Here is a 144,179-nt window from a genome sequence, read left to right as displayed (position 1 = left end):
TGTATCGAAAACTGGACACTGAGACAGAAATGTAATCTTGAAAATGTTTATGCTTCAGGAACCACTTTCAGAATGTTGCATGTTCTTCTTAGGTAGATAAGGTTGAAAAGTTCAAGCACACACAGAGTACCAAGGATTGCCTGCATGCCAAATATAATACAGCCACTTGTGGTACAGTAGTTGGAGATGATGAGTGGGGACATCTACAAGTAGATGCAACTTCGCTTTACCTTCTCTTCCTGGCTCAGATGACAGCATCAGGTAAGCTGCTTTGGAATTGATAGTAGTTCTTTCTAAGGATACATCAGTGTTGTTATAATTAGCAAGCTATTAAAAATAACGAAGTTTAGTATCGGACCTTTAACTCCTTTGCCATATTCTCTGTGGGCCTCTTCTTCAGTTATGGACTGGAGTGGTCAAGTTGCTATTCAGATCTCTTGTAGTTCTAATCTAAAGGGTTATCCAGGTCTAAAGGGCTTGATCTACTGACTGACTATTAACTGGCTTTAAATTTGAACTCTTTAGAATAGTTTTGATGGGCTGTTCTTGACAAAATGTTTTGGAAGGGATTCCTTACAGGAAAGTACCTACTCACCCATGACACTTCTTTCGTTTCTGTACATTTTAGCACATATTTTCAATCTGTTACCAAGGATATTAATCCTACAGATGACTGACTAACTACCCACAAAGCAGATGGTCGTTTCAGCACTTTGCAATCTGTCCTTTTAAAACCACTATTGCTTAATCATTTTGCCTTAGTTGTTTAACTGGCATCTGACCAAGCACAGGAAATAAAAGTCACAGATATGATATGTGGCACTCACTTATTGGAGCTTGATGTTACAGAATAGTTGCAAAGCCCATTCCCATCGAAGCACTGTACATGCACTTTATTTTTGGATAATATTATTCGCAGAATAAAAACTTTGATGCTGGAATTGTCTTTTTAATTTTGATTTGGAAAGATGTGAATGGGAAGTTATTAATGAAAAAGCATAGTGAAAAATAATAGATTATCTACGTTGACTTAATGTTATATGAGACTAAAAAATCACCTTTCCAAGGTGCATTTTCTGTGTCATATATGTTTTCTAGCAACTCTTTAGATATAATGGATGTTACGTGCAAAGGTTTCTTTGAGAAATTTCCCACCAAAGTGCTAAATCAGGAGTGCAGGGCTATTTATATGAAGAATTCATTTTATTGTGTCACTAGGTTTTATGTAAAAAGACTAAAGTTGGTTCTTTCTTAATTAGGATTGCGTATTGTATTCACCCTTGATGAAGTTGCCTTTATACAGAATCTTGTGTTTTACATAGAGGCTGCCTACAAAGTAGCTGTAAGTATGTTCAAGGTCATTTTAGTTATTTATCTTAGGTAAATTTTATAAATGTCTCAAATCTACAGCTAAACCACAGAAAATATTGTTTGGACTTTGTCTTGGATGTGATTGATAGGTTGATTATGCGCCTGTACATCGGAAAAAGTTGAAGAGAGAATCCTTTGCAATAATATCTGTTATGATGCTTGCAATACTGGGAAAAGGTTTGAAAATTGCTAGCAACTACTTATCCGCTTAGTTGTCAAGAAAAATCAACAAGAAGATATGACTACTGTGGTGAACTAGTCAAAGAACAAAAAAACCACCCATCATTGTATATACTGCCTTTTTGCCTTTACATGAATGAAGCAGGTAGAGCCACATGTAAAATTCATGAACACTTATTTTTTTAAAGTGAAGATACTGGTTGGAAAAGATATAATTGAAACTTATTGGGAGACTTTTTGGCAGTCATACATATACTGGCTTATTAAGCTATAAGATACGTACAAGCCTTTGCTTGCAAACTCCTTTGTGCTGCCCCTTTTTCTTCTGTGAACTATGATTCAACACTTCCTGGGTTAATTAACTATAGTTTCCTGTTGCATCCAAACTGGGAAGCTCTGGTGACCAACAGCAGAACAATACAGAATCTTAAACCAATTTCAAACCATGGTTATCCTGGCTTGTTCTGCTCCTGATAACCATAGTTTCCTGGTTTTGCTATAATGGAAAAGTTTAGATAATTAACCCAGGAAGTGTTGAATCACATCATGGTGAGGAGGGAAGGGGCAGCGTTAGAGAGGCACATGTCAGTACAAGGTTTGTGCATATTGCAACCTATTAAGCAGAGATAGGTACATCCTAGCCAGGCCCCTTAGGCAATGACTCTCAAACTGATTGTGTAGTGCTTTCGTAGCTCTTCCCTCCTATTCACAATAATGCACGAGTAGCTGTGGACTGCTCATGCACTTCTCTGGATCTGCTTTCTTCTTCCTTTTGTTTCAGGATTATGGCATGTGGGAACGTGGTGATAAGACCAATCAGGGCATCCCCGAACTAAATGCAAGCTCTGTGGGAATAGCAAAGGTGAGAATGTTTCTGCTGTTTTCTACATGTATATTAAAAGTTGCACCCTATCGTCATATATTTGATTGCTTCATTGTATCCCTGTCTAAAATACTTCTAGAAATATATAGGGTTCGGTCTGGATATAGTCATACTCCGTGGCTGGTGCAGGCATGGATAGTTTCTGTGTGATGCATTGATATATGTAGTGAGCTGTTTGCGCATGTTACAGCTGCTTTGGCAAGCTTTCATCATACGGAAGACATTTTCAGCTTCCACCCTCCAGCTATAGTATAAAACAGCCCTAATTCAGTGGCCTTGAGAAAATCGGTAGCATTTACAGGTCATTCATTCCCAAGCGCACCTGCTTCCGTGTGAATTTGGATTAGGGCAAGCTGTTAACATCTACTGTTAGTCTATTTAATTCTATTTAATCAGTTATGGTCTCATTCATTAGTGGTGGTGTTTGACAAATTGCAGAACACATAGGTATCTTTTTTTCTGAAGGCTGCACTGGAAGCAATTGATGAATTGGACCTTTTTGGAGCTGGAGGAGGACACAAGTCAGTTATTCATGTCCTTCCAGATGAAGTTGAACATTGTCAGGTAAATCTGAATCTCCTTTCAATGAGGGATCTCAAAGAAACAAATAAACCCTGTAACAAAGCACCAACCCCTTTTAAAGTTCCAACTAAACGGTTAGGAAATTCAGTCAAACTGCAGTTATGACCCATCATCTAAGATTTATAATTAGTGAATTAATTTGTTTATTTAGTGATTGTGATTAATTAATACATATGTTCTTTTTCTTAATTTTTTACCTTTTTTTGTTAACTTTATTTCAAAATAAAATTTTATGAAGAAAAGAAAGCCATCATCCAGGTCTAGTACAAGATGCAAGTGGATGCCATTTTTCAGCTATGAAGGGCAAAGATTTTTGAATTCAAGCATTTCATAGCTGAAATCAGGAAATTCCTGGCAGTGATCATGGTATTCAGTGGATAGATAGTAGTCTTTCTGTTGCTTGATATACCAGGCATTGATATATCTGCCAATAACAAATGCAGTGACCACTTCCATGTGTTTTCATTTATTGAAAAATATTTTGCAATTCTTATTTTGGATATAATGAGGGTGTTCTTTCTACATCTGATAAAACACTTTGGAATGAAACTAATTGTTTTTATTTTATCTTTGTCTTGTCTTGTTTTTCACTTCTGCTTATGTATGTTCTGCTCAGTCTATTCTATACTCCATGTTGCCAAGAGCATCTACATCAAAAGAGATTGATGCTGGACTTTTGTCCATTATTTCTTATCCAGCCTTTGCCGTGGAGGATATGAACGTTGTTAATGCAACAAAAAATGAAATTATCACCAAACTGCAAGTAAGAATTTAATTCTGCCATATAAATCATTCTTGGATTCATTTCTTTGTAGGTAATAAAGACAGATCAACATTATTCTGTATGATTTATGATTAAGATTCTGTGTGTGTGATAAGAACAAATGATCATATAATTATGCTTTATTTATCCTTATAGGGTCGGTATGGCTGCTGTCGTTTCATTCGAGATGGCTATAAAACACCAAGAGAGGTCCTGTTTCTGAAACTGTCAAAACGTTATAATTTACTAAACAATGTTTTTGTTTAATTTTATGTGTGCTTTTCCATGGTGGATTCATAATAAACATCAAATGTCAATCTGCAACCTCATTTACAACGCTGCACAGTTTATTAGAAAACATATATTTTACTGATTGGTTGACTGCATGATTTTATTGTGTTTAATTGGTATTGTTCCCCACTTTTAGAATATTTTGTAATGGAAAGTGGGGAATTTTTATAAATAAATAAATGAAAAAAATCAACCCCCCCCCCAAAAAATAATCCAGTCAAACAATACAATCTGATACAGAAGCAAGATCAAAATTAAACAGTCAAAATTTAACACAACTAACTGAACTTATCTTGCTAATGCTGGTCTTGCTCTTCTTCAAGAGGCCATGGCAGCCTGGCTTAGATAACATTTAGGATCAGTGGGGTCTTCTCACCAGGCTAGCTGGCTCCTCATCCAATGAAGCATTGGCAGCTACAAAGAGGAGATGCTGGGGAGTAGTCACAATGGCACCATTTGTCATATTGGCCCCGTTCAGACAACACGCTAAACCATGCTGTTTAACCACAAAATGGTTAATGGAATGCATACATTTTTAAATCAGAAAAACTCCAGAGTTGTGCAGAGTAGTATGAGGTGAAACATGCTATCAGTGCCATGTTCTCAAGACATAACGACTCATTCCTCACACGCATTTTGAGATATAGAATCATAGAATCATAGAATAGCAGAGTTGGAAGGGGCCTACAAGGCCATCGAGTCCAACCCCCTGCTCAATCCACCTTAAAGCATCCCTGACAGATGGTTGTCCAGCTGCCTCTTGAAGGCCTCTAGTGTGGGAGAGGCCACAACCTCACCAGGCAACTGATTACATTGCCGTACTGCTCTAACAGTCAGGAAGTTTTTCCTGATGTCCAGCTGGAATCTGGCTTCCTTTAACTTGAGCCTTCCCATGTTTTGCATTGAAATGAAGTGGACATAAACTTGCTTAGTTTTAACTGGGTTGTACTTTTTTGGTTGGCTGAAGCTCAAGGAAGAAGTCATCTGGTTTGTCTGAACACATGGTTGTCATGGATTTAGTCAAGCATCAGATTCAGCATATAGCCAAAAGTCCTGGACGTTGAGGCATCCAACTGCATTCTCTCCTACATCCAAGTGTAGTTGTACTGACAGTATAATGATAGAGTTGGTATACTCTACTTAGGTATGCAGCAACTTGGAAAGTTATTTTTATGAAATGACTTTAATGATTGGAGGATGGGGGAGGCTACAAATGGTATCACACTTCAGATAGTTCACAACCAAATTTATTACAATGACGCTTTAAGAGATGTTAATGCAAGATTTAAAATGATTATTCCTTAAGGAATGCTATTACAATGAAATGCAGGCAAGGCTATGAACAGTATCCAGTACTGGTAGTCCACCCAAGGCTAAATATGTTGTGTTAGTGGAAACAAATGCTAGTACAATGGAAAATCAGCATCTGCTAGTGCAATCCCAGAAACTAGTCCAAATTAGTGCTTTCAGAACAGGATAAGTCACTATAACTCCCTTCTGGGAGCTCTGCTGACATCCCATTCTGGAACTGCCAATTTGGGCTAATTTCTGCTTGCACTAGCAAGCTCTAGCTCTCATTGTCCATTTCAGCTATAACTGTGGCAGCTTTGGATACTGCCCTATGTCTGCACCAGCAAAACAAAGCAGCTCATTTCAGATTCAATCAGACCTTATCAAAACTGCTTCAATGCTGGCAGCTTGGGATCTGCATGGCTTAAGGAGCTATGTTGGATTTGCATTATTCCTATGCCAAAGTAATCCTCATTTGTGGGGTAGTAGGTATGTTGTATTAATTCTGGTTTCCTCTCTGTCTAATAGCAATGGGATATTTATAGGAAACTAAGTTCCTCTGTGTGTAATTAGTCAAATGCTTCATTGAGCCACTTATTTCAGACTTGTCTCATAGGTTATGACAGTGTTGTTGGGGGTGGGGAGGATGGGTTTCCCCCCCCCCCCACTAAAGGGTCAAGTACTTCAATGTGAATTTTGGAATATGACTTGTTGAACATACGTGTGAAATGCTTAATTGAGCCACTTATTTCAGATTAGTCTCAGTTAGTTTAGTAGGACTAATCCATATCTTATAGTATGGAAGACTGCAACTAAGGACCATTAGACGTAACATTAAGTGAGTGATTCCAATTAACATGTTTATTTTTATTTTTAAGTATCTGTGAGGTAACCCAATCACAATCAGAACCGAAGTGTGTGAGGAAGGGAGACTAGCCCTTTCTATTTCCTCCATGGTCTTGAGCAAAAAAAAGCCACACAGAGAGAACAGCTGATAGCCCCAGAAGATTAGTCCCTGGGTTAATAGCAGTTTGGAATGGAGGGAGATTTTAATCAGGATCATATCAAAGGTTACCAAACCTCCTTGCTCACTACATCTCCAGTCCTGATTGGGGCCTCTTCGAAGTGCTATTTAAACATTTTTAAAAACTAAATACATTAACTGCAATTACTAGATTCATTAACTGCGGTTAATGTCATGTTTAGTTTGGCTCTAAGTGCATTATGTTTGCACATCTGGACAGGTTTTAAGCTTAAATAACTTGGGCCGTCTTTAAGAATTAACAAAATTGGGTGGGGAATGCCACCTATGCTAGACTGGGAAGGGCAAAGAGGGAAATATTCTGTGCAGTATTGTGAGACGTGAATAATGACGCATACAATGAACAATCCTATTTCTAGGATCCAAACAGATTACACTATGATCCCGCTGAGCTCAAGTTATTTGAGAACATAGAGTGTGAGTGGCCTGTATTCTGGACATATTTTCTAATCGATGGAGTGTTCAATGGAGACAGGATTCAGGTAAGGGAAACAATAAAATGAAGGCGGTTGCTGAAATAAGCATTATGGCTGCCATCTGCAAATCAGCTAAGCTACAGTAGATGTACAGAAGATGATGGGTGAGCTGATCATTTCCCCTTCTGTGGCTCTTGTGCTACCAGCAGAGGACCACTGACTTCTCTACTTAAAGAGATTCATGCCCTGGAGTTGGGGGGCATCAGTAGATGGAACTGAGCTAGATAGTCTGTTAAACATGTATGTATTGTAGTTTTATGGACCATCACTAATTATCATTAACAGGAAGCTTTTGACAAAAGAGGATATTGGTAGGCAGTGATATTTTTCTGCTGCATAGATTTTTCTCTCTTATTTCAGTTGCTCGGTTGTGAGTTTTAAACTCTTCTTTTGTACTTCCCAGGTGCAAGAATACAGAGAAGCCTTGGAAGGGATACTCATTAGAAAAAAGAACGGGATTCTTCTGATGCCAGAACTGTATGCTGTTCCTCCAGATAAGGTATAATAGCAATGCAGAACATTTCTGATTTTTTAAAAAATATCTGCCTCTGAGTTAATGTGTTCTTATGTATTTTTTTTATATAATTTATTGTAATAGTTAGGGTTGTTTTCAGCTTTTGATTTTAAGAAAATGCTATTGCTTCAAGTGCATCCTCCGTACATATCAGACTCAGGGCTAAGCTAGACATAAGTATTATAAAGTGGGTAGTGTAGGGAGTGGCTATTTATTTATTCATAAAATGGAAGGTGTGGCTAAATGGAATGAAACCGGCCTTTCCTTTGTGCTGTTTTGCTTCAAGCAATTTTCCCACAGCCCAGATGTGGGTATTACTTCTCCCATATCAGAAGTGAACTGGGCTGTGAAGATAACTAGTTTTAGCAACAAGAATTTAGTGAGGTAAAGTTCAGTGAGGTTTGCCTCAGGAGCACTTGCAACAGAGCATTTAGTGTTGCAGCACCCACCCTCTGGAATATTCTACCAGTTTCTGATGTTTAAACATCTTCACACGACTTTTCTCTTCACTCAGCATTTTTCTGAACTTTGACTCAGTCAGCTATGATTTGTAGCACACAGCAGAGTGTGCAGTTTATTACTGTTACAATTGTTATTTTTGTGCCATTGTATTTTATGTTCACTTTATGGAAAGTAGAGGGAAATACAGGAATAATATCTCTTCTTCATAAGAGAAAAAGTGAAAAGATATCAAATGTGTAATTTAACTAATTGCCAATGTATTTTAAATGTACTAAATTCTTAAAAAGTAGTATTTTGTGCATTGCACTTTATGTTGATTTTGTAATTTAGCATTTTCCAGTGCTAAAAGAGCAGGACTTTCTAGATTTTATTTGCTGGACATTCGCAATAAACTTTGAATACATCTCAAGGCTCAGCTGCTTGCTTTGTGGCCACAAGCTGTAATATCTCATCGTGGCTGAGCTATTATAGACATCCAAAGCCTCAGGACTAGATAATATCTGTGTGTTTATTACTCAATGACTGTAATCTCAAGGGACAAATTGCATTCTGTGAATGAGCCATTGAAGATACAACACCATAGATAGAACTTGCGTATCACCTCGCATCACCTTGAACTCAGTGAGGTCAGTTGGTGACTTGAGCTGGTACGTCATCAAGTATAGAGAATCAAGTGACATACAAGGGTGTGTGAACCAGTTCTGACCGATTCTTCTGTTTGGCAGGTGAATGAAGAGTATGAGAACCCACACACAGTGGATCGTGTTGCAGCTGGAAAGCTTCCTCATCTCTGGGGACAGTCATTATACATTCTCAGTGCTCTCCTAGCAGAGGTAATTCTAGGGCCTCCTAATATGCACTACTGATCAAAAGATATTGTGAGCTAGTCCGTCTTTTCCTCCTTAATGGATTTTTTTGTGGAAAGAAAAAAGCTGGGAAGAGGTGGTGGGGAAACCCAGGAGGGTTAGAAGAGGGAAAAGATGCCATCTGGAGTCCACCATAAAATTCCATGAATGAGGCGGGACAACTGCGAAATAGAAGTCTCATCTGGAAGTACCTTCTGTCTTTTACACAGCTTCTGATAAACTTTCTGAGAGGTTTCTTTGACCTTATCCTCATTCCTAGTTAAGTTGGAGACTTAACTAGGAATTAGGAAGGTCTTTTGTTTGAGGAAGCGTTTTTGTTTGCCTGTGTTGTAGCCAACTCTGCCAGTCTAGGCCCCAAAGCTCATGGAGTTTCCCTCTGCATGCTTCTCACCAGGGGGCAGGATCATGGCCACTGAAATCTGTCCTGATTTTACTCTGCCCTGATTTTTTTTCACCTCCTTCTACTGCCCTTCACAGGGATTTCTAGCTACTGGTGAAATTGATCCCTTAAACAGAAGATTTTCAACTGCTTTTAAGCCCGATGTTGTTGTGCAAGGTGGGTGACTATTGTGCGATTTTTTTACTTCTGGGAATGTTAGAGAAATTTAAAGGGCAGATGGGGCAAAGCAATCTCCACCCAGCAGGTTAGTAGGCAAAACTGGCAATGAGCCCCTCTCCATGGCTATAGGGGGAGGAGGGGATAAGCTGCCCATACCTTTAGCTGCTGCGATGCAGAGGTGGAGATGGGGAGTACCACAGCCAGCAACTCTCCACTCAGCAACTTTCATGGTGCTGGCTGTGGCACTCCCATCTCTGCCGCTGCCTGTCTGCATCAAAAGGTAAAGGTGGGATTTCCTGCCCCTGCATTCTTTTGCCATGGCTGCTGGAATCAAGTATCAATCTAAAACATGACTCCCGTTCGTTTCATTCATTCATATTCATTCATTCATTCATTCATTCATTCATTCATTATATTTATATACTGCCTGATAGCTGAAGCTGTCTAGATGGTTCACCAATGATAGCAGGTCTATGTGTGCATCTGTGTAATCCAAATGCATCCAAGTGCAACTCAGTTACATTGGAGTAAGTGGGAGGTGGAACCAGTGCATGCAGGAGATCTGTGTGCACATCCCAATTCCTGCAGATCTTGGAGAGAGAGGAGTCTAGAATGTTACCCTGTGAAGGCGTGGCCTATAGTGCCTGGTAGTAGTATTGAGTTAGAATGGGAATGTATTTAAAATAAGATGTTTTAGCCTACAACTCCCAGCAGCCCTATCTGGCATAGCCATGGTGAGGGGCCATGGGAACTGTGGGCTAATAGGACCACAAGATGCCCACCTCTGCTTTACAATATGCTTTAATTCCTTTCTATTCCAAAGACACAGGTAAGGAAAAGTGTATTTGTAATAGTCAGTCAAATACTTCCATCCTAACTTGCTAATCTTGGTCAATCAAATGCTAGACCAATAAAACAGGGTGTTTTGTTTCTGTCCTAGAAGATGCTCATATATAGTGTTGAATATTCCCAATGAGAAATTCTGAGTGTTGTTCTCCACCCCACCCCCCACCCCGAACAGTAAATGTCCTAGCAGAGACAAACGAGATTAAGAAACTCTTGAGACATCACGGAATCAACGTTCAGAGCATTGCTGACATTAATCCAACTAGAGTGCAGCCGGCGCGGATACTGAGCAGTCTCTATGCCAAGCTTGGTAGGTGCTGCGGTGAAGGAATTGTGAAACCTTCTTTGCTTTTCCTAGTTCTCTCCCATCTTATCCTCTCTTCTTTTGTTTTGCTTTTAGAGAAGTTTTAAATTACGTGATATTTTGAATTAAAATTGGGGAGAATATAAGGAACTGTTTGAATGTAATTCAAGGGATACGTTGATATTTAGTTCTGGAATGGTTAGTGCAGTCGAAAGTTTGGTAGGGCTCCAAAGCACAGTTAGAGCTCCACGTAAAAGGGTTGATTCCATTCCCCATGGTGAAGAATGTGCCCTTTAGGAAACTCAGCTTCATTGACTCATGAGTCCTCTTCAGGCTTTACTCATGTGAAAAGCCTTGTCAGTTTGGCTCCGTGGCCCCTGAACTCAGCATGTTGAACAAAGATCTGAAGGGGGAACTAGCTCTCAGTCACGTGGAGCAATCAGTGCTCCTGATTGTGTGAAGAAGCTTCCATGAGTAGAGCTGGATTGCCCTTCAGACCTTTTCCCAGTGCATGGCGGTTGGGGAGACAGAGCCAAAAGAACAGGGTGCACAATATGTCATGCTCCCCTTCAATCATGTAGAGTCCTTCACACGAGTAATGTGCGAAGAGGGTTATAGAAGAGAGTGGAGCACCCACAGAAAGGTCCCTCTGCACTTCTGAGCCTGTGCACACGGAGGTGCTGAATTGTAGCAGGTAAAATCAAAACATGATAATGAAGACTTCTGGAGTAAACTATATTTTTCAGTTGCTGAGTTACCTAAACGGAACAAGCAGATAATGAAGTATTTGCCAAGAAAACTCTGCTTGTAAAAATGTAAAAAAATTTCTTGGAACATATCTAAATAACATCAGAAGAAAATATCAAAATGTAGATATCTCAAGTATGCTACTTATATAAAAAGTAGGGCTGTGTAAGCCTTGGTTTCAGATTTCCAAAGCTTCGATGGCCATTTTATGATGAATCCACCATTTAGTGCAGAGCCCTAGATCAAAGTGGGGAAAGAGCCTACAACTTCCAGCATGCATTGCTAAGGAGGGACAGACTTACTGGGATCCAGTGATGGTGGGCACTCATGGCCTCACTGCCACTCACACAATTGCCCACCCACCTGCACAAGTCCCTGGATTGGTTGCCACATGTTGCGCAAGCACCCTGCAGCCATCTTCTTCCCCTGAGAGCCGCCCGCTTCTCCTTGCTGCCAGTAAAGGCTGGGTTCCCCAAAATTGGTGGCTCTCAGGGGTAGCAAGTGTCTGCGAGGCGCTCACGAAACATGTAGTGACCCATTCAGGGACTTGAGTGGCCTGGATCACGCAGGCTTGTGGGTGATTGCGCAGGTGGGCAGGTGACCATGCCACCGGGGGTGAGGCCATGAGTGACCACCATTCCTGAACCCCAGTAAGTCTGTCTCTCCCTAGCAATGCATGCTGGGTGTTGTAGGCTCTTTCCCACTTCAGTCTAGTGCTGTGCACTAAATGGCAGATTCGTCATAAAATGGCTGCTGACGCTTCAGAAATCCAAAGCTGAGGCTTGCAGAGCCCTAATAAAAAAGTTCCTGCCATCAAATAGGTAGAGTACTGCTTCATTAATTCAGCATGAAACTGCATATTTAAACAATGGCTTATTGAATAACTGAAATGGGCAAACAATTGCTAGTCCGTACTGTGTAGTTTGTCCAAAGTATTAGACAAATTAGTTGTTCTAGGAGGGAGATAAAGTCTGGCAGATTTTATCTGTATATGCCTACAAACAATTTAGACTATCAGTACAATACTTCTTTTATAAGGAACTAATATATTGATAGGAAGCTTTTAAATGCTAATGCTAGATACTTGGTCCTACTTGCTAATTGTGTGTTCTTTTCTTCCACAAATGACTTAATGCATTACAAAAGAAAGATGTTACTTCATTTACGAAACTGGAAAACATCTCTGCACAAGCAATGGATTTGAGGGATACTTTTAATAACTGCTATAAGTTAATTCCGTGGAACACTCAAAAGCATTACTGAGAGCTTCAACGGTAGAGAAAATCACCATCATCATCATCTTTAAAAGAAATGAGAAATAATAATAATAAATAATATAATTCATGAATAAGGCAGTGCCTTAGTCTAATCCAGTCTTCTCCCTTCCCAGCACCATCCAGACATGTTGGACTACAGCTCCCATAAACTACAGCAGATGTGTTGGCTTTTGCTGGTGGAGGGAACCAGGATGGAGGAAGACTGGTCTAAATCCATGCAGTTTCATGCTGAGTTAATCCCTGAAGCAGTTTGGTTTCTGTTTTACATGCGCACGCAAGCATTTTGTCACACATGGGCATAGCATCACGATTCTCACATTTTCTTCTGAGAGCAAAATGTTTGGGATGAGCTTGTATTGTATATAATATAAGAGGAGAAGTTAGTTGTGTTCTTTTTTCTTTCATTAGGCCGCAACAAGAGCATGAAACTAAGTGGGAGACCTTACCGACATATTGGTGTCCTGGGAACATCCAAATTATATGTTATAAGAAATCAGACCTTTACTTTTACCCCTCAGGTGAGGTTTTAATGCCAACTGGAAAATTAACTTTTTCCTAATTGCTCCTGAAATTTGTTTTCCCCCCGTGCCACTTCCTAAACTTATGTAGGCTGAGCAGATAATAAAAAAAAGTTCTGTACTTGGTTTTAGTTGTTGACAGAACTGGATGATAACAAACTGGAATAATGAAAAGTTCATATTCTTTACACTAACAGAAATTGGGTATGTCTCATGGCGGAGGCCAGTAGTGAACACATGAGTTAATACTACACCATCCTTATTGATTGTTCTGGTGCTGAAGATAAGAGCAAGAATCCCTCAGTAAGGCTTGAAAGCATAACAGTTCCTGCTGATTATTTTAGGTAAAAATCTAGTTCAGGGCTGGGCAACTTGTATGCCAAAACATCTGGAGGGCCACAGGTCCCAGCAGCGCTAGCTGGCATAGCCAATGGTAAACATGGGAGTTGTAGGGCAAAACATCTAGAAGGCACCCGGTTGTCCACTCCTGATCTAGTTCAAACTAAGACTATCACAGTTTTAACTACCCAAATACATATTTTACATTTTTATGTTACTTGCCATGAGCTGTGGCAAAGAGTCAACTGATATTCAGATGAAATTATGGACATCTGTCTTTCTTTTCTATGCTGTTGGGGTGTGTCTAGAATTCCAACAAACTAGTTGTTTTGCAAGAATAATTATTTAAGCCTTCCCCCACCTGGCATCCTCCAGATGTGTTGGGGCTGCAACTCCCATAATTCCCAGGACTTGTAGTCCCAACAGATCTGGAGGACACCAGCTGATTCATGCGTTCAATGCCATTGGGGCACTAAGAGGCCCCCTCCTTCATTATTCAGACAGCTTCAAGTGTAAACCATGATCAGGCATCTCACTAGGAATGCCTGATCACGAGGAGACCCAATATAAATGATTATCCCCCCCCTCTCTTTTGAGGAGTGGAGGAACCATGTGAACTCTTTTGAGGAATGGAGGAACCATGTGAACTGTGCCCTTGTAGGATTGATGCTCACAGGGAGCACCTTGTTTACATGGGTGCCCTGGAGGTTGTCTGTGTGGGGGTGAGAGAGTCTCATGCTGCGCTTTCACCAGGCTGTTTCAGCACCACTCCCGCCTATACATCTACATTGGGGCATTGGTTAGCATATGAGACTACTGGAATGAATGGGATTTTGTGCTTAGCTCTTTGTTTGATTGCAGCTTTTATATTTGGGCTAGTAACTCTGAACAAGTGTGCAAAAAAATTAATTCTTGCATAGTCACACAAACTGATGGGGTTTATGCCTTATAGACAAATGACCCCATCCTGAGATTTGCGCCTCAAAGTGCCCTGAGCAACCTTATGAGTTATTTAGGGTACAATCCTACGCATGTTTAGTCTGAAAAAGGCCGACATCTCCCAGTATTCCCCATCCAGTTTTTATGTCTAAACATAAATAGGATTGCATCTTTAATTTAAGGTATTTTTAATGTTCTCTGTTTTTAACTTTTGTAAACTGCCCAGAGAGCTTCAGCTATGGGATGGTATATAAATGTAATAAATAAATAAATATTTATATACTGCATTTTATGTAGAACCCTCACCTTAATTATTTTACATAAAAACACTTAATACAATTGTCAATCAAAATCAGATGCAACTGGGAAAAGAATGAAGCTGGAATAAAAGTATTAATTGTACTACAAAATCAATTTAAAGCCTGGGCAAATTAAGAGGTCTTCATCTGGCATTGAAAAGAGAGTGCTCAGTGCTCTTCTAGAGAAAGCAAGCCACAACAGAGAGGGCCCTATCATGGGGTATCACCTGCATCTCCTGTGGGTTTTCTCAGAAGGCAGAGGGAATCCACGCGACAGCCTCAGTTGAAGATTGAGGTTCATGTAGAACATAAGTTGGCAACATGTCACCCGCAGGCTGCCTGCTATTCCCTTGACCTTTCTTCCCCATCTTCTTTTTTGCAACCCCTGTTGCCAAATTTGCCACCAAACTTCAGTGGCACAGTAGCATATACCTGCTTATCCGTGAGTTAGTAAGTCCCATTAAAATCAGTGCAGCTTTTTACTGAATAGGCACTTACAGGATTGCACTGCAAAGGTTCAGAAAATCATGACTAGGACTTTGAATTGGGCTCAGAAACGGACCAGAAGCCAATGCCATTCTTCTAAAATTGATGAGATATAGTCTATAAATCCAATCCAGTTTAGTAATCTTGTTGCTATAGTAACTGTAGTCTCCAAATCAACTTCAAGGGTTGTCCCTTGTACAGTATATTGCAGTAGTTCAAATGGGATGTTACCAATCTGTGGCTTGGCCACCTCTGTCTAAGAGTGGTCACAGCACCAGCCTCAGCTGGTGAAACCTGTTAATGCCTTGCACAGCTCTAATGTTTAAGGTCATTGTATCAAAGCGCCTGTCGAGAAGGAAATCTCTAAAATCATATATTTCGCTTGTTCTTCCTTCCAGTTTACAGATCAGCATCACTTTTATTTGGCTTTAGACAATCGGATGATTGTGGAGATGTTACGAACAGAGTTGGCATATCTCACCTCCTGTTGGAGGATGACAGGGAGACCAACCCTCACTTTCCCAATTACCAATACAATGCTTAGTAAGTAATATATTAACCTTGATCATTATAGCAGAATCCAATTTGTTTGTCATTTTTCTGTGGGATTTACTTCTGAATTATACTGCTAGAACTGAAATATTGCCATTTTTCTTCATCTTCAGCCTACATATGAAAGGATAGCTCAAATCAGTCGACAAGATACTTTAGGTGCTGGCTGTTTTAGTTTAGTTTTAAAAGAAAAATGCCTTTTCAGATAGGATATCTTAAGTTATTTAAAAATGAATTCATAATGAAACTTCATTGCTGCTAAAATGAACATCTATTTCTTCTTCTTCTTCTTTTCTTTTTCCCCCCTTTCTTTTTAGTTGATGATGGCTCTGACATTGATCCAGCAATTCTTGCCACTGTAAGAAAACTTGGGGATGGATACTTTGGAGGGGCTAGGTAAGTATTAATACCTGTGGCTGTTTCTGCTTCTCTGCCTTTGGTAAAGGTGACAACCTTTCTCTTAAAACTAACAATTTCCAAAGGGGAAATGTGTTAGTTTGTTACAGCAAAAGCAGTAAAATGTCTTGTGGCACTTTAAAGGCTAACAAATTTATTAATGCTTTTATGAACTATAACGGCATAAACTTTTATACTCCATAGAAACTTATGCCATAATAAATTCATTAGCCTTTAAGGTGTCTGAAACCCCAGGGAGTTGCTGCTAGTCTAGGTAGACAATACTCAGTCAGCATAGACAATACTGAGCAAGATGGACCAATGGTCTGACAGTATAAGGTAGTTTCTTATGATCCTATGTTCTAGTGATTTGTCTCCAAGCTGCCAGGTAGATGTCTCTCTCTGGCTCACATGTAGGATGTAATGATGAAAGCTATCCCTGTTACTTCTTTCAGAATATAGTAATCTAATGAGAACCTCTTAACACTATTCTATCTTGGGTAATATGCCTATTCTTCATGAATCTGTGTAATCACAATAATAGCCATAAACACCTTTTGCTATCAATTGTTGACCATGGTGATCCTTATAAATGTTTTCCTATCTTGCTTAATGAACATATATGTGTGTGTGTATATATATATGTGTGTGTGTGTTTGTATAATATATGTATGTATGTATATGTATATAATCAATTTCTTCTTCTTTTTAAACTTGCTGTTGTTCAGGGTTAAGTTGGGCAAACTTTCGGACTTCCTGACTACTTCCTTCTATACAAATCTCAGCTTTCTTGATCCTGATTGTGATGGGAAACTATTTGATGATGATAGTGAGGGCTATTCTAGTCCTGAAAGTGGCTATGAACTCGAAGATTATGCAGACTTCTGTGACAAAGGTAATACTGTGTTGTTGTTTTTACTTTATCAGTGGAGTCTTTTGATTTATTATTTATTTATTACATTTTTATACTGCCCAACAGCTGAAGCTCTCTGAGCGGTTTACAAAATTTATATACATAACTGCCAAAATAAGCATATCCCCAGCACTTGGGCGAGCCCAGCAGTTCTTTCTGAATGCCTATTGGAGACCATGTGACCTCTCCCTCTGCAATAGGCATCCAGTAAGAACTCCTGGGCTCCTGCAAGTGCTGGGGACATTTTAAAAAAATGGAAAGAAGACCCTTCAACAACTTGTCTATACTTAAAAAGGTATCTGGAAACCCTTTCCCCCCTCCCCATGGAGAAAATTTCCCAAATTTTGGCCTCTCCAGCCTCCTTTGCCAGGATTTTAATTTACTTTCCGCCAACCCCTTCCCCTGAAATGCTGAAAATAGAATGATTGAAATTTTCAACACAGCACTAAAATATGCATCTGACTTCAGAGTCTCGGGCAGAGGTCTTTCCTGGCCTTACTATTTAAAATCCTGGGAGGTTGCCAGGGATTAAAGCCTGTACCTTCTGCATGCAAAGAGTGTGCTCTGCTTTTGAAGCCTTTCCCTAAGAACAGTCTGGCAAAGAATTAAGGTGGGCTGAGTATTTCTGGTGACATTGTGCTCTTGATTATCTACCTGCTCCCCTGTGTTTCCCATATTAATTTGTTGTTATTTTTATATTATTTCATACAGTGCTACCATGACTGATAGTACCACAGTATTAGCAAAAAGGCTGGTCTCTGTACCAAGAAGCTTCCTATCTTAATTTTGGCAAAGGGAAAGAAGGAAAAGCTGAGGGAAGGGTATGAAGAGATGAATTTCAGCAAGTGCAGTTGCATCATTTGCTCAAAGATAAGAGATCAGGGCAAAGGTTTTATGGAGGTTAGATGCTGAAGGGAGATGACAGCATGTAGAATTTATTTATTTATTACATTTTTATACCGCCCAATAGCTGAAGCTCTCTGGGCAGTTCACAAAAATTAAAACCATAATAAAACAACCAACAAGTTAAAAGCACAATTACAAAATACAGTATAAAAAGCACAACCAGGATAAACCACACAGCAAAATTGATATAACATTAAAATACAGAGTTAGAACAGTAAAATTTAAATTTAAGTTAAAATTAAGTGTTAAAATACTGAGAGAAGGTCTTCAGTTGGCGACGAAAGGAGTACAGTGTTGGCGCCAGGCGGACCTCTCTGGGGAGCTCATTCCACAACCGGGGTGCCACAGCGGAGAAAGCCCTCCCTCTAGTAGCCACCTGCCTCACTTCCTTTGGCAGGGGCTCACAGAGAAGGGCCCCTGTAGATGATCTTAAGGTCCGGGCAGGTACATATGGGAGGAGGCATTCCTTCAAATAACCTGGCCCCAAACCATTTAGGGCTTTAAATGTCAATACCAGCACTTTGAATCGGGCCCGGACCTGGACTGGCAGCCAATGAAGTTGTAAAAGGACTGGCATAATGTGAACTTGCCAGCCAGTCCCTGTTAGTAAACGGGCTGCCCTGTTTTGTACCAGCTGAAGCTTCTGGACTGTTTTCAAGGGCAGCCCCACGTATAACGCATTGCAGTAATCCAAACGAGAGGTTATCAGAGCATGGATAACTGTAGCTAGGCTATCTCTGTCCAGATAAGGGCATAGTTGGTATATCAACCTAAGCTGATAAAAAGTGTTCTTTGCCGGACAGATGAACCACCCGCTAACAGTACCTCCGTCTTGTCTGGATTGAGTCTGTTTGTTAGCCCTCATCCAGTCCATTACCGTGCCCAGGCACTGGTTCAGAACAGTCACTGCCTCACCTGGGTTTGATGAAAAGGAAAGGTAGAGCTGGGTATCATCCGCATATTGATGACACCTCAGTCCACATCTCCGGATAACCTCCCCCAGCAGTTTCATGTATACGTTAAATAGCATAGGGGATAAGATAGAGTGTGGAACCCCATGACTTAGGAGCCACGGCACAGAGCAATAATCCCCCAGCACCACCTTCTGGAATCGGCCATCCACGTAGGAGCGGAACCACTGCAATGCAGTACCTCCCACTCCCAGCTCAGACAACCTATAATATATAGAACTATATATTATAGGTGTTCTAGAAGGGAGTTCCAGACATAATGGATGGCAGAGTTGTCTAAATGAGTAAGACTTCTTAGGACCACCAAGGGTGGTAGAATTGGAGGGTATAAAGGTCATCATGGGCACCCAATATATAAATGTTAACTATGTAAAGACACACCATAGTTTTAACATGGTCTGAAGACTAATTCAAATTTAAATTGGAATACTATACAGTACAATAGCTGTGGCTTAAAAGTCTGATGTGACCTTCCCAATCCTCAACATATCCTTGTTACTAAATATAATGCCTTACCATGGTCTAACTAAACATGTCAATTTATCCTTCCTCTCAATTAGTCATTTATTTGCAAGAGAATGGCCATTAATATAATTTGTACATTAACAGAAATAGCACATGGGGTAATTAAATAATTAAAAAGAGATCTTAATGAATCTGAATTAAAATACACCTAGACCTTTACACCAAAGGATCATTTCTACTTTTTAACTAGTTTTTGTTTTTTATTAGATTGTATCAATCTAACTGACAAATACCTTTGGTATAAAAACTAAACAATAAGAAAGTAGCCAATAATAATATTGTTATTATTATTGTTGTATTGTTAATAATAATACAACAATACAAGTATCAAAATAATAATTAAACATTAAAAACATTGAGGACCCAGCAGTAAAATTAATAAAGCAACAGGTTAAAGATTAAATGTTTGCTTAAAGAAGAGGGTCTTTACTTGGCATCTAAATGTTTAGATCTCCCTAGATCTCCCTGGGAAGGTTATTCAGTATAGGCGGAGCTGCTACAGGGATGACTCTTTCCCTGGTAGCCATGAGTTGTGCCATTGTGTGTGGTGTCTCCTAGAGAAGAGCCTCCAAAGAGTATCTTAGCAATCCATCAAATAGATTGGTCCTAAGCCATCTAAGGCGTTAAAGGTCAGCACCCACCATCCATAAAATTGGACACTTCCGCCATCTGGTTTACATCAGCTATGGATTATAAGTTGTGGCAGATCTGAGCAACTTTGTCCTCAAATTATAGTGCAAATCGATCACAATAGCAGTTCAAGGGTTTAATTAGATTTTTTTTCTGATCAGCCTGTACAGCCAACTGAAAAGTCTCTGCAGAGCAACACTGAGAATATGCAATGATGGTGGAAAAGAAATTCTTCTTTGCCACCATCATCATCACAAGACTAGGCTTGATAATGAGTTCTAATCTGTGTTCCATCAGATTTGGCACAAGTCTTTCTTCATATGTATTCAAGCTGTTTTCCCCTTTGCTTCATAACCCTCAATATACTATGGTGCCAAACAGGCTTGGGCAGATGGAAGAAAGCACTCAGGAACAATTGTGTCGATCTCTCCTCTCTCATCTCACACTATCGCCCCGCTCGTGCTCTTCGCTCCTCTGATGCCATGTTTCTCGCCTGCCCAAGGGCCTCTACTTCCCTTGCTCGGCTTCGTCCATTTTCTTCTGCTGCCCCTTACGCCTGGAACGCTCTTCCAGAACATTTGAGATCTACAAGTTCAATCGCAGCTTTTAAAGCTCAGCTAAAAACCTTTCTCTTTCCTAAAGCTTTTAAAACTTGATGTTGTCTGGACTTTATACTGTTAGTTTTACCCTACCCTGTGCCTGTTTGCATTCTCTTCCCCTCCTTATTGTTTTACCATGATTTAATTAGAATGTAAGCCTAAGCGGCAGGGTCTTGCTATTTACTGTTTTACTGTTTTACTCTGTACAGCACCATGTACATTGATGGTGCTATATAAATAAATAATAATAATAATAATAATTTCCGAATCCCACTGGAAGACCAGGGCTTCTGCCATACCAGCAGGAAAATCCCCCAGAACTCTCAAGAATCCATCAGGTTCCATAATCTTTCAGGAGCTGATAGTTCTAATAGGTTCTCCACCCTTGCAGAAGGGGAATGGAGTCAAAAATGTAAACCTCAACAGAGCATGATCTGACCATAATAATGGGTCCAGTGTTGGGTCCTCCACTTCCAGATCGACATCCTCCTATCCAGTTGTGAAGACCAAATCGAGAGTTTGTCCTGCCACATGCATTAGGCCAGTAACATGTTGGGTCAGCTCTTTGGTTGTCATGGTGTCCACGATGTTCTGAGCTGCCCTGGAAATCATAGCCTCAGCATGGAAGTTGAAGTCACCCAGGACCAACAGCCTGGGTGACCTCAACACCAGGTCTGAGGCCACCTCTGTCAGCTCAGGCACAGAGACTGCTGGGCAGGAGGGTGGGGATTACTCCAACTGTGATGGCATTTAGAGTTTTATCACAAATTTCAAAGCTGCTAAAACAAAATGCACCATCTGCTGTATCACTTGACTACCTTGATCAGAAGGTAGCCTTTCTCCTTAACAGAGGACTTTTGTTATTAATTTATTATTTACATTTTATTGTGTTTTTCGAAAACCAAGGAAGCATAGTTTTGGTCTCTGTTCAAACTGCTTTCTTTTGCATGTGTCTTGACAGAAAGCCAGGATGAATTGGACCAGTATATAAACAGTATGTTACAGAGCACGGCTCTTAAATCGTACTTACCTCCCATCACAAAAACCTCTGGCTCACCGTATGTGTTTAGTGCTGCTCATTCCACTAGAGAAATACTGTCTATCATGGCCAAGGCTAAGGGACTGGATATACCAAGTAAGTTTTTTACAGCATTTTAAACTTGTATCTTTTTACAGGTAGAATGCCTGCCAATGCCAAACTCTGTTTTTGTAAGGAAAAGTTTGAAAACTGTTAGCCCACACTAATTGTAGTTACCAAAAATGATTCCAGTACTATAATGGCATAATTCCCACAAAATAATATGTCATTTCCTGGTACCTATACAATTAGCTTATCATTACTAAAGCTAAATTCTATAATCTTAACTGGGCAGTGTGGCAGTATGTACAAATTGGGCAATCTTCTGTCAGATTTTGTGGTCAAAAATTGTTTGTAATAAGCATCACATTGTGACGCATGAGTAAAGTCAGGAATAGGTATCCAAAGCTACAGAGAGAGCTCTCTTCTATTGGTTTGGTGAATAGGGGAGATTCACTAATCCAGATTTTAAAAAATAAAATCAGATTGTTTAATCAGATTTTAAAAAATAAAAATAAATCTGATGAAGGTGAAGTAGGAGGGCAAGAGAGTGGCTAAGATGAAACAAGTTGTGAAATGTATGTACAAATGATCACTACTAAAGCTGAGGAACATCATGGTTAAATTAGTATTTCATTTGTGAGTTGTTAAAAAATATAGAACTAAAGTGAAATTTAGGAAAACTTGGTATTAAGTGCAAACTGTGTGTGATGCTAAACCATGATAATGTGCTACATGCATGTCCAGGATTAGCCTCCCTCATCCTCCTGAATAGCTGGAAGAAAGATTTTGGCAAGTTTTAGTTTCACTTTCCCTGAATATCAACTTATTTTCCAGACCAGGAATTGTGGTTTATAACAAACTCTGGTTTGTTTGACAAACCAGCTTCAGAATCCATGATTGAAGTTGGCTTGTTTTAAAACTATTCAGATGACCCAACAAGCCGAGATTTGGAAAGTGAAATGAAACCCTACCAAATTCCTTTATCCAGTTGGGTGGAAGAAGATGACAGGGGGTGGAAGAGTCTGCATGAGCCCAAGTCTTGCTTAGGTGTCCTCCTTCATGCATTTACAGTCAAACCTTGGTTTACTACTGTGTGTGAATGCAGCTAATATGCAATTTGGAATTATGTGGACATTTGCTAACATATGGAGAAAAGTGCTCTCTTTTCATAAGGGCCTAACTACATGTTACAGAGAAATGTGTGTAACCAAGCCCTGATACCTTGCCCTCTTTCTTCCTCTTCCTCTTCCTCTTCCTCTTCCTCCTCCTCCTCTTCCTCCTCCACCACCACCACCACCACCACCAGGAAAAGCCATTTTGGGAAGACGTGACTTAGAGCAGATTTGGAGGGGATACACATCTCTTACCCCATCTCTTGCTTCAGCATTCTAAATTGGCCCCTTCAAAGTAGCTTTTCCTGGGAGGAAAGGGCCAGTGGTGTTTGGCTACGCGCATTTGCTTGTACCGTATGGCTAGGTTCTCAGTATCATTGATATTTTGATTTATGGACAACTTTGAATTCTTACAATATCACTTATGTATACATATTCAGAATGTCCTGATTTGCTTGATTTCCAGATGTTTCAATGTCTTTGCCTACAAAGGTTTTAAACACCCACCGGAAATCTCTGAACCTTGTTGACTCCCCAAATCCAGTAGTGGACAAGGTAAGCTGCTATAATGTCTCCATTTGGAAAGCATAGTGACGTATCTGTTATATAAATGTTTAGCCACTGGGAGCAAAAAGCAACTTAAATTAGTTACATTGGGCAAATAAATATATTCCAAAAAGTTATTGAATTAGAATTGTTCTTGCCATGATTTCCTCCTTGGTATATGATAGGATATGAAAGGAGTCAAAACCACATTGTTAAGGTTTGGGAAGAAAACAAGAGAGCTGTAGAGCACTTGCTCATTGCTGGGCAATTAATCCACTGGTCAGTTCATGCAGCAGTGCCAGCCTTCAGAAAGGTTCTTCCTTCCTGGGAAGAGAGAAGAATAATAGATCTGTAAGCTATCAATTGCTTGCTTTTAGAAACGCCAAGCACTAAGGCTGGATATTAAAATCCTAATAACTCTTTGGCCCCATTCATACAACATGCTAAACCATACTGCTTAACCACAAAATGGTTAACGGAATGCATAATACATTCCTTTAACCATTTTGTGGTTAAGCAGCATGTTTTAGCATGTTGTCTGAACGGGGCCTTTGGCAGATATATACTGATTCCCTAAGGCCAGGAAGGAATTTCAGAACTGTTTGATACACAGCTCATTTATTTCAGCCGTGCAACGTAAAAAAGCAGATTCCTGATCCAAAGAAGCAAGAGCTGAATATACATTAGAAACTTTTCCTTTCACGTTGGAGCAAGACACCATCACAAGTCCTCTCATTTTCATCTCCACTCTGTTCTGTTTCAAAGCTCCATGGCAGGCAGACATAGGGCCTGTTCAGACAATATGCTAAGCCACGGTTAGGCTGCTAACCCTTTTGCAGCAAATGGTTAGTGAGCATGTTAAAACTGTGGTTATGTGGCCACCATGGTTAGGAATGGTTCACACAACACGCTAAGTCATGGTTTACATGCCACACTAAGCCATAATGTTTAGCTCAAAATGCTTAACCACCGTGGCTTAGCATGTCATCTGAAGAGGGTCATACATTTAAAATTCCCTCTAGTTTAAAAAACAGCTTGCAAGGTGGGGTGAGTAGCTGCTGTTTTGAAAACAAGCATGTATGCAACCAAGTCTGCTTACTTGTTTCAAGGTCCATGTATATTAAATGCAGAGATCGCTTTAAAAGACCCAACTAATATTCCTTCAGTCTTGTACCAGGTTACCCAGAGCTGTTTTTAGCACAGTAAACGCAAACATGTTATTCAGTTGTTTTGTTATTCAAAAACTAGACTTTTTGGGAATTGGTAGCAGTATCACAGATCTTATGAGATAGCATCTAGGAGTAGGGTCCAGCTAAATCTACAGCAGAAATTTTCAACAAGAAAAAGGGCTGTGATGGACCCAAAATGTCTCCTGAAAGGCCCCCAAAGGTTGCCCTTATCAGCTGCAGCTTAAAACAGTAATATTTATTGTACTAGATATATAACTTGCCTTAGTCCTGAAGACCTCAAGGTTCTCAGGCAGTTTCTAATCCAGAGGTCCCCACCGCAAAGGGCACCAATTTTTTTTATTTTAATTAAGAGTGTTGCATCAGTGAATATTCATGACCCAGTACAGAATTTAGCTGTGTAATAACCTCCCCCACAAAAAAGGAGCAAATACTGGACATTGCCAAATGTATGTTTAAAAGAAGCTGTTGGTTTCTGTTCACCACTCTGCTGTGCACCGCAGCAATTAGCTGAATTAGACAATCCCTTATTATAGAAAAGTTGTGGTATACAATAGACATGAAACAAAAGTTTTTCCTGAATAAGATGCAACCTAAGATTCATTGTCATGACAGGCAGGCGCCAAAGCAGCAGTCCTCTGAGTAGGCATTTGGTGGTGGTGGTGCCCACAGCAGTTTCTCAAATTCTCAAATGTACTATGGTTACAGAAAGTTGGGGACCCTTGCTCTAACCCTTAAAGTGACCACATTCAGTCTGAACCCTGCTTAGCTTCAGTGCATTTTGTGAAGTATGTGTTTTAGGCTATGCCCAGAGTCCATATCATTAGTAATAGTGATGCTGGCACAGAGCTGATCAGATTTAGTTAGGTGATACAATTGCAAACAAATCTTGCTTTGAATAAGGTTTGCTTTCCCTCAATAATGCTATCATGTAGTCAAATCTGGTTGTATGATAATCACTATTACCCCATAAAAGGTAGGCTATTTTAATCCACAAAATTGTGCCCAAGCAGCAGTTGGAAGTTATATGCACACAGCACACATTGGTTTGGTTCACACATAGCCCCAATCTATGGTTTATTTAACCCATGGATTGTTGAATTCTGAGTTGTTGTGATGAGAGAATCCAGAGGCACTAACAAACCATGGTTTGTTAATCATGACCAACCCAGAAAGAGAACCCATAGTTTCTTTTTGAGGTGAACTCTGGGGTTTTTAAACCACTGATTATCATAACATTGAAGCTAGAAACATGGATTGTTTCACTACATCACAGAGGTAGCAAGCAAGATGATAAAAAAAAACCCCATCTGCTCTACATGTTGCTTTACTTGTTAGCATTATGTGCAAACCAAGTCATTGTTTAGGTTTTTCTTTGTAACACTGTGTAGGTTCTAGTTTCCCATAAACATATGTGTGGATATTATGTATAGGGAGTTTCAAACATGGCTGTGATTCTCATGTATGCTTTCTAGGAAAGGAGGAAAAAACAAAAGGAAACCAAACCCCCAAACAATGACCAACAATCAATTGGTTTTCTTCAGAGGTCTCGTAATATCACAACAATCAAAATTTCTCATATAAACATATGAAAAATAGGACTCTCCTCAGATTGGACTGAGAGAACCTGGTTACTATTTTTCCATTCGTTTATATAAGAAGTTGTGATATTGAGTACTGTAGTAGACTATGGTTGAAACCTATATCATGTTTGTCATATACAAGGATTTTCATGTTTATATTTACTCTAGTGGCTTCTTGCTTTTTAATTTTTGTGACTATGAAATTGGTTAGACGAATTGTAAAGCGTTCAGTACACACACACACACACACACACACACACACACACACACACACACTTCCCAGTCCTACTTGAATATAGCTGAACAAAATTGAAAACTGTACAGAAAAGCTACATTCCAAGTCTTTAATTACATTTCTATGCCCCTCACTCTCTCTAAGGAATAACCATGGATAATGAGTGACAGAGCAGCCCTTTGCCTTTGGCTTATTTGATGTTTGCCTTTGATTAATAGGAGCCAGAGGCTGTTCTTCGTTTGCCCAAGGATGCTCATGGAGATTTGGACTGTGAGAAATTAGTTGGACAGCTAAAGGAATGCCCTACTTTACATGACCAGGCAGATATATTATACATCTTGTATCTAATAAAGTAAGTTTTTTAGTATGTTTTATAAACAATTCTGGATTAATTTTTAACAGTGATACTTTACAGGAAGACAAAGCACCCAGCTCTGCTAATTGCATATGAGATTGCTGTTGTTTATGTTGTGTCAGCTGTAACCACACTGGTTTCTTCTGCTCCTCCTCTGGGTAGGAGAAGATAAGAACTTGCACAGAATGTGACAAGATCGTTCCATTTCTTCAGAGGGAAATGAGAAAGCCTTACGCTTGTTGGTTCTTGGCGTTACATCCTAAAGATTACTGTTACATATTCATAATGTTCTATAACTAGCCTTTATTTCCCATTCCGTTGCCTTTTAACACCTCCACAAAATTCTTTGAAGTGCCGCCCGGTTCCTAGTCAAATATTACATGTTAATTTTGTAGAGCTGACCATTCTACCTGTCACAGCACAGTACACAATTAAAGTGGTGTTGCTACTTGCTGTTCCCGCATGCTTCTATTTTAGGACTCGGTGCTGCATTCATGTAAAGTCCTTTTGAACATGAATGGGGGAAACATTCAAGTGCCTATTTAACATTGCAGCCATGAGTAATGGACTTGACTGCCCGGAAATTGCTCATATGCCTAAATTGAGAACTGCTCGCAAGGGCTTTTCAAAGGGACTGTGGGAAGTGAAATGTCAAAAACCTATTAATTATTCATCCAACTTGGGTTCTCAAGTGACTTAAAAATATTAGTCTTTAGAGATGAATTTCACGATGAAGCTTCTGCATCCTTTCAGCAATTTCTCCTCCAAGAAAATATCTAGATGTATTTTAAAAAATATATATTTTGTAAATATATCTGACTAGTTGTGTTCCTTTTTTTTCCACCCCCAGAGGTCTCGACTGGGAAACGCAGCTCTATGGCCAGTGTGGAATCACAGTTCACTGTCTTCTCAATGAGCTCTACAGCAAAGCAGGCCAGAATCAAGAATGGGGATTGATCCGCTACATATCTGGCATACTCAAAAAAAGAGTAGAAGTCCTGGCTGAGGTACAGAGCGATTAGATAGCTTAGCCTGCTCCATTTCTTCTTCTCTCTACCTGAGAAAAAGGATTTCTTGGCCTCTAAATAATGTTTTAATGTTTACTATTTTTAATTGTTGTAAACCGCCCAGAGAGCTTTGGCTGGGGGGCGGTATATAAATGTAATAAAATAAATAAATAAATAAATAAATAAATAAATAAATGCACTCGTTGAGTGTTTTGCAATTCCTTGATAGATTGTTGTTTTAAAATATATATTATGCCCCTTTCATGGCACTCCCAATGTTTTTCCATCTAGGTTACTGATCCCGTTCACACCCATTTAGGGTGCTATCATATGCATATTTTATACAGAAGAAGTCCTACAATTCCCAGTATACCCTAGCTAGCAGTATGCCCTGGCTGGGGAATGATGGGAGTTGTAGGGTTTTTTTTCTGACTAAACAAACATAGGATAACACCCTTAACTATACCAACTCTGCAACAGCAGTATCGTTTCTTAGACCCTTGGTATAAAGACAGTTGTAATATTTCAGTGTGATGGAAGTTGTTTGGAGGAAGTCGTTCAAACACACACATGCTGCATTTTGAGGCATTTTTTTTTAGGGGAAAGTGGCTAACTTTTTTAGGGGGAGCAGCTAACTTGCTGTCAGTAAAACCAGATAGCCCCTGCCTGCAGTCCTTTACAATCTAAAAAGACAACACATGCTTGTTTTTCCTCCTCAACCTTCTCCTCATCTCCCATTCTCTCTTACTGTCAATAATGTTACGCTTACTCCAGTCAAGGAAGCTCGTAGTCTTGGCTTTATATTTGATTCCTCGCTCTCCTTTATTCCTCATATCGAGTCAGTAGCTAAATCCTGTCATTTTTTCCTGTATAATATTGCCAGGATTCGATCATTTTTGTCTGTCTCTTCTGCCAAGACTCTTGTTCATGCATTGGTTATTTCTCGGTTGGACTACTGCAACCTTCTTCTCACTGGCCTTCCTTCTTCTCACATCAGTCTGTTGGTTTCTGTTCACCACTCTGCTGCTAAGATCATCTTCTTGACTCGCCGCTCTGACCATGTCACTCCACTTCTGAAATCTCTTCATTGGCTTCCAATTCACTTCAGAATCCAATATAAACTTCTCCTGTTGACCTACAAAGCTTTTCACTGTCTAGCTCCTTCCTATCTCTCCTCTCTCATCTCACGCTATTGCCCCGCTCGTGCTCTTCGCTCCTCTGATGCCATGTTTCTCACCTGCCCAAGGGTCTCTACTTCCCTTGCTCGGCTTCGTCCATTTTCTTCTGCTGCCCCTTACGCCTGGAACGCTCTTCCAGAACATTTGAGAACTACAAGTTCAATCGAAGCTTTTAAAGCTCAGCTAAAAACTTTTCTTTTTCCTAAAGCTTTTAAAACTTGATTTTGTTCTGACTTTATACTGCTAGTTTTACCCTACCCTGTGCCTGTTTGGTGCATTCTCTTCCCCTCCTTATTGTTTTATTATGATTTTATTAGAATGTAAGCCTATGCGGCAGGGTCTTGCTATTTACTGTTTTACTCTGTACAGCACCATGTACATTGATGGTGCTATATAAATAAATAATAATAATAATAATAATAATGAGGAAAATGGGATAGGAAAAGCAGTCTTTCTGCATGGCTGGTAGCATGGCCCCACTTCTCTTTCCATTTCCCTTTGGAATGGCTTTCAAAGGAAAATAGCTAGATATAGGCACATTTCCAGGGCACTTTATTGCTAGTCTTTCTTCCTCTGCCCTATTATGATTGGAGAGGAAACGGGGATCAGGGCCCTGTCTGCAACGTCTCCTCCGACCGGGTTGGAGGGCAGCTGTCTGCAGCAGAGAGCCTGATCTTCTTGTGTAAGGTCCCTGCACAATTGCAAACCCTAATTTTATTTTATTTATTTATTTATTTATTTATATATCCTCCCTTACCACTAACGTTAGCACTTGATTTTCCATGACTGACTCTCATCTCACCATGTCTTTTCTGATTCTGCTGTAGAGATACAATAAAAGTTCTTCCTTTTCTTTATCTCAGATTGACTTTAGTCATATAGAACAGTCAAAGCAATGCTTTTTAAATGTTTAAAATAATGCACTGCTTATGGGTTACTGCGTAATAAACACATTGGGCAGTATCCAACAGTGACATTCCACAAACTCAAATAGAGGTAGCAGACCTCTCTGCTGAATATCCCCATTGCACAACCAGATGCCCATTGCTCTTGTGCAACCTGTTGTGCAAGCCGTTGTACAACTGGTTGCTCAATGGGCTGCACAAGAGGTTCAAAGCAGTTTCACAAGAGTGCAAAGCAATTGCACAACGGGTTGCACAAGCATAAGGCAAAATTGCTGGGGTAACCATGCTTGCACAAACACAACTTTAGTTGGATTCTCCTTTGCTCGTAGTTCAGAACATCGTATGCACTAACACAGTTGGGTACTGCCCATTGGTCTCAGTTCTCCCCTCATTTGTCCTGTACTAGGCATGCACAGATCTTCTGTCGCACCAGAAGCAGCTTACCGTTGGCCTGCCACCAGAGCCTCGTGAAAAAACAATCACAGCGTAAGTATACAGATTTATCTTGGACCATATACCTACTTACCACACCTTCTTGAGGCTGCTTTGATTCCCATACTTTGAAATGTTATATTCATAATGACTATTAAGGCCCTTTAACATATTTTGAGTCAGAAATTCTTTCTCCCTCTCCTCCATGACCAGAATGGAAACTCAGGCTAGTAAAAATGCTTCTTGGCTAGTAACTTTTGTGGGTTTATTTAAAAGACTGTGCTACTGGCTTAGTTTGCACATAATGACAACCCATGGTTGTTTAATTTACGGGTTGTCGGGACAAAGTGCAAATCCTGCCCGCTTGTGACTTCCACTTTGCATCTACTTTCCGAAGCAACCTAGATACAACCCATTTCTGGGTTGTTAGTTGTGATGTCCAAATCTGTTAGTCTGAGTTATTGAGGATTAAACAACCCAGAGTTTGAACCTTTGGTTTGTTGTTGGGTTAAAACTCAGGGTTATTTAATCCTCAACAGTCCCGTATGTCACACATAACAACCTAGAAATAGGGCGTTTCAGAAAGCAGATGCAAAATGGAAAGGGCAAGTGGTCAGGAAGCAACATGCTCATTTGCTCCCATGCGGCTCCACCAGTTAATGGGTTGTTTAACTCATAAGTTGGTGGTGTGTGTGAACCAGGTCACTGGATAGTCTTCATGGAAGAATGGGAAAAATAACCATAGAGGGCTGTTGTGGGACTTTGATATCTGCTGGCAAAATTACTAGCTCGCTTTCTTTTAGGCCTTTGCCCCCTGAGGAGCTGACAAAACTCATTTATGAAGCCAGTGGCCAAGACATCAGCATTGCTGTTCTTACGCAGGTAACATGGGAAGAGGCCTTTCTGTACTTTGAAGAAATTATTTCATTTCTATCATTGTTTCACAGCTTTCATAAAGGTAAATGAAAGTCTCTAAAATTGATGTTTCTTCTTCCTCCATGCCCATAGGAAATCATTGTGTACTTGGCTATGTATGTCCGGTCACAGCCCAGCCTCTTTGCAGAGATGCTCAGACTCCGCATTGGACTCATTATTCAAGTGATGGCCACAGAACTCGCTCGGAGCTTGAATTGCTCAGGTGAGGCCCTGTTTCTTTACTACAACCAAGTAGTAAAATTGCTGCTGTCAACCATCTGCATCCCACTTATAGTGGAGAAGGCAGAAGCAGGATGACAGAAGGGGAGGTTGATAAACACAGCAAGATTAGCTTTGAAAGGAATTGGGAGAGGAAGAGGAGGAGGAGGAGGACTAAGAGTGGCAGAGAAAAGGAGACTTCAGTGTGGTACAACAACAAAAAACAGTGAAGTTGAGCAGAATCTGAGGGGATCATGGGGCGAGAGAGGTGGTGGTGGTGGTGTAACTAGAAGACTGGTAAGGATATAAGATGGCAAGTTTTTATGTCCCACAAGATTTTTTTTTAATAATCACCATTATTTTTATAATGAGTTTTTTGGGATGACACCCCCCCATCCCTTCCTGCTCTTTGTTTGTAGCAGTGTGACCCAATGGTGATTGCATCAGTTTTCCATTTGTATTGTTTGTTTATTATTTGTTACATTTATATCCCGTCTTTCTTCCAAGGAGCCCAAGGCAGCCTACATGATACTACATTGATAATAATAGCTAAATACTGAGCAATAGCTGAGAGCATTTTATTATATATGAGCAGCAATATGACCTCATGCAAGATAGAAAACTATGTAATGCCTCTTTCCCAGACACATGGCCTATTTGGCCTATGGTCTTAATGCAAATGGAAGAGCTTGCATGTGTAAGGCACAGGGTTGTAACCAAAGACAGTGATTTAAATTTAATTTCCATTATTAAATGCATAAAAATATAGTGGGTTGGATTTTTTTTATGGAGATCAGGATGAATTTGCAGCAGAATGTTAGAGTTAAACAGTGCACTCTTATACAGGTTTACTCAACAATAAGTACCACTATGTTAAGTGAGACTTAGTCCCAGGTAAGTATACTTAGGATTGCAGCCTCAATTCTTTGCCATTGCATTTATTTATTTATTCATTCATTCATTCATTCCATTAATTCAACTTTTGAGTTGTCATATAGCTGAAGCTCTTAGAGTAAAATACATCAATATTAAATAAATGCAATAAAATCCAGTTAAATACAATAAGAAACGAAGAGAAGCCACAAACACCATTTTAAATAGCAAAAGTATTGAGAACAATATAAGAAAGCACAAACAATTATCCACAAAGGTTAAAACATGTTGCATCTGTGCCTCTAATTTCTTAAGGATGAACTAACCCAAGAAAATAATCAAGTTAAATGGCTTTAGTTTATTTAACAGTGAGTAAATTCGTATCATATTTCAGGAATAAACCAAGAGGAGCTTTAAGATAGACAATGCTATTTGTTATGACTATGAATATGAACCTGTGGTCTGTGAGTCAGAGGTGAAAATACTCCTGTGATTACCGAGAGTGAAAAGGTGCTACTTATTCCCTTTGATGTCAAATAATGCCTTTTCGTACTAATGCAATTATGTGGGCTTGTCAAAGGGAAAAGATGAAAATTATCCTACTGAAAAAGTTCAAGCTAATGATTTCTTTTTAATCAAGTGAAAAGGGTTGAAAGCAATGTTTGTCATTCATTTGGAAAGTCAAGAAAGAATAATAGATCCATTCATTCAGTGTGCTTTTGCCATCATGTTCTCTCTTATTAATGGCGGTTGCATTTGCAACTTACATTTCTGTTTGTTGTCTTTTACATAGGTGAAGAAGCCTCTGAAAGCTTAATGAATCTAAGCCCCTTTGATATGAAAAACCTGCTTCATCATATTCTCAGCGGGAAAGAGTTTGGAGTCGAAAGGAGCAGTAATATGCTTTTCTTTTCTTTTTGTGAACCATTTTTTCATTGCTGTTTGAAAATTGGCTCATGTGCATGTTTAATTTTTGTAACAAGCTGGTTTCTTTTTATTTTATTCCCCCCCCCCTCCCCAAGTGCGTCCCCTTGATTCCTGTACATCGAGCCCTGCTATATCTATTCATGAAGTGGGTCATACAGGAGCAACTAAAACAGAACGAAGTGGCATTACTAGGCTGAAGAGCGAGATGAAACAGGTGAAAACATTTTCTCTGAATTTACCTTCAGGCAACTTAGGATAGGTTCCGGGAACTCATTACTTTCTGGTCACGGCAGCTGATCAGTAACTTTGATTCTGGGCTCTACTTAGTATTCTGCTGGTGAGCCAAAGGGTTGCATGTGGACTTCCACATGCACCAGGGATTGTTGTTTACCCTTCCCATCACAGCCTGTTATGACTGCCGCTCCATCTGATTAAGCATGAGACACTAAAGGAGAGGCCATCCTGAGCACTCAGGTGAGGCATGTGTGAGGAACTCTGAAAAATACAATATACAGAGAGCCGACTCCATCCAGTGCTCCTTACAAGTCATTTGCAGAAGAAGGTTACTGGCAGTGGCTTTATGCCTGAGTTGGGAGGTATTGGCTTGCTTGTTAGATCCATAAAAGACCATCAAGCGCTTATATTGCTCATGAGTAGTGGAATAATTTCATGTCCCTTAGCATTTGCTTCTGTCAATTTTCAGCGTCTGCTTAACTATTATTATTATTATCATCATTATTTTATTACTATTATTATTTTATTTCATTCTAGAGACATAGGAGACTAAGTAGTAATGAACAGGTGAAATGAAAATGACACGTGTGCATATGAAGTTAAAGCTGCATGTTTTATTTGGTTTTGCTTATATGCATTTGGTGAGAGTGTATGCATACACACTAGTATATCTGCTTAATACTTTAAGTAGAAAATTACTAAACTGGGGTGTGTGTGTGTGTGTGTGTGTGAGTGTGAGTGAGTGAGAGAGAGAGAGAGAGAGAGATTTCCATTGGCATGGGTTCCAGGGTTGTTTCCAAGGTTACTAATTCAAGACTGCTATTCTGAATCAATAATCTCTTGTTATGGCTTCCCCCCCCCCCTTTAAAATACCTTAGCAGCACCCTCTTAGCATAGCAGCAATCTTATTAGGACCATATCACATACTGAAAATTTAAAGTGTGACTAGCAGTTGTCTGATAACATATGTACAATTCAGGTACACTTAACAAGCCGACAGGATTAGTTGAAATTCTTTGTGGCCTGTTCGCTCCATGGCAAACCTGGGTGTCTGAGATGGACAAAATAGCCTTTAGTCCATGGGTCAGCAGCATTGGATGGCGTGGAGGCCAATTTCCACACTCCAGGAACCCTCCAGGGACCATCCCTCTTCTGAGTTTTGGTGGTAGTTTGGCAACAAGAAAAACCACATTTCCACTTTTTGAAAATACTGCACAAGAAGCAACACCTTGTTTTAATGCAAAATTGCATGGCACTTGAAGGCAGCGGAGAGCGCATAAAGGACAGGTAAGCACATATGGCCTTTGGGTTGTATGTTGCTCATCCTTGATTAATCACTAAGTACTTGCTGGGATATTTATTTAATTTTATTTATACTTTTTTTTTCTTGCAAGGAACCCAAGGCCATTTTATCTTCACAACCTGTGAGGTAGGTTAGGCTGAGAGTGAGTGACTGGCCCAAAGTCACGCAGTGAGCTTCATGGCCATGTGGGGACTAGAACCCCGATCTTCCGAGTCCCCATCCAACTACCACTACACCACACTGGCTCTCATTTTGACTACTTCCATGTTGATTCGTATATGTTTATAGTCTTAGAGGGGGAAAAGTTGTCTTAGCTATTTAAGACTTCAGTCTAAACTCACATACCATTAAGCACTATGAACATAGTGGGATACAGGGATTTGCCTTATACCAAGTCAGACCATCGGTCTGTCTTACTCAGCATTGTCTAGGCTGGCTGGCAGTGGCTCTCCAGCAGTTCTCAGACAAGGGCCTTTCTCAGCCCTACCCCGAGATGCAGGAGATGGAACCTGGAAACTATTGCACGAGTTCTCTACTAATCTGTGGCCCTTTGTGACTTCCAAGAAAACATGTCTAGAATATTTCAATTTAGATTTACCCCAGCACAGCCAAGGTTGCAGTAGATCAAGTGGTATCCCTGTATAATTATGCAGAAAGCCTGTGTAGAATTAGTTTGCCTATAAAACTATTACTAGAAGGTTTATTCCTTTTGCTTTCCTTTTGCTATTCCTTTTTTTGGGCACTGCTTCTACAAGTATTATATCCCCAGTCTTTCTACCAGTCCTCTGCATTGTTATACCCTCATTTTTTTTGTGCCTCCTAGCCTGATAAAGAATCCTGTGTAATTCAAAAGCTTGCACAATTTTGTGGAATTTGGTTGTTCCTAATAAAGGTATTGCCCAACTCTGGATTTTAGGGTTGTTAGTTTTTTCCCCCTATGCACCAGCATGGCTATCTTTGTTTTTGTTTTCTTAATGTAAAGTTGTATGTGTGCTTCCTAAGGAACATGCAACTGCCCACTAGAGGTCACCATTAATATGCTATTATATTAGCTGCATTGTACAATGAGAGTTCTCAGAGGAAGTGGTTGTGAGCATAAATGCATCACTAAAACCTGTGAAATTCATCAGGTTTTCTGCATATGCATATCGAAGTGTGGAATCTTAAAGGTGCAAAAGATTTTACTTGTCATCTTTATCTTATGTTTTTAAAAGGAGTGATATTAGGGATGTCACGGGCGCCCCACTGGGTCTGGGAGTCTGGTGGACGCCCCCACATCCATTACACCCAGACCCAGCTCCCTGGGCCGCCACATGTTCATGGGCCCGCTCTTTGAGCGCCCCGCAGCTCAGCAACCGCCCAACAAAGTTGCAAGGCCACCCACTCTTGTACGGAGCCTCCATTGGGCGCAATAATGGAGACTCTGGAAATTGCATATTTCCCATGTTGCATCAATAGGGCCTTTACAGCCACCATTTATGCAGTGTGGGAAATAGGCCATTTCCAGAGCCTCCATTGTGCGCAACAATGGAGGCTCCAGACAAGGACAAAAACGGCCTTGCTACTTCATTGCGTGTTTGCCAGGCCACAAAAAACTTGCACATCGCCACAGCGGGGACAGGTGGCGGCAGCTTGGTTGCAGTCCGACAAAGCCAGACATGGGTGAGTCTGTCCATCCTTAACTGATATAGTAAAGGGTGGTGAAAAGATTGAGTGAATTCCTAAATTCTTGTAATTTTTGCATGAATACAGAATCCCACAATTTTGGTGAAGCCATAGAATGCCAGCTAGAAGTATTTGGGCACCCATCACTGTGGCCCTTCATCCTGGTATTTCTCTAAACCTAAACTTCCTCTCTCACTCAATTTTTAGGAGCATAACCTAGCCTTCCCCAACATGGCATCGTCCAGATATATTGGACTATATCCTCCTCCCCTTAATGACCACTTTAGACTCTCAAAATGGCACCCTCCCACACACAATGAATATCTCTGCAGGCTTGGGGGCACCAAGAGTTTGCCAAAGTATATCTTGAGGGGAGGGGGAAAGCCCAAAATAGCTCAATAAGGTCTGAGTGTGCTCAGTGGGAATGGAGTGCTGACAGACTTGAGGGTGGGGGCGTAATTAGTGGGAAAAAGAAGAGGAATGAAGAAAAAGGGTTGTGGCTGTCTGGATAGAACCCTTAACAAGAGTACTCCTCACCACAAATTTTGTTTTCACAGATAATCCAGTTCCACCTGATATAACATTAAGAAAATAAAGTATACTCTCCGCCCCTTAACATCTGATACATTAATTTCAAAACCTATCCCAGGTGTCATGGTTAAAGCAATTCACACACATTTGTCATGCTCTTGGAATGTTGTCTCTGTAGTTTACCACTGCTTAGTATGTTTTGCATCTCATTGGCATTACAGCTTCATGGCATGGAAGGAGGCTGAGGTACTCATAACAGCACTTCATCATGTGTTATGCATTAAAGCAGGTGTGCAGAACCTCACTAAGTCCAAGGGCCGAATTCCATTTCAGAGAAGCTCTTGGGGGCTGCATTCCAGCAGTGGGCGGGACTGAAGGCAAAAGGGGAGAGGCCAAAAATACCAGGATATTTTACCTTAAAGCACCTACTGCCAGTAAGACGGGCATTTTAATTTTGTAGAAGCTGGGGAAAACACCAAATGATGGTTTGCTTGGAGGAAATGGGTTGGGCCCAATGGAAGTTAGCATGGCTACCTCAGAAAACCCAGAGGGCCATATTGGGATGACAGGCGGGCTGAATTTGGCCCCTGAGTTTCTATTCTATTAGAACTCAGGGGCAGTGATCTCAGAGAAACATGGCACGTAAGGAGGGAGGCCCCTGGACCTGAGGTTCTGCCCCCCTGAGTGAAAGCCTATATTTATATTTCCTTCATTGTTCTCCGTTATCTGGAGGCCAGTACTCCGTGTAACAACGTTGGCTGCAAAACATGGAACTTCTGCACATTTTTGTAAGAGCCTCGAATATTTTCATTCAGGCACAGATTGGGAACCAACAGAAATTGTCAATAACTTTATCACAGATTTCAACAAATGAGGACTTTGGGCACATTTGTTGTTGTTTTTGTATTTGTTTTTCTTGCATTTATCATTTTGTTTGTTTCCTTGTGTTGATTTACTGATTTTTCCCATTGTTTTGTATTTCTGTTTTGTAGTTCTTCTATGGGGGCCATTCCACATCCAGCAGCATGCACTCTTCCAGGTCCATGGTAAACACTCATTCAGAATCTTAAAATCCCCCTTTCTTCCTTTTGGTAGGGCCTAAACTCCATTTGCTTCATCTCTCCTGTATTAAAGAGCTTTTTATTTTGAATTGTCTCTTACAAGCTGAGGGTACTTCCAGACAGATAGCTGCTAGCAATACCAATTAAAAGAGATTGTGCAATTATTCTGTCCTTTTTCCTTAAGGGAAAGATGTGTTGGGAAAACACGAGAGGGTGGAAGACATCTCCAATGGACACCACCTCCCATAGAATTCCAGGACTGAGACAGGGAGGTTACATGATAAAAGCTTAGTCTGCAAGCACCCTATGTTATAAAAAAATATCTAACTATTATAAATATCTATTATATATTATAAATATATGCATAAGTATGCACATGGATACCTATGCATATATGCATATTGACCAAACAATTTCATTGGATAACCCCAAGGATTAGTAGCATGAAAGCAGAAGATTCTCTCTCTCTTTCTTTCTCTCTCTCTGTCATGCATGTACACACACGCACACACGCCAAACACACACACTGCTCTTTCCATAACAAAACAAAAGTTTCTCAGGCAGGATCCAGCTACCACAAAAGCCTGAGTGTTGCCTCTGAAAGCTCAAAAAAAGTCACAGTGTTATACACCTACATCTAAAGATATATGCACAGTCAGTAAATTAAGCCAAGAACAGCAGCAGCTAACTAAAATCTCTTCTGGGATAGAAAGCCTTTAGGAGAAGCTCATAACACAGATTTTGAGGATTTTATCTACAGTCTTGAGAACTAGATACTTGGCCTGTTAAAAAGGCCTTTTAAGAAAGAAGGAAGGATCCTGGCCTTCTGTATAGTATATTGAATTCCACTTGAGTATATCCTGTGTTTCATTTATTTTGACTGTAACTATCTTGCTCTCTCCTCTTAAATAGCTGTGTGAGAGAACTATGCTGCATTACACACTCGTTATCAGGATCCATAATTCATTGGCAATGATTTATTTGTGGAAGGAACCTTATCGTTGTAGGCACAGACGACAGAACGCCACAGAAGAGATACACTAATTGCTTCAGTGTTGGCACTTCCACTGAACCATGCTGTGACTAAATGTCAGCTCTGCTGAATGGAATACAGCCTGACTCATTCAACATCCCAGACCTTTCGCAATGCAAATGACTATTGAATTAATACCGCAAAGGGAAAACTCCCCTTTTAATCCTGCATTTAATGGAACTTAAAATAGATCAGCAATTCAATTTTTAAACATTTTTTGCAGTGAATGTTAAAAAAAGAAGTCACCCATGACCTGCTAGAGATCTTTCATAGGATGTTTACAGATTTCAAAATGTCTGGCTTTTGAAAAGTACCCAGAGACAAGAGAACTGTACTAGTCCAAACTAATCCTCACTATATAGTCTGGCTGAGGGTAGAAGTGAAAAATGCATCTCATAAAGGGCTCCCTTATGTGCACATCATGAAGTCCATAGAGATCACATAAAACTGCAACGCTGTGCCATTTGGCAGGAGGGTAAATGACCAAACTACTCCAGGTGGAATGGTCTTTTCGGTGGGGCAGTTTGGTCAGTGTCATGGCCTTATGTATGTGACTCCAGAATGCTACTGAATGCTACTCGTTGCCCTAGCAAAAAGTTTCCATGCAGCTATTCTGGCCTAATCCGAAGCCAAGTTCAGGCCTGAACAGGGTATACCTATGTGTGTAAGAGGCATGGGGTTATGTGCATTGACCCTATCCACAGTGTCCCTTCATTGTTGGGCCTGTGCCTTCAGTCCCTCACTTTCTTGTGTTGAGGAAGAAGGTCCGAAAGAGGCTTGCATTTGCTTAAACACAAATAATACCTGAATAAATACCTCCCATCCTCGTAATCGGAAACCCTGTTTCTACTACTGTAAGTGAATGCGGATAGAAGCCCCACCCTGCTCAAGGCAGGAAGGTCGCTGATATATGTTGGTATACCCTGTTCAGGCATAAGACCTGAGTAGGCCTAGAGGCTAAGTAGTAATTAAACTGGAGTGTAGAATCATAGAACAGCGGAGTTGGAAGGGGCCTACAAGGCCATCGAGTCCAACCCCCTGCTCAATGCAGGAATCCACCCTAAAGCATCCCTGACAGATGGTAGTCCAGCTGCCTCTTGAATTGAACTTTATCCTTTGTCAGTCTACTGTAGTTTGATATATATATATTTCAGAATTCTGTGTCAAACATCTGAGAAAAGACAATATTATATGCATCCATATGGAAATAATTATGTGGAATATAAGTTAGGAGTCAATTTTTGATCTAAGTAATTGTCTATCACATGAGTTTGGTAAATACTATTAACATCATAAATGTTTACCATAATGTAATTACCACAATTACACGAGGAAAGATATTGGTAGGTATTTCACAAAAGATTTCTGAGGGGAATGAACTAACTAGATGAATTTATTGGTTTGGGATATTTTATGATATTTTTTTTGTCTGGTGGAGCCTGGATTTGGAATACCTAAACTAGTGTTGTTTAGTTATAGATTAATTAAAATAAGATTGATTGCTTAAAACTGGTTCAATTCATTAATAAACTCCTAGTCAAGATTCAATTTCTGTAAAGCTGTATAGACTAATTGTGTTATGGGTACTAATGTATGCTCAATTCACAATGAGCTAATGATCTTGGCTGCAATCCTGAACACACTAGGAGGGAGGAAAGCCCATTGTATAGAGAGGGACCTTCTTATTATTTATATTTTGAGGTTGTGCTCTTATTGTTGGAAACTCATCAGCATTTTTACCATGGGGAATGGCTGTCAACACCTATATTAAACAGTAAGATCGTTACATATAACCAGCAGCCTACTAGGGAATCACTGTATGGGCAAGAGGAGAAAAAGAAAACTAATACTCCCGTCATATAGAACACTGAGGAGGCTAATAAAGATGCTACCATGCAAAATCAAAAGAAATACCATAGAGGATTGAAGCATTGGCCTCTAGTTCTGTTTCCACAATCCTTCAATTTCATTATTACAGCAGGCTGTTGCCCCCACCCACCCCAGTTACCTAGCAATTGCTAGCTGTACAGTTGCTCAAGCAGAACAATTTTTATCATTCATTGATTTTCAGGGCTCGTGTTCACTCTCCGCTATAAAGTAGCTGCAGATCATTCTTAACATCCATTGAATTTGGCAGGTCCTTTACCAATGTAACCATAACTGCCCAGAGAGCTTCGGCTGTGGGGCGGTATATAAATGTAATAAATAAATAAATAAATAAATTTAGATTATAGCCTATGATCCATTTGGACAAATCCACAGTATTAAATAATAATAGGTGGACATTCAAATGCCATGGGATTTGCTTCTGCGTCTATGATAAAAAATGAATTTTGAGTCCCTGGTATCTTCACTCTAGCCTCATGATAACAATTGTTGCGGATTTTTAAGCTGAGTGCCATTCAATTTTGTATATGAGTTTCCCCTCCAAAGGTTACTATTTTAAAAGTTTTTTCAATCTGCTAAGAAAAAGCATTACTTTGCTCTTTTTTTCTCATAATTTTGTTTTTAGGTTGTTGGTTCTTTTTCAAATGGAAACAGAAAAGATGTAGGGTTAAAAGACATACATTACCCTTTATAGTCTGTAATTCACGATCATTAATGTGAAATCCAGCTCTTTTCAATGAAATGTTAGCAGTACTGGGTGGGTTATACTGCTGGATCTGTGGCATTAGGTGCTAACTAGAAATGGCCAACAAAGAGATCCCCAATACACTTCATTTAAAAGGAAGGCAACTTTGGGAAGGGGAAGTACAATGGAGAAGCATTGAGGACATGGGGAACAGAGTGCTTCATCCTTTCTGCCACTTCCTCACCACAGAGCGCGCCTTGCCTTTCCCAAGCACTATTTACCCTTGTGAGAAGCAAAATAGATGATGCTGAAGGCTAACGTTGTTGACCTTTTGAATGAAATTTCCGTTTTCTTCAGAGATGTAGTAGCCCGTCTTCTCCTACCAGTACGTCGTCACTTACAGGATCTGGTGGACACTGTATTAGTTGGGGAGATCGACAAGGCCAGTGGCTTCGCAGGAGGCGGCTGGATGGTGCTATTAACCGAGTCCCTGTGGGTTTCTATCCAAAAGTATGGAAGATCCTTCAGAAGGTAAATTGGAAGCATTAGAAGGCAGGTAGTGTTGTACATTGCCTGTTTTGGCTAGCTTTTAAAGTGTACTATGGATGCTCCCAGACAACAGTTTTAATGTGCAATTACCTGGCCTCAAACATGGAATTTTACTGGTAATGGTGGTGCTGTGGTTGTAGCCCCCCTGTATTTTCTTCCCACAGTTTCTTCTGTCTTTTTACTTAGCATATAAAATCCATTAAAGGTGCAGTCTGTTGTAGGCCTTTTTTTCCGTCTAAACATGCATAGGATTGTATCCTTTAGTCTTTTAATGATAATGAATGACTTCAGGCTTGGATTTGCTGTCTGAGATTGCTACATCTATATGCACTGAAGAAAAAATAATCACTGCCATTTTTTGGCTCATGAATAAGAATTGTCAGCTTTGTTTCAAAACCCATGCTGATGTCCCTGTATCTGGATTAAGGCATAATGATAGGAAATGATGGGCAAATTTCTGATTTGTTTTCTCAATATGCCAACCAGAGTCAGTTATTTCTTAGCTAATTCCCTGGCTAGTATCACTGTGGTGAAAAAAGTTATCAGGTGTCATAGCTCATCTGGAAGCCTATAAGTATGGCTGTTAGTGTATCAACCACAGCCTTACATTTGTAAGCATCATAATATTTGTCAGCATCATAATATTTTTCACAACGCAGTCAGGATTTTATGCTGTACTTTGTGGATTTGGATTACATATGCTGATTTATTGGTTATTTTCAACTGAATGGCACAAATTGTTCATCAGTCTTATAGTATGCAGAGAGCTTCAGCTATTGGGGGGGGGGCATAGAAATGTAATGAATAAATACATGAAGCACTACTAGTAATTCTCACAGTAGGGGCCGAAATGACCCCAAAAGCTTAACTATTAAGTTTTGTACAAAACGATAGCTATCATGGGGGAAAACCAATTTTGCTGCCTCACGACTAAGGTTATAACATGAAAAAGTTGTTTAAAAATACAGGTTTGTATAAGGTTTTGTATTTCCTTGAGGTACTATTGACCTCTGATAGTTTGTGGTGATGTTAAGGAAAGTGAGCAATTTGTCTGTCATGAAATTGACAAAACAGTTTTTTTCATCTGCTATGCTCCTTTCCACACAAAATGGACAGAACAGGCTAAGCATCTGTAGACATGACATAAGGAATAGATTTTAAAAGCATTTGATGGGGTCACTTTGACTCCTAGTGACGGAAATTAGAATTTATGACGGGTTTCGATTTCCTGTCTACTAGAATTTGAAGTGGGCTAGGAATGTGTCTGTCTTCACACAGTAAAGTATAGAGTTCACATACACATATCTGTATTACCTACACAAACAGCCGTTTAGAACGAAATAAGTTATTTTTATTATAAGAATTCATTCACATACACCTTTCATACAGAAAATAGAAAGAAAGAGTTAGACTTACATTAAAACTCCCGGCAGAGGCTCTGTCCCTCCGTCCCTTATCTCCAAGAAGAAGTATTCTTAGAATCTGAATAGAATGCAGGGCCTCGCCAATCAGGTAAAACTTCCTCTTATATCCTTAAGTCCTATGCCAGCCCTATGTCAAACACCATACTTCGTAATTATTACCATTTACATTTACTGGTTGGTCATTATAAGGTGGGCTAGCTTCATTTACTCTAAAATTTGAATGCCTCCCTCCTACAAATGTCATTTACTGATGTGTTAGCTAATTCTCTCTCAAAAAGTCCCCAACTTCTCCTGAAGCATCTTGTCTCTGTATCCTGTGGTTGGCAACATATCTATAAAAGGTGTATTGACCACCAGCTTTTTTCTCATATACCTCTCTCTTTTTCAGTCAAAAGATGACTGTTATCTAAACAGGCTTCCTAAAATTTATTCTGGCTCAGACTATGCCCACAGAACCAATATTTTATCAGGCCAATCTTTTCTAATCTTTTATTCTCTTCACTATTCCCTCCTTTAAACTCTCTCTTTTTCAGTCAAAAGATACCTCTGCTATCTAAACAAGCGCTTCTCAAATTGTTCTGGCTCAGACTAGGCCCACAGAACCATTTTTTTTAAATCAGGCCAGTCTTTTAAAATCTTTTATTCTCTTCACTATTCCCCCCATACCTATCTTATGCTATCTATTTTGCTCCTATATGTAAGCAAAAACCTAGTGGCAGTTTCATATAGCCATTTGCCTTAAATAAGTCCAGTTACAATGCCTTATAAGCTTAAAACACTCACACACACACACACACACACACACTGTGTGTGGTTTTTCAGTTATCCCAGTAATTTTGACGGGTAGAATGAACCCCCAAAGCTGTAAGAGTAAAGACATTGATTTTTCATTGAATTAAGGAGGGAGGGCCCTGAAACACCACACATGGCAATACAAACTTCTTAATGGTTGAGCACTTCTTGGAATATGGCATTGTGGAATACTGATAGATGTTTGCTTAGTTTCATAGAAGTTAGTTTTGTTTCAGAGCTGTTGGGGTACATTTGACCCCTTCTCTTTAAAAGAGCCCACCCCCCAGAATGGCAACGTTATAAACCAACTGAAATGGCATTAATCATTTTGTGCTTGACAGTCAATTTGTTCAAGTTGAATTCTGTATGAATTTACTTTGTATATTTAACTATATCTGCTCCTTTGTATCTTGTTTACAATTTGCTCTGTAAACTGCCCGGTTTCTTGGTAGTTTTGCTGGGTAGTGCTATCTTGATTCCTCTGTACTGGATTTACTTAGGGCTTTTACAAAATGTCTACTTTTTAACCAGTGTTTGATTAAAACGCTTTTGAGGAGCAGATGAATTTTGTTTTGGAGGCGAAATGTGAGGTTGGCTTTCCCTGCCATAGAGAATACTTCACACAGAGAATTCCAAATGTGTGTATAAGCCACTGCCTTAGAAGAAGCACAGTTGTCACATTTCTGAAATCATGGAAATGGTTCTAAATTGATGGTTCTTGCTCACATTTTTCTGTAAAGTGTTGCATTTCATAACTAATTTGCCACCTACTTTAGCATGTCCTTTTGCTATGATCTTATGCAATTATTTCCACACTCTTCATTGATGTGTTCTAAAGAGTAGCATGACCAGATCATTATCCCATGTTTTCCTTATTCTAGCAAGAAAACATTTTCTTTGGCAGATGTGCTAAAATAATGTTACACTTGTTTTGTTTTTAAAATCTGTCATGGATCACAAAACAGTTCCAGGGTGAACCTACTTAAACCAGTGTTCCCTTCATCCAATCCAACAAATTCCCATAATTGATTTCTTTAATTTCTAATTTCCTTAATTAGTTTATTTGCTCTATTTTTAATATTATAATGTTTTCGTTACAGTGTCATGGCCTTTCCATTGATGGCTATGTCCTTCCGTCTTCAACGACAAGGGAGGTAAGCAACTACTTAGTTTTATCATAGGGCCTTGGTGTATAGGGGATTCACAGTGTAGTTTGTGGAGGGTTAAAACTTGTACATTCAACCTCGAAACTAGTATTGAGTACTAGAGCTCTTCTTGTGGAACTTTGCAAAGAAAGAGAGTGTCTCTGAGCACTACAGTCTGCCATTCTAAGAACATTAGAAGAGCCATGCTGGATCAGACCAAAGGCTTATCTAGTTCAGCATTCTGTTCACACAGTAGCAAACCAGTGGCTCTGAAAAGCCCACCACTAGGACCTGAAAGGAGTAGCATCCTCTCATTCGGATTCCCCGGTAACTGGTATACAGAGGCATATTGAAGGAAAGATATATTAGCATGACTAGTAGCCATTGTTAGCCATATCCTCCATGATGTATTTTATTGACCATGATCTCCATCATGTATTTATTATTAAAAGAGCAGTCACAACTCTTGAACTCTTTTCAGATATTAACCGTTTGAAATGTTGCAGTCTAAGTGGCAGAGAACGAGATACACTAGAAGGAAGTGCAGTGAATACATGTCAAATCCATTTATAATCATTATGAATTTTCTCCATTAAGTTTAGTGGTGGGTAGGCTGAATTCAAAATAATAAGACAGTGCCTTTTTATTTGTCCTCATTTTAGCTAGTGAAATAAAATCCATTCTTTTGGGATGAACAACACACTTTATTAGGCAGAAAATAATAATTTGCTCTGAATAAAAAAAAAGGATTAAACCTTACAATCCAACTTTAGGCCTGTTTACTTAGAAATTCTCACTCCCGCATAAATATGCATGGGGTTGCAGCCTTAGTTTACATATAGCGACTGAGCATATTTCGTTCCTTAATTAACTTGCTAGCTTTTGCGGATCATTATAGGCTATTCTGCATTTTATTTTACCTTGCAAGCTGGAAAAAAAGCTTGCATAGTGTTTCACCAACAAATACCCGCTGGTTTAAAAGCTTTGCATTGCTTATTTTGGCTTCCAAGGTCGTATAACTACGGGCCTCCGTAGTTATAACTACCATCTCTGACAAATGATTTGACTTCAGAGGACAGTATGAAGAAGCATTGCTGGAAATGTTTATCTTTTCAAATCGTGATTTAATTTATCATGTGGTGGGAATAGTGCCTCTTCTACACATTAGTTACTGTTACAGTAGGGTTTCCGACACGCAGGTGTGTTTTTGTTTTTAAACCCTGGGCTCTTGTTACGGGCAAGGGTTCAGTTCTTTTCCTGACATGGTATCAAATAGCCCTGTGCCATTGATTCCAGCTGTATGCTGTTTCTTGAGTACAACGAAGGGTGCGAGGGGAGGGAGTATCTATTATTAGCAATAGGCACTGAGTTAACAGCTCTGCATTTGCCAAGTGTTCATAATTACAGCTTAATGGGGCATTCTAATTTTAGAGACAAGATTTATTTTTCCAGCTTTTGTCACAGGGAAAATGGAAATGCAGTTGTTGACTTCTAGAGCCTTAGAACCAGGTGGCTGTTTAGTGCAAGGGGTTCATAGAAACAAGGCAGGGGGGAAAAATCTCCGGTGGTGCCACGGTAGGGCAGGCATTATTGCTGGGATTCGTGTCTCCTCTTGCTTTCAGACAGGATGAGTTTTCAAATGACGCCAAGGAGAGTGTCTTCCAGGTATCTCAGAGCAGCCCTGCCTGCTAAACAGGGACCAGGGTTCTGGTCCATGTGCATTTTTGAACTGAATAGCACCATTCAAAATTCAAGTAGTTTTTCTCTCTTCCTTAGATGGGGACTGGCTCAGTTTAGGTTGGGTTTTACTCCCCCCACAACCAGAATTTCTTTTAGTTTCAGTTTTCTTGCCTCATTTGAAACTTGCTGTGTACCACTGTCTTCCCATCCCACTTTTACCATGGCTGGAATGGCTCTAAGTAACTGCTGCAGAGACCCACAGTGATCAGTGTTTACTCCCAGAGTGCTGGGAGAGAAAGTGACAGGGATTCTGCCACAGGACCATAGGAAGCAACCTTATACTGAGTCAGACCATGGGTTCGTTTAGCCCAGTATTGTCAACACTGACGGGCAGCAGCTTTCCAGGGTTTCAGGCAGGATCTACCACCATCCCAGCCCTACCTGGAGATACTGGGATTTGAACCTGGGGCCTTCTGCATGCAAAGCATGCGCTCCGGACTGAGCTACGGACCCTCCCCATAACACTCAGCAGTTTTAGAAAATGGGAGTCTGGTGGTACACATGCCATCTTTGGCAGGACTGAAGTGCCTTCCAGCAGAATGCAGTTGGCTCCACCAGGGGAAAAGGACATGATTCCCTCCATGGGGTTTCCTAGGGTTACAAGCACACATGAAGTTTGGGTGGCATGGGCCTGCTAGAGCTCTGTTGCCTTTGATTTGGAAGGTTGCGGGGGGGGGGGGGGTAAGAGACTGACGGAGAAGGGAAAAGATCAACACACCCACTGGGGAAAAACACACACAAGATGCAGTAATTAAATGCAATAAGGAGATCTAGCCGCAACAGTTTTTAGTAGTTCTTGTAAGTGCAAAAGCCAGGATTGCCCACCTGCACCAGTTTCCACCCTACTGAGTGGGGTAAGAGCCAAGCAGTCATGGGTCTCTCCTCCAGACAAAGAGTTACAGTTGGGAGGAAATGCCTTGTTCCCAGAGTGAGCAGCTCCTTGTTGGGATATAAATCAGGCTTCTCAGAGAAGAAGGTTCTCTGAGGGCTATCAATTTCTCTTTCAATACCATTTATTTATTTATTTATTTACTAGCTTCATCTGTGCAGCATTTGCATGCTAGTACTTTATTGCTCAGTATCATTAATTTCTTTTTATACACACAACTATAGTTTTCCTGGTGCAAGGCCAACCAGGAGTCCATTGGACTCTTTCCCCCCAGCCACACTTCCCTCACTCATTCCTAGATGCTGCCATCCTGATCACTCAGTAAGTCCATTGGACTCCCCTGTCCCAGCCACTTCCCTGTGGGACTTCCCTGGGGCCTCTGTGTGTGCTGGCAAGAAGTCTATTGGACTCCCCCCCTCCCCCAGTCACTCGGCCTCCCGCTCGTTCAGGTAAATCCAGCAGATTGGGGGGGGGGGGGGCAGCAGCTGGCCATTGGGCTAAATAGGTCTGAAGCAGTATTCACATGTATCTGCGTGCTGTGTTTATCTATCCTGTTACTTAGCCACACAACATTCTTCTCATAGCTTGGAACTTCCAGCATGTCATAGCTCAGAACCTTGGTCCCATGCATTTATACATAGAGATGATTAATTCATAACAAATTGGCACTCTAACCACTGCACCACAAGTTCGATATACATACCTCATATATAATCTTTCTTCTTGAGGGTACCAGCAAAGAGAGAAAGTGCACTCCGTCATTTTTCTGTCTTTTAATAATGTAATTTGTGTGGAGATGATATTATTTTCACTATCAGAAGAGATTTAGAAGAACTGGGTTTTTTTAACAGGCCTGTCAGAACTTGACAATATCCAATTTTGTTGCATAACAGGAATCAAACTTAATAAGCCCAAGTTCTCCTGAGACTAAATGATTCCGTGTGACAGCTGAGCATTTTTGCCAGCACAAGTTAGGTTGCTCGCCTTTGCCTGCAGTGATAAGATTGTTCTTTGAGAGCAACACATCTCCCACATCTCTGCAGCAAGTGGTTTTCTATTTATTTTTGAAGAAAACTGTAATACTTTGATGTTGTTTTCCCTCCCTTTCTCTGTAAACATAAGGCCTGTAAATTAATCGAAGACCTCTTCTTAAATATTCATAGTTCCCTGGTGAAATTGCACATCCCGGTTGCCCTGAATGCCTTTCCCCACTTTTTATGTTTCACTTGCAGTATGGAATCTTCCACAATGCAGTCCTTCCCACATTATAGGGACCCCAGAACTGTTGTTATTTAAATGGATACTGTTATTTTTATATTTTTGATAGTTTTAAATTTTGTATACTTTTTTTTAATTTTCACTGTTTTTAACTTTTGTAAACCGCCCAGAGAGCTTCGGCTATGGAGCAGTATATAAATTTAATAAATTTAATAAATAAATAAATAAATAGGCAGCCTTTGGGGGCTACAGGCACATTGGGCAATTTGAGGAACTGTCCTGGGCACTACCGCAAAATGGGCTTCCATGAGAGATGTGGCAAAGGACTAGTAACCTGCCAGAAAGACTGAGTACGAGACAGAGATGGAGTCTAAGCCCCAATACAATAAGCAACATTTGAACCCTCAGCACCAACAGAATCCTGTTTCACAGCAATCCCAACTGCACATAAGAAAATGTGTTGTTGTTGTTTTTTAAAAAAAAGTGGGAGTGGGACACCTTGGTTGGCACCAAGAAAGGTGCTTGGAGTGCATTGGTGCTCATGGGCCCCATATTGCTTACCCCCTGGCCTACTGGCATGGAGATGTAGAGTGGGCATCTCATGTAAACCCTAAGGGCTAGGACTTCCCACATTACCCTGGGACTACAAGAAAGATCCGTGCTAGAGTGGATCCCACATTGTGAGCATAACATTGGAGGTGGGGGACGGCGGCTAAAGGTTCAGGTCTGCGAGTGTGTGTGTGTAATTATTACCTTTCTGGAGGCTGGAGTGTTGGACTGGGAATGAGGAGATCTGGGTTCAAGTCCCCACTCGTGCACAAAGCTCACTGGGTGACACTGGGCCAGTCACTGGCTCTCAGCCTAACCTACCTCATAGGGTTGTTGTGAGGATAAAATGGAGGAAAGGTGGCATATAAATGTATCAAACAATAAATCAAGTCTTCAGTGTCACAACCATCCATTTTAAATGAGACTATGCAGCATTTAACTTTGACTGCCAGAGGTCTCCTTCCCTTCACCATGTGTAAAGGTTTTATATGCTCAGTTTGGTTAGTTCTCTTGCTTATCTATTTGGTTTATCTTTGTGGCACCAACCCTGCTATATCATTGCAGATGACTGCTTGTGAAATCAAGTTTGCTGTCCATGTAGAGTCAGTGCTGAACCATGTACCCCAGCCAGAATACAGGCAACTGCTGGTGGAGGCCATCCTTGTACTTACACTGCTGTCAGAAATAGAGGTGAACAGCATTGGGGGTATCATTCATGTGGATCGGATAGTGCACATAGCAAATGATCTCTTCCTTCAGGAACAGGTATGTCTGTGGAATTGTCTTCTCTGGTCTAAATAGACCTCCTGATAGCATTGGCTCCAGGGTTTGGGAGGCCCTTCACCAAGATGCTATCAGGAGGTGGGGCACACTCCTCCTCCCTAGGTAGCCACACCTTCTCATTGCTGCTGCCCATTTGCTTGCCTGTCCTTCTGGGCCCAATCCACATCACCTCCTGGAGCAAGAGGGCAAGGTGAGTGGGGGCTGATGCTCCTTCCCCTTGCACCTCTCACTGCTCGCTCCTTTGAAGAAGTTAGGTAAATAGGTGGCAACAGATAGTTGAGGGGCTAAAAGAGTAGGCAGTGTAGCCCCCTGCTAGGGTGTGGGCCTTGACAGATACCTGTCTCTAAAGCCAGCTCTTCCTCTTGGGACAATGTTGAAATCTAGAGTTGCCTCCATATGCAACTAGTAGCTTGATTCAGAAGCAGACCTTGGGGACACCATCATATTTGCTGAGTGCATAAATACCTATTTTTCTATTTGTGACTAGGTTGTGGCTTCCCAAACTTACTGAAGATTGTTTTGTACTATTCCAATTTCAAAACTTCTCTCTCTCTCTCTCCCTTTTCCCTTTTTTTCTTCCAGAAATCCCTTGGAGCAACTGATGGCTTCTTGGAACAAGACCTAGGCACTGGTATCTGCTACTTTTTCTATGATAGTGCCCCAAGCGGTGCTTATGGAACTATGACTTACCTCACAAAAGCGGTGGCAAGTTACCTGCACGAATTTCTTCCAAGCACAGGTTGCCTGATGCAATAAACTGCCTAAAATACAAAAATCCATTTTAAACATGTTCTTCCCACTCTACGCTCTCCGGAATCCTACTCCCCCGCTTATTTTCTCTAGATCTCCCCTCATGCTACCTCAACATTTTGTGCATCATTTCACCATTTCGGGGAGGACATTGGCCCAGATGCAGTGCACAAGGTATTATTGTGGACATTGTCCCTGCCTGGTAATCTGGACCTGCTCAGACTCAGATACATGAAATTAAATGTTGTTTTAGTGGTAAAAAGAAAAAGAAAAAAAAGTGGGGGGAGATGATGCTTCTGAGAATTCTTAAATGTAACAGAGAGAAGTGCCTCTGGAAATTATTATTGTTGTTGTTGTTGTTGTTAATTACATTTATATATCGCCCCACAGCCGAAGCTCTCTGGGTGGTTTACAAAAGTTAAAAACAGTGAACATTAAAAAGAAATATACAAAATTTAAAACCATAAAAAGCATAAAATACAAACAAAAACAGACAATATCCATTTAAAACAATTATTCTGGAGTCAGTTAAGAAACTCAGCATATTCTGTTAAATGCCTGGGAAAAGAGAAAAGTCTTGACCTGGCGCTGAAAAGATAACAATGTTGGCGCCAGGCGAGCCTCATCGGGAAGATCATTCCACAGTCGGGGGGCCACCACTGAGAAGGCCCTCTCCCTTGTTGCCATCCTCCGAGAAAACACATATCCTATATTCTTTTTAGTTTTCATGCTGTTGTTTTAATGTAAGCACAGCAGTATGACTTTTCCAATGAGGTCAATACTTTTTATAATAGAGAATAATAATTCTTCCACACTAATACAGAGGAGGACCACCAGTAAAGTCAGCCTGAGCTACTGCAATTTAAACTGGAAATCTTTAATTAAAAAGATTACATCTTAGAAACAAGCAGGAAACAAAATAGAAATTAAAATTTCATTTGAGACTTCTGAATCAGTAAAATCCAAATGCCACACATTAAAAAATACATCAGCTACTAGGATATATGACATTTTAAAATACATTTCTAGTGCCATTATTTTTTCCACTACATATTCACATGGTGTATACGTGCTTGAAAGGTGTGGCCAATCACAGTGATTTGTGTACATGTTAGACTCCAGTTCAGGGAGATATGAACAAATCAACCCACAAGCACTCCAGTGAATAAAAAGAGTACAACTGTGACAGAACTCCCAACTCAACCTCTTTCTTTCCCCCCTTTTCCTCAGAATTCCACCTGATTTTTATTTGAGGAGAAAGAACACACTAACCATCAGTAAAGGCAGAACTTTTGTGCTAACTTAACACAATTAAAACAGACTCTACATATCACATGCACATGGTGAAAACCTAAGACTTTGGGCCCGTTCAGACAACACTGAGGGCTCCGTGGTTAGCTTAACCATGCTTCTCTGTGGTTAGCACTAACCACACACTGTATGCTTGCACATGACACCTTTAATCCTGTCCGGTTCCCGGTTTCCTTAACCACATGCTAACCACAAAGCAGTTAGATGAGCACCTGAGTCCTCTGAATGCTCCGCCCTATATCCCATCAGGCCTTGTGCTAAGAGAGCTGGCAGTTGCCTGATTTAGACCACTGTATCCTGCTAGCTCTATGACTTCAGCCCCTTAACCACAGCTGCATCGCATAAGACACCTTAAGCCAAAATTAGTGCTGCTAACGCTGCTGCAGAACAGGGTTAGTGAAGCCTACCACAATGTGGTTAGCGGAGGCACCTGGTTAAGGAAAACGTTAACCCTGCTGCTTAACCAAAAACCCTTAACCAGCATGGTTAATGGTATTGTCTGAACGGGGCCAGACAGATGCGAAGATCTACATATTCTTTCCATGTTGATATCTGTGTTGCATATGTAGAGATCATGGAAGTGCATGAAAAGTAGTCCCCAAAATGGGTTTTCAGATCTCTGCATTAAAGGATTCCAAAAGTTTAAAACCAATTAGAAACCAATATGAAACCAATATGAAAACCACTCTTTCATATATTTTAGAACTGCCTCAAACATTCAAACAAATGCACATCATTGAGTTCTCGTAGAATTGTATCATTACAGAAGGTAGATTGGGGGGCTACATATTTGAATGCTCGCCTCCCCGTTGTACAAATACCCTGCCTGTAGAAAGCTAGTACATCAGGTAGAAGAATCTTGTAAAGTGGGGCAGGATTTTGTTGGTTCATACTTTTTTGCCAAGGTGCCAATATTTACTAGTTATCACTCAATCTCCTGCTACAAGTTTACAGGACATTAACCACTGCAAGTAGTTCACTTGTGCGAAACCAAGATATTGGTTGTGTTTAGGTAAAAGATATTGTAAAGTTGAAGAAGTGCAGAAAAGGGCAACTAAAATGATCAAGGGGCTGGAACATTCCCCATGAGGGAAGATTACAACAGCTGGGATTGTTTAGTTTGGGGAAAAAGGAAGCTAAGGGGAGTCATGATAGAGGTGTGCAAAATTATGCATGGTGTGGAACACGGGGCCTCAAAATACTAACGCATGGGGGGTCATGCCATAAAGGTGATTAGTGAGTGATTCAGGACAAATAAAAGGAAGTACTTCTTCACACAGCGCATAGTTATGCTACCACAAGATGTAGTGATAGCCACCAATTTCAGTGGCTTAAAAAAGGGGTTAGATACATTCCTGGAGGGGAAGACTGTCAGTGGTTACTAGTGCTGATGGCTCTGTGCTATCTCTAATATCAGAGGCAGTATGTCTATGTACACCAGTTGCTGGGAGGTTGCTGTTGATGCACGTACTGCTTGTGGGTTCCTGGTCCACAGCTGGTTGGCCATTGTGTGAACAGAATGCTGAACTAGATGGACCCTTTGTCTGATCCAGCATGGCTGTTATGTTCAATACCACAAATGAAGCTTACTTAACCATGATCTACCTATCAGTCCTGAAAAGTTTGTCAAGTGATAAACTGACCTCTACTTGCATCTAGATCAGAGTCGACTTTTTGTTCTTGTTTTGTACATTGCTTAGCTGGCTTTTATGGGGATGTTAAAATATGTAATATGATAACAAATAAGTGTGCTGAATCAACCAAATTGAGAAAATTTGATGTGCCAAGTCATTCTTCCTAATCAGAAATGACAAGATATAGTGCCCTTGGCTAAAGCACTAATATGAAACTGTTCTGGTAGTTTTTCGTTTCAATAGTGCCTCCCGAATGAAGTTACCACATTAAGGCATAACTCCAAGCATCCAGTAGAAACACCACTAAAGGAACATTGGGAGCAATTCTGGAATTTAGATTAAAGCCTTTTCTGTCTTTGTTCATAGATTTAAGCTACTGCCCTAGACAGCACTTGCTTGCAATTCTGGTGTTGAATTCAGAGGCACTCACTTTAAATCAAATACACTGACGTTCAAAGTGGCCAGACACAGTTTTACAAATGCAACCCAAGTTTTGCAAATATAACATTCCCATAAAACTATATACATCTGATGTTATGATGGGATAATTCCAGTGTGGTGTAGTGGCTAAAGTGTTGGACTGGGAGTCGGGAGATCCAGGTTCTAGTCCCCTCAGCCATGGAAACCCACTGGGTGACTTTGGGCCAGTCACAGACTCTCAGCCCAACCTACCTCACAGGGTTGTTGTGAGGATAAAATGGAGAGGAGGAGGAGGATTATGTATGCCGCCTTGGGTTCCTTAAGAGGAAAAAAGACGGGATATAAATGCAATAATAAATAAAATCATTCAAAAATTAAAAGGATCAGACAAATTGAAACGGCATGTTCAGTAGTGAAGAGGTCTTTCGAAAAGATTTTGGCATCCTAGAACCTGTCTTGACAGCCCCCCCTAATCATCTATCTCAGACAATTTTTATAAAGATACGTTGCCAAACCCTACTTGCTAATCCTTGTAATTCAGTTTAATAGAACAGTCCCAAGATTGGCTTTGCCACCAAATAAGTGTTTAGAATGAAGCAAGCATGGTTGTGTTATTTCTCCCACCTGTTGTCTGTCTACCAAATATCACTGGGGGTGGGCAGGGAACAGGCAGCCTCCAGCCCACAGGATGGCCCAGTCCATCTTCCACAGTCCCCACCTTCCCCCATTCCTGAAGCCTTGACCCCTGGCCTGGGGAGAAGAATCACTATATTATCTCTGAATTGGCCAATTGCAAAACCAACTTTTGAAAAGCACCAGCCAAGTCACTTTCTCCATGCAGAGAGGCACGGAGAAGTGAGGGAAGGACACAGAGCAACACTGATGATGACATGGGGGGACAAGGCTTTGGGGCAGGGCCCCACCACCTCAATATCTTCTGTCGCACCACACATGGTCTAGGGAGTTACACTATCTGGCCAACAGACCAAAAAGAGGATTCCCCCACCCCATTGCTGTAAAGGCTGCCATCTTAAACAGAACACTGGTATATGGTGGGGGAAAGGCTTAAAGCTTTCATCTCTGGCACATTTTATGCTCAAAATGACACATGCCACACCACTTCCCCCCACAGGAGGAAATCTATGGGTACAGAGTTCTGGGCCTAACTTGTAAAGTGAAAACTATGTTCAGTGTTGAGGAAACCTAACTCTTCTGCAACATCTCAAATGTCCAAGATTATACGGATCTTCAAACTATTTGAGAGCATCCAGGCCTTCCACCTTCATGATAGTAAGGATCCATCTGTAACAAAGTTTATTTTTAAAATGTTGCTACCTAGACTACTAAGTATTTTTAGTCTATTTTGGGCAACTGACGTCTCAGGTTGTCAGCCACCTGCATGGATTGAAAAATAAGTGGAAGTGTTCAGTGCTGTAGACTCATTTATGGAGCACAGCTAAAAGATATATGGGCGCATTAAGCATCTTAGGAACAGAAAAACTATTAGAATGAAAATAGAGCCAATCAAAATGTGTTGGTTCACTTTGACAGGCAAAATGGCTGTAGCTGCTAGGAATGAACCACCTACGCTACTACTTTGACATGCCAGACATGTCTGGAAAAAGAATTGGTTTGGTAATAAAATCTTTCCAGAAAACACTGAATGCCATTACTATTGATCATTCCAGTCTTCTCATATGATACACATAGAATTTGCCTCCAGATGTTTTTGTAACGATGGGTACATGGCACATTGACACAAATTCATATTTATTATTTCATGTACATTTTAGGAGACATTCTAAAGCTTTTAAACTGAATTGAATTTGGAGCAAATGTAAAGAGAAGAACAAACACAGACTCTCCTTTACCATATCACAAAGTGGTTTTGAAGTTTATCTCAACTTCAGAAATGTTTGCCGGGAGGGGGGTGTGTGTGTGCGTGCTGTTTGAGCAATGCAAGCCCTTTTCCCCTTTCAGCATGTGGAACTTGAGATTAATTCTTAAAATTGTCCATTTCCAGTGAAAGGTGATTTCAAGTTTTGTAACCTTACTAGGCTAATTCAGCTGTGCCTGTTCCTTCCTAGCCCTGTTGGAAAATCAGAAGGTGGCCAGTCAGCTGTTTGGTGGGATGAAGGGAGGGGAAATAAGTGCCCCCTGCTTCCCCATCCTAAACAACTGATTAGAAGCAATCACCAGTTTTCCGATAGGTGCTATGCTGCCTGATCAAGAGGGAATAGCCACACAGCTTATTTACAACCCAACACTGAAGGCTATAAAATGTATTCAATATTTATACAGAGTTGCTTCTATATTGAAGTACTCCGCTTCATTCATTTATTCTTGTCAACTGGATACATCCCTTAATCCCATTCGTCCCAACCTGTCCAATTTCTTTCTGGTTTAAGATTGTCTTGTTTAGGAAGAAATTTAATTTGTGAATTAATTTCTTTCCAAAGAGATAAACATAATGAACGGCGAAATAACAGTACTTGTATCCATGCAAGGAAGCTTGGCACCAGTTTAGATAAAGTACTGCTAACTCTCCTGGCTCAAGCCTATGGTTTGCACTGAAATATTTACACAAGGGTCATGATTTCTAGAAGTAATTTTTAAAGTAATCTGAACTGCTGTACTGTAAAATCTGGGCATTAGAGACCCTTAACACATTGTACGACAGCTGGGTTTCTTCCCAACAGACATCAGACACTCAGCTGTCTTATAATGTAGGCCTCTCCCCTCTCCCCTAATTTTCCTTCAACCCCCCCTCCTCAGACTTCCCTTTTTGATTTCTTGGGGATTACTTGCAAACCCTAGTTTCCCCGAAAGAAACATTCAGCCTCTGAATATGTTAGTAATCTCATTTTTGTACAAACTCTCATTTATTGCATTCCTGTGGATTGACACGTTATACTCGTAACTATTTTGCTAACGTGTCAGCACTATAATAAATAATTGCAATATATAATAGTAGTGCGAGCAGAAAATGCATGTTATATACATTCATAGCAAGTGGTGTCCTATCCACTAATACCCAATTAGTGGGTATTATAAGCCTGGCATTTGTTTGCAGTACAAATTGTTTGCAGTACAGTGCATTTGTTTGCACTGCATTTGTTTGCAGTAATGTAAACATTCATGTACTACATTATTTTTGGAAATTGTGTTAAAATAAAGGTTTTAATTCAGTATTTTGATTATTGTTACTATTTTCCCTCTATTGTTCAGCACTTGGAAATTTTTATTGGATGTAAAGCAATATATACAGCTTGTAAATAAAATAGTGGTCTTAAAAGTTGGAATATTCATCTGGGAGGGTTATTTTTCGATGGATAGCAAAGGAGGCATTATCACAGCAGGGAAGATGATCAGAGGTTTAGTTATGGCCCATGGCTATTGTTTTGTTACATGCTTTTGTTTAATTAAAAAAAATGTTCATAGCCATGTTGTTCTTTAAGAGAACCACCTTACGGTCCATGGGCGAGTGCTCCGACCTCAGAAGTGAGAGCTCTGACCCCTCGCCTTGCAAGAACCATGATGGCTTCTTCTCTGAGGCTAGAAAAGCATCTCAGAGGAGGGCAGAGGGCATTATGATGGGCAGGGAGGAGAGAAACTCAAGAGAGTTCAGGCTGTGAGTTATCCAGTCCTTCCTTCAGCCACCTTCCACCCACCCTTCCAAAGCACCCTTGCTAGACTGGAGATCAGAGGGTGGACTGACAAAGATCGCCTTAGCTGCTCCTCTCACCCTGACAGTTTGAGTGGTGGGGGAGCAGGCCATAGGATTGTGCCCTGAGTTCCTGATTTGAGTTACTATAGTCCTGGAGATGTTGGTCTGAGGGAAAAAATCCTAGTATGTCATGTCAGTATGCGTTTACACTACAGATGAGCAATCTTCAGTTTCGTAGCATCTGCTTTGTTTTTCACTAGGACTTTCAAATGACATCCACTTGCAATTAGGAATTCTGTGCCTAAGGATTTGTTTTGAGCTCATGGTGCTTTCACACGTAAATCCGTGCCTATCTCAAGCTTTCTTCATTTCAGCAGTACGTGGGTGGGTGAGTCATTTAGCAGTTGCTATTGTTCAAACAACTGGGAGTCAGAAATCCTTGCCTATCTCCTGCAAGTCACCCAGTGATCTAGCAGTAGATCCAGGTCTATTTCTGCCCACTCCTGATGTATAGCGTACGAATATGGTTGTGTACCTGGATGGGCAATAATGATGGTATGAATGGGCTCTTTCTAGGAACATGGCCTCCAACGTAAATACCCCCATTGCCACCATTACTTCAATAAAAGTGAGTGCATGGTTTCCTACATGTATGCCTAGGTAATTAGTTTTTCCTTAAGTCTCTGTGGGTGGGGGGATTTGCTTCTATGGCTGATACATTCTTCTCATCCTCTGGTATCACTCCAAAACACAATACTTTTCTGTAGTAGCAGTTCATATATTCACTTGCAAACCATTGACGGATGTCTATACATGTGTGAACCAGTCTTTGGTGCAGTAGGAGTCTCCCATGCAGAACAGTAGTCTGTAATTCAGTCTAAGGCGGTGGGGGATCCACTACGTATGAAGTGCAAATGAGATTAGAGTGGAAAACTAGAAACAGAAGGATTGTATGTGCATGTCTGGTTTTTTGCATGCACTTACATTGATTCACTTACCACAGCATTAATCACCCAGGCAGAGAAACTAACAGAAATGCCAAGTCAGGCTGCCTCTGCCCATGATTATAGTGGGTTTGAGCTTGCACCATAAGGGCTAATGGACAGCTAGACATTGATCTGGTTCACAGGATTATAGCATGGTTAACCTGGTCACATGTGCCATCCGGATTTCACTAATTACACTTGCTGGTGTGGCTTGCTGTGTCATCCAAACCCAAGCGACATGGCTTGTTTGAGGGAGCAGCAATCCTCAAAAAACCCATGGGCTTTTGTTGGGTTATTCAAGGGTTGCTGGCCCCCACAAACAAGCCTTGTGTTACTAGGAGCATATTTGCATAATTTTTATGCAAATAGCTAATGTAAAGCTAATATTTAAAAAGGGATTCAGGGAAGATCCAGGAAATTATAGGCCAGAACTTTACATTATGTTCCAAGTAAATTTGTTAAGAGTATTACTAAAAATAAAATTACCACGCATTTAGAAGGACAACTCTTGTTGAAGAAGAATCAGCATGGCTTCTGCATAAGTAATCTTTTAGAGTTCTTTGGAGACTGTCAACAAGCATATACATAGGGCTAATATCTAGTAGACACAGTGTGCTTGGGATTTCAAAAAACTGTTGGCAAAGTAACTTGCCAAAGCTGAGTAAATTCAGCAGTCATGGGATAAGAGGAGAGGTCCTTTTATGGATCAGTAACTAGTTAACAGAAAACAAAGGGCAGGAATAAATGGATAGTTCTCACAATAGAGGGATATAAAGAGTGGGGTCCTCCAAGTATCTGTATTGTGACCTGTGCTTTTTAACTTGTTCATAAATGATTTGGAGTTCGGAGTAAGCAGTGAGATGGACAAGTTTGCTAATGTCACCAAATTATACAAATCTATGATGCTACCACACTTGGAATGCTGTGTACAGTTCTGGTTGCTGCACCTCAAAAAGGATACTGTAGAGCTGGAGAAAGTGCAGAAAAGGGCATTCAAAATTATCAAGAGGCTTGAAAAAACTCTATGAGAAAAAGTTACAATATTTTGGACTTTTCAGCTTAGATAAAAGCCGAGGGGGGCGGGACATGATAGAGATGTATAAAATTATGTGTGGTGCAGAGAGAGTAGATAGGAAGACATTTTCTCATGTAATGCTAGAACCTGGAGTCATCCAATGAAGTGAATGTTGGAAGATTCAGGACAGATATGAAGTACTTCTTTGCATAGCACATCATTTAACTATAGAATTTGCTACCACAACATGTAGTGATGGCTACCAGCTTGGATGGCTTTAAAAGGGGATTAGACAAATTACTAGTCATGATGGCTAGATATTACCTCCAAGATCAGAAGTAACATAACTCTGAATACCAGTTACTGGGGAACACAAGCAGGAGGTTTCTTTTGAACTCATGTCGTGCTTGTGAGCTTCCCAAATCACCCAATTAGCCACAGTGTGAACAGAATGCTAGACTAAATAGGCTTTTGATCTGATGCAGCAGGGCTCAATTTATGTTCTTAACTTCTGATACTATAAAATTAAAGACAGCAGTAATAATAGATATTTTATACTTCATGCACCTACAAAGCCTTCCTCAAGCCTTTGGAACTAAATTTGCCTCCTGGTTTTCCTTATAATAAAACTTGTTTGCTGTTTCTCGGTTTCTCAGCTCCTAAGAGAAAAGTAAACCTGTTTGATCCACAAGTATGGTGCAGGAAAAAATCCCCGTATAACCGGTGGTCTATATATGAAGATGATGGATGTGCCTATTTTGCCATGCGCCCTATTGAGGAACCAAACCAGCAAGATGTATACTGATGTTCACACCTGATAGTTTACTCAGGTGTTGTTTTCTTTAACACCTGCACAGGAAAAACATTACGCATGAAGAAATAAAGATTAAAATAAAACCTGAGATTCTCAATATGGCACAGCTGCAAGTGTTGAGAACAGAGTTTATATGAGGTTTTTTTTTTAACCACATCATTCCATCGGCCTGTACATTTCTGTCATTAGCAGCATTCTGCAAATTGGCTGTTTTTTACATATAATAAAGCAGTGCCTTCTCCAGCCAATCAGTTTTCCAGGAATGCTATTCATTCTAGTTTATCGATATTAAGGCAGCAAACATTTAATTAAGAAATTCAGTATCAAAATGTGACAGCAGAAAAAAAAATCCTTACCAGGAACTTTTTAATTCCTAGCAAGGAACTAAAGTCTTTTTAGTGGCTGTACCTATTCTCAAATTTATGGACCACATGAAAAGCCTCTAGAAATTCATTGAAGTCAATGCTTCCATCTTTGTTGAAATCAATGTTCCGAGCTAAGCTGTCAATGGATTCATCATCTACGTCAATTCTCAGGTGCAGGTTAAAGAGCTTCCATGTCTGGCGGAACTCATCAATAGAGATAAGACCTAAACAAAAAGAGAAATGGCGTCACTAGTAGAATCTCTCTCTAACTCTCTCTCACACACACACATGAATCCTAGACATTTTAATTCTGTGAGAGACCTAAGGAAATTTGGAGATGCAAGAAGCCTCTTCACTGGAATTTGGGATGGAAAGGCATCTTACAACAGGCCCTGCTAGTTAATTTAAGAAAGCAAAAATCCCAACTCTTTCAATTAAACATGCTGTCTAGAGCCAGAAAAACAACAGGGGTGGAGGGCCTTATCCATCCCTGCGTACTCACCGCTAGATGCGGAATCAGGCAACGATATCATTGACTCCTGTCAGCACTAGGGATGTAGAAAAAATCTGCAATGGAACCAAATGAATTTGGATTTTTATAAATCCAACCCATGGATTCCACAGCGGACCAAGCTTTTTCCTTGTTGGGCTGAGTCCTCGGCCTTGCAGATCATTTTCCTAACCTTGGGGAATTTTCAGGAATTATGTGCTAATTTCATTGTAGAAAAATATGAGAGAAAAAATTAAAACGGCTAAAATGTGCATTTCTCCCATAGGGTAAAGCATGAAAATGTGCATTTGGGGGGAATTTGTACATGTGCAAATTTATGCAAATGCTCAAATTCAGAAACTTTTTTTAAAAAAATTGATTCTGTTGACCGGGGGGGGGGGGGGGAGGAATGAAGGAATGAAAGTCGCCTGACGATCTGTGAAACAGACAGAATGGATTTTTCAAAATCTGTACATCCCTAGTCACCACTCATAAACATTGGGGTACTAACTAATAGGAATCTGGCATGGGCTGTTGATGGCAGCAGCACCTGCCAGCACTTAGAAGACACTGCACAGGTGCAGAAAGCGGCTGTGGCCTTCATTGCAAAGATCAGTGGCTCCCAGATCAAAGTGCTGGGACTTCTTGATTAGTAGGGATGATGACATCCTCCTTCTAACCCCACTCAGGCTTCCATGTTCCATTGGAGTTTGGGAGCAATCCTCACTGTAGCTCTGGGGGGCAGGGAGGGAGGGAGGGAGATGGAGCTTGCCAGCAACAATATGAGCTATTTTATGAGCTATCCCAGTTGCAATGCAAAATATTTTGACTTGGCTTAGTCTTGAATGGGCAATGAAAACCCATAAGCTTTAAAAAAAAGCTTTACAGCTGTCTGAATTTCTGGACTCTCCTTGGAGGTGTGGCTATAGGGACTGTCATGTACCTGTACTTCAACATTCACCACCACACCACTAGCAAAGATTCAATACCAGTCACAGCTAAAAGGAGGGAGGTTCGATGCAGCGCAGGCCAGAGCCGTACTATAACTGTGCAAAGTAGACTCCTCTGTATGCTGTCACGGGCTGTTGAAACAACCCAAACATGCCATTGTGCACTGCAAGGTTCTCCCCCACCTTTTGCTGGTTTTGCCTCACAATCACCATTGCGTGGCAACGGTGGTGGCAATGGTGGACATCACTGAAGGAAATCCCTGTAGGTGCAAGGCACAGGAGCAAGGATTGATGCTGTCCAAGCCACCATAATTATGTGCTTATGTGTCCAGACTAGAGTCGGGACCAATTATGCTGTTCTTAGGACTATTTGAGCAGATGTGAACATTTTAGGACCAAATCACTTTACAGACCCAAGACTGTGGGGAGAGGAAAGGATGGAAACCCAGATCTCATAGTCAGTGTAACGGTAGCTCAGATCTCAGGCCGAAAACACATTACTTTAAATGTGGGTCTAGCAGCTATGTCTTCTTTTCATTTTTACTCTAGAGTAGGTGCAGGGAGCCCAATACATACCTTTAACACCCCTACTCCCATGCTAAGGTCCTAATCCAAACCTACTCTAGAATAAAAATGAGAAGATGACATATTTGCTAGACACACATTTAAAGTAATGCCTGTTTTGGCTCCCCGTGTGCAGAAACAGCATGTGGTCAGGAGAGGTAGAAAATTCTGTTCCATAATCAGCTGTGGTCTTAAATACTGGAAAGATCTCCCCTTTCCCACCTAAATGGCAGTCTTTACTTCTGTTTGGAGGAACTATATCAGTCACAATGAGGTCCCACTGGAGCTTACTGCTTTGAACTGTCTTGTTGCACGCGCGCGCGCACACACACACACACACACACTTTTAGTTTTCTTCAGGCATTAGATAAAAGCCAAGCTGCTGCTGCTGCAAATATCCGTCAAACTGCTCCACCCCTCACAGCAGCCTATTATGCTCCCACCTGCACACCTCCTGCCCTCCCCCAGGCTTAGAAGCACTACATTCTGTAAACCGCCCAGAGAGCCCTGGCTATGGGAGCGGTATATAAGTGCAATAAATAAATTTTGAAAATGGGTTTTCAACGTACCTGAATGATCTCTGTCCATCATATTAAAGATAATCTCTAGGTCAGTTTTGTATCTACACAGGGTTTCCACCAAAGATGGCTGCACCTGAAGAATATTTTGTTAGGAATTAAACTATATCCAACCTAACTTTTGTAAACCGCCCAGAGAGCTTCAGCTATGGGGCGGTATATAAATTTAAATAAATAAATAAATAAAATCACTATTACACAATAAACAATTTCACAAACTATATCATGACTTTTTAAAAAATGCTCTACAGTTATACAAGTAACTGCTGGAACTGGGTTGTTTCAGTTATACAAGTAACAACACCTATATTCCAAATTCAAAGTAGCAGGTGGACAACTTCCTTTGCTCTTATATTAACAGTTCCAGTTTACAAATAGGGAACTGAACCCGAGAGGCAGCGATCTCAACCAAATCATCTAGTGAGCCTATATGAAAGGGGTAGGCAACATGCAGCACATGACCCATATACAGCCCCAACCCCCAGCTTTTTCTGCTGCTCTCCACTGCCAGGATGGTGGTAGTGGGAAGCCTCCTTTAAAAAGCCAATGTGGACCAGAGGTTCAACCCACCCAGCTAGGGTCTATGGAGAACAATGCGATGCTACAACTCTGGAATGTTGATCACCCTTGCCATACAACGTATAGTGTACATGAACAAGAATTTGAGTCCAGGTCCAGGTCCAATATCGGGGCAGGGGGGAACCACCTCATTAATCAATTTTTGAGCTACTATGAGTAGGATTGGGTGGAAATGTAGTGGGGGAAGCCATAAACCTTTATACGTACAGAGATAATATATCTTCATTAGATACAAATTCTTCCCAGAAACACCCCTCCTCTCCACCAATGAGGACTTTATTCGGTTGCAGTACACAACTGGATGTCATTTGTTTAGTGATATTGCTGGTTCTTATTACCTGTTAATGTTATGTTATGTTTTCCATAGTTTTATAACATTATATTGTTACAGAATATAATGTTATATTATGTTTTCTATGGTTTTTAATGTATTGTTGATTATATATTATACTTGTCACTGGCCTTCCTTCTTCTCACATCAGTCCGTTGGTTTCTGTTCACCACTCTGCTGCTAAGATCATCTTCTTGGCTCGCCGCTCTGACCATGTTACTCCACTTCTGAAATCTCTTCATTGGCTTCCAATTCACTTCAGAATCCAATATAAACTTCTCCTGTTGACCTACAAAGCTTTTCACTGTCTAGCTCCTTCCTATCTCTCCTCTCTCATCTCACACTATTGCCCCGCTCGTGCTCTTCGCTCCTCTGATGTCATGTTTCTCACCTGCCCAAGGGTCTCCACTTCCCTTGCTCGGCTTCGTCCATTTTCTTCGGCTGCCCCTTACGCCTGGAACGCTCTTCCAGAGCATTTGAGATCCACAAGTTCAATCGCAGCTTTTAAAGCTCAGCTAAAAACTTTTCTTTTCCCTAAAGTTTTTAAAACTTGAATTGTTCTGACTTTTATACTGCCTGTTTGGTGCATTCTCTTATCCTCCTTATTGCTTTATTATGATTTTATTAGAATGTAAGCCTATGCGGCAGGGTCTTACTATTTATTGTTTTACTCTGTACAGCACCATGTACATTAATGGTGCTATATAAATAAATAATAATAATAATAATAATAATAATAATAATAATAATAATAATAATTGTATATATCTGAAGCCACCTTGCTTGGACCCTAAGAAGAGGACTACAAATATTGGAAGTAAATAAGTGCAAATAGGTTCCAGAGGGTAACCATGTTAGTCTATTGCAGCAAAAGTTACAACACATGTTGTCATATTTCTACATGGAAGTAAAATGGCTGAACACAAGAAACTGAGAACTTTTCTTTAAAGCTTAGTAATCAGTAGCTTTCATTCAGCTACCAAAAGAAATGTTTCCATCTTCAAAAGACCTCATAATTTTTTCAGTTACGTCAATAAAGTCATAATGCATGGTACTGTCTAAACAGGCACTGCACATTTCACAATAATAGATGACAAAGAAAAAAGCAAAATAAAGATCCAAATCTACATTGAGACTATTTGCATTTTTTGTCTTCTATTAGTTTGTTTAAACCTAAAGGATGTATGTAAGTTACTTTAGAGTTAATGGGATTTTTGCCTTCATATCCAATAGGGCCAAGGTTGTGTTTGTTACAATCCAGGTGATTATAAATGCACTGGATTTTCATGACTGACTATAAAATAGCAAAGTTCAGGAGCACATTCCATTTATATAGCTTCCAATGAAAAAGCTTAAGGTGCACATCAAGTCTGCTTTGTCTGTTCAGAAGAAACATTAAATTTACTGATTGTAACTTTATGAAAAGGTAACGGCTTTGTTTGTTCTTGCTTAATTTCCAAAGTGTCTAAATATTTGAGTAATATTACAAACTCATGCAACAATGTTGTAAAGATCAGCAACCTTCTATATCATCTCACCTCTTTGATGGGTAGTTTGATTTCGACGTTGACAAAAGATGAAAGATATTCAATGCTTCCATCCTGGGCTAGATAAACCAGCCGAGAACGCAAAGTTCTCCAAGGAAGATCAAGCTGTAGAACTGACTTCACTGCTGAAGCCCACTCACTTGGAGAAATTCTTCCTGACAAAATATAAAAATAAATAGCAAAAATAAAAGCATGTCATGGTCAAAAGCTGATGGTACAAAGCATTGCCATCAAAGCACTAAATTTAAAATAGAAATACCATTGCAAGAAACCCTCTGGAGTTAAGATGCTCAACTTGTTCAAACAACTGAATGGCAAAATGACCAATTAAAAAACAACATCTGCAAAAAATCAGTCGCTTAGTGCCACATGTGCCCCTCAAAAAGTCTTGCTGGAAAGTCAGGGGGTGCTCCCGAACAATGTACTGGAGGGCTTTGGGGAAGGAAAGGGTGGGAAATTTTGCTTCCATGAGCTTGCTTAACAATGCAATCCTACGCATGTCGGCTCAGATGTAATTCTCATTACGTTCAATGGGAATTACTCCCATGTAATCATGTAAGCCTAATTTTGGGTGATTGCCCCCTTCCGGCGCAACCCGTTCCACATTGTTTAGGGGAGGGGACCCTTCAGATAAGCTTTTTTGTGGGGGACAGATGTGAATAAGGGAGAAGAGAGGGAAACCTTCCTTCTGTGAACTTCCTTAAGTTAATTTATCTTAGGATCCAAGACAAGAATTGCATGATCTTTTCCATCTAAAATGCAAGGTTAGGAATTGCAATAGGATTCTTTCCATCCTATCTAGATTTGTGATAAAAGCTGTTAAAGATATCAGAAGGGACCTGCCAGGGGCACACTTCCCAATCTTGTCTAAAAGAAGAAGAAAAATCAGAAATACATTAACTGGAAACTTGGAACAAAGGCTTTGCCCCGGGGTGGATTCACAGTAGCAGCAGGTCATCTACATGATGCAGCTGCCATTGTGAAGCCATCCAGGGGCAAACCCCAGAAACTCTGCTGAAAAAAAGTTGGTCACCCACCCTGACTTTTTTGGCAGCAGAGCCTTGTCACAGCCCATGGCACCCCCTGCTTGGTTGCCATCGGCTGGACAGGGAAGGGGGCAGACATCCAGGAGCTCAGGAGAGCCCTGTGCCCTGTGGTAAATCATCATCATCATCATCATCATCATCATCGGGAAGGAGAGGAACAGGGCCCATTCCAACCCACTTAAGAATTTTTTTTTTTATCTGTATCTGCCTTGTTCCTCCCCCAACCCTCCCAATCACGGGGAAAGTTCGCACTTGCGTTCCTTCCCGTGCAGATGCCAGGAAGGAACGCGAGTGTGGGAGCCAGGTGCAAAATACCACACTAAAAATGTAAGTTGAAAACATTAATTAATTCATATATATTACAGCAATCCAACTATTTTCTTGGATCTGAGGACATGGCTCTGCCTGCAAGGACTGTTGCCGCATTCAGGAAGGCACCTTCATATCCAAATTCTTTTTTTATACATTATGTAAATCCCATTGAATAGAGAGAGACTTACTTCTGAATAAACAGAAGACAGACCTCAGAAGTAAGCATAGGGTTGCAGAGCACTACTCTCCAGTTTGCTGTTTTAGACTTTTTTTAAAAAAAAAGCTTCTGAGTGACCACACTATTAAAAGTCATTTCTATATGCGTTTACTCAGAAGTCTCTCTCTGTTCAATAGGGTTTACTCAAAGGTAAGTATGCATCTGATTTTAGTATGACTTGGATGTAAATGCATTTGAAATCAATGGGATTCTCTTGAGTAAGGGAACCAGCAGATCTGTAGTTTATGAACCTGGAGATGTACTGTTTCACATAATCAAAGGAAAGGAAGATTGATCCTTCGCACTTGTGGACTACCAGGAAGGGGAGGTTTGAGGGGAGGAAATTTTAAAAAATCATTAAAAAAATCAAGGCATGAACCAATCTGATTCAAACTTGGGGTGGCTAAAGCCCTCCTTAAGAGCTATTACCATGCCAATGTTGTTCTCTTTATCTTTAAAACTTACGCAGATGTAAGCATTTGTTACCTTGAAGCAAAGGAGGGGACCTGACCACCTTTACAAAAAAATTAAAATGATTGTTCATCTGCCCACCCTTTGAAACTAGCAAAACAAACCTTTGCTCTTCCTCCCCTGTAAACCTTTCCCAAAGGGTGAGGCTTGAGATTTCACCGGCATACTAGCATTCCAGGTGAAAAGATACATGAGCTGAAAGAGTGCAACAATGCACAGACATGAAAGTGCCCAGCGCTCAACTTGCTAAGGAAACAGAGGAGGAAACCATGGATGAAAACTGGATTTTAAAAGTAAGAGTGATGGAGCCCAGTGTCCATGTAATTAGACTAATTTGCAAATAGAAGCCACAAGTCCTTCAGCTGATGGGCATTTTGTGATTTTCTGATACCATCTGTGCATGACTAAAAGTTACATATTCCAGGGCTTTTAGGAGATATTTATGCAATAACTTAAATCTCTTTTTCTTTTCTTTTTTTTAGAAAGCTCTTAAATGTGTGCAATATACATGCCTGAAGGAGCTCAGTTCAAGAAAGCATAGTACCAAAATCAGAGAACGGAAGCAGGACGTAAAGGTCAGCTACACGTTCACAAAAAACATGGAGTATCCTCTCCTGCAAACGCACATGGGCAGTTCCATGTCTCAAATGCTGCTCACCCACCCAATCAGTCAATATTCCTTGAGCGTCATCAGATGGGGGGATGTCATATTTCCCTACCATCACTTTTATGTTCCACAATAGGGACGAATAGCTTCCTTCTTTCTTCACACAGGGAAGAAAGAGGGATCAAGCAACGACCACACGGCCCATTCAGTGGGTGTTTTTATCACGCTACTTTTCCTGCATACAGCAGGAAATGGTGGCAAATTTTGCTTTGAACAAAAAAACAGATTTATTGGGTCTTATTTTGTCATGGAGAAAAGAGCTGAAGGAGCGGAAGATGCACAGGAGGCATCATCAAGATGACCACGAACATCCTTAAGTGACTAATTACGGGCATACTATAAAATGCTCGGCTGATGACGGTCCTTGTCTTTGGAAGACTGCGATTTTTTGCTAAAACTATTATCCATTAGTAGTCTCCCAGACATGCTCTTGCTTTGCATTCAGGGAGTTGTTTGCACAAAGAAACATTCATACATGTGAACCTCCACCAGCATACCACAGTGGTTCAATACCAGGAGGACTGTACCACATGCTTGTTTTCTGAACATCTAGATAACGTCTGAATTAGCTCCTGTTTATAAGTAAATAAGAACAGTCCTCTGAATCAGACCCAGGACTCATCTATATAGCATTCTGTTTCAGAAATCAGTGACCAGCCAGATGCTTCTAGGAAGTCCACAAGCAGGACATGAAGGTATTAGCCATATTCCATTGCTTGAACACTTCCAACAACTGGTATTTAGGGAGGGTCCATTTAACTTGTGCAGCCAATAGCTGTTGATAAACCACTATTGTTAGTTTTCGTAAGACCTGTTTTCCATGACTTTTTCTAATATTGTTGGCTGGCACACCTTAGGAACATAGGAAGCTGCCTTATTCTGAGTCAGAGCATGGACCCATCCAGCCCAGTATTGTTGACACTGACTGGCAACAGTACCCTTGGGTTTCAGGCAAGAATCTTTCCTAGCCCTACCTGGAGATGCTGGGGATTGAACCGGGGACCTTCTGCATGCAAAGCAGGGACTCTACCACTGAGCCATGGTCCCTCTTATGGCAGCAAATTTCATAAATTAATTTTGTTTGTGTGAAGAAGGCCACCCTGAATTTGCTGCCAATCAACTCCATGAGATGACCTTGAATTCCCTTTATGTGCTTTTTCCACACTGTGCAACATTTTATGAGCCCCTATCACACGGCTCCTCCATCACCAACCATCCTGCAGTCATTTTTATTCTAATACTAAAAGGTCCCAAATGTTTTTGCCTTGATTTGGAGGGATGGTGGTAGAGGCTCCCTGATCATTTGGGTGGCCATTTCTGAGCCTTTACAGCATCCTTTTTGAGATGGGGTAATAAATATACTGTATACAGTATGCACCACAGATTTATATACAGATATCATGATACCAGCAGTTTCATTTTCAACCCATTCCTTAAGAATCCCTAGTGATGTATTTGCCTTTTTAACCAGTGCTACAAACCAAATCAGTGTTTTCATTGAGCTCCTCCACAACCACTTACAGTGAAACAAGAACCTTGAAGAAACTGTATTACCTGTATAGTTCGGATCATACTGCCTAAAAGCTGCAATGAGTTCTGATTTGTGTGTGAAAAGTTTCTCTCGCAAACACTTTAAGGCAGACAGCTCAACTGCAGTCACTCTACAAAGGAAGTGATTAGAATTGGAAAGAATCAAACTCTCCCTTAATGTTAAATTTCAGTGTACAACTAATTTTCTCCACTTTAGAAACTCTTACATTTCCATATTCTAGTACAAACAAGACAATAAAAAGGTCTCCCAGGGGGAAAGACCCTTTCTCTGATGGGTCACCTCTATGTGAAACCATCACTGGGCTGCAGACACACACTATCACTGCTAGGCCTCCACAATTAATTCTCCCTAAGGCTTCGTGTTCAGTTCCACTATAGCTTTTCCCAGAGATCTGGGAGATAACAAGCCTGGTGAATGGTTGAGAGAAGGAAGCCTTGCCTTCGGATAAGTGTCCTGGCTGCAATAACGTACACCTGGCAATCAGCAGGGGACAGAGACTTCTGCTCACTGCAGTCTGCATTTGTGTGGGCTACCTGTAGGGTTGCATCCTGCATCACCATTGAATGCCCAGTAATGTCAGTTTGCTATGGTTACATAAAAAGGGATCACAGCCTAGTTTAATCAAAGAATTAAAATGACAATGATGCATTGATTCAAATTTCTAGAATGCAAATATATTATTAATAAAATCATAACAACAACAACAGCCTAAAGTAATCTGGCAGTAAGGGCAGAAGTAGCACATAGTATAGCGTTAACTGCTATCTACCTCCCCAAGCAGTGGGAAGCCCAAGGGTAGTCCTACAGCATTTTGTTTCCTTTGGTAAGAGAATATTAGAGACTTACAGTGTTTTCCCAATATCAGTTTATTTACAAATATACAGGGAGAGCAAACAGGGACCACCAGTCCGCTAAAAACAGACAGCACATGACCCTGCATCAAATTCCTAGAGAGGCACAGTTTGCAGCCTGCAAGTCTGCACACTTTTTAGTTCAAACTGCACCATCATTTCCCCAACTTTCCCACTGGCTGAAAGTTATCAACTTCCAGAGGCAAGAGAGAGAGAATTAGCTCAACCCTCAGAAACATCAATGGAGCATTTCTATCACAAGTAATAATTTTAACAAAGGCCGGTGTCCCGGTAGCTTTACCACAATGAATACTGATGGACAATTTTGCATTCTGAGTTCCTAATCCATGCACTTTCTTTTTCTATTTAATATGCATGATCTCCTTACCCTACCTCTGATGACGTGTCTGTTTGCGTGTAGATTTGCTGACTTGATACTGAACAAAACGGGGAATCAGATCTGGATTCAATTTTATGTAAGCGCCACGATTACTTCCCTCTTCATAGTAGTTTGAAGCAGAAAAAATAGTGATGACCTTATTTTTAAAAAGAAGCAAGAATTCATTTTAAGTAATGAGGATTTCAAACTGGATCTAGCAGCACCTGGAAAAAGTTGCAAAATTAACCAAACGTTATAGAAAAACCTGACAAAAGACTGGACACAACTTCTTTCTTGGGGACCATAAAAAAGATAGCTCATGTATGTTGAAGCCTACAGAAAGCTCTCCCATTCAGTTCAATGAATTGGTGGTCTCCTCAACCTTTCTAAGCTGGTGGGCACTTTTGAAATTTCCAGTGTCATCTGTGCTCTCACAAAATGGCTGCAAAATGACTGCAAGATAATAATAATTATTTCCTCTGTTCATTAGATCCCTCCACCTGAAACTAGGTTCAGAGCACTGATTCCTCCATTCCCTGGTTTTCATGGCATAAGAAAGGAGCAATGACTAAGAAACAAGCAAATATGCTGTACTGTCCCAAAGTACCTCACATACGGGTAGGTTCCAGATGCAAGCTCCCACCATACTCTAGAACTACTTTTCTAGATTATTAAAGTCATAGCGAAATTTAAACTATAAACTGTGCTGGTTACCTTTCCATTATGGCTGATCTCATAGCCTTCCTGTTTGCATTCGTGTGACCTGATGAGCATTTTCAAATTATAACGTTTTAGCAAACTGGCGGTAATATCTGGTCCAAAGTAGCAGCCTCCTCCACGATATTTATTTGGTGTACAGCCATTTTTATGCTTAGGATCACTCCAGAGAATATCCACCACCTTTGAAAAACAAACAAATACGAGTGACGATCCATCATTGAAAAAATGCAAGCTGCACAACCAGAATTTGAAAGAAATACTGATAATCATCTAGAGATACCTCTCACCACGTCCTTATTGAGTTAATTCAAAATAATCTTTATTTTATTGCACCTGTGGTGATACCTCAGACATCGATTGGCAGAACTGGTGTGGGGGCACAGACTGTTAACTCACTAAATTAAGCAATCAAGATGTTTGGAATCCAGTTTCTCTGCGGGAAGGGGGCATTTTCTGTTCGTTTGGGATTAAAATCTCAGGAAGGCTTTAGATTTTGGGAACAGAACAGGTTCCAGCAGGGAGGCTAACGGCCAGGGAGCCCCAAAACAAAGTAGCCGAAGGAAGAATTCAAAGTAGACATTAGACTGAAACAACAACCTGATGGAAGGATAAATGGAGGATCGAAGACCAGGACAGACAAGACACTAATCTAAGGCTGTATTTCACATAAGAAATGAACAAACAGGCTCACGCCTTGACAGGGAGAATGGGGTCACTCCCATCAGCCCCACCCTCTGCTGTCAATGCACCTGCTGGCCACACATTTAGTGAGCATGGAAAGGGGCCCAATGCATGTACAAATGCACATAGAGTCCCGTCCCCCCATTTTGCATGAAGTATTTCTAAACAAGTACATTGGTATGCAGGTAGGGCCCCTTCTGATGCTGGCAGCAGCCCCACTTTCCCCTCAACATGTGAGGGTGTTAATTTGAACATCCATGTACTGACATAAACTAAGCAGGCAATTTTGCGGGACTGTGGGCTTCTTGTAAAAAAAATTTTTGATACACTTGCAATAATGTTTATTATTTTACAGAATTAGTTCCCCGATTTGAACTTCTTAATAGCCCATATTTTGAAAAACCAAAACAACCTATATACAGCTTCAGCATACTTGCTTCAACTCCTTTGCTGTTAATTCTGGAGATGTGTATGATGTGGCAACCCTGGAAGGCTTAAGACATTGCACATCCAGAAGTGGACTAGAACTGTTTCTGTCACAGGCTCCGTCAACATGCTCTTCAACACCAGCCGCATCCCTGCCGGATTCTTTACTGGAGATGTCCTGCGCAGAATGGCACTCCTCGGCCTCCATGAGATGGGAATCGACTTCTAAAACACTAGTTTTCTGTGACTTATAGACCTCTGCGTTCAACTTCATTGGTTCCAGCACTGACTTGAGCTATGGAGACATTCACAATCACCAGCCTCAGAGCATATGTACTTGTGCAGATTGACACCACATACATATTACAGAATTCTGTTGCATAGGATTTCCTGCAGTTCTCCCTGAATGTGAAACTACAGAGACAGTTCTGCCAGACCTAGGGAAGCAGCAATTCATAAATATGTGCAGCTTTTTGTGCAACAGAGGTTCGCACAAATTAAAATAATTAACAGACTAATGAGATGCCAGAATCAAAAAGCATTACACAAGTACTAATAAAAACTGCAAATGGAACCCACCATCTCAAAAAGAGGCATTCTCTCATGCCCAGGAGGAATGCCTCTTCTAAGATGAGGCTTGCTGTGTCATGTGTGCATCATCAAATGTATCTAATGGAACAGTAGCAGCAGAAGTGCTGGCCAGAGGATAGCAAAAATGGGAGATAAGGAATTAACATCTCCCTTCCTATTCACAAAGAGCTTCAACCTGTGTTGGACTATGTGAGTGTGCTACCAAGAGCAGAGGTTGAATGGTGAGTGGGACCAGCTGAGACTCTCCATCCCAGATTTTCCATCTCCATGGTGGTGAAGAGGATAAAAGCAGACCCAGCTGTGGGGGCAAGAGTGCCCATCCCCTTTGAAGTTTAAGGCATTACTCCCCCAGGTGTGAGATAGTGGGAGGGTTGGAGGTGCTTTGGCCCAGTATTTCACTGCACTGAGACCTTCTGGTTACTCCCCTGGCAAAAGAGATGGGGAAGAAGAAGCACAGGTGAGAGCTGGGTTGCTTTTTTTCTGAATGATCCCCTAGATTGCTTCTGGTCCTGTTATAGCTGTTATGCTGACTTCTGTTTTGGTATCATGATTGCTGCTATTTCCCATTTTGCTCCATTTTCAAGCACTTGCACTTTAAAATCAAGATGGCTTGGTTGTTTTTCTATAATTTATACTGTATTTTTACCATAAGAGCTTTTACACTGTACTTTGTCAGTAAACTAGGAGAAAGGATATGTGCCTGGGGGGGAGGGGGGCAGTGGGATGCCATCATTAGGACACTGCTTGGTAAGGGGAGGTGTGGGGAGGTGAGAAGGGGGCATCATCTTTGAAGGAAGAGGAAAGGCAACCACGTTCCTCGCTAGACAGCTCCCTCCTCAAGATTTGGGTAGAATTTCCAGCGAACCCTCCCACCTGCTAGTGCTGCCATTGAATGCCAGGTCAAGCCACAAGAGAACATCATGCATTCATGACTTGATTGTAGGTGAAAGGGCTGACCTGTACAAGGGAACTGGGTGGGCTAAACCTGGCCCATCTCAGTCCGTACAGATACTTGCTGCAGCACCAATCCCAGTTGTGGGGTTGAGAGGGGGGTGTTGCTATTTCCCACAAGAATTCCATCTTTCTCACCGGGAAACCAGTCCATCTAGGATCTGGATGCAAGGGTTAGTACCTGATATTGGGTGAGAGAGATGGAACAGGGATGGTGTTGGTGTACTGCCTGTCAAGCTGCTTAAATACTGTATTTTTATACTGTATTTTGTAATTGTGTTTTTAACCTGTTGGATGTTTTTTGTGGTTTTAATTTTTGTGAACCGCCCAGAGAGCTTCGGTTATTGGGCGGTATAAAAATGTAATAAATAAATAAATAAATAAATAAATAGCTGCTAAGGGTGATTTCCAGAGTGTTGTTGGAGAGATGAAATGGACTAGACGCCATCTGGACCACAGACGGCATAAGTCTTGATCTGAGTGTGACTAAATCCAGGTGAGAGCACACCATTATGCCCATCATATGGTAGTGACGGTGATGAAGAGAGCTTATTTCTCTGCCACCGAGTCCTCAGCAAATTGCCCCACAGAGCTCCTTTGCATGATGACTGGACTAATGAGATCTAGTCTGAGAATATGACCATCGAGGCCCTTGAAAGAGCTTTGTGATGGTCATGCAAAGCATTTTGAGGGCAAAATTGCTTGTATCCGTACCAAACAGTTCTCTGATATTGTTGCAAGTCTTGTGGAAGAATTTCAGAGCACCACCTGGTTATGGGTTGTGCATTACTTTCAATTGTTGTGGCCTGATGATGTGGACAGGATGCTTGTTAGGGTTAGGCTGACACTGGCAGGATGCTTATTAGGGTTAGGCTGACACTGACTACATGCCCTCTTAATCCCTGTCAGTCTTGGCAGGGATGGATTGACTGAGGAGGCCCAGGAAGTGGTAAATGCCTCTTGAAAAGATCCACCTAGACCTGAAGGTTCTAGATCATTACAAATTCCCCATTCCTGGGCAAGGCGATTGAGAGAGTGGTGTTTGATCAGTTGCAGACATTTATGGATAAAGTATATTATCTAGTATCCAGCCTGAACTCAGCACTTGTTGCCCTGGTTGATGATAACTTTCTTCAGGAGAAAGATGGGCGAAGTGCTATTCTCTTGATTCTCAACCTCTTGGTGGCCTTTGATACTGTAGATCATGATGTGCTCCTGGATCAGCTCTGTAAGAGGCACTGTATTACAATGGTTCCATTCCTACCTACAGGGTCACTACCAGAGAGTAGCACTGGCAGACCTCTGCTCAGCTCCATAGCAGTTATCCCAGGTTCCATCCTGTCTCCAATTGTATTTAACATGTATATAAAACTGGGGGTGTCAACCAAGGATTTGGAGTGTAGTGTCGCCAATACATGTTTGATACCCAACTCTGTCTTTCTATTCTATCTGAATCAGGAGAGATTGTGCAAGTGCTGCACCAATGCCTGGAATTCGTTCTGGGCTGAATGGGGGGGGGGGGAGGGTGTGGAATAAATTTTAGTGCTATTTTTCTTGGTATAAAGGTAGGATACAAATTAAGTAAATTTTAAAAAATAAACTGGTAAGATGGGGACCCTGTTGGTAGTTATTTCCTGGGTTCAGGAATTAGATATACCTGTCCTGGATGGGGTAGCATTCTCCTGACACAGCAGGCAAGTAATCTAAAAATACTCCTTAATTTAAAGTTATTGGCCTCAATGGTGAGGAGTACTTATGTCCAGTTATAGTTTTTTTTTTGCCAGCTATGGCTGGCTGTTTCTGGACCGGGATAACTTGGCAATTATAGTTCATAGTAACTTCCACATTAGACTGCTATTGCAATGGTCTCTCCATGGGGCTTCCCTTGAAAACATTCTGGAAGCTGCAACTGATGCAGAATTCAGCTACCCATATACCCATATGATGACAGGAGCAGTGAGATGTGAGGATATTACACCAATTTTGAAATCTCTGCACTGGGTACCAGTGAGCTACCGGCCCAAATTCAAGGTGTTAGTACTAGTGTACAAAGCCCTAAATAGCTTTATCCAACAATCCTGGGATTTAAGATTGCCCAGGGAGACTTTGCTTGTGGTGCCAGTGAGGAATGTGGCCCAAAGGGCTACTATTTATTTATTTTATTTATTTATTACATTTTTATAATATAAAGTGTATAACATGCGGTATGGTCTTTTTTATGGTGGCACCCTAGTTGTGGAACTCCCTTTCAGTAGAAATTTGGCTGTGCCCCATGTTGTTTTAATTTAGGTGCCAGTTAAAGACATATTTATTTGTGCAGGCTTTGGGTATATGGGTTCTATTTGTTTTTATTGATTTATCCTGTTAAAGATACTATAGTATTTTATTAATATTTGTAATTTTAGAGCCATGTTGGTGTTTACATGTTGTTAGTCATCCCAGGGTCTTTGTGAAAAAGTGCATGATATAAATCAAATCAAATAAAAAATAATTAAAAAAAACACCAAAGGATGTTTCTTGCTTTAGAAATATTGTTTTTACCCAACATAATTTAATTGATAAATTTATCAACTACAACTGATATGATTAACTGACTAAAATGTCTTTAATTAGACGGCTACCCTCCTTTTACTCTTAAGGTAGAATTCAGATAAAATCAAAAATGCATTAGTCCCACAAATGTGATTAACTAAAGTAATTTTAATCTGTTGTGCTTTGTTATCTTGGTTTCTTTAAATCTTCACAAAATGCTGCAACATTTTTTATTTAAAAATGACATACACAGTCTTAACTCTCATGGATTTCAATGGAATTTAAATCTTTATGAGCTGGATTGGAACAAAAAATCGTAGAACTAAATAAAAAACCGTGTCTTGTGAGTATAATGTCTTACCTTGTTTCTTTGAAATAAATTCAGGAAATTCAAATCAGTAGTGTCCGATATCCCACCATGTAAGATAAGAACTTTACTGTCAATTATAGTTGCAAGTGGAAGCCAACTGTAGACATCTTGTAGAACATGTAAAATTCTTTTACCATAGCGCTATTAGATGAAAAATGGGATTAGATTCAATTCCTGAAAGGCCCAGAAACGCTCAATTTGCTAAGGCTTATGAACAACCTCATTTTGACTTTGCTATTTCATGGCTTTCAGACTTTTACCTGAAAAAACATATGAAACCCTTCAAAAAGGTATTCTTACAGCTAATATTTACAGCATCTCTAAACATAATATCCTTCACAGAACCAAGGATCACTCGGATCCCAATAAAACCAACTTACAGAGCCACCCTGTACATGTCTACATGTACAGTAGTAAGTCCTTTAAAGTTTAATAGGGCTTACTTCCAAGTTAGTGGACATAGGATTGAACCCTAAATAAATTTAAACGAGAACTATTAAAGTGAATCTTGTTAATCTGATGGCAGCAACCAAAAAGAGAGAAAAAGCTTACTTGGTACTTCTTCATAACTTCTTTTGTGAAACCATATCTGAAATTAGTAAGATATAATAGGCAAGGTTATTTCAATCATCATCATCCTCGACCACACTCATTACATGTAATTATGGGATTGGTCTGTCTTCTATGTTATATGTTTACGATTGAGAATGGGAAGGGTGATCTGTGTTTGATAAGCAGAGTATAACAAGGTAACAACAGAAATCAGCAACCAAGGTCATTCCTGTGGCAGTCTTCAGATACAGATTTCCTGGTTGCTTCTTCTTTTATTGGCATGCATTTAGTAACTTTTCCCTACTTTGCTGTATTTAATTTGGAGACAGATGTCATGTCTAACCCTACGGCCCCTATTTTGGAATCAATCACAATCAGATTCAGAACTAGAAAACGCAGTGCCAGACACCAGCCATCCTGTACCAGTGGGGGAGGAAGCTCTCAAGGGCAATTCCCCAGCTAGAAGTCAGCCCTCTCCAGAGCTTATCTCCTCAAGGCCAAATCCTACACACCCAGTGGGAAGTGAGTTTTCTTCCAGGGGTGAGCGTTCTGACAACCTAGCTGATGCTAGTGTTCGCTGGAAGCTGAAACACGAAAGGAAGGCATGAGAAAGTCCAAGAGATTACGCCAGAACCTGCACCGCCAGGCGCTCTGAAGTTACAGGCGTTTGAGAAGTAGCTTCTTGTTCTTCTTGAACAGACAATTATCTTGCTTAGTTTGCATAGTTTTGCCTAGGGGGACACTTCCAAGAGGCTAGACTCTATTCAGGTAGAAGAGACGTTTATTGCTTAATAAAAGCTTTGTGGATTACTTAGCAAGCCTCGTCACTGCCTCCCATCAAAAGTAAGAGTGTTCTGGGAAACATGACAACAGACAGCATCCATGTCCAATGTATAGTCTAAAGTGGCCAACTTAAATTAGGTTTGCTACCATTTACATTTGATGCTAGATAATAAATTCAATGGTAAACAATGCTAAGCAATAAATTCAAGCCATGTTTCTGTCTTAACTTAAAGGCAATATTGCTGTCATCTTCAGAAATCAATACCATTTCTGAAACAGCAGCTGAGTTCAAATCCTAGCTGAAATGTGATTCCTGCTTTCCATTAATCCAAACCATACTCACTTCCGTAGATGGAGTATAGATTTGTACAATTTAAAAATTTAAGCAAAAGGTCCAGTTCTGTCTCTTAAATTTCTGTCTTGCAATTGCAACAGGATTCTGAGAAATGAACATGAATCTAAAAAAAAAATTAGGAACATAGGAAGCTGCCTTATACTGAGTCAGACCATTGATCCAATTGGCTCAGTATTGTATACACTGACTGGCAGTGGCTCTTGAGGGTTTCAGGCATGATTCTTTCTTCTCTCTACCTGGAGAAGCCGGGGATTGAACCTGGGACCTTTTGCATGCGCTCTATCACACTGAACTATCACAGTGAGCTATGACCCATCCCCATCTTAAATGGTTACGGCTGCAATCTTATACTGCCATACCTGGGAGTAAAAACCATAGAGCTCAATGGGATTTACTTGAGTAGATTTGTATAGGATTGTGCATAGAATAAATTCTTTTCTAATATTGCAAAATTCCACAGCAAAATATTGGTAATCAGATCATGCTTTGTTTCAAATCACAGGCAGCACATCTAGTAGATCAGACTAATGAAAGAATATATAAACAATGGTGACACCTTAGATTCATGATGTGGTCCTCATGGTTTCCTCTGTTCAAGTGTAAATGGTTAGGATAGACAAGAAGAAATGCAAATAGGATTATGAGTATTTCTACGGAATTTTTTCCTCTGTCAACAAAATCACCATTAAAAATGTAGGGGTTTTCTTCTGAAGGAAAGCCATTCTGTAGAAGAAAACAAAAGAAAGGGATCCATAAGTGCAGCATATATCCTCCTCCTCCTCAGATAAGACCAACACTGCACTGGGGAGCTGTACATGACCCCCCACCTCTTTGTACCAGCTCTCACAGCAGCATAGCAGAGTGTTCTTTTGTAGCATTGCCATTTTGCATTAGTTTGCACTTTGCACTGCCTCTTTGCATCTGTGACAGGGCTTGTATGAGGTCCTGGTGGCAGGATGCGACCACCAGTTACAATATTATGCTAACAGTAAGTCTATTCTCTAAGCCGCCATGCCCACACAGTTCATAAAATGGTTCTCAAAAAACATATAAGTAAAGCTTATCAAGCCTGGAAAAGCCTTTTCCAACACTAGCTTTTAAGGCAGCTTTATATTTGACATTCTATTTACATTTCAAATATAGAAATCCATATACTTCAAAATACAGGCTTAGAGCCAGCACTGTAATTGGACTTCTCCATCTTCTCCTCCTACCTGCAGGCCCCCCACGCTACCCTCCTAAATCTGCTCCAGAGGATCCCACAACTCTCTCGAACAGATTTGGGGATGGGGGCGGCACAATGGTCTGCAAGGGGGAGGGAAAATCAATTCTGTCAGCCATTTCCCTTCTCCTGGCAGAAGGACTCAATTGGATACAACCCATAAAATATAATATGGCATTCTTGTCCCACTTTGCTTTCCTTGAGCACTTCCTTCCATAGTTTATCTAATGCCCTTCTCAGGGGGAGGGGAGGAATGGAATTAAAATTTATAGCAGCAGGAAACAAGAGCAAAAGATAGCTTTCCAATGGTTTGTGGAATTGAGAGTTGCTACTGCCTCATTAGAGTGCCTTCTGGGTTTGTATTTAATTAGCTTCCCTTTGTCAATCTGCTTTTAATTCCACTCCAGGATGTCTATATGCATGGCATCAATTTAACACAGACTAATTTAGCAACTGGCAATTTAAAATATTATGGGGTAGCATTGTTGGGGGTCTTTTGTTTATTTTTGTTTTTGAGGAACAATGATAGGATATGGTGTCACTGAGCAACGGCTAGTGCAGTGAGTGGAAGTATCTCTATACTATCAACTTTAATTAAGCAAAGGTGCTATGCTTATGAGGAGTTATTTAAAAGCATTAAAGACATGTTATCTAGCCTAACTGGCTTCAAACAAAGTTAGGATCATCACTTAAAACCATTAAATAGTTTTTGTTTCCTCTTCCCCTCCAAAGGCAATGTTGGCTTATGAGCCCAGGGCTGTTAGCAGCAAAATCAGAGAAATGCAAGGCACAGCAAAAAAAAAGAGAGAAGAAGAATCAATAGCCAATCCACTGGTTATCACATAGCTTATACTAAGGGCTCAGAGCACATTAAGTGTGTGTGTCTCACACACACACACACACACACACACACACAGAGAGAGAGAGAGAGAGAGAGAGAGAGAGAGAGAGAGAGAGAGAGAGAGAGAGAGAGAGAGAGAGAACTTTCCCTGAAACCTTAAGAGGAGAAATAAGGCAGGTATAGGGGAAACCTACAAGCCTTATATGTTCTGATGGCACCAGCAGAAGATGCTGGACCTCTGCATACTACAACACAGATAAGCTTAAGATTTTATTTTCACGGCTAGGCAATTTAGATGCAATGATGCTGCAGTTCTGGCATAGATATGATGAAAAAACCACTCCATTTAATAGCGAACCTCTGTGGTGAGCGTGGACAGAAATGGAATCAAACAGGGTCTCATTATGTCAGTCAAACGTATCAGGAATTCTGTGGGTGTGTGTTTTTTCCTTTTTGGAGGTGAGGGGGCATAAGTAGAAAGCAATCTATTTAAAAAAAAAAAAACCAACCGAATGAGGATTAAGTGTTGTGTGCCAGTTGAAAAAGCAAAATTGCAAATGGAAGGGTGTGTAGAATGGCCCACTGGAGAGGGCATAGCTATTTGGACGGCTGGAACATAGAACAGCAGTTCTCCTATTAGGAGATGAGAATATATTACAGCTTTTATTCCAGTTCTGACCTGAAAAGTATAATTTCTAGTTACAGCTGTCCAGTGTTAGGAGCTGCCAAGAGTGGGGTGTGTATGCATCTGTTTCAGAATCAATGGAAAAACAAAAAGAACATTTCCATGCAATGTATAGTGTAATACTTTGTCCCTGCTAATGAGAAAGTCACAGGCAAGGGCGCTGCTTAGGCTATTGCTTCCATTGATTGACTCCTAAGTGAATTTGTATTTGGCGTGAAAAAGAAATAAAGACTGACACTACCGCTGTGCCTTTCTTTGGTGTCAGTTTGGTGTCAGTTGCATGTAGGGAAAATGGCTGCCTGAAAGCCCATCCTGAGAGTTCACTTCCTTGTTTGAGCAAGTGGAAACAAAGTAGTTCTTCCCATATTCCAAATGTGAAGTCAGGTCAGGTGGCAGAGTTATTTGTAAGGGAATCTTTTTGGGAAACTTCCCAAGCACCCATTTTTAAAGTTACTTTTGTTACATGAAATACTTTGGTTTTAATGAGGTGGCAGTTAGAGACAAAAACAATATCTTGCATAAGCACTTGTTATAACCCTGGTTCTTAAAGGCCATCCGAAATATGAAAAAATAATAAAAAGACATGTCTCTAAACATTGAAAGACAGGAACTTTCAATGTTTAAAGACAGGAACTTTCAATGACATAGAAGCAAGCACTTTCTGTAGGTAACGTTCCTGTCTTCAACTAAAGATAGCCTGTCTTTAGTTGAAGACAGGAACGCTACCTACAGAAAGTGCTTGCTTCTATGTCATTGAAAGTTCCTGTCTTTAAACATTGAAAGTTCCTGTTTTTCAGTGTTTAGAGACATGTCTTTTTATTGTTGTTTCCATGTTAGTTGACTATAACAGAGTTTTATATAAAATGGTAAGTGAATAGTGTTGAAAGTCGCAATTGTGGAGTGCCCAGAATATGCACCTCAGAATAGGTACATGTATGCTTTCAAGAACTAGAAAACTACTCCCTTTTTCTTTTTTGGAAAGTATGTTTAAAACGTTCTGAAATGTCAAGAAAAAACAATTCTGCTCTTCTCCATCAAGGAATACCAAAGAAAAAAGGCCACAGGTGCTGTCAATTATTTATTAGGGAATTAAGTGCTCTACACATTTCAAGCTGAGTTCATTCCTCAGGTCTCTGAGGCTGCAGAGGCTGCAATTATTTGATCAGCTTTTTTAAAATAATAATAATAATAATAATAATAATAATAATAATAATAATAATAGCTCTTGGTCTTTTGCTTTCTGATGAAACATTGCTCAAACCAGGCATATTGTTTGCTATTATTTTAAGTTAGTTGGAAATTATTTATATTCCTTAACATTTGAAAATAATTATATTAGCTGAGGGCGTATGTTTCTAAAACCCATTTTGCACACATTGTAGTCTCATTGTTTGTCAAAGATCTCTTATTAGAAGGCACTTCACTGGCTGGCGTAAGGGAGATTTTATATATCTCCTCCCTCATGAACAGCATTAAGTTCAAAGTATAGGGCACTTATCTCTAATACATAGTTGGCAGTACCTGAGGCTTTAGTTCTCCAAGTTCTGTAGGAAAATAATGCCAGGCCATTTCAAATTTTGTTTATAGTTTACAAAAATCACAAGGAACACTATCCTTTAGCTTTAATATCCTCCAATCACCTTGAAACAGTGGCCTTCAAATAACATTCAATTATAATTAACAGAGAGCCAAGAATGGAAAGATGGCCATAGGCCAAACATTGATACGATGAAGTGCTATGAGCTGCGTATTAGCTAACAAATGCAGTTGTGATCCTCGTAGGTCAGCAATGCTGTATTTACTTACTTTGTAGAAAATCAGCAATAGATCATCCAGCTTTCCATGCAAATCACCTAGAAAGAACATCATTTTTACAATCAAATACAAAAAGAGCATCCAATAGGTAGCCTGTCACTGCAATCCTAGATATGTCTACTCAGAAGTAAGTCTCATTGAGTTCAGTGGTACATACTCCCAGGTAAATGGGTCTAGGACTGCCTCCTGAATAGGCAAAACTGACTAGGCAAAAGCAACTGGGTTCTAGAAGTAACACATGTTTGTGATTGACACGCATAGTTATAAAGAAGTGTTACAGATGCAATGCTGTGGTGGTCAATCCCTGAAAATGCTCCTGATGGAGCATTTTCTGTCCTATGTATTGTTTATAATGGCTGATAGCATATCATACCCAGTTTCCAGTTTCTCTCATAACGATTTTCTGCAGACATGCATAATATGTTGAGTATCATAATCAGTTGTAGGAGCAGCAACTGTAAACCGCCCATAGAGCTTTGGCTATGGGGCGGTATATAAATTTAATAAATGAATTAATAAACTGAGTAGTTGCATCTACCATAAGGAACAGAAAAATGTGAAGGGAGCAAGAGGGAACATAAGCAGCAGAGGTCAATGGAGGCCTAGTGGAGCCTTCAGACCACCATTTGAAGAACAAAGTTATAAAATGTAGAGCACTGAGAAATAACAGGTTTACAAATAAAATTTAGCAGATCCAAATTACTAATGTTTACAAAATACCAATATACTCAAATACCAATATTTACCAGAATCTTTTTTTTTTGGGGGGGGGGTTTGGGTACACACAAAGGTGTGGGGTGTGTGTGAGTGTGTGTCTGTGTGTGTCTAAGATTCCTAATTACCAAATCGCAAGTAGGTACGTCCTTCATAATCTCTGTAAACAAAGAGAAGCATTTAGTGATGCCTCTTCCAACTTCATCCCCGACAGATGTGGCCATGCTAGTTGCAAATCATCAGCACGGTTAATATCTGGAGGGCACCAGTTTGGGGAAGGCTGATTTGGTGATTAGGAATGTTATATACCCCCCACCTCCTGTGTGTTTCCAAACAGAAAAAAAGATCCTGGTAAATATTGGTGTTTGAATGAGTAACATGTGAAGCAGATCCCACATGGTGCCAGAAAAGTTTACAATGATAAGCCTTGATTATTTAAGAAATAAATCTGAGACGGCCAAAAATTAAGTGTTTAATGAGTTTCAGTGTATCTTGGGATAACTTGGGATTGTTTAACCCACAGATAACCCAAAGCTCCCCTATTCGGACATCACGGAAACAGCTTTCAACTGTGGCATTCAAAGGTTATTAAAGGAAACAAGAAGTTGCTTGGACTCTCCATGTGTCCCTGCAATTCTTGAGTTAAGTAACCTATTAATTGCCCCCAAAAGCCACCACGACATCCAAACAGGGTTAATATGTCCATATGGAAGTCTCTAGGATAATTTAAACATGACAGCAGTGTTCACACTTGAATAACTATTGATTTACTGTTTTGAAATCAAGAATAAGAACTATATATTAGATTCAATTGAGCCAGATTTTGAGAAGATTTTAGACAGTACAAGAAGGTAAGCTTCACAAAAAGCTGAAGTTGTAATATTAACATAGCGCAGCTTCATAAGATAAAGTACTACTAAGATGTGTGAATTTCACGTCATCAGAAAAGCTTCCTTGTACTTAGTTCTATGCACCATTTTAAATCTATAGTTACTATGTAATATTTAATTGGAGCCAACAGACTGTGTTATGTTTCACTAAAGTTCTCAAAACATCATGATGTCATTAATTAGTATACTTTTATCTAACAAGGCCAGAATAAGGCCTCTGTTCTACTATCTAAACAAGCAGAAATAATAAAATATGGTATAGTATGCTATATGTCTACAATCTTATGCACACTTAGCTCGGAGAATGGCCACCCCTACTATTGGGCAGAGTAAGGCATTTGTCTCAGGAATCAGATGGGTGAGATGGAGAAGGCAATGTGAACAGCCCTCCTGTCCTCCCGTTTGTTTCAGGACAGAGCTGTGTGTTCCACACATCCAGATCTACTCCTCTACCCAAGCTAGCCTATGGCCTTCAGGTGAGGCGAAAAATGTCCCATCAACCTGACAGATTTCTGTAGGTGAAATTGGGGAAGATGCTATCTTGTCCTTTGCCTCAAAATGTCTTGGGCCAGATCTGGCTGAGAGTAAGCCAAACCAAACACCAATCAACCTAGTTCATACGTAGAAGCTAAATATGGGTTGTTTAACCCATACTTAGTTGCGGCCACACGTCAGCAAGCAAGTGCACTGCCTCCTGTGCGCTCGGCACTTCCACTTTCATAAACAACCCAGGAATGCCCCATTAAACTATAGGTTAACTCTGCATTCATTGTTAACCCCTAAACAACCCAGAGTTTCTGGGCTCAGACATAACGATAACAACTCAAGGGCATTCCTGGGTTGTTTAGGGAATCAGAAGCAATGACTGTGCAGGAACCAGCACTCTCACTTGCTCTGGGTGTGTTCACAAACAACCCATAGTTTATTAACCATGCATTCTTTGATTGTGCAAATCGGTTCTTTGTATGATAGCATGGCGTGGTACTGAGTTGTGAATATGCAAGAACAATGTGAGTTTCCAATCACCATACTACTTTTCTTTAGGCAAATATGACCAGAGCTTAATAGGAAAAATGGACTGAGTATTCTTACATATTCTTATATATAAGAAGGACCCCTGTATTAACGCATCAAAGGTTCTCAGGAATAGGAAAAAATCACCATAAAGGGTTGAGTGTTGGGTTTCTTTGTTTTTAACTCAATACATTTTAAGAATTTAAAATGAAGAGGAGACAAAACATTCACTTCCTAACATAGAGCACATTAAACCCTTTAAAATAAAATCCAACAGGTATTATAATGAAATTAAAAAAAAATGATTGGATTTAGTTGGGTTGGGATTACGAGCACAAACTAACACAAAAACATTCACTAGATTAATATTTAAATGCCTGTTTCAATGTAGAGAGTTAAAAAGGATTTTCAGGAAGTGAGATAGATCTCATTTAGTGGTAATCAACATTTTGGCTTGAACTTCAGTAAAAATTACACTTTCATCTGTCATGAATCATATTTTTGGCCGTGAAGACTATTATTTGCTTCAAGGACGGGTCAAAATCTCTCTCAGATGCTCTTTCAATTGTGCAAATGAGGACACCAACTGGAGAATGTATGTGCATTGATTAGCAAGGACATGTTGGGCTGCAAGAACAACTGTAATTCCATCTGAGGGCCTCATAGTAGCTTTTGGAAATATAATATTTTGGAATATATTTGATATTTTGTATGCATAACAATAACTTGCTCACTAGAGCCTAATTGAGTTATAATTTAGACATTATATAAATATATTACATTTTTATACCGCCCAATAGCTGAAGCTCTCTGGGCAGTTCACAATTTATAATATATAAATTACATATCATTCTATAAATGCAAGATCCTTTATTCACTACTGCACTCTGTGCTTAAAGCAGCCTTTATTAAAATCTGGTCTCCCCAAGCACCTTCAATTAATTCCATTTTTTAGCTTCTCCCTTAATTTGAAAATATCAGAGTTACTAGTGTAGTAATTATTTTACCTTGCATCTCAAACTCCTCAGGCAAAACCAGGAAGAACCACTCTCTCATCCATAATTTATGACAGTGTAATCAAGGACAGATAATTGGGAGGCACTTAGATTGCTACACTCTCTACCACAGAGTGCAGAAAGGAATTGTTATATTTATCTGGATGCTTAGTCAGGTAATGATATATGGAACAGGGATGAGTAATCTTTGGTTCATGGCCACAAAGCAATGCTATTTGACATCAATAGATCTCAAGTCAATGTGCTTTCAAAACTTGCTTATGAGGGAGGAGAGATTCGGCGCTTTAATATTTGGGGTGTGTGTCTTCCATTACCCCCCCACCCCCTTCACCTCTCATCCATCCACATAGAACCCTGAGGACAAACATCTCATAACATCTCCACATTGAGGAAATAAACTGGAAAACTGCACCAACTTCCCATTGCTTTGTTTATTCTCAACACAGATATAATAGCTCTGGAAGAAGCATTACTGAACAGGCATTATTTCCGCCATTATCATGTTCAGGAACCATTTGTTGAAGTACTTGAGGGAAGGCTAGAGGTGAAAGAAATTATTTACCACACATAACAGCATTTTACAGATGGAAAAGCAGCTCTTTTCTTAAAAGTTTGCTTGGTTTAGTCAATGACTCACCCAGCAACATCTGACAGGAAAAAAAGTGGGAGGAAGTGTTTGGCTTACTTCAAATATATGCCAGAGGGTGAGTCATCAGTCTTTTTTTCCATAATATAGGGAAGATGGGAAGAATTTGTACTGTGAGGAGGGGGCTAACATTGCAATGGCAGTGACAGCCAGAAATGTTATGCAAACTTACGAATTTAAGATGTACCATAGATATCACCCTGATGCCAAGCCTCTCTTATAAAAGGTGCAGATAACTTACCACAAATTGTTATTTCCTTGGCATAAGAGGTTGACAGATGAGTGATGTTTGGCATCTGCTGAAGGACCTTTCTGGTCTCATGCAACAGCTGAAGCACATATCGAGCATGAAGGTGCTGCGTAGAGTCATGCACAGAAACAATATTTTATTTATTTATTTATTTATTATATTTCTATACCGCCCAATAGCCGGAGCTCTCTGGGCGGTTCACAATCCCAGGGTTACAGGCAATCCCGAGCAGAACACCATCACTAAAGCTAAAAAAATGGTGCACATAGACTGTTCTTGTCTGCTTACCCTGTAAACCATATTATATTGCAAAATGGAGAGCAAGTGTGGAGTAGTGGTTAGAGTGTTGGACTAGGACACAGGATATCTGGGTTCTAGTCCCCACTCAGCCATGAAAGCTCACTGGGTGACTTTGGCCCACGTCACTGACTCTATTCTACCTCATAGGGATGTGGTGATTGGCTCTTTGCAGGGGGGAAAAGAGTGGGATATAAATGTAATAAATACATAAAGTATGTGAAGAAAGATCATCAGGTAAAATATGGAAATAGATTTAGAATGATTTAAATATGTATACAGAATTTATTACATTAATAGGAAATTCACAGAAGCTTTTGACTCAATTGTCTGGAGGTCACCAGACTGGAGAATACTGCAATTTTATATACACTTACCTGGGAGTAAGTCTCATTGAACTCAATGGGGCTTAATTCTGAGTAGACATGCATAAGACTGCACTGTTAGGATTTTAAAGTCTAACAGTGCAATCCTATGCTAGTATACTCAGAAGTAAGTCCCATTGAGTTCAATGAGGCACTTTGGTATGTGGGTATGAGACTGCAGTCCCAATGTTTTATTGCCTTAAGGTGACAAGTGAAAATGTTTTAATATTTGTAATAGGCTGAACTGTTTTAAAAGTTTAAAGGATAGTAATGTCTTTATGTTAGTGATGGTTTGTTTTGTGAAGTGATTTATTAATATCAAGTTAGTTGTAATGGCTTAAGGTTTAAATGTGTACGAATTATTGTGAGATGGAAGTTGACTGGTTTATGTATAGAACTCATGCAGACAATTTATTAAAGCTATGAGTACTTTCTCATTTTCTTCAAAATATGGTGGTAAATTCCATCAATTTTTTTTTAAAAAAATAAGTAAATACAACATCATTCATTTATTGGATGAATATATTTATAACATATGAGTTCTTTACTTTTCTAGACCCTGTTGTTATAAACTGGAACTTTGTAGAGGACTGTAAAAATAAAAGATAATACTGCTTAACCAGTGGTCTGAACTTGCCTGTCGATGCTTGAAAGCCTGAAGGAGCACATTAGTGTCAGCAACAGTGAGGGGGAAACAGAGACGAGGTCCGTAGTAGGAGGCCGGTACGTCTATAGTCCTTTCATATTCTATCATTGTACGGTCCAAACCTGCTGGACCGTAATCGCTAGCGTTGGAGGAAAAGTGAGAGCTGATGTCTGTAAAGGAAGCAGTAAAACAGCTTATAAATAGTTTGAATCCAACCTTTCTTCACATCAGCAGTATCACTCCATGAGCAGAGTTGTACTTAGGGCATTTCTAGCCAGAAAGCGGTTGGGGATGGTATTCACTGAATCCCACCTCCCCTGCAGCCCACTCCCACCAGGGGTGTTGCTATGCTCTTAAAAAATTCAGGGCCCTGGCCAACAGGACACAAACCTGTATAGAATTTGCACACACTAATTTATATCTCTATATGCAAATCTAGAAATTATTAAAATGTATGTAAATTAAACAGAAGACAAAATGTGCATTCCACCCCAGATCATTCCCAGTAGTACCTCTTCAATTACAATTAATAAATGCAAAGAAGAGGGTGGCTGGTAGGTTTTTTCATGAGCAACTTGCGCACGCACACCTCTACCTAAAAATAGCAACATTTGAACTAAAATGACGTTTCAGAATTTTACTAATCCTTATGCACTCTGTGTTGAGGGGTGTTGCAGCATGTGGGGGGTGTGTGTGTGCTAGCCCTTCCCTCCACAGGTGCAATTAGCCCCTATGAAAATTAAGCTAAGAAAAAAACCGGCTACTGGCTCAAGTAGTTATCAGTTCTCTGGGGAACAGATCCAGGGCACTTGTGAATTATTATTATTATTATTTATTTATATAGCACCATCAATGTACATGGTGCTGTACAGAGTAAAACAGTAAATAGCAAGACCCTGCCGCATAGGCTTACATTCTAATAAAATCATAGTAAAGCAATAAGGAGGGGAAGAGAATAACTAACACACACACACACACACACACACACACACACACACACAGTGTAGAGAAAAGTTGACTCCAGTACAGTTTAAATTAAAGCTTAAATATATGCAAAATAAGCACAATGAACATTCCTAACAGCATTAGTGATGAAAGGTATTTTCCCCCAATCTAAAAGATTGAAATGCCTCTGCTAAGACTTAGGCCTAATCTACACCAAACAGGATATTGCACTATGAAAGCAGTATGAAAGAGGTATATAAATGGCAGGAGCCACACCAAGCAGGATATTGCACTACAAAAGCGGCATATGGTATTAGTCAATGGGCCCCAACAGTTGTCAAGGCACTTCAATACTGCTATAAAGCAGTAGTATGACTCCTGCCTTTTATATAATGCTTTCATACCGTTCTCATAGTGCAATATCCTGCTTGGTGTAGATTAGGCCTTAGTTACTGGCAGTAAGAGCTGTATGATATACATAAAAAAAGTATGTTGATATTTTGGTCCCCTTCTTTCGTCTTTGGCTCTGGCCCTTTTGCTTTCAGGGGTGGATGGACCCACTTGTGTCTGGCTCCATCGGGGGGGGGGAGGCTCCTCAAGCTGCTGCCACCCACCCCCGCTCATGGCAGCACAAGAGCTTCTTCACAGCCTGACAAGCACCCAATGAAGTTGGATAATTTCTTCAAAAGAGGGAAGCAGACTGGGCTTACCCATTATTGTTTATATGTTTAACAACATATGCTAAGTTTGTTTTTTTAATAGACCCCTGACCTGTTGTTATTTTAAAATGGATACTGTTTTATATTTTTGATGGTTTAAAATTTTGTATACTTTTAATGTCCACTGTTTTTAACTTTTGTAAACCGCCCAGAGAGCTTCAGCTATGGGGTGGCATATAAATTAATTAAATAAATAAATGTTGAAGAAGGAACTGTTACTAGCCCTATTCTTAATTAGAAGAATAGGAGATATAGGAGACACTCTTCTTCAAGAAACTCGGCCGCCATGAAACTAGGGTGACAGAAACACACAAGAAAGGTGGATGGGGCTGCAGCGCATCCTTTCCTCATGCTTTTATTCCACATAACTACAGATTGCCAGAAAAAGGGATTGTGTTTCTTGCAGTGCAAGCTTGTTCATATTTATTTAATTTATTTATTAATTATATTTATTTTTATCCCGCCTTTTGCCCAATGCTGGGCCTCAAGGTGGCCCAGCATGTTTATTCAGAAGAAAATTAAATGGGTCTCCCTCCAAGGTAAGTGTGTATAGGATTGCAATCTTATTGGGCCTGTTCAGACAACATGCTAAACCGTGGTTAGGCCACTAACCCTTTTGCAGCAAAGGGTTAGTGAGCATGTTGAAACCATGGTTATGTTGCTACTGTGGTTAAGAATGGTTCACATGACACACTAAGCCATAATGTTTAGGCCAAAATCCTTAACCACTGTGGCTTAGTGTGGCATCTGAACAGGGTCAATGATTTGACTGAGACTACATCTACACAGCTTCAGTTCTTATATTTGCAGTCCTGGTAAACAAGAATGAGCATCTATTTGCACACACAGCTCCTGCACACATATGGCCCCGACTGTACAGGCATTTACAGCAAGATACACGTGAAATTGCTTGGGAAACATATTAAAGCTATTTACCGAACATACGATCTTATCCTCACCTGGATCACTCTCATTAGCCTGAGTAAAATGGTCCAGCATGAATGTAAAGAAGTTGGACAGCTGAGCAAGAAAACACATCCATTAGTTTACCAACTGAAATGCTTCTATTCCCTTGTCTGCCCCCCCCTCCCCATTTGCAAGGCACTTTGGATTATTATTATTATTTATTTATTTATATAGCACCTACAATGGGCAAACTCTAAAGCCCAATCCCTGCTGGGAGTTCCCATTTATAGGAAAGGGGGTGGGGGTTATGCACATGCAAGAAGGTGGTCCATTGAAAGCAGGAAGCATTTCCTTGCTCATAAAACAGAATGGTGAAAAACTCCTGCATACATAGATACTCGCTCTGCATGCAGAACGTATTGCACACATTGAAGCTGATAATTTAAGGCCTCTTTAATTTGATTATACTCTTGCAACTAATTATTTCATCCTTGCTGTGATCTTGTAAGGCAACTTTAGTGCATTAAAAGTATTTAAGCTGCATCCCATTACCTTATCTACACCAATCGCTTCTTATATTCTTTTACATTCTTGATATGGGCAGCATCTTATACTGCTGCTGCAATTCTGCCTTTTCTGTTGCGTCAGAGGGAACTCCCTTTGCACAACAGGAATATAGTGCTTCCTAAAGCAACCCTGTAAATGATCAGAAACGCTCATTTCTGGATCAGGACAGGTTAGTGGAGCTCTGCTGACCGGACCTGTTATAATAAAAAACAAAAACACCTGTCTGCCAACCCTGATTTTAAAAAAGAAATATTCTGAAAATGTTCTGTTTCATATTTTAAATTCACTGAAATCATAGCACCATCATCTTAAAAGTGCACTTGTTTACTTTTAAACAGGTGCTAGCCTATCTAAATGTTCTTTTGCTTTTAATGGTGTATTATTCTGTAATATGCTGTGAACCACTTCAGCATTTTTAAAATGGGAAGTGTGATATATATTCTTAATTAAATGATTTCTCCAATCTCGATTAATAGTTACTGACTAAATACTGAGCGCATCTATGTCCACATATGTACAATTTTTACTGTTCAACTGCTGCCCTCTTTGGTTTGTTATTCTCAATTGTTAAATGTTACAACATTTTAGATAATCTATTTCATATTTGACTGTTAAAAGCAGACTTTTTTTTTTTTTAAAAAAAAGTCCACTCCCAAAAGCTTAATATAAACTAAAAGGTTTTTTGCACCTTTGTAGATGCATCTGATACTAACCAAACTTCAAAAAAATAGATTTTTTAATATTGACAGTTATATGTCAAACACAGACATGAAAATGAATAAAAATGTACAAGCTCTATTATCCATGAAGAACATAATCTGAGTACTCAGCATGTTCTACCTCACTAGCTATTTGTGTCAAAGAAATTCCACAGAGTACAAACCTGCAGCTGTGCTTGTTCTTCAGCATATTCAATGGACTGAAAAATACTTAGTGCATATCGCCGCCTCATCTCCAGCCGGGCCATGTAAGATCGATACCATCTTTGGATGAGGATAGCTGCTTTAATGGCTGTGACAACATGAAATGGCCAGAAAGAGATGGTTACACATGCACAACTAGTTTTGCAGATCTTTTAATGGTGGACAAAGATTTACAATATATTTGTACACTTTAATATGTCACATACTGCTTTCTTGTAAAATACAGAAGCCTCATTCCATTAATTCTGCTAGCACTGCTGCATTTAACGTTACAAAGAACTTGATTGCAGGGTGTATGTAGCTGCACATGTGTGCGCCCACAGGGTCTTTTGTCTAATTATTTTAAAGGACAAAATACGGCCCACAGAGATGATTTGATTCTCTTGTGGATCTCAAGATAGAGTAAGGGTGTACTTCTATACATATTTACATACACAAAAAAGCCCTACATTTCCCAGCATTCTCCAGCTAGCATGGCTGGCTAGGAAATGCTGGGAGTTTAGGACTTTTTTCTGTCTAAACATCCATAGGATTTGGCGCTCAGTCTCAACTCTAGAGCAGGGATAGGCAACAGGGTAGCCGTGGGCACCTATGCACCAACAATCTCCTTTCTTGTCATCCTCCAAGGCGCCCTATGCATCCCACTTTTTCCTTCTTTTTGTTTTAACTAATTTTCTTACCAGCAGCTGGGATCACCGTGAAAAAAGGTTTCTGATGATGCTGAAAATTTAAAGGATTTAAAGGAGTTGTGCTGGGGCTCAGGCCCCACCTCTGCCTTGTACTCTGTCTTTAGGGAGGGCTACTTGTCCTTTGCCACGACTCCCATGGCAGCCATTTGGTGATGATGCTCAGGAGAGTTTCTCAAATTGCCAAATGGACCCACGGCCCAAAAGGTTGCCAACCCCTTCTCTAGAGAAACCGTAGAAACTATTATTGTACCAAAACAATGGGTTGGAAACAGGATCTGCCTTTCATTGATGGAAAGGCTCTGCTCACAGAAGATGTCTCTGCCTGATTTGGGGGAATCTACCCTTCTCAGAGCACCACAGTTCACCCCATTCAGCAGGGGACCGTGACCCTCTATGCAGCATTCCCAGGGGGCTGGAGGGGCTGCCATGGTGAGGAGGAAGCATGGAATTCCACTTCCACCAGCACAGCTGCACATGCCTAAATCTGGATGTTGAGTGGTACACAGACCTTAAATCATTAAACAAGTAGTAACCTGCTTTAAGATGGTAGTCCTGGCAGAGAGGTATGTTCCCCTTGGAACATCATTCTTATCATAGCACCTGATTTCATTATTCCAATTCCCACTCAAGTAAAAGTGCTGCTTTATCATTTAGACAATTCATTGAAGCTCAAGAGCCTGGGTCAGTGATGTCAACCAAGGCTGTTACCAAGGGGAATAAATATTTCCAGAATCTATTATGCCAGAAGAAGCGAATTGACATTTCAGAAGAGATACAGGAAAATGTATTAGTGAGGAGGCATTGTTGAATTGTAACAGAATTAATATAAATATCTGATGATGAATTGACACATCTCATTAAAATCTATGGATACGGACCCAGATATCTGATGGATGGGGAATGAAGCCCTCTAACTAAGGCAGGATCTGCACTACTACTTTATAACGGTTTATCATGATTTTGACAACTGTTTAGGCCCAGGACACATTATATATACTGTTTTGAAAGTGTTATATCCTGCTTGGTGTAGATCTGCTCTAGGGGTGAACAACTTGTGGACCTCTAAATGTTTCTGGACTGCAATTCCCATCAGTCCAAGTCAGCATAGCCAATGGTGAGGAATGATAGGAATTGTAGTCCAACAACACCTGGAGGGCCACATGTTGCTCATCCCTGCTCTAACCTATTTGAGTTCAACATCCCCTGCTCTAGCCAATTTACCTCTCCCTGGGCTCCAGTCACTAGTATATCTAGAGCTTCGGCTATGGGGCGGTATATAAATGTAATAAATAAATAAATAAATAAATACATTTTCTCGACTCATCTCTGCTCTCTTCCACCCTATATGGCCAGAGAGTGAATTTATCAGTACTGACCCTGCAATCTTATGCATCGCTCAGGGTTCTTTTTACAAAGACCTGCTTATGCTTTCTACATATGTTACAACCATATCTCTCCTGATGAGTTTTACCATCATTGCTATGGCATAGGACGCATCTGTCTGGGGATGGGAAATGGAAAATAACAAATGATGGTGGTTGTCTAGAATGAGAAGTGGAGGTGATTCATTTATTTATTCATTAGACTTGTACCCCACCTTTTCACCAACTCCAGACATTCCCCTTCTTAACCGCAAGATTCCAGGCTTTACATTGGAGTTGGTCTCTTAAACGTCAAAGCTCTTAAGTTTAAGTAAATCACATCAGAGCCCATTCTAAGCCTGTAAATTTTACCATTAACCATTAAGGTTGCTCAGAGTTTTATCAGGCCTTTCCTTTCTAGTTGATTCCCTATCTTTCCTAACCTGTATATCAAGAAAAAAAAACATCTATGCAAACATTTGGAAACAGCACCAGGGAGAAATTAATATATACTGTCTCCCTATGCATAGAAACTCTCCAACATATGTTCCTATGTTCAGAAGTCCTACTGGATTCAATGGGACTTATTTCCCAGTAAGTGTGTCTAGGATTGCAACTGAAACAGTGAACCACAGACAACGAGCTTCTTAACACGAGCGAAATAAAGTATGCTCATGACTGGCCACTCATGGAATTTTGCAAGTCCTTTTGAGGACATCAGCAACCTCCTGCACGTTCCCCCATCATTCCATTTTAAAAAAAACAACCTGTGATATCCCAACTCTCTGAAATATCTCACAACTTTGTATCGTGTGCAGGGGAAGTTTTACTACAAATCACCACTAGAGTCCCCATTCAGGTCTATGAGCAGTGAGAGGAGTGGAAGTTTATAGACCACGTGGTTACCCCTCTCTGGCCATATAATGCAGCCCCACTGCGATTCACAAGAGAAGCAGGAAACAAAGCCCAGGTAAGTAAGTATGCTTTCCCTGTAATCTATAGAAACCCAACTTCCAGGGGAGCAAATGTGTTAGACTATTGCAGTAAAGCAATAAAGAGTCTTATGGCTAACACATGCCTTCAGCTAAAGTACTCTTGATTCTTCTTCCTACTATAGCTTACCTGAACTACCCAGGATGAACTAACTTGAAATCAGGATCTTCTAAATTAAGGAACACTACAGTATGATTGTTTAACTATGACACTACAGAATAACCACTGAACAGCCAGGTTTTACCTCTTTCTGATCTGTTTACCCGGTTCTTCATAACAGAGGTGCCACATCCCATGACTTCAGAGGAGACTGGATTTTTAATAGGTGATTATTTTCTTTCAGCCAGTAGCATTGCAACCATATCCACTTTATATTTATCTCAATATACTATGATAAACCAATTCCAGAGGGAACACCTACTTCCGTTAGCCCTAAAAAGATAGAATAAAATGCGACAAAAATAAATACTCTATTAGAAAACTGCACACTATCATTGCCACTTGGATAGATGGAATGGAAAGTAATCACCAGTTTTCCAAGGAACAGATACATGTGGTAATTTTCAAAATCAACATGTGTAGATGCTTTCACACAAGCAGGTAAACCCATGCACAGTCAACAAGTGCAGAATAATTTATAAACAAGCCTGCTTTAGCCAGTAAGGTGCTGTGCAGCAGAATTAATTAACTGGGTTATCCATGCATTGGCACCAGACGAATGGCCTCTGGAGATGACCTCAGTATATCAACAGTAAGGAGGCAAAGTCCTTCAGTTACTCAGGTCTCAATCCCCATAACATTTGATAAGGTAAACACAAACATTCTACATTGTGCTTGGAAGAGACCATTTAGGTAAGCTCCTTTAGTAACCTAACAGCTATATTTTGGACAAACCCACGTTTTGGATTAAGATGTTATTTTTTAAAAAATCTTTATTCCAGTGATCCCACTGCTTTCTCTAAGTGTAATTACAGTACAATAGAGGAAACCCTGATGGATTCCCCTTTGTAGTGTAACACTTTGCGATAATATTCCTTTGGTATATATCTTGTCTTTAGCCCTACCATAATCAATCAGATCTATTAAAAAACACAAACTAGTTCTAATATTACATTTCTTCAATATTTCCATTATGTAACTCAATTCTACTGTATTAAAAGCTTTTTCTCTATCAGTTAGCATTAATACAGATTTTTATTTTGGTAGGTTTGATTGATTTATAAGATTAAGTACTAGTGCTGAAAGGTCCATTTATTAACCCACCTATTTGTATATACACATACCCACACTTTTCAATGTTTTTTCTAGAATTAAAATCAATATAATCAACACTTAATAAATACATTTATTTAATAAATAAATTAAATAAATATTGTTCTGGTTATTGTATCAATGCCAATTTGGCTATATGCTATTATCTCATATAAGATGATTGACCAAACAAGCATTAGAAATTCTAACTAAAAGGATAATTATTGTCATAGACATTTTAGGATGCTCAGCCATTTATACACCAAGCCCTGGGGACTTTCCATCTTTAATAGTCCTAACCACAAGGTCTAAATGGCCTCAGGCCAGGGTATCTCAAGGAAACACTTTCCCCCATACTAACTTGCTTATGTACTGAGATTGCAGGCTGAGGTCTTGATCAGGGTGCCTCCATGTTGGAGATGAGGTGAGCGGCTACCAGTAACAGGACATTTTCTGTTCTGGTATCCCAATTATGGGATTATGTCTCTATACATTTGGGAAGGGACACTTGGAATAGTTATTAAAACGTATTAGGAATGATGAAGATAAATATGGGAGACTTTTGCCTTGAAAATTCTTAAAGACGCTGGCCACAATCCAACATAAATTTAGGACTATTTTTGGTCATTTAAATCAATGACTTAATTGTTCCATTAATTTGAATAGGGAGAGGAAAAGCCGACTGCTACAAATTAGCTGCAGAGAAGGAGATCCCCACATCCCACAAAGGACCCTGTTGTCCCATGGGTCCTTGGTAGCGGTGGACTTCGCCCACCATCCTTCTGCTATTTTTTGGCAGAGCACCTTTTCCTCCCTGTACAAGCTAATGGAGAAATCACTTGGTGGGCAAAGTAGCTTGGTGAACATCTCAGCCTGGTTCTGCGGGTACAGTGGTGTCCTTGAGCACTGTGTTGGGAACCTCAAGCTTAAGCATGCCTAACACTTCATCGGACATTGACTTTTGTAGTTAAGAATCTTATGAAGTAAATAAGAGATGCCAGCATGTATTATTTTAGAATTCATCCCTCCAACCCTGAATGTACCTACTTTCAAGAAATGCTAAGGTTGCTTGGCAACCAAGGCTTTGAAATGTAATTGTAGTGAACTCTAATGCTTCAAAATTAACATCTTAAAAGGAACAGCAAGGTCTCTTACCTACTTCTTTTGAGTGTCAGCTATTTGGGATATTATGCAATGTCTGTTGATCTGAAGTACCTGTTTATATGTGGGAAATTATTTTAATTCCAATAATCTCCAAGATAATAACAATTAATTTCATATTGAACTTAGTACTTTCTACTTTAAAGAAACCTAAGAAATTAACAGTGTAATCTGATGCATGTCTACTCAAAAGTAAGCCCCACTGAGTTCAATGGGACATATTTCCAGGTAATTGTGTGTAGGATTGGAGCCTAATCTAATATTTCTGTACATGGAAATACAAGACACAACCCAAACAACAAAAGAACCAATGTGCACTGTTGAACAATACACAAGAATTAAACAAAGCCACCTTTAAAATCATGGCTCAGTTCCAAATGCCAATCAAAATCTGTTTCAGCAAATTGCTTTTATGAAGTCCATATCTGTAGAGCTTGAGTCCTTAGGAGAAAATCTTTTCTGGTTCATTAGTTGTTGTTGGACTGCACCTCCACTCTTCTAGTAGTAAAAGCAAATCCTTATTATAACCAACTATTGAGAAAAATATTTAAGCTCTCACTCCACATTTCAGTAATCCACAAAATATCATTTGCTAAACATGAGAAGCTTACCACAAGTCCAAAAAGGGGTTTTTATAAATTCCAGCTGACTGAAATATTTCTATAACTCTTTCACTATGCCCAATAGCAAAAGGAATTTGACTCTCAAATTACTCTGATTTATATCAGCTGTATACTCGCTTTCATCCAACCTAGTTATCAGTCTTAAAGCAACACTATTAATGTCTGAGAGATGCAACCCGGCAACAACTAATTTAAAGTGGACCAGAAAAGATTTTCTCCCAAGGACTCAACATCTACAGATATGGGGTTGATAAAAGCAATTTGCGAAACAGATTTTGACCAGCATTCTGTTGTCATGTACATGTGTATTCATTCCTGTTAATACATGACAATAGAGTTGTGAAATGTATTATTGGGATTTGTAATCATTGCCTTAGAACCTTTAGCTGTGCAATACTCTAGCCTCAGTTCCAAAATATTAACTTAAAGACAAAAACAAATCCACTGACTCATATCTTAAGGGGGGAAAAGGAAAGAAAAAGAACAGCAGTAGGCATAAATAAATAAACGCATTTAAGTCTCTGTGATTGCCAGACAATGCTACTGTAGGTACATAAAAAGAACTTGACATGTTCTAGCCCCTTCATTGATAAGTGAGTACCACATGGCCACCTATATGTTGTAAGGATGTGTAGCACTGGTGGGTGGTTGCGGATTCGTCAGCTGCCTAGCATAATTTTTTTGCCTCTTTAAGGTGGAAGCAGGCCAGAGGGGGGGATGCATAGAATCAGGCTTCAAAAGTTAAAATCAAAGGAGAGGCAGAGCTGCCATGATTAACAGTGATGTACTATTAAAAAAATGTTTTGTTTTTCCTCTTTTTCTTTTGAGAGATAATCTGGGGGAATCCCTTTTGGAAGAGGAAATTATTTGGGGGTATCTGGGGGGAAAACAATGTTTTGGAAGGAAATTGATTTTTGGAGAGGGGCAATCTGGGAGAGAAACTAACCTGTAAAGCAATAACACAGTTTGAGGCTGCAATCCTAGATCCACTTACCTGGGAGGAAGCCCCATTAAATTCAGTAGGACTTACTTCTGCGTAGAAATGCATAGGGTTCCACTGTCTGTACATGCAAGGCGGAAGAATAGTAATTTAATCTTGCTATTGTAGAACCCAGTAATAATTAGTCTGATTCAGCAAGGTGGTGTCTGTATAGTTCAATAACTCCCTTTCCAAGAGAAACCAACCAGATGCCTCTGAGAGCTCACAGCCATGGCCTTTCTGTATTTGTCTATGAATCTGGTGTTCAAATGGATGCTGCCTCTAAGTATAGAGGTTTGGCTGGGATGAAGCGCATAGGAAGAACTGAGCTGAGGTGTGATTGGGTGTAGCATCGTCATGCCTGTGGGACTTATAACAACGCCCACTGTTTAGAAGAAGTAGATGCCTTGCTTGGATCCATTTTCAATGTTACTGTTCATATTCTGCCTTTGAGTTATGTTCAAGAAAATGGTAACAGAAATGTGCAAAAGTTCCATTTCAGTTCTTTACCACTGGGTAATCTTTACCAGGTTCAGCACATCTGCGGCTATGAGAATACTTTCAAGGAGAAGAGGTCTCATTCCCAGGCAAGTTGAATCAGAACATGTATCATTTTAGAAATACAAAACTACTTTTGGTGCAAAGGGGGTTCTGGTAGTAGAAAGGTAACAAAGGGAAATTAAGGTAAAAGCAAATAAAATGAAAATCTGGAAGTGTGACATTCAATTACTACTCCTATTTAGGAACTATTGCTTTTTCTCCCTGAAGCTGAGAAAAAGAAAAAAGATGCTGGTGGTTTCTAGAGGATGGTGAAAAGTAATTGAAAACTCAGTCTTATAAATACCTACTCAGAAGAAAGTCCTATTGAGTTCAGTAGGGCTTACTCCCAAGTAAATGGGTATAGGATTGTAACTTAATTTGCTAAGAGATTATAACATGTTTTCCATGTAGAAAACCTAAAAAGAAAAAAAAATCACAGTGGTGAAACTTTTAGGAAATATGTGAATGGATCCAATAAAACATTTAATGCCATTTCTCAAATGCTGGAGACTGTGGAATAAGAATCAGAAGTGTTGTGATTTCTGATTCCTAAAAGGGAAATGGTAGATTTCTATTGCAAGACCAAACTCCATTAGAAAGGTAAACCAATTCAGCAGAGAAGAGGGGTCATGTATCTTTTTTATAGTTGTACAGAAGAGGAAATTTGGGCAGGTGTAACGTCTTTCACAAACTCAGAGTTGTGCCATGAGAAACTAAATCTGCCATAATTTCTTCTCTTGCACAATTATGAAATGTACAAGGCTGGAGTCATCTGTTCACTCTGTCTATGGGCCTGAGCATGTAGGGAAAGTATGTTGGCAGCTGAATACATAATCTAGTTCTATCCCAAAATACAATAGAATCTATGGGACCCTAATAAACGAAGGCTAGTTAATATCTGACTCTTAATTCTATGATCCTATAAAAAAAACAATAAATAAATGCAGGATTCCATTTGGCTTAAACTGCATATCACAAATACATTTTCTTAAATATAAATTCCATTTAAATTAATTGGAATTAATTCCCAAAAAAACCCTGTTTGGAATCACTGCTTTAGTTATATCATCTACTACTCCTTTGAACTATCATTCAATTTTAAACAATGACTAAAATATAGCTACCCCCCCCCCAAACACACACATACACACACACATTACCTGCTTTCTTCCATTGCATCAGCAAAGAGGTTTTATAGTAAATGCTGTAAACAAGCCTTCTTCCTGGACAGTGTACAGAATACAAGAAATCAATAGACATTCCAGCTGTCTCCACAATGGGTCATATTTTGTGCCCTTCGTACATTTATTTATGGTTAGATTTCCCAGCCCCCCCCCCCCCTTTAGCAGTGAACGGATTCAACAAACAGCTCCTTTCCTTCATTCAGGCTGAAACAAGAGCTCTGTACTACAGATACGAACAGCCGAGCAGGCAGCCAGTCATGGTGATGTATTGGACCTCTGTTACTACCATAGTCCCTGAATCTCAGGCAGAGAAGTAGATAACAGAAGTTATCTGCTTCATATCAGGAGCCGTATGGTCTCTTTTCCCTCAGCAACAGCCATTGTTGTAATGATGAAGCACAAACTGGCAGGAGAACAGCCAAAACTGCCATTATAATCAGCTAAAATGAAAGGTGAAGCTTAAGTATGGGAAGAGACACTAAAATCAGTAAAAGAGAAAAACAGAAATAAAGAAGGTGCAGTTTGCTGAGAGGTAGTTGTGTTAAATATGTACAGCAAAAACAACAAAGTTTATGGCATAAACTTGCATAGATTATAATCCACTTCAGCAAATGCATGAAGTGTTATCCTCACCTGCGGCAGAACGGTGGTGGACGGTAGAAGTGAAGTCAGAGGGAATGAAATGCAAGAAGTACAAACAGTGGCTTAGATTGTAACTTAGTGTGTAACTTATTAATATTTTCAGAAGCAGTTTAACTTTGAGTACCAGGAGCCAGGGATAAATAACAGACAATAGGGTATACTCTGGTCATCAACTGTATGTTTACTTGTGAGCTTCAAAGGCACATTTAGTTTGCCAACAGTTGGAAACACAATGGTGTAAAAAGTGAGCCATGGTATGATATAAGTTGTTTTTATTTTATTAGGCAGGACAATAACACCAGTTCAGTTCAGTTTATTTATTGTGGTCATGGACCAGTATAGCAGAAAACATAATCAGTAATAGTATTAAAAATGCTGAAAAATGTGTACAATAAAATACATACATAAAAACACAGCAGTCTCTGCCTGAATCTAAAATATTATTATTCAGCAATAAAACTCTTCAACATCATTTTCCATTGACTAATGGCAGCTGCACAAAAACTGGCCACTTCTAAAGTAACCTGTGGATTCTGATCCAATAGAAGATGTTTTAAGTAGTATTCATCTGATCTACCCGGGGTTCGTTGCAAGATAGGCTTTATAAATGTTTGGCGCAAATCCTGGTAAAAGGAGCAATACAGCAGAACATGGCGTACTGTTTTCACTTTACCCATCTCACAGGGGCATACCCGTTCTTGGTAGGGTATATTTCCAAACCTTCCATCCAAAAGGGCTAAAGGCAGAACATTGAACCTGGCCAGAGTGAAAGCTTTCCTGAATTTAGGAATATTCAGATCCACCAGATATTTTGGATATGCAAATGTCATCCCATTATCTCTACATTCAGGGTACCTTGAGGCCAAACTCAAATGATTTTGCAATTCCATATCCCAAATACGCTGTTGAATTGTTATTCTAGCTTTTTCATAACCAAGAGTTATGAAAACTTTATTCCTTTATTCCTCATATTGAGGCAGTAGCTAAATCCTGTCGTTTTTTCCTGTATAATATTGCCAGGATTCGATCATTTTTGTCTGTCTCTTCTGCCAAGACTCTTGTTCATGCATTGGTTATTTCTCGGTTGGACTACTGCAACCTTCTTCTCACTGGCCTTCCTTCTTCTCACATCAGTCCGTTGGTTTCTGTTCACCACTCTGCTGCTAAGATCATCTTCTTGGCTCGCCGCTCTGACCATGTTACTCCACTGCTGAAATCTCTTCATTGGCTTCCAATTCACTTCAGAATCCAATATAAACTTCTCCTGTTGACCTACAAAGCTTTTCACTGTCTAGCTCCTTCCTATCTCTCCTCTCTCATCTCACACTATTGCCCCGCTCGTGCTCTTCGCTCCTCTGATGCCATGTTTCTCGCCTGCCCAAGGGTCTCTACTTCCCTTGCTCGGCTTCGTCCATTTTCTTCTGCTGCTCCTTATGCCTGGAACGCTCTTCCAGAACATTTGAGAACTACAAGTTCAACCGCAGCTTTTAAAGCTCAGCTAAAAACTTTTCTTTTTCCTATAGCTTTTAAAACTTGATTTTGTTCTGACTTTATACTGTTAGTTTTACCCTACCCAGTGCCTGTTTACCCTACCCTGCGCCTGTTTGCATTCTCTTCCCCTCCTTTTTGTTTTATTATGATTTAATTAGAATGTAAGCCTATGCGGCAGGGTCTTGCTATTTACTGTTTTACTCTGTACAGCACCATGTACATTGATGGTGCTATATAAATAAATAATAATAATAATAATAATAATAATAATAATAACAAGAGCAACTAAGGCACTTGATGAGAAGCCCAGATTTCTTGATTTCTCATATAGCGTAGATTTCGATTTTGTCTGGCATGTATCAATCAGTGTTAATGGAGCCAGACTCACTGAGGAGAAAATCAGCTTCAACCAGTAATGAATCCTAAGGATCCATATATGGGTCTCAAGGACAATTACACCATATCATAAAAACTTTAATTTTTAAAAGCACCAGAATTTTGAAAAATGTCTCTATTGGCGCAATAATGGCCATAGATAAAATACAGTTAATATGGTGGTTATATTTGAATGAACCCTGGAACATAATTTAGCAGATTTTCGTGGGTCAAAATATTTATCTGACTGTCTCTGGACTAATCTATACTTATTACTCTGCCATTGTGGAGGACTACCAACAATAATAGGAACAAGAAAAAGGTGAAGACTTGCGCTACATCTCAAGTTGCTTACAAAGGGGATCATGATAACGTGCAACCTGAGGAAACAGAAGTGAGTTTAGTTTCCAAGTTAGCTCTCTCCCCGCTGACATCAAATGTTACCTTCTGCCCTATGAAACAGTGCATGCAGAGTTCACAAGAACTCTGCGAACTCTGCATTACACAGGTTACTTACGGTTGACCACATAGTAGTAACATATATTTTGAAATCAATGAATGCAAAAATATTAGACTGTTAACAGCCTTCACCTATTGAAAATAAAATGTACACAAACAGAATATGTTGGTGGTTTTATTTTTAGCAAGAAAAGTAGCTTATACAACCTTGGACATCTCCTCTCAATGTATTTGCTGATATTGTCTGAATGCATGCACATGATAGATTCCAAAAAGTTAACAATTGTTAAGCCAGGTACTGTCTGCACACATCATACCAAGTTCAGTCTTATGGTCTGAGACACTTAACCTGTCAAAGCAATCTACACTGTGGATTAAGATGAACACACTTGTTTATTGAGCAAAAGTCTTGTTCCCTTAACACCAGCATAGCAGACAGAAATCAACAGGTGAAGTTTTTCCACAGTGTGAGGATAATGTGATGATGTAGATGTAGTGATGAGAAACCTGTATTACTGATGGCTGCTCCTCTTGCCTCTATTATTAAAAGGTAGCAACTGATTTTAGATACGAAATATTGCTCCAGGTCATAGACATGGTACTTTGAAATGGCTCCCACTTTGACCATAATATTTCAAAACCTTTCATATTATTTACTAAACTTCCTGAACTGCATTATCCCCATTTCAGATAAATTTATTGAGGTCCCTGTTTCCAGGATCATTTCTATAAACTGCAGACAGATTTATTTATTTTTTAAAAGCAGTAACGAGCCAAGAGAGAAACCAAATATAGCAATGCTGTGTCTGCATTAAGTTGTTTTTCTGTCTTCTGCAGAATTTAAAGATTTCACTTTGTGAATTAATTCACTCCCTGTGGGTTGGGCAGTAGCAGTCAGGTTGGGATTGGGGTTTTTTAAGTTTTAAATGGCAAAACAACATTGTACTTTTGATGAGCAGCAATTTGGAGGTTTCTTGTTGTCAAGTTATCATGCAAAATAAACCAAAAGTTGGAAAACTAGGGAAGTTGTGAGATGGGGACCATACAGGATCAGCCTTAAAACTACGTAAATGTAGACAGTTGCCTACAGTGGCATGTAACAGAGTGTGAGTGGCTTGTGGCAGGGTCAGCATCAAGGGCAGGCATGATTGGGCATGTGCCATTGGGCCCATAGCCCATCAGGGGCCCACTGATAAGAGCCCCCTAGACTTGTTCCTCCTCTTCACCGTTCTAACAGCTTCTTCACCTGCTGCTGCTTCTGGCCTAGACAACAGTGGTCATGAGAAGGAGGAGCAGTGACAATGGCGGTGAGTTGACAATGAGGGAGGGGCCCATCAAGGTGCCTTGTCCAGAGATCCCCGAAAACCTGGAGCCAGCACTGCAATGTGGCGTGGTGTGCAAGGCCATCACCATTACTGCTGGTATGGCTGCCATGTCGTCTTCTATGTAATGGTGGTCATTAAAAAAACACCATGCATGTGTGAAAATAGGATACCACAACACACCATCATTTTTGTGGACACAGCAGTTTTAGATACATGCGTATATTTGATTATTACACATGAGCAATCCCTATGTTAAAATGTAGTGGCGTTGGTTCAAAGTTTGTTTTGAAAATGCAATGCTTTGTCATGGTGGTATGAACAGGATGGGACAGGCAGAATCTCATATATCAAGTTTTTAGAGTAAGGTGAGCACATAAAGTAATGAATGGTTACTCCTCTCTCAATGAGCACTGACAGCCCTCTGCTGACAGAACAATGTACTCTGCTTCTGAAGGTGATCTGGAGCAAAATAACAAAGAGCTATGTGGCACTTAAAGATGAGTAAATTTATTCTGGCTTATGCTGTAGTCCACGAAAGTGTATACCAGAATAAATTTGTTAGTCTTGAAGGTGCCACAAGACTCTGTTACTTTTGCTGCTATGGACTGCTCTATTGCTGCTCTAAAAACTGCAGCAAAATAGCATTTTATCAGATCTTGCCCTCTTATGAATTATTTTCCCCCCTACGTTCAAACAAATTGCTTGCAGTAAGTAAAATTATTGATCTGGGCTAAAGTAAAAAAACTAAATACCTTGCATATAAGGCTTTTACAGCACTTTTAGCACCCATGTCGATCCCAGAGATATTTTTGAATAATTGCCATTAAATTCAATATTATTATTTTTTCATCAGCTTGCCTAAAATTATTATTTGATGGGAAGGGTTGTGAAGAAGAATTAGAAATCTACTCTGTAAACTCCTGATGGGGTACATCTTCCCACTCTAACAATGTATTGTGAACTAAGAAGAAGCTTTAGGGCACAATCCTATGCATGTTTAGACAGAAAAAAGTTCTACGCTTCCCAGCATTCTCCAGCTGGCCATGCTGGCCTAGGAATGTTGGGAGTTGTAGAACTTTTTTCTGTCTAAACATGCATATAATTGAGATTTAGATTGTTTTTAAAGAATTAATGGACATAGTTCACCACTATTATTGTGCAGTTTGTAATAATTCCAAATAGGAAAATGCCCTGATGAAACATGTCCATCCAGGCCCCATCATTGCAGCATTTTAAGAAGGCCCTGAAAACTTACTACCTTACCCTGGCCCTCCCCTGATTATCAGCTATCAGACTGGGTTGTAGCTGCAGTTTACTGTTGTAAGTGTTATTTTATGCTGCTGTTTGATATTTATTAATGTTTGCCACTGTTGCTGTTTTCATTGTGTTTGTACTGTTTTTATGGCCTCATCTGTTTTTATTACGTGTCTTATTGTTCCATGCTGCCATGGGAGGGCTCCTGCCCTGAAGACTAAGAAATGTTTTCAATAACAACAATAGCATCAACAAAATGCCAATTTATTCCATCATTCGTATATGTGTGGGTCCAATATTTATAAAGTAAGGTGCTTATGATGGACAGACTCCAAATTCAATTTCTGTTTCTTATATTCAAAACACTTAAGTAGTTTTTAACAAAAGCAGGATCTAAAACATCTTCAGAGTTAAGAAGTATGATGCAGCATATATCTATATAGATATAAATATATACTTATGTGTTTCTTACCCAAGAATAAAATACTTCTTTACTTAGTCCCCGTGAATGAGCCTTTACATGAATGTACATTTTAAAATTAAATGTCCACTATTGCAAGGCTGGGCAGCATATTCTTCATCTGCACCTTAGGCTTTTTTGTACAGTTCAAGTACTTAGCTGTGTACCAACACTGATTTCTGTAGTACAGAGCAACTGCACTGATTTTCTCCTTACCACTAGGTGGCACAAGTGCCCATTCTGCGTCAGTAGGTGATAAACTTGCAAATAGAGAGCAAGGGGCTTTGCATCAGATGGGATAGCCCTGCTGCTGTAATGGTGGAAATAACGGCCACTTTCCAATTACTTCACAAATTAACATAAAAAATAATAATCTTTGAGATAGTTTATTTCATCTATCCACAAACAAGTAGTTCCTTGTCAGGCTCGGCGCTGCCATAGAGGCAACTCAGGCGGCGGCCTAGAGTGCCAAGCAAACGAGGGCGCGAACAGCGCACCCGGAAGCTGCTCTCCTAGAGCGACTTCCAGGCGCGTTGCTCCAAAGCTGCCGCCACCCAACCCCAGCGTCATGGCTCCTTCGAAGCCAGGACGCTGGGGTTGGAGGCGGAGGCTTCAGCACGGCGCGCCAGGAAGCCACTTCCAGGCGCGCCGCTTCAAAGCCTCTGCCCCGCCCCCCAACCCCAGCGTCCTGACTTCAAAGCCAGGAGCGAACGTGGAGGGGGCGGGCGGAGGCTTCAGTACGGCACGCCAGGAAGCCACTTCCGGGCATGCCGCTTCGAAGCCTCCACCCTGCCCCCCAACCCCAGCGTCCTGGCTTCAAGCCAGGAGTGGGAGTGAGTGAGCAAGCGGGGGGCGGTGAGCGAGTGAGGGGGGAGGGAGCAAGGGGGCGGGAGCAAGCGAGGGGGGCGGGCAGAAGGGAGCAAAGGTGGGCAGGAGCGAGGGAGCGAGGGGGGCGGGAGCGAGCGAGGGTGGGGCGGGGTGGGACGGAGGCTTCAGAACGCGCCTGCCTAGGGCGCAATATAGTCTGGCGCCGGTCCTGTTCCTTGTGACCACCAGATCAGAATGTACCCAAACTTTTTGTCGCACTCTCGATCAGGGCCAGCGCCAGACTATATTATGCTCTAGGCAGGTGCGTTCTGAAGCCTCTGCCATGCTCCCCCCGCTCGCTCCCGCCCCTGCTCGCTCGCTAGCGCTCCCGGCTTTGAAGCCAGGATGCTGGGGTAGGGGGGCGGGTCGGAGACTTTGAAGCGGCGTGCCTGGAAGTGGCTTCCTGGCGCGCCGTGCTGAAGCCTCCACCTCCAACCCCAGCGTCCTGGCTTCAAAGGAGCCAGGATGCTGGGGTTGGGCAGCGGCCGGGGCAGCGGCTTTTGAAAAACGCACCTGGAAGCTGCTGTAGGAGAGCAGCTTCCGGATGCGCTGTTTGGCACCCTCATTTGCTTGGCGCTCTAGGCCGCCGCCTGAGTTGCCGGCCCTGCTCTCGATAACTCCTTTTGGCTTTTTGTAACGCTGTATGAACTGGGAAAGTGTCTGCAGACGACAGGCAATAACATGAGCAATAACGCCTCTTCAGAACCTCTTCCAAGGTTCTGAAAAGCTTTCAAAACACACGCCGCTTAGAATTAGGGAAATCACTGGTTCGTTGTCAGATAGAGAAGAAATAGGTTTCTAGTCCTCACTGTTAATTAAATATGGCTGAAAATGTTACCGCAAAAAAATGTGAGATGTGGTTCTCAAACACGCTGTTGTTGTCCCGGTTTCTAGAGTTTGCTTATTAATTAGGGTGACCATATGAAAAGGAAGACAGGGCTCCTGTATCTTTAACAGTTGCATAGAAAAGGGAATTTCAGCAGCTGTCATTTGTATATATGGAGAACCTGGTGAAATTCCCTCTTCATCACAACAGTTAAAGGTGCAGGAGCTATACTAGAGTGACCAGATTTAAAAGAGGACAGGGCACTGCAGCTTTAACTGTTGTGATGAAGAGGAAATTCCCCCAGGTTCTCCATATATACAAATGACACCTGCTGAAATTCCCTTTTCAATACAATGGTTAAAGATACAGGAGCCCTGTCCTCCTTTTTATATGGTCACCCTATATTAATCTCGCATTTTGGCCCGCATCCCAGAGATAAGTGCGGGGCGGTTTCTACGCGTTCACTGCGTGCAGAACCTCCCACCAGCGAGAGGCCCGGACTTCTCAGCCATCTCTTGCGGAAGGAGGAGTGCTAGAATAAATCTTCAACAAACCGCGGTGCACTTACAAAAGCGAGCCGTAGCCTCTCGATTTCATAAGCGCTGGACCTCTATTTTCTAAGTGGTGGTGCAGTGCAATTAGAAGCTAATTTCCTAAATCACTCCAAAACGATCCTTGCCTTAAAAATGCCGGCATGCGGACTTTCTAGCTGGGAAAGGGGTTGGGTGGGTTATTTACTGTTTTGCTTTTGTTCCTTAGCACTCTGCAACCCGAAATAGCAAATGCATTATTAAGATGACGACCAGTATTGCATATCGGTATTGAAGTACATCACATGACTTCTTCTTTCTCAGATAATTCTATGAATATACATGGAATCTTGAACAGGAGTCGCATTTAATATTCCGGTTGGGATACCCGGCACGCGATCACTTTTTGGGAGTCAGCAGTGTAAGAAAAGGAAGTAATATTTCATAATGTGGAACTCGGGGGGGGGGGGGGTGTTTAAAAACAGGTTTGTCGGGAGATAACATTGCAAAACTGAACCATTTTTTATTGTCGTGGGAATGTATCCTTGTTCCCATCTTTGCTTTTCATTCAGCCAGTGTCTCTCGGCTTATAAAAATGGCCGGGGCGCGTGACACACCAGGAAGCGCTTCTCTGGCAAGGGAAGAAGGCTGGTCGAGGCTGAAATGATCGTGGCGGTTCCATAGTGTAGTGGTTATCACGTCTGCTTTACACGCAGAAGGTCCTGGGTTCGAGCCCCAGTGGAACCACTTAAATCTTTTCCATTTTCTGTCGTTCTGCTCCATCAACTTCTTAGCTATACATGATTACGGCCACGGTGTTCTAGAAATTCCACCTCATTTCCCCGTCCGAATAAATCAATTACAAAAAACGTTGGGAACAAGAAAAACGAGTAATAAATACAGCCACCATTTAACGTAGCAGGCTACCGCACATTCAAAACTCCATCCAAAGGGATAAAGTTGTTGTTGCTTTTAAATCACACTGCATGGGTTAATTAGCTTACCGCAATGTTTGTGTTATCAGCAGCTGTTTGGCCACCGTTAATTATAGGAGTCTTCTGTTGTTGTTTTTGCTGCAACAGACTCTGGAAATCCTCCCAAGACAGTGTTGCTTTTGCTTTCCTTAATTATTTGCAATCAAAGTAGTGGATATTGCTAAGCTAAATAAGGCTCAAGAAAACGCCTAGCTGACCCCTCCCCCGCCCCCCGGAAAGCAATATATCCTGGGTTCCGAAATGCAAGGAAGTCTCTGGCTGAGTTTACCGAAAATGGCACCAGCAATGCACTCTGCACACGCTCAGAGGCACTCCCGCAGGGCCATATCTACACCAAGCAGGATATGACACTTTGAAAAGAGTTTGAAAACTGTATCTGGAGTGTGCCCTGGGCTCGATCAGTTGTCATGAGTGTTATAAACCGTTTTAAAGCAGTAGTGTAAAATCTGGGGCTGAGTCGTGATCCAAATGTTTGATTCCCGGCCTTCTATTCTCAGGGAAGATGTCCTTAAGCGCCCAATAGCAACCAGGAGAGACCATCGCCCCCAAAGCCCTGAAGCTACCGTTGAGTCTTCAACTTCCACCTCGCACTATTGCGAAGAAATCCAGACGCCATAGAAGGGGCGGGGGAGAGGGAATAATGCCTGCTCGGGATTTTACATTAATAACTGGAGAAGAATTAAGTCAGCGGATGGATGGGCAGCCGCTCCTGCACCGAACGTTACGCGCCTCTTTCCACCACCTCCCAGCAGGATTTACTTGTGACGGTTCGCAATCAGCGACGCGCAATTGCGTGACAACCGCACTGTGAAATTGTAACGCAACCAGCCTTTAAGGCAGCTCCTCCTGTCTATATGCTGCAATATAATAATAGCATAGACTATTTCGGGTTAGAAATGGTAGCTGTATTGCACAGGATATCCGTTTCCAAGGAGGTTGCAGAAACGGTCTACGGAGTTGGATGATGAATTGGGTACAGGCGAGAGCAGGAGACACCCGGAGACTCCTGGCGCTCTCGGGGCACGTGTGTCTCCCGCGTTGCCAAGGAAATCATACTCAAAAGAAACTCCGGGGAAGGAAACGCAATGGGAGGCTGAGGAGGGTCAGTAGTGGCTGGTGACTCCTATTTCGGTGGGGCTGTGAATCCATTCTGGGTTTCAGCCAGAACCAGCCAGAACTCTAAAAGAGCTACCCAAAGTACTGAACCCCATCACCAAAGTGGGTTCAGCACCTTGGATAGCTCTTTTAGAGTTCTGGCTGAACCCCAGAGCGGAATTCCAGCTCCCCTGAAACAGGAGCTGCCAGCCTCCACTGGTGGCGGCGCTGCTTCCGCGCAGCCGAGGCTCGCACGCGGCTGCGAGAATAATGGCATTGCAGCGCCTGCCGCCGCCCACGCGCTCCGGCTCTGCGAGGCAGGAAATGCAGAACAGCCCCAGCGACGACGGGGGACGGGGAAGCTCTGCATAGGCTGGGTCTTCAAGTGAGGTTAAGAGAAACCACCCCACGCGTGTATAACGCCAAAGTGGGGGCTTCTCTGAGTGTTCCCTTTCATAAGATCCCTGTGGGGAAAGGAGGCGGGGTTTCTACAGAAGAAATGCATCTACATTTCACAAGAAATGAGGCTATGGCCCTAAACACGCACTTCCAAGGGAGTAAGCCCCATAGTACACAGTGCGAGTTATTTCTGAGTAAACATGCATAATAGGGTTACTCGGTAAACATGGGTGAGATCAGTGTATCTTTTAATACCATCATACTTCCCTGTTTGAAATGTTTACAGCTCCATCTCAGAAGCAAGGCCACCGAGATCAGTGGGGCTTACTCCTAGGTAAAAAGGGTTGTTATCGGAAGAAGGCTAGAAGAGACACAGGGGAGGGAGGAGACACAGGAGAGGCGAACGACATCGTGGATAGGACCTGTGATAATCCGTGAGTGAACAGAGACTACAACTATACCTTACAGTTACAAAAGCGGAGAAAGAGTCAGAAGACTACAAAATTGCTGTAATGCTGCACTGCATAGGAGAAAAGGCTTTAGAAATTTACAACACCATTCCTAATATCTATGCAGATCCTGAAAGTCAGACACTAGAAGAAGCCCTTGCTGCATTCAAAACTTATTGTGAGCCCAGGAGATAACCTAAAGATTATCTCTTTAGGTATACCATTTGCACGTCATGGTATACCTAAAGAGATAATCTGTGACCATGTACCATTTGCGAGCCAGGTTATGAGACAATTTGCAACTGAGTGGGGGATCACCTTGACACATTCGAGCCCAGCTTACCCCCAGTCCAACGGGCAAGCAGAACGTACTATACAAACCATCAAGCACATGCTATCGAAAACTCTACAAGATGGCGCTGATCCATATCTGGCTCTGTTGAACCTGCGTAATACTCCAGTAACAGGTTTAGATTTTGCTCCTGCCCAATTGCTCATGGGACGTTTACTACGGAGCACACTGCCAGCTATTACATCTGCCCTGAAACCCAGGGTGCCACGTGGAGCGCACCCTAGATTACAAGATCGACAGAGGCAGCAGAAAGCATATTATGACAAGCATACAGCACCTCTTCCACCTTTGCAAGTAGGAGACAGGGTCAGGTTGAAAACAACTTTAGGTTGGATGCCAGCATCAGTAGCTCAGAAAAGAAGAGAGCCACGCTCATATGTAGTGGAGACTCCCCAAGGTCAAGCTTATAGAAGGAACAGGGGGCACCTCAGGAGGGATTGCTTTTCCCCTGTGAGTGCAACCAATGTGGATCTAGGGGTTGCAGAGGAGCTGGCATCCCCTGAGGCAGTGGTCTTGCCAGAAGGACCTCAAGGTGAGCTGGAGCTATCGTCAGATGTAACAGCAGATGGAATCAAACGGACACGGAGTGGGCGAGAAGTGAGACTACCAGCAAAGTTTAAGGACTATGTTATGGGATAGTGGTGAAGAGCTGAGATTGACAAGTTATGATTTAATTGAACAAAAGTTATTGTTTTTATGGAGAAGGGGGGATGTGATATGTGGATGTATATACCTTTAAGAGGCCTGTAGCTGCTAGTCTCCAGGTCCTCATCGAAGGCCTGGGCGGAGCCTCTGTTTCTGTCAGTTGGTGTTGTGGGCCTTGCTGAGGGAGTTTGGTGTCACTGTTCTAAGAAGTTTTAGTAATAAAAGAATCCAGCAATGAAAAGACTCTGATGTTATTGCCTGGTAGTCTAAAGGCAAGTGGCAGGCTGAGCAGGTAAGCTCACCCGTATGGTCCCTATGCCTGAGGGATACTACAGGGTTGTTATCGGAAGAAGGCTAGAAGAGACACAGGGGAGGGAGGAGACACAGGAGAGGCGAACGACATCGTGGATAGGACCTGTGATAATCCGTGAGTGCCCAGTAACAAACGTGCAATAAAACGCTCATCTGATGCTGCTGTATGACCTCCATCACACCTACTTTTTCTCCCTGGTTCTCCTCCGCAATTTCTAGCTCCGTTTCATTAGCGCGTCAAGCTAACGGCCCTTTTCATGTGGGTTTGTGTTATTTATTTATTTCATTTTTATACGGCCCAATAACCGAAGCTCCCTGGGTGGTATTGTGCTATACCTATGAAACCTCCCTTTTGCTTGATTCCACTCCACCCACCCCACCCCTTCTTCTACCTCCAGTTCATTGATTGAAGGGTGTGGGCTCCTTCCCCCCTTGCTCTGGCTTTGTTGTCTGACCATTTACTGACATGGTGCTGGGGGAGGAGAACCACACTGCCTTCCCCTTTCATCAGCGAGCTCTTCCTTCAAAGCACCCCCCAACAAAGGAAATAGTAAGAGGGCAGCACTACACAGGGGCTGAAGAGTGCTTTAACTCCATTTGGGGGAAATAATCCAGACTTTCCCTGTCTAGGAAAACACGAAAAAAGGAGGGGAAGAGGCAGGGTGTCTGCAGGACAGGCATGATGTCATCTGAGTGCCCTGCTGCAAAACCACAAACCAGGCATGATGAGTGTGTGATAAAATGCTGGTGTGATGGAGCCCTGACTCTCCTTAACAGATTTTCTGCAGTAAGGAAAAAGATGGAAGAAATGGCGGGAAACATGGGTGGGTACCTGTAGAAAATGACATCTGGACATACCTCCCCCTACTAAAATTCAGTAACTGACACAGGTCTGGAAGTACCCCAGTTTTCTAATAAAGGGTCTTATGAATTCTTTGTAAATCATCAAATTAGCTAGTAACTTGTTCCTGTTTGTATTCAGAAAATGCATAAATGTGTGAAATTTATGTTTAAAGGTCATACAGAGCTTTAAAAAAGATACAAGAAAAAAGTCAACAATGGGCAAATGTGTTATAAATACAGGTATATATATTTTCAGTTGGACTGTCAGTGACATAATGGCCCATTGGGCAGTATCCAGTGCTGTCACAACATTAGCTATATAAGCTAATACTATTTTAATAATAGTATAAACCAATACTAGTGCAATGACATTAGCGCTTGCTAGGCAAAGGGAAAACACTGATTTGTCCATGGATTTCAGCAGTAAGTTGCCACTTTTTCCCTTTGCCAGCAAAGCGATGACTTGGCACTAGTACTGTGATGGCATTGGGTAATGCCCATTGTGGTTATATTTGATCATAATTAATATATGCTTTTTTTAAAAAAGAAGATACAACGTACCCTTTTGCTTCAGAATCAGGAATCAAATGTAATTAAGCCAGGGGCTTGGAATCAAGAAGAAGTATGCAAAGGTCACAAATAAATCAGAAACCCCTTTAGTTAGGTGCAGGTTTTGTCATACTGTGCCATTGTTAACCAGGGTGGAAATATATGTAGAAATGATCAAGGGGCTGGAGCAACTCCCCTATGAGGAAAATTTACTATGTTTGGGGCTTTTAGAATAGAAAAATGGAGAACGTGATAATTGTATATAAACTTTTGCATGATGTGGATAAAGTGGATAGAGAGAAGCTTCCCTCCCACCCCTTCATTCATAATACTCAAACTAGGGATGATCCGAGGAAGCCGTCTGTTGAGAGGACAGACAAAAGGAAGTACTTCTCCATAGAGCACATAGTTAAACTATGGAGTTCACTACCTTGAGCTGCCACTGATGAGAGGCAATATGCCTCTGTAAGCCAGTTGCTGGGGAACATGAGCAGGAGAATGCTATCACTCTCATGATCTGCTTGTGGGCTTCCCATTGGCATTGTTTTGGCCACTGGGGGAACAAAATGCTGGACTAGTTCCTTATTTTTGTGTACTACTCTTGTATCTCTATGTGTCCTTGACAAATGTGCCTGTGGGGCTACCACACATGGTGGGGTCTTTTCGATGATGGCACCCTAAATCCCATCTGGTAGAGATTCAGCTGTCGATTCTCTCGTCATTTAGGCATCAGTTAAAGACCTATTTATTTGTGTAGGTTTTTATGGTATAGGCAAGTGCTCTGTTTTTCTTTTTCTTGCTTGCATGTTTTGAGAGTTTATTGTATTTTATTATACCTGTGTATGTGATTTTTAGAGTTATTATTTTAATGTTGTTTATGTGGTACACTGTGTTTTATATAGTTTGTTAGCTGCTCTGAGGTCTTTGTGAGGATATAAATCTTGGCTGGTCCATGTTGTTGTTGTCGTCGTTATTGTCATGGGCTGAGCAAAGGTCTCCAGCCTTTATCTGCAAATCGCATTCTAAAATTTGACTGTTTGATTAGTATTCAGATTTTAATATACTCTCATGTGACTCAATTAGGTTTCTCACCTCCGTGCATATTAATTTGCATTCTTGGGTATATCTTCCACAGAGCAATATTTGCTTGTTAAGCAAAAGGCCAATATATACAAATGCATTTGCATGCTTCGTTATGTTCAGGTTACTCTTGATATTTCCTTCAAAACTGAACTTGGCTTACTATAGTAAATTAATGGCTGTCTCGTGTAAACCCCCCCCCCCAAGAGCTAACGAGAGTAAGGTGCTTAATGAGACTATGCTTAAGTTAATCTTAGCCTTTTTCAGAAAGCTGAACCACATATTAAGTAGCCATTGCTGAAAGGTGAAGGGAAGTAAAGATGCATTTCAAGCTAGGAAGTGTGTTTCTATGTCTTCTTTTCTGGTTTGAAGGTAAGCAACCCTCGTGGCGGTAGAAATTTTAATTTGTGTTTTCTGCTACTTTTCACCTTCAGGTCAGCAGATGAATTTTCTTTAGATTAGACTCAGGCACTTGCAGTTTCTGTTGCCAGAGGAAGGCTTATTTGTAATTCTTGGGATGCTAACTGTATGTAAAGGCAAATAACATTTTAACACTTCAAATATTAACATTTTAAAAATATGGGTTTTGAGGGGGAAATGAGGATGTTACTGGCAAGGGCAATGATCCCAAAAGTTGCCTAGACTCAAAGAAGGAGCTTACAATAGCCTGATGGAATTTTTGACATTTTTTTCTTTGAAAAAATGTATTTTACTTTCAAAGAAGTTGCCTTTCAATTTGCCATGTTATGTAAGCATGACGATCCTTGGGTTTGTGGAACTACTTCCACAGTTTTTGGTCCCTAGCCAATGTCTAAGAAAATAATTATTGCTATTAAGATTATCTGCATGCAGGATTATATGAATGATCAGACTTTATCATTCACCAAAGGCTGGTTGTCATTCCTGAGAGCAAGTTCACTTCATTCTTGAGCTTTTATAATGTATTTTATATTATGGTTTTATACTGTTGTTTTATACTTTGAATGTTTTTAATTTTTGTGAACCGCCCAGAGAGCTCCGGCTATTGGGTGGTATAGAAATGTAATAAATAAATAAATAAATATTTTCTAGAAAATGTTTTCAGACTTTTCTAGGACATGAAAATCATAGACAGAATGATAAAAGCACTCATTCCCAAAGGACTAACTTTAATATCTGCATACATTAAAAGAAATGAATTTGGGGTCCCTCCTGACCTTAATTCACCCCTTTGGCTCTTAGTACGGGTGTTTATTGCCCTTGTTGTCCCAAGTGTACATAAGTTGACACAGGGCCATCCACTTCACCTGGACTGTGCCAGCACGTGTGTTCTAGAGATCAACTGTTTAGCCTTTGTATAGTTGGATTATCAGGCTCTGATTTTCTTAGCATGTTTAACCCATAAACAGCAATGTTATTTAGTGTAGATGAATTCAATATACAGAAAAGTCTCTTGTATCCAGTCTATATCTTACATTATTCTGAACATTATGTTCCTAATTATCTGACATCTTAACATCCTTTGCTTTGCTTCCTTTATTAGGGAAACCCTTTTTCTGTGAACAAATGTCATGGTCCTTCAAAGAATTTGGATGTGGAATTTTCCTGTGCTTATTTTGGTGCATTCTCTATATTACTGTGGCTCTAGCGTTACTGCATTTGGTTATCTGCATTTCTGACTGTTCTGGAGAAACCATGAATGACTATTCTGTGCTCATATCCTCAATCATGCCTTCATCCATATTTCTTATTCCATCGTCCATGGCTAAAGTACTCTGTGCCTTACACTTTTCCTATCATGGTAGTTCTTTATTATGGCGATTTAACATTCTTTAGAATTCTCATCAGTTTCTTTATGTAAAGATAATCACTTTAACTTAGCATCCCAAGAGGTACTGTCAGGTCATTCACATAAGCTGGTGACAATTATCTTGTTCTTTGTAGTAACCTGCTTATAAGTTCTTTTCAATTTGGCACGCAGCGCAGAGAGGAACCCTTTGCCAGCTTTCCTCTTCTGATTAATCTTTTTTCTTCATGGTTCTTTATTGTTATCACACATGAAATAATAGTATGTGCTACCAAAAGGATGTTTTTGCTCTTACTGGTACACGAACAAAATTGGGTATGAATGTATTAAATGCCAGGGACAAATTAAAAACCTGTGTGTGTTTTTATATTTATATTTGTGTGTGTGTGTGTGTGTGTGTGTGTGTGATGTTAATATATATATATATTTTTATATATATATATATTAACATGTACAGTGGAGGGGGGACACTAAGGCTGCAATCCTACGTACCCATACCTGGAATTAAGCCCCTCTGAACATAATGGGATTCAATCCCTTTCAAGTAAGTCGAAGGAAGAATGAAATGTGTGGGCTTGGAGCAAACATATGTGAAGAGTGTACAGCTAAAATACGTTGCTTATGCACTTTTGGGTTTACTTAAAGGTAAATGGATGAGGAAGACACTAAAATAAATGTGTTCTCTTCTGACACCAGCAACCTTAATGAACTATGAACATTGGCCTGAATATGTATAGAATGAATAATAAAATCTTCTTCCCCAAGTCTTGAAAATGCTGATTATTGCAAAATTCAGGGTGGATGAAAAATACCATTTTGAATAGGAATCCACACTCCTTTGTATACTGTTTGGTGAAACAAACAAGCTTTTGACACAATTCACAGAAATTTGAAGATTGGTGTTCTTTAAATAGACTGGATTTTAGAATCCCATACCTTCAGCATTGCTAAGGTGAATAGGTTAAGGAATGGGGAATGCAGTAGTGAGACAGGATGCTTTGACAATTTTGTGTTTATAAAAGGATGAGCAAAATACATGGCCTAGCCCTTTAAACCTCCATAGTCTGCAGTAATAAGATCTTCCTCTGCATTCAAGATCTACATGCAGTAACGTTATGATCTGTCATTTCATCAACCTTTCAGTAGGGCTTGACTGAGTAAAATGCTATACGAATACATTCCAGTCAGATCCCTTTCACGGTTTCACCACTGTTTGAGTTACAGGGATGGGGTGAACTGGGGTGCCTGGAAGGTATGAGTTAAAGCAAGAGAAGAGATCCACACCTCTTCCCTTCATCCGTTCATTTGTTGTTTTTAATATACCTTACCAGCCCAGTACAATCTAAAATACAAGAGTGGAGGCTGGTGGCTCCAATGTCAGTGGGGCGGTGAATCCGCTCTGGATTTCAGTCAGAACTCTAAAGGAACTATTCATGGTGCAGCCACTGACAATGGAGCCCCCAGGGTCCACTGACTAAAGGTGTGCCACAAGCACAAAGCAAAAACCAAAAGTGCACACAGAGCAAATTACTCAGTTCTGTTCACTGTTTTTAACTTTTGTAAACCGCCCAGAGAGCTTCGGCTATGAGGCGGTATATAAAACTAATAAATCTCATTGACACTAATGAGATTGGTTTGGACCCAAACTTAGTTACACTTTGAGTTAGACTCATTGAAGTCAGTGAGATTTAAGTCAGATATAACTAACAAGACCCATTGATTTCAATGGGGCTACTCAAGCGCAACTAAATCTAGATCCTGGAGTTGGACATGCATTAGTAATCACAACAATTTTTTTTTTAAAAAAGGGTTAGGTAATTTGTAAATTAGAATTGTTGCTTGCAATATTAGTAAAAACCAAATTTCTACAGCATTTGAGTTTCAACACATGTATATTTGTTAGTTAATTGGTGTCAGGACAAACATTCTAGAGGTCAGAAGACAGAGGGCGTTTAAGACTACTTGCCTTTAGGGCTGTACTGTGTGATGGAGGCAATTATAAATCACTCAGGCTCAAACATCTGACCTATATTTCGTAATCTAATTGAGACATGTCCTCTAGATTTTAAACTGACTTGGTAATCAATGCTACGCACATAACCTTACAACACCAAATTAGCCATTCTTCAGGTCCTGACCCCCTTTTATCAGACTCTGGGATAATATTAGCATTTATTCTGACTGGGCACATTTTTGCTCTTTGCATGGAAAAGCAGCCAGCCAAAGGAAACAGAATTGAATGAGAAAGCATCAATTTGCCTGCAGTCTGCTTCCCTTGCTTAATTAGTGTGACGTGTGATTGGAACATGCATTTTGCTCTGCTGCTGGGTGTAACTAGTTTATACCACCAAACTATGATCAGTTTTGATCAGACAGAAGGTATGTGGTATAACTTTATTCACTGAAGCAACTTTCATCAGAGGATTTTTCCCTCAAGGAGTGGCGCAGGGGAATTCATTCTATAAGCCTTCACTCTGCCCCCACTCAAGCTTCCCAGCCCAAGGGCCTCTACTTCCCTTGCTCGGCTCCGTCCATTTTCTTCTGCTGCCCCTTACGCCTGGAACGCTCTTCCAGAACATTTGAGAACTACAAGTTCAATCGCAGCTTTTAAAGCTCAACTAAAAAAATTTCTTTTTCCTAAAGCTTTTAAAACTTGATGTTGTGCAGACTTTCTACTGTTAGTTTTTCCCTACCCTGTGCCTGCTTACCCTACCCTGTGCCTGTTTGCATTCTCTTCCCCTCCTTATTGTTTTACTATGATTTTATTAGATTGTAAGCCTATGTGGCAGAGTCTTGCTATTTACTGTTTTACTCTGTACAGCACCATGTACATTGATGGTGCTATATAAATAATAATAATAATAATAATAATAATAATAATAATAATGACAGCTGCTCTTGTTCAAACAAGAAAATAGACACCCCAAGAAATTGCCATAGTGCTTATACAGTTGTGTTTTTCAGGAGCTGAATGGGGACATACCTGAGATGTCTCTCCCTTTGATTGATTAATGGGGCTGGGAAGGAATTTTACCTGCAAAACAATTGGCAAAGACTGTGCAAGGTTTTTGCCTTCTCCATTGCAAGACTAACTTCATTGTAAATAAGTTGATCTGGACTATCAGTATATTCTGTGTGGATGCTTCATTCTATAACATTTTTTCACAACTTACGTAGGTGTGATAAGCATTGGGCTGGATCCATTGGTTAGGGGGAGTGGAATTGGCCTTCCTGCTCCCCCATGATGTGGAGTCCCATAAGGGATCTTGGGGACATGGCACCAAGACCAGACCAGCACGGGGGCTGCGAGCTGGCCACGTCTGGGGAGGTGGAAAAGGATTCACATTAGCGGTCCATGCCTTGATGTGCCCCGGGGTGGTAGAAAGGGGTTCACAGCGGTCAATACCGTGGTGTGTCCCTGGCCCTACCATCTACCACCAGTGCCCCTGGCATGTGGGCCAGGGAGGAGAATCATTCAGCAGGCGGGCAGGCCAACTACAGGATCCATGCCCTATGCTGCCACCAAGCCTCTTCAAAGGAGTTAATAAAGTTGTGGCCAATTTATTACCCAGTTATGCCTGTGTGCCTAATTTGTTTTTGTCCCTTCACCAGCCAGACCCAATAAGCGCTGCTCTCACAATTAAGTCTTGTTCTAGGTAGTGACTAAACTATATAATGATTCTATCCACACAGGAAGAGGCATTCACCCCATGAGCTCAAGATGCTCAAACTCAAGTCAGGGCATGGGGCTGAGAAAGATGGGAGGTGTTTGCTCGCTCTCCTATTCTGCCCCCGCAATTCTCCCCTCGTCCAACCCCAGGGCTTTGTGGGGAGTTGTGTAGGTCACATGGGAGTTGTGTAGGTGCCACCTAGACTTCCATGATGGAAGAATGGTGAAATATAACACTTCTTTCCTCCCCTCCCTCCCATCTTCTTGCCTTCTCTCAATCTCACACTAACTTTCTTTCTTCTCACCTGCACATCTCCTGTCAGAACTGTCTGACTATGCTGCTTTTTTAAAATCAGCTTTCTGTCAGGATGCATGGAAGATGTGGATTGAAAGCATTCCTTCTTTGTGGCCTCCTTTACTAAAAAGTTCAGTTCACTTCAGATTATCCAAGTGGTGCACTTCATGTTCAATAATCTTAGTAAATTTAGAATCCCCAGTAAAATTGCCACTGAGAGCAGCTAGACAGCTGTTAAAATTGATTTGTACTTTGGAAAACTTTGCAGTTTGCAGTGACTGCCTACCATGTATTGGTATGATTGTAAATGTTCTGCTAAACTCCACCTTCCACTTCTTGAATATTGAAGAAAAAATAGCACCATATGACCTCAGGTCGACTGAATTGGAGACACCAGAAACTCTAAATTATTTCTGAGTTCATGTCCTCCAGCACAAAGGCATAGGTATGTATGTGGGTGCTTAAAAAGCAGTTCAACTTGTATTATGTAAACTTATTTATAGCTCATGAAATGGAAAGGGAAAACCCATGATTGCCGCATTAAAACTATGGTTGCACAATATATATTTTGTCACGAACCTTAAAATGTATTCAGATATGTAAGATACTAACAAAAATCAAGCTCTAGAATGGCATTGCCTACACCAGTCTTCCTCCACCCTGGTGCCCTCCAGATGTTTTGGACTACAAGCTCCGTCTGCCCCAGCTAGTGTAACCAGGGTTGTTGCGAGCATCCAACTGGGTCTATGAGGACAGCAGACACACACACACACACACACACACACACACACACACACACACACACACACACCATGTCCAGCCTTCATGGACCCAGTCATATGCACTTGGTGCAAGCCTGTTCCCACACCGGAGTGCTCACGAGCCTCCATGAACACTCTGTAACACCTACCCTGGTTTCCTGCGTTAATGGCAGCTGCCATTAACGCAGCAGGGAGAAGTACATGATTTCTTGGGGCTACAGAAATTGCGCATTTCCCCTTTCCAGGCTTATGGCAACCACCATTAACACAGCTGGGAGAAATGCACCATTTCCAGAGCTTCGAGAAATTGCTCACTTCCCCCACTGTGTTAATGTCGGGCGGTTGCTGAGCGCTCACTAGCAGCTGTGGCAGGACAAGCACTCGCCAATTTCACCCATCCCTAACTGCATGGCCAATGGTCAGGGACAATGGGAGCTGTGGTCTAAAATATCTGGCACCTGGTTGGGAAATGGCAGGCCGACATCTTTACATTTAATTTCTAAAATATTACAACAGTGGACATTTCTGGTTTCTGCTAGGGAGTGTGTGCCATTTTATATGTTCTTGATTGATCTCAGAATAGAATCTTCCAGTACTAGTCGAATCTTCCATCATTGGAGCCCCATCCTCACACACAAAATAAGACACACACCAAATCAGAGATACCAATAAGGATGCATTCTCTTGTTTTTCCTGATCAGCCTCAGTAAGGGTAGTTCTGATTGCCTATGATATTGTGACATCATCACATTCTATATGTGATTCCTGATTAGTTGGAGTCACTCGGAGAAGAAAAAATGCCGAGAACCAGGGGAGAACCAGGGGAGAGACCTGGTTCTGTAGCATTAGTAAGCAAGACCTATGAATTGCTGCAAATGGCAGTGAAACTAATGTACTGTTTTGAAGTGTTGTTTGTGTGTGTATGAAACACTTAGTGACCCTGAAAGTTCCTTTTTTATCTCAAAAATGTTAATGAGCAAAAATTCAGTGCAGCTCTAATCTTGATGTTCAGGAAAGACTTTGCCCTTTACTCACGGTCTGTCTGAAAGAATCAGGCACATGGCCAAGTTTACACATGTCTTTGCATATTTTGTCCCCCCCCCTTTTTTTTTTTTTTTTTGTTTGCTTAGCATTACAACCTGAGCAGATTGAAACAGTCCCCGCAACCCTTCCTGGAGCACTGTCTTTTATAGCAACCAAGTGATAAGTAATTCACTTTATTGAGCCAGACTTCACAATAAAATGAATGCATCAGTTAATGTACAGTCATGAAATTCATAAACATCAAAATCTCTAGCCAAGTGCTGAGAGCAAAGTGGAACTAAGGTTGTCCGTATCATTTTTGTAAGTGATAAGCTCCGCTTCAACAAGTTTTATTTTTGCAGTTTGTCCAAAATACTAGTTGTTGAGTTAATTATTTGTTGGATGCCTTCAGACAACCTGGACAACCACAAAAATGAATGCACTGGTGCTCATTGTGGAATTGCTTGTTGTCTGAATCCACCATCTCCTAGGCTGGCATTTTATATTGTCCAATGCCTGCTGGGCTCAGCAGAACAGGAACTGATTATTTTGATAAAGCCTAGTAGGCACTACCTTAAATCAGACAATTAACAACAATCTAGGGGCATGAAATAAATGAAATGGCTAGGAGAAGAATGGAAGGGAAATAGATGATAGAGGGAAATATACTTAAGTTCTGGGTTGGCTGAGAAGGGTGACAGGAAGGCATGTGGCCATCCTGGCCTTGAATCAGGATTTATGCTGGATCAACTATGCTGATAAGTATGGACTTCTCTGCCCCCTTCATCCCATATTAGTCTGAAAATGTTACACAGAGATCCTGCTGACTGAGGTAAGGTAGGCGGAGATCTCCAAAAACTGGATGGAGGGAATTTCCACAAGTTGAGCCCTTCCTCTTGTGAAAGCCAGACCCTGGATCTAAACATACATCTACAGGGTACCAAATTATCTTACTTTAGGTATTCACACCATCATTCATACTATATAAATACATCACCAATGGCCAGTAGCTGAATCATCTGTATCTTCCGGCAGTAATGGGAATGAATCTATACTGATTGGAACTTGAATTCATTTGTGATCTGCACAGAACAATGCCACATCTACTATTTCCTCTTGAAACTTGACATTTTAGGTCCCACTCTGTGTGTGTGTGTGGGGGGGGGGGGGGGTTCCCATACACCTCCATATCCCTTTGTGTGGATGGTGATATCATGTTCATGTTTTTTAATCAATTTTTTATTACAAGTTTCAACAAAACAAACAAAAAATGCAAGTGAAAATAAAGCCCTACTTTCCTGTCAGGGTAGCCCTGTGTGTGTTTTGGAGGAGTTCTAATGTCCCGAAGGAATTGCTGGATGAGGGCAACTGTTCATAGTTTGGAAAGAGAAAAGTAAGAAAATTAAGCTAAGAAATGACAGAAAGAAAGAACACAGTTTACAATCCAGATTTGCTGAATTCTAGGAAGTTTGGACTGTAGTGGGAGTAGGCAACTTGTGGCCCTCCAGCTGTTTTGGCCTGTAACTCCCTATCCAGTGGTATGTGGTGATGGAAATTGTAGGCGAAAACATCTGCAGGCCCACAAATTGCTCACCTCTGTTCTGCAGAGTACAGCTACTTCTCATTCTCCTACTAATTCAGTGGAAACAGCTGATGTGAAATTAATTTTGTTATTTGTTTTGGTTTATGCCTGCAGTTGGACAGCCAACACATTGCAACACTTGGTGTTGAATGGGTGACCCTGTGATTCATTTTCATACCTTTCCCCATTCCTTTCAATACCTTGCAAGTCATTGCTTTGACTGTCATTTTCTTCTTATTTCTTTCTCATGCTGCACTATCTCTCCTGAACAGCCACGCTGGCATTGTCGCCTGCAGAGGTAGGTCCTTTACATTTCTTTTGTACACTATCCACATACTTTCTGAGTTTTATCCTGTGCTGACTTTTCCAGTGCTCTCTGAAGAGTGTGTAGCATTAGTATTTATATTTTCAACTTGTTCAGTCTTTGGGTGATTCCAGGTAAATATTGAACAACACATCCTGCCAACATTGGCACAGTTTCAAGATATACACCCTATTATCAAAGAAAAAATATTATGGAGTTACTTTAAAGCAACCTTCCACCAACCTGGTGGAATCCAGTTGTGTTGGATTGCAGTTCCCAACATTCCCAGCCAGCCAGTATTCTGCAATGTCACCAGAGCAACTATTATGTAAATTGATGGAGACGTTGTACAGATTGGGTCTTGTATCTATGGATCTGTAATCCTGAGTGGCTCTGCCCCCCCCCCATATCCACACATGCACATTTTTCTCAGCTTTGCCTTCAGATGTTCCCTTTATTATTATTATTATTATTATTTATTTATTTATATAGCACCATCAATGTACATGGTGCTGTACAGATAACACAGTAAATAGCAGGACCCTGCCGCGTAGGCTTACAATCTAATAAGTTGTAGTAAACAATAAAGAGGGAAGGAGAATGCGAACAGGCACAGGGAAGTGTAAACAGGCACTGGGTAGGGTGAAGCTAAACAGTATAGAGTCAGAACAAACTCAATATTTGAAGGCTATAGGGAAAAGAAAAGTTTTTAGCTGAGTTTTAAAAGCAGTGATTGAGTTTGTAGTTCTCAAGTGTTCTGGAAGAGCGTTCCAGGCGTAAGGGGCAGCAGAAGAAAAAGGACGAAGCCGAGTAAGGGAAGTGGAGGTCCTTGGGCAGGCGAGAAGCATGGCATCAGAGGAGCGGAGAGCACGAGCGGGGCAATAGTGTGAGATGAGAGAGGAGAGATAGGCAGGAGCTAGACCGTGAAAAGCTTTGAAGGTCAGCAGTTTATATTGGATTCTGGAGTGAATTGGAAGCCAATGAAGAGATTTCAGGAGTGGAGTGACATGGTCAGAGCGGCGGGCCAAGAAGATGATCTTAGCGGCAGAGTGGTGGACAGAGACCAGCGGACTGATGTGAGACGAAGGAAGGCCAGAGAGAAGAAGGTTGCAGTAGTCCAACCGAGAGATAACCAGTGCGTGAACGAGAGTCTTGGCAGTAGAGACAGACAAAAATGGTCGAATCCTGGCAATATTATACAGGAAGAAACGACAGGATTTAGCTACTGCCTCGATGTGAGGAGTAAATGCAGGTTCTCATCTCATGTGTACAAAAACAGTGTGGGGACCAGGTGAAACAGCTTTCTAAAATGCTACCGTTATGTGAGCTACTTTCTTCCAGTTTCCCTCTGGATTTTGATCTTGGTGTATACCTTACATAAGTGGAAGTCCACATATTTGCATATTCACGTGCTTGTAAAAATCAAGAGGTTACAATATTCTGACTTATTTAGTTATTTATCTTGTTCAGCCTTACGATAGCATATCTAAAAACATTTGTCTTTCTGATGCCCACCCAGGGTTAGGGAACCTGGTCCCCAACAGTTGTTTTGGACTGCAGCTTCCACAATCTCTTACCATTGGCCGTGCTGCCTGGGGCTGATGGGAGTTGTAGTTCAAACTTTTGGCAGGCACGAGGTTGCCTATCTTTTTACAGAATGCATTTGACACTTTCCTTCCCAAGTTCTTCAAAATTTACATCATCCTCACTTTTTATGGTTTTGTCTTCATTCTCTTAGGATGACAGACTGGAGCACTGGCACAGTAAAGCCTGCAAATGTGATTGTCAGGGAAGTCCCAATTCGGTATGGTCCACTGGAACAAACAGTCTGGAATGCATGCCAGGTAAGGACTTTCCCCTGTCTGTCTGTTTTTCTGTCTTTTTGTCTTTCGACGTATAGCCCAGCCATTCCAAAGGACTTTGTTTAATGCAGAGTTTTAATTGTTGTTGACTTAAAATTCTGGGTTGTTTAACCCTAAACAACCCAGAATGCTGGGTTTGCATTTCACGGCAACAGCCCAGGTTCAGGGCATTCCTGGGCTCTTTATAAAGCTGGATGTAAAGTGGAGGCAACGAGTGTGAGTCACTAAGCCATGGTGGTTAAGCATTTTGAGCTAAACATTATGGCTTAACCTGTTGTGTGAATCACGACTTAGCATGTTGTGCGAACCATTCCTAACTACGGTGGCTACATAACCATGGTTTAAACACACTCACTAACCATTTGCTGCAAAGCCATGGCAGCCTAACCATGGCTTGGCATGTTGTCTGAACAGGCCCATTGTTAGCTATTACATGTGAACCAGGGCAATGACAGTCACATGCCTCCAACACCTGCAAAGTTTTTCCTATATTAAATTTAGTAAGGTTTGTTTATTTTAATGCCAAGCATGAAATTTTTGCCTGCTTGCAAAATAATTAAAACCAACCAGTAGTAGGAGCAAGAAACAGTTTTCACCTTCAAATGCCAGGAGATCCATATTATGGAGAAAAGATATATGGTTGTAACAAGCTTAGCTAGAGGGGAAAGCCATTCTAATGCCCAGTACACTCGGATACTTTTAAGGTCAATGGTAACAGCATTAAAAAACTTAACTGACTTGGTCTAACGATTCCCAGACATCTGTTTGGTAATTCCTTTCTCTACGACAGTTTTCTCGAACAGAAGGTTACCTCTTAAGTATATTATGACTAAAGATTACAGTTACTAAAAATAAAACTTCATTTCTAGTAAACATCACCTGCCTGCCACATTAGAGGTGATTGAGATCACTTTTGCTCTTTATTGTTGTAACACTTCTGTTCATTCGATCACTGCGATTACCATGATTCGTTGGCTTCAAAATATGCTTGCGACAAAGAAACTGCAGCAGCCTGTAGCATGTAGCATTCAAACAGAAGTGGCGTTTCACTCCAATGGCAGCACCATATGGGCACAGGCAGCCACGTCTGTGACAGTGGCCTCCCACATTCTGCGAACCTTTTCTTAGCATCTTTTAGGCTGGTTATTTATTTATTGCATTTCTATACTGCCCAAGAGCAAAAGCTCTCTGGGCGGTTCATGAAAATGAAAACCATAAAGTACAATTGAAAGGATAAAACTTAAACCACAATATAAAAGTACAACCAGAATGAAACCTAGCAGAATAAACCCTAGCAGAGATTTAAAATAGCGATTTAAAACAGCAAAGTTAAAAGACTAGGATGGTAAAATGTTAAAATACTGGGAAAATAAAAAGGTCTTCATCTGGTGCTAGAAAGAGTACAACATAGGTGCCAGGCAAACCTCTTTAGGGAGCGCATTCCACAGCCGGGGTGCCGCAGCAGAGAAGGCCCTCCTCCTGGTAGCCACCTGCCTCACTTCCTTTGCCAGGGGCTCATGGAGAAGGACCCCTGAGGAGGATCTTAGGGTCCAGGCAGGCACATATGGGAGGAGGCGTTCCTTCAGATAACCTGATCCCAAGCCGTTTAGGGCTTTGAATGTTAATACCAGCACTTTGAATGAGGCCCAGACCTGGACTGGCAGCCTGTGAAGCTGGAAAAGTACTGGCATAATGTGGTCTTGATTAAATGCAACAAGAACTTTAAATGGAAAAGCAAAGCAGAGTTACTGGAGTATGAAATCAGAGACAAAAGTGTTCCAGGAAAGGGAAGGAGTAGGTAGCAGTGGCACTTGGATTCTATCTTTATTATCTATTGTTAATTTACAAGGAGCTGTATTGATCGGCTTTTGTTGTTCACAGGTTTGTGTATGTAGAACCCAAGGAATATCCTTCCATGCTGCTTGACAAACAAAGCTAGGAAATGTAGAACTACACCAGTATGCTAAACCTAACGAAACAAATCTAACCTTCCTTGGAATACTTTATTGTATTAGTAAAATGAAGTCTGTGTAGCACCCTCTATGAGGGAAGCTTTGGGTCAAACTACATGGTACATTGTGTAGTGTGTAGCAGAGCCTCTTGTTGTTGTTACCCAGGAGTAAGTGCGGGCTGCTCAGGACCAGCAGGATTAAACCTCCCACCTCCCAATGTCCACTCTGAAATTCTGCCTCTCCCCCACCCCCCGCGGGGATTAGAAAAAGTCTGCATTGATAGAGACTCCATTTTCTTTTTAAATCTCTGTGCTGAGCGAGATGGGGGCAGAATTTCAGGAAGCAAACAGGGGAAGAGTTAATCCTCTCCGCCCATTGTGCACTGGTCCTGATCCAAATTGGATTGGTTACTTACACTTGAGTAGATAAAGTAGGCTCAGCTACATGCTACGCAATCAGTGTAACGTGTAATTTGACCTTTAAGACTAGACCAACTATGAGGAATGTACAACTCTCTGAGTGTTGTTGGACTACAACCCTCCTCATCCCTCTCCATTGGCTATGCTAGCTAGAACTCATGGGAGTTGCAGTCCCTCAGCCTCCAGAGGGCCACATGTTCTCCACCCCGGTACAGATGCATCAAAAAGTTAAACCTGTGTCTTATAAGACGAGTCTTTTCTTTTAAACAAAAATGGCTTGCTTTTTGTTATAGAATGTCCCTATCACAAGCCCCTTGGTTTTGAGTCGGGAGCTGTAACTTCAGACCAGATAAGCTGCTCCAGTCCAGAACAGTACACTGGGTGGTATACTTCGTGGACTGCAAACAAGGCCCGGCTCAATGGGCAAGGCTTTGGGTAAGTTGCACATTGTCCTCGCATTGCTGCCAATAAAGCACCAGCCAAACGTTATAAAAATCAAAGTCTTTATTATTATTATTATTATTATTATTATTATTATTATTATTATTATTAATATAGCACCATCAATGTACATGGTGCTGTACAGAGTAAAACAGTAAATAGCAAGACCCTGCCGCATAGGCTTACATTCTAATAAAATCATAATAAAACAATAAGGAGGGGAAGAGAATGCAAACAGGCACAGGGTAGAGTAAACAGGCACTGGGTAGGGTAAAACTTTTATTATTGCTCAACCACCTCTACTCCCATCTCCTGTTTGCTGTTTTTGCTGTTCCCCCCAACCTGTGGCTCTGCTAATGTTCTTTCTTTACCTACATCAGGTGAGGGGAACATCTTTTAACCCTAAGGCCAAACTTTTGGGGGTCACGTTCCAAACCCACCAAGAATACCAGCATATTTCACCTTAAAGCTCTTACTGTCAGTAACTAAGAGCTTCATCCCACGTACCTGTTTCCCTCGAATTATCCCCATAGCACTAAGCTGTCGGCATTGTTGTTGCTGTTGCTACCGGGCGGCTAGATCGTTTGCATACCAGGAAATGGGTTTAAGGGGGGCAATGTAAAAAAATCATAAAAAATGAATGGATGACCCAATCCAATTCAAATTTGGTATGCTTAAAGCTCTCCTTAATATCTATTACTGTGCAAATTTTGATGTCTTTATCTTTAAAGTGTACGCAGATGTAAGCATTTGTTTAATTTTTCTTCAAATCCTGCTCCTGCGCCCCAGTGGCCGCTCGGATGATATGCTCGAAAACTAGTATCAAAATATGGCAAGTCTTTTGCTTTTATAGCACAATTAAAGCAGGATGCATAGGAGTACTTCACAATAAAAGCAGATTATAAACTGGAAAACTTCAGAGTCCTTTGCACGCAATTCGCAGTGATTGCACAGTATAATGCTGCTGTGAAAAAGCTCTAAGCCTTAGGAGAGGCGTTTCAGCCTTCCAGAATGGGAAAAGAACCATGCAAAAGCCAGGAAACTACCAAAGTGTCGTTGAGGGAAAGGGGGGAAAGGGTGTTGCCATCTAGGGGATCCCAGAGGGTCAGATTAGTCTGTGGGCCTGAGATTTCACACCCCGAACTATTTTGATACACCTAAGGTATTATATATAAGTCAAACATTGCCCCTTAGGTCCACATTTGGCAAAGTCACGAAGCAGCAAATACGTCCAAGCCACCTGTTTACCAGGCCACTGCCAAGGTGCCCTAAATTGGTTGCGTTATTGTAGCGTCCTAGAGCTCAGCTCATCCCTCTACGAATGTTTGCCTTGTAAAAGACATGTCCATGACCCCATATCCCCTTTCTCCTGAAACTCTTGCAGGTGTGCCTGGCTCTCCAAGTACCAAGACACCAACCAGTGGCTACAGATTGACTTGAAGGAAATCAAAGTTATTTCAGGGATCCTCACGCAGGGACGGTGCGATGCAGATGAATGGATGACAAAATACAGTGTGCAGTACAGGACTGATGAGAACCTGAACTGGGTCTATTATAAAGACCAGACAGGAAACAACAGGGTCAGTATGAGATGCATTTTTGTGAAGTTGCCACAATATTTGCATTTATTCTCAATGGAGGGAAATTCAGCATCAAGGTGAATAGCACTATTCAGATAAAAAAAATTCTTCTATTTATTGACTCCATTGCAAAACCTGGTAACCACACCTGAGTCCACAATCATTATATCATTTTGTTTAATTGATCAAGTATGTGTTTATAAGGAAGCAGCCTTCTAATCTTGTTTTTGCAAACTTCCCTAGAAGCTTATATACCACTTAGAAGTGTGGTATATAAACCTTTTAAATAAAAAAGGCATAAATTCTGTAGGTGTGGTCAAGCCTTCCCCAGCTTGGTATCCTCCAGATGTACATGGAGCTTCGGCTATTGGGCGGTATAAAAATGCAATAAATAATAATAATAATAATAATAATAATAATAATAATAATAATAATGTACATCCAGATGTGCTTCTGCATGTGCACATCTCCAGCTACATCTCAATGCTCATCTAAGCCCCCATTGAACTGGCTTTGTGTGTGTTTTGATGTTTGACTAGCCATCCTCCATGCAGAGAAGAGATAATATGCCCTGATAATCTTACTACTGCATAAACATAATTTAGCAATGGAGAGATAGGTTTATCTCCTTTATTTGACTTTAGGAACATACAACATGTAATTGTAATTAATTTGCTTCTAGTGACAGAAACCATCAGTAGCATTGCTTGGCAAATTAATCACACAAAGTCATTTTAAGTCAGTAAATTTGTTCCCAACTTACTGAATACAAAATGAAAGGAAGGTTAAGTCCTGGACCCTTTTGCATATACTCCTGTATGATGAAGCCACTCTGATTTCTCCCTCCTTTGGTTTTCTGTAGGTTTTCTATGGAAATTCAGACAGAACCTCCTCCGTGCAGAACCTCCTGCGCCCACCCATTGTCTCCCGCTACATTCGATTAATACCACTTGGCTGGCATGTGCGCATTGCCATCAGGATGGAGCTGCTGGAGTGCATGAATAAGTGTGCTTGATGCTAAACCTCAGCCCCACGATTCAAGGGAAGAAACAGGAGGCATTAGAAGGACGTAGAAGTTCAATGAATAAAATGAGTAGGCTGTTCACATACATAGGGTAGGATCTCAATGTATTATAAAAATTATAAGCATTTCCCAACCATCTTCTGCTGTGACTTGGACCCTTTGCAATTCTGGTCAGTTTAATGCAATTCTGGATAAATGAATAAAACAAATAAGAACCCAAGTTGAGATGGAATGAAGCCTAGATAACTTAATACACAATCCATGCTGGATTAAATTTTCCCATCCCTTTAGCTCCTTTTGGGCAGCAGGGTAAGGTGTTTATCTGTGTGTGTCCCCCCCAAGTTTTCATGATAGCAAATAACCTATGCAAAAAGGGGTGGGTGGGTTTGTCATTGTGCCCCATCAGCATTTGCTGACGTTAATAGAACTTAATAATATTTAATCCTTTTGCTATTTGGAGTCTTCCGATGATTGTCCATCCAATAGATAAGGAATAGTTGAAATCTCCCAGTAGATCAGGAACTGTCCCAATGATTGTAGGGTTCCCGATACCCTACCATGCTTCCAAAAGGTATAGGACAACAGAGAACACAGGAAGAAGGCCATCATTCCACTCCTATTTCAGCACACTCTGCCCCGTTATGAAACACAATAGCATTACTGCTTTTTGCAGGAGAAAAGATACAGCACTGGAAAGATTTGTGCATTGGTAGCATTTTGCTGCCATCCTATACTGCAGTCTTCCCCAACTTGGGACCCTCCAGATGTATTGAAGTACAGCTTCCAGCACCCCCCACCCAACACATCTGGAGGGCACCAAGTTGAGGAAGTTTGCTCTATGGGTGCTAGAGGCAAGAGGCTCACTTGTCCAATTGAATGGACCAATCCCAAGTCTTTAGATTAAGGGTCAAACTATATGTGACTCGCTTGTGTTCATGTTTTGCTTGTTAATGTTATGGATTCTGTTTTTGTTGTGTTGTATTAGCCAAAGCAGTTGTAGGATGCACATACTTCACTACTGTGGCCATTTTTCTTATCAAAAATGTCTACTGAAGTGGCTTTTCATCTTCTGAAGGAAAAGCTACAAGCAAAGAACTCAGAAGACACATGGTATGGTTTGTTTTAACTTCCAGAGGAGCAGCTCTGTTAGTCTGCAGCAGCAAAACCCAGGGCAGCCCTATCATTAGCCACAGTGAGGCAGATGCCTCAGGCAGCTGAAGGACAGGGAGCATCAGTGAGGTGTTAAAAGATAGTGTTTTGTGTATTACATGGACTTCCCTGTGCTCCCTGAACTAGCTTCTTTCCTTTAGGCGTAGTGGAGGATGCTGTCTCTTTGCTAATGTTGAAGTAATATTGAACTGTTCAGCTCCTGTAGGTGGAAAAGGGTGGGATGCCATCTTTATCTTTGCCTCAGGTTGCAGAATGTCTTGGGCCAGCCCTGGCAAAAACAAAGGGTCTTGTGGAACCTTATTTATTAATAAATGTGTTAGTTTTAAGGTGACACAAGTATCATGGCTATAGCAATAGCTTGAGATTTAAAAATAACATTGATTGTTTATTTAGTTATTTATTTATACTTCTATACTGCTTCTATTCCACTTAATAGTTACTTCTATACTGATCCTTCTATACCACTTGATAACATCCAAGAGGTGCTAGAATGTTCTCATCTCTCTCTCTCTCTCTCTCTCTCTCTTTCTCTCTCTCTCTGTTTTAAAGATATTCCCATTTTATAAATGAAAGAAAATAGAAATCTTAATTTGTGTTTTCTTAATGGATTCAGTGGGTATCCAAGTAATTATATAAACATTGTCACTAGTTTGGGTGAAATTTAATGTTATGTAAACAAATAGACGTGTGTAAATAATGAAAATCCATTATATACATGTGTTAATCATAGATTTTAAATGTAAGGTCTTTCAATTTAAAACTACACTCAATAATAAAGCCAAAGCTATTTTGATGATTTACTGAATTGCGCTCCTTTTTCATGCTGGATTATGGTCCTTGTCTCATAATCCACTGTAGCCACAACGCAAGATAGTGCTAGGAGCACTTAATCCCAATTACTTCAATAATGGGTCAAAACCTAGGGCTTTTATTAACTTGAAAATCACCCTCTATATGGTCAGTCGCATGACTTTAGTTAACAACATTATTAGCTATGAACTTAGTTCAGAACTTGTGTGTAGGCTAACCCATCCCAGTTGGAATCATCATTCCGCACTGGGCAGAACTGGGAAACTGATGCTGTTATTTATTTATTTATTTATTTACTCAATTTATATCCCACCTATATACAAAATATATACAAGGTGGAATACAAAGTTAAAAACAATTTAAACAAAATAAAACAATCAATAAAATGATATGTCATAAAACAATATATAATAGTCAGCAATAAGATTTGGAAAAAGGATAGGCCTGCCGAAATAGTAGAGTCTTTAATGCCTGCTTAAAGACATTGAAAGAAGTCAGCAGGTACATTTTAACAGGCATAAGAAAAGGTCTTCTGGCACGTGGCTGCCAATGTCACATTAGGCAGCCACAGCAGAGGACCCTCAGAGGACCTTAAATGGCTGGAACGTAGGGCAGGAGTTGTTTCCTAAGGTACCTTGGTCCTAGACCATGTAAGGTTTTAAAGATAAGAAGCAGCATATTTTGCCCGGAAAGGAATTAGCAGCCAGTGTAAAGATTTTTAAACCTATGTTATATGGTCTTCATGAGATGTCCCAGAGATCAAACTGGGCTGGGGGGCAAATATGAAATGGAGGACAGGGCTCCTGTATCTTCAAAAGTTATATAGAAAAGGGAGTTTCTGCAGATGTCCTTTGTATGCATGCAGCACCTGGTGAAATTCCCTCATCATCACAACCGTTAAACCTGCATGAGTTATACTAGAGTGACCAGATACAAAAGAGAGCAGGGCTCCTGCAGCTTTGTGATGAAGAGGGAATTTCACCAGATGCTACATGCGTACAAATGACACCTGCTGAAATTCCCTTTTCTATACAAGATACAGGAGCCCTGTCCTCTTTTCCATATGGTCACCCAAGGTGATGCAGTTCAGGGCAGGACGAACTGCACAGGCTCAGAAAAACTTCAGCCTTCTTCTCCCACAACAAGCAGGGAACTTTGACCCGCATTGCAATCTTCCTTTTGAACCGTTGAATTTGAAAAGCACTTTGCAACTGAAGAGATTTTCAGATTTTTAGGGCAGCCGGAGTTGTGTTGCCATGCTTTGGATTTCCCATGCAGCATTCCCTAAAGTGTTGCCATTTCTAAATTTGGGAATGAATCTTGCTTATGTAAGGCACTTTGGGTTGTGCAATGTGGGGCTATAACAGCCAAAAATAAAATAAAAAATCTGCATCCATTTCACTTTTAATGGAGGCGGCTGAAGCAAACAATTTGAAGGCTAGGCTCTCTTTGGCTTCAACAGTAATGAATAATGGATCCAATTCCTGGATTAGAGAGGCACTAATTTTTTAAGCTCTAGTTAGTGCAGCTTCCCTTAATATGCAATTTGAATCCATTGCATGTTAGTGTGTCGCTCGTTATACCTCCTTACTCTGCTTTTGGTGCTTTGAGGTACTTCCCAGCCTCCCTGGAAAAGTAATTATCTGTAAATTACTGAAAGACGATTCCTTTTGCTGCCAAAATTTGACACTGTGAACGATCCTCAGTTTAAGTGAAGCACTGCTGTTATTAATCACATTTGTTTGAAGTGTTTGCTGTATTTTTGTCTAGACACTGTCGTTGCCCTCTTATCTGCTAGCACATGGTAACCTTGACTGTGTAGTACTGGAGACTCTTGTAATATTTCAGTTAGCTGGTCCATGGCCTAATTCAAGCATGATGTCAGGCATGCAAAACTTACCCAGGCATTGTTCAAGGTAAATGGCATCACCCTTAAAACTGGATCCTTAGACACTATTCCTGGGCCTTAGCAGATCCCAAGCATGCCTTCACTGATGTGCTTTCAAATGAATAGCCACCCAGACAATGCTTTTTACATGGCTCTCTTCATGTTCAAATCAGCCCCAAACAACCAATTAATTGTTATTCAAATAGGCAGCATCATTTCACCTCAGGAAATTTGTCCACCTGAGAACATGTGTTTCCAAAATCCATTTATAGATGCACAGGAAACATTTTTCAGATGTTCCTTAGAGCTAAACTACACACTATGTTAAATGCATAGCATATAGCTGGTCCTAACTTGCTTTACTGTAGTGTAGGACCACTACATGCAGGTGTGTGGGGAGTTAATCCTTTCCACCCAGGTGCCCCCTCCCACAAATCACCCTATGGATGGATAAAAAGAAAGAAAGAAAGTTCTGGGCATCAATGAAGAGTATGTGTGTTTTTTAGTCCCCTTGCCGTGTGTGTGCAAATTTAGTAGGGAAGTGCCTAGATGGAACAGTCTAAAGCTCTATGCATAATCCGGATCAGAGTCCCATGCACTTACATTAAAGTTAGAATCAGCTACATGCGATTTTATGCTTTTAATGTAGCATGTAGTTCAACCCTAAAATCATCTTCAACTGATATGGGGAGAAAGGAAAAGAAAGCCAGTGGATATTAATAAAAAATAGGCAATGCTAGTTTCTAAAGGGAAGCGTATGTATTCTTATGAGAAACATACACTTATACGAACACCCTTATTCCCAACAGACTTGGAATTAAGGTATCCAAATATAGAAAGAATGTTGCTGTAGGTAACAGTCATGCTTTATTAATCTGGGCCAGCACAGAAGAGGTTGCTTTTGTCTCATTTGAAGTTAAGGCAGTGGGATTTTTGTTCTTTATATAATAACAGGTTGACGGCAGCAGTTTTGCTAATGCTAACAAATATGGTGTTTTCTCATACAATCTCTCTTGCTATCTTTTTAAATATATATCCATCCAAAAGTTCCTGGAAGTTCTATATAAGATGATTAACCAACGGTTCATCTACACCAAGCAGGATATTCCACTATGAAAGTGGTATGAAAGTGGTATATAAAAGGCAGGAGCCACACTACTGCTTTATAGCGATATTGAAGTGCACTGCAGGATCTACGCTACAGCTTTATAGTGGTACTGAAGTGCACTGACAACTGTTGGGGCCCATGACACATCTACACCAAGGAGGATATAGCACTATGAAAGCGGTGTGATGTATATGTGTATATGTTTCCACCAAAGTAAGCTCTTCTTGTACAATCAGTCTAGTGTCTATTCCTCCAGGAAGGTGGTTGGTGTAAGATAGATTGCCTAGACAGGGCCTACACATGTGCTAATGTATTTGCTTAAATCCTGGTTCACGTTCAACTCGTAGCTGGGGCGGTGCACAGACCAAAAGGTTTGATCCTGCGTCACACCGCATATAGCAGGGGCGAGGAAACTCTTCCTGAACTGTGCATTCAATTTCAGAGGAGCTTTTGGGAGCAGTGGGAGGGGCCAAAGGTACAAGGGGCAAGCCAAAAATGCAGAAGAGACCAGCATATTTTAGTTTAAAGCTCTTACTGCATTAAGAGAAAATGCATTGTTTACCTGGGCTGTTGTGCTTCCTGGTTCTTTGGTGCATTTGATATGAGCTGATTGCCCAGAAGGAGGGGTGACAAGGTGGATGATCCTGCCGTTTCCCCAGGGCTCTTTTAAATATTTATTTATTATTGCATTTATATCCCGCCTTTTTTCCCTGCAAGGAACCCAAGGCGGCGTACATAATCCTCTTCATCCTCTCCATTTTATCCTCACAACAACTACCCTGTGAGGTGGGTTGGGTTGAGAGTCTGTGACTGGCCCAAAGTCACCCAGTGGATTTCCATGGCCGAGTGGGGACTAGAACCCAGATCTCCCGATTCCCTGCCCAACACTTTAAGAGTCTTGTTTTCATAGGTTAGCTTGTGCTGTACTGTTTCATCACAGCCGCCAGAAAAGCCAGGACTTACTTCTGAGTAGAGGTAAGTTTGTGCTATAAATCTGCAACCCTAGGCACACTTATTTGGGAGTAAGTCCCATTGAACTTAAAAGGGTGCTCCTGGTGAAGTGGAGTGATCAGATCTGCCTCTTTTTCTTGAAGGGAGGCATTTTACAGGAAAGACACAGGAAAGTCCATCCTGAGAAAGTTCATACCTCAATGCCAGCTTTATATACTGCAGATTTCACACTATTAAGGGTTTATTCCAGTTTATCTCTGATCTATTTTAAAACGGAATAAGGGGGGAACTGTGGGAGACATCCTGGCTGTTGCCGATGTCGTCAAAAGGACCCACGAACTTCCATGAGTGGCCAGTCATGAGTGAGCTTTGTTTTGCTTGTGTGAAGAAGTCTTAGGAAAGGCATTTCACCGTTTTAGAAGGCATAAAAACTGCACAAGCAATTGGAAGTGGGGCTAGGGATATAACTATATGGGGCACTTCAAAGGGCTTGATTAGGACCCTTCAGGGCTAGAATCGGCCTCCATGCCAAATGTTCACATTGGGACTATTTGAGAACCACTTCTTGTCAATTTGGCATGTACTGGATACATTGCCATGTACTATTTGTGGGGTGGGGTGGGAAACAGGAAGTTCTCCAAGTATATCATTTCAATTCAATGTACCTTTATTGGCATAAAAAGTATATAATAAAGTTTGTTTTTTAAAATTTATTGAGTCCCATTGTTTTGAATTGAGTTGTGTTGCTCCCATAAGTTGTTTGTTGATTCATTTCATGCTCTTCTATGTTTTTTGTTGAATGTATGCAGCTGCCTGTAGTAGGATAGTTGTTGTACAAGTGGAGCGCACTTTACCAGAAACAGCAGAGAGACTCATATGGCAATTATCTGAAAATGTGCCCTCTTTCTCAAAGTACCAACTGCTTCCCCACAAACCTATGCTTGCTGATATCAAATAATACAGCCTCACCTGCTGAGTATCACCCTATAAACACAAATGCCTTTCTGGATTCAAAAGCAAATGTTGCTTTATGGAGAATAAGAAAGGGGACTAAACTAAGCTGGCAGGCTAAAATGCTCCAAAACAGCATATGTGTGAGGAAATCTAGGAACAGAACACAGCTTGCAGAAAATGTCAAAAAGTGCTGCTGGAAAGTTGAGGCTGAAGTACATTTTCATGCTGGTATCAAGAGGCACTAACTGCAGCGAGGCTCCATACAAAATATTTATCATATACCATAAAAGCAGATTAAGAAGTGTAGTAATAGTCATTTTAGAATAAGTGTAAGAAGCGGCTGAAAATCAAAGGAAGCGCAGAACAATGGGGAAAAAATTCTTCTGCAGGTGCTTTTCTCTTCCGTGCCTTACATAACGGCAAAACTGCTGTATATATATTTTAAAATACAACACTGCAGCTATGGTGTGTTTAAAAATCCTTCCAATAAAACTGGTTTCTTTTCTCAGACAAAGAGCATTTCCCCCCCTAGAAGAAATAATCTGAGGGTAAATGAGAACTGGCTGTTTGACTTTCAAATGAAGGTTCTACTAACCAAATTAAGAAAATAAGTAACTTGCGAAAGAGAATTTCACACTAGAAGAAAAAAATGGCTAAAACATCCTAGTCATATATAGATTTCAGCATCCACAGTTGAGCAATACCTGCATCAGGATCAACCAAAATGTCACAAAATAGCAAGCAAGCTTTCAAGTTCTATATATCTCTTGATCAGGCTGGATGTTAAGCAAAGTTGGGTGGAGAGAAGAGAAAAGACTTGATGGACTCGCTAGCCACAGAGTCTGCATCTGGTCACAGACTTAAAATGGAGTGTAGGGGATAGCATGCCTAACTGGATTTTGCAGCACATCAGCTAGGTGCTGTCTATGATGGCTTCAAGCTGGACCAGGACTGAAACAAAAGAAACACATCATAGCTGGTGTTTGTGTGTGTGTGTGTGTGTGTGTGTGTGTGTGTGTGTGTGTGTGTGTGTGTGTGTGAGTGTGTTTAAATACAACAGTTATGTAAGTACAGAAGAGAAAACTGCAGTTTTCAGATTGGCAAAACTGAAGAATAATTTTAGCTGGTGTAGTAGGTTAAACCAAAAAGTCAATAGAAGTCAAATTGGGTAGGCTATAGCAGTCATCTCTAATTGGTGCCTCCCAGAAGTTTACAACTCCCATTATTGCTGACCATTGCTATACTGGCTGGGGCTGATGGGAATTGAAGTCCAAATGTCTGCAGGGCACAAGGCTGGGAAAGGTTGGTCTAATGATGGATCAATAGTTGTAGCTGTGAGCAGCATGGAATGTTTGCATCAAGGCTCTATTCCATCTTGCTGCAGTTTCATCTCCAGTGACGTCTTGCACATTTCCCCAAATATTAAGCACAGAATTAGCTGATTCTTAGGATAGTGTTGCTAGTCTACATCCTTATCATATCCCTCTCTGCTGTTCAGTAGTTTTGCATGTCACTGCTGCCTTTGGCAATCTATGGTAATAGGGTTAGTGTGGATTGGCTTCAATTCAGTATGAGAGATGACATTGCTCTGAATCCTGTATTACCACAGAACTGATAGTTGTTTCCTTCAGGGACTTATCACCTCTTTGCTCTGCTTCTTGGGAGTGTGTGTGTGGGGGTGGGTGGAGGTTTCTATATCAGCAAACATTCCAGAGCAAGTGATTCTAGTAGCTGGAGAAGTAGCCAGTTTTAAATGGGAAGGTTTTTAAGCCTCTTGGCTTTTTTATTTTTGGTCGGTACAGCTTGTCTAAACTTGCTTGCTTGTTTTCTCCTGGACATTGGCCAGTATTAATTAACAGTTTTCATTAAGTTTAAAGATTGCATCCTCTTGTTTTCATAAAGTTGAATTTTTGCATTAGATTGTTTAGACATCAATTATTGAATAATTGTGTTCAGAATAAGAAACCCTGGCATTGCTCACTTAGAATGCAGTGACTTGTGCCGAGATTCATATGGCTCGTGCAAGAGACACTGAGGCTCAGTTGTAGATTTGGGATTCGTAATTCAGCTTGAAACCCTAGCAGTAAGGAAATATGAACTGGGAAAGATGTATGAATGGCTTTACTATGTAATATGCAACTGAATATACTAGGAGAAATATTGCACCCTAATCCAACCAGCAAAATCCCAGAAGCACATCTGAGCGCATATCTCTCTATCCAGAAGTGATACTCATCCAGGCGCAGTTGAACTGGCTGCCTAAGTCTTTTGATATGCATTTGCATCCGTGATCTTCCTCCTGGCTCCACTAAAGTGGGTGGAAGAGATTTTAAAGGCAGATGTCTATCTCCATCTGGTGCCACTAATTCCATGCATCTAGAGC

The 144,179-nt window shown here is 40.7% G+C and overlaps 3 protein-coding genes, 1 long non-coding RNA gene and 1 other non-coding gene across 7 annotated transcripts in view; 4 read left to right on the top strand and 1 right to left on the bottom strand.

Annotated features, from left to right (window-relative positions):
- PHKA2 (phosphorylase kinase regulatory subunit alpha 2) overlaps nt 1-51,344 on the top strand; it is a 62,110-nt gene extending 10,766 nt beyond the window's left edge. For 2 of the 3 annotated variants that reach the window (XM_063126431.1, XM_063126430.1), the window contains exons 5-34: nt 93-261; nt 1,260-1,342; nt 2,333-2,413; nt 2,900-2,998; nt 3,633-3,779; nt 3,936-3,989; nt 6,762-6,884; nt 7,282-7,377; nt 8,580-8,687; nt 9,198-9,276; nt 10,301-10,435; nt 12,862-12,971; nt 15,433-15,577; nt 15,904-15,982; nt 16,711-16,877; nt 21,488-21,661; nt 23,186-23,274; nt 26,489-26,622; nt 27,476-27,632; nt 30,122-30,201; nt 30,951-31,029; nt 31,156-31,285; nt 32,948-33,049; nt 33,177-33,295; nt 33,853-33,882; nt 37,807-37,860; nt 41,838-42,011; nt 45,346-45,399; nt 50,351-50,551; nt 51,152-51,344. In XM_063126431.1, coding sequence (XP_062982501.1) covers nt 93-261; nt 1,260-1,342; nt 2,333-2,413; nt 2,900-2,998; nt 3,633-3,779; nt 3,936-3,989; nt 6,762-6,884; nt 7,282-7,377; nt 8,580-8,687; nt 9,198-9,276; nt 10,301-10,435; nt 12,862-12,971; nt 15,433-15,577; nt 15,904-15,982; nt 16,711-16,877; nt 21,488-21,661; nt 23,186-23,274; nt 26,489-26,622; nt 27,476-27,632; nt 30,122-30,201; nt 30,951-31,029; nt 31,156-31,285; nt 32,948-33,049; nt 33,177-33,295; nt 33,853-33,882; nt 37,807-37,860; nt 41,838-42,011; nt 45,346-45,399; nt 50,351-50,551; nt 51,152-51,325 — 3,426 coding nt within the window. In that variant the 3' untranslated portion in view covers nt 51,326-51,344. The remainder of the gene's footprint in view (nt 1-92; nt 262-1,259; nt 1,343-2,332; nt 2,414-2,899; nt 2,999-3,632; nt 3,780-3,935; nt 3,990-6,761; nt 6,885-7,281; nt 7,378-8,579; nt 8,688-9,197; nt 9,277-10,300; nt 10,436-12,861; nt 12,972-15,432; nt 15,578-15,903; nt 15,983-16,710; nt 16,878-21,487; nt 21,662-23,185; nt 23,275-26,488; nt 26,623-27,475; nt 27,633-30,121; nt 30,202-30,950; nt 31,030-31,155; nt 31,286-32,947; nt 33,050-33,176; nt 33,296-33,852; nt 33,883-37,806; nt 37,861-41,837; nt 42,012-45,345; nt 45,400-50,350; nt 50,552-51,151) is intronic. The other variant, XM_063126432.1, reaches the window with a different exon arrangement.
- Nucleotides 51,345-53,319: 1,975 nt separating this feature from the next.
- LOC134398854 (uncharacterized) lies at nt 53,320-57,871 on the top strand. Its single transcript, XR_010025463.1, has 2 exons — nt 53,320-53,972; nt 55,354-57,871. It is a non-coding gene; the product is annotated as an uncharacterized LOC134398854 (long non-coding RNA).
- A 3,690-nt stretch (nt 57,872-61,561) lies between these two features.
- Nucleotides 61,562-97,826, bottom strand: PPEF1 (protein phosphatase with EF-hand domain 1). The gene is made up of 16 exons (XM_063127684.1): nt 97,775-97,826; nt 94,448-94,575; nt 93,051-93,111; nt 90,419-90,597; nt 89,111-89,225; nt 84,581-84,627; nt 80,583-80,749; nt 78,889-78,925; nt 78,328-78,477; nt 73,900-74,187; nt 72,780-72,965; nt 72,080-72,222; nt 70,838-70,944; nt 66,562-66,725; nt 64,105-64,189; nt 61,562-61,755 (listed from the first exon to the last, which is right to left on the bottom strand). Exons 1-16 carry the CDS (start codon nt 97,824-97,826, stop codon nt 61,562-61,564), a joined length of 2,103 nt encoding a protein of 700 aa, XP_062983754.1.
- A 14,345-nt stretch (nt 97,827-112,171) lies between these two features.
- Nucleotides 112,172-112,244, top strand: TRNAV-UAC (transfer RNA valine (anticodon UAC)). Its single transcript has one exon. It is a non-coding gene; the product is annotated as a tRNA-Val (tRNA).
- Nucleotides 112,245-122,308: 10,064 nt separating this feature from the next.
- Nucleotides 122,309-134,906, top strand: RS1 (retinoschisin 1). Its single transcript, XM_063127682.1, has 6 exons — nt 122,309-122,381; nt 127,606-127,631; nt 129,376-129,481; nt 132,164-132,305; nt 133,696-133,891; nt 134,754-134,906. Exons 1-6 carry the CDS (start codon nt 122,309-122,311, stop codon nt 134,904-134,906), a joined length of 696 nt encoding a protein of 231 aa, XP_062983752.1.
- Nucleotides 134,907-144,179: the final 9,273 nt, after the last annotated feature.

The sequence above is a fragment of the Elgaria multicarinata genome, chromosome 5, assembly GCF_023053635.1.
Source record: "Elgaria multicarinata webbii isolate HBS135686 ecotype San Diego chromosome 5, rElgMul1.1.pri, whole genome shotgun sequence".
Lineage (NCBI taxonomy): Eukaryota > Metazoa > Chordata > Lepidosauria > Squamata > Anguidae > Elgaria > Elgaria multicarinata.
This window is presented reverse-complemented; position numbering and strand designations above follow the sequence as displayed.

Bases quoted from the DNA above. Each gene is read 5' to 3' on its own strand.
- RS1 (XM_063127682.1), top strand. From the start codon at position 122,309: ATGCATTTTGCTCTGCTGCTGGGTGTAACTAGTTTATACCACCAAACT. The intron at 122,382-127,605 runs GTATGTGGTATA...TCTCCTGAACAG, and splicing joins CAGTTTTGATCAGACAGAAG to CCACGCTGGCATTGTCGCCT. The intron at 129,482-132,163 runs GTAAGGACTTTC...TTTTTGTTATAG, and splicing joins CAGTCTGGAATGCATGCCAG to AATGTCCCTATCACAAGCCC.
- PPEF1 (XM_063127684.1), bottom strand. From the start codon at position 97,826: ATGGGATGTGGCACCTCTGTTATGAAGAACCGGGTAAACAGATCAGAA. The intron at 94,576-97,774 runs GTAAAACCTGGC...ATGTTGTCACAG, and splicing joins GGTAAACAGATCAGAAAGAG to CCATTAAAGCAGCTATCCTC. The intron at 72,223-72,779 runs GTAACCAGCACA...TTTAAAAATAAG, and splicing joins AGATCAGCCATAATGGAAAG to GTCATCACTATTTTTTCTGC.